At 44.9% G+C, this 142,168-nt stretch overlaps 6 protein-coding genes across 9 annotated transcripts in view; 5 read left to right on the forward strand and 1 right to left on the reverse strand.

Moving 5' to 3' along the window:
- The first annotated feature begins 2,138 nt into the window (after positions 1-2,138).
- TRAF6 (TNF receptor associated factor 6) lies at positions 2,139-25,977 on the forward strand. 2 transcript variants are annotated; one of them, XM_035125211.2, is made up of 7 exons: positions 2,139-2,287; positions 11,747-12,079; positions 14,304-14,454; positions 15,660-15,818; positions 17,600-17,671; positions 19,310-19,387; positions 20,278-25,977. In XM_035125211.2, the coding sequence occupies exons 2-7, from the start codon at positions 11,775-11,777 to the stop codon at positions 21,115-21,117; spliced, it is 1,605 nt and encodes a 534-aa protein (XP_034981102.2). In that variant the 5' UTR covers positions 2,139-2,287; positions 11,747-11,774; the 3' UTR covers positions 21,118-25,977. The 2 variants fall into 2 exon arrangements, with proteins under 2 accessions (XP_034981102.2, XP_060133532.1); XM_060277549.1 differs by lacking the exon at positions 2,139-2,287 and adding an exon at positions 2,538-2,557.
- A 1,830-nt stretch (positions 25,978-27,807) lies between these two features.
- On the forward strand, positions 27,808-39,456 carry FUT11 (fucosyltransferase 11). The gene is made up of 3 exons (XM_035124461.2): positions 27,808-30,074; positions 33,268-33,893; positions 34,840-39,456. The coding sequence occupies exons 1-3, from the start codon at positions 29,130-29,132 to the stop codon at positions 34,985-34,987; spliced, it is 1,719 nt and encodes a 572-aa protein (XP_034980352.2). The 5' UTR covers positions 27,808-29,129; the 3' UTR covers positions 34,988-39,456.
- A 2,557-nt stretch (positions 39,457-42,013) lies between these two features.
- LOC118089980 (CTTNBP2 N-terminal-like protein) lies at positions 42,014-78,985 on the reverse strand. Its single transcript, XM_035125210.2, has 5 exons — positions 78,882-78,985; positions 68,535-68,642; positions 49,091-49,321; positions 47,480-47,587; positions 42,014-46,597 (listed from the first exon to the last, which is right to left on the reverse strand). The coding sequence occupies exons 2-5, from the start codon at positions 68,631-68,633 to the stop codon at positions 45,167-45,169; spliced, it is 1,869 nt and encodes a 622-aa protein (XP_034981101.2). The 5' UTR covers positions 68,634-68,642; positions 78,882-78,985; the 3' UTR covers positions 42,014-45,166.
- Positions 78,986-97,103: 18,118 nt separating this feature from the next.
- On the forward strand, positions 97,104-110,196 carry GORAB (golgin, RAB6 interacting). Its single transcript, XM_035126235.2, has 5 exons — positions 97,104-97,209; positions 100,376-100,703; positions 102,699-102,800; positions 103,950-104,090; positions 106,805-110,196. Exons 1-5 carry the CDS (start codon positions 97,146-97,148, stop codon positions 107,244-107,246), a joined length of 1,077 nt encoding a protein of 358 aa, XP_034982126.1. The 5' UTR covers positions 97,104-97,145; the 3' UTR covers positions 107,247-110,196.
- Positions 110,197-111,443: 1,247 nt separating this feature from the next.
- SNRNP48 (small nuclear ribonucleoprotein U11/U12 subunit 48) lies at positions 111,444-124,796 on the forward strand. Of its 3 annotated transcripts, none has more exons than XM_060277551.1 (10): positions 111,444-111,517; positions 113,602-113,746; positions 117,611-117,724; positions 118,308-118,368; positions 119,119-119,184; positions 119,974-120,162; positions 120,806-120,927; positions 121,180-121,301; positions 122,471-122,644; positions 124,603-124,796. In XM_060277551.1, exons 2-10 carry the CDS (start codon positions 113,606-113,608, stop codon positions 124,640-124,642), a joined length of 1,029 nt encoding a protein of 342 aa, XP_060133534.1. In that variant the 5' UTR covers positions 111,444-111,517; positions 113,602-113,605; the 3' UTR covers positions 124,643-124,796. The 3 variants fall into 3 exon arrangements, with proteins under 3 accessions (XP_060133534.1, XP_060133535.1, XP_060133533.1); XM_060277550.1 differs by having other exon boundaries at positions 111,511-111,620; XM_060277552.1 differs by lacking the exon at positions 117,611-117,724 and having other exon boundaries at positions 111,503-111,620.
- A 4,836-nt stretch (positions 124,797-129,632) lies between these two features.
- Positions 129,633-142,168, forward strand: part of LOC118090287 (transketolase-like protein 2) — a 21,779-nt gene continuing 9,243 nt past the window's right edge. Inside the window, exons 1-9 of the mRNA XM_060277553.1 lie at positions 129,633-129,731; positions 131,027-131,219; positions 132,876-132,993; positions 134,168-134,281; positions 134,709-134,806; positions 136,871-137,062; positions 138,642-138,769; positions 140,455-140,648; positions 141,415-141,579. Of these exons, the coding sequence (XP_060133536.1) occupies positions 131,110-131,219; positions 132,876-132,993; positions 134,168-134,281; positions 134,709-134,806; positions 136,871-137,062; positions 138,642-138,769; positions 140,455-140,648; positions 141,415-141,579 (1,119 nt within the window). The 5' untranslated portion in view covers positions 129,633-129,731; positions 131,027-131,109. The remainder of the gene's footprint in view (positions 129,732-131,026; positions 131,220-132,875; positions 132,994-134,167; positions 134,282-134,708; positions 134,807-136,870; positions 137,063-138,641; positions 138,770-140,454; positions 140,649-141,414; positions 141,580-142,168) is intronic.

The raw sequence follows: 142,168 nt of genomic DNA on the forward strand, positions 1-142,168 counted from the left end.
GATCTCAGTTTCTTTTCCTTATCTTTCATTTGGTTCCAAATATTTTCTTTTCTTGCATTGTGTTCTTTTTTTCTGATTGCATTTTGTTGAATCAAAAATCCTCTCATTACAGCTTTACTGGCATCCCATATTACTTTCTTATTAACTGTTGTCCTTAATTAATCTCAAAATAATCTTTTAATGTTTTTGTGCCTTTTCCAGAATTTTTCCATTTCTCAATAAAGCATCATTCATTCTCCATCTGTAAGTGCCCTGGAGAGATGCTTTTAAATCCAAAAGTACTGCATTATGGTCGGAGCAAGTTCTTGGGCATATTTCCATGTTATTTATCCTCGACCCTAACTCTCTTGAAATCCAAATATAATCGAGGTGACTCCAGGATTGTTTAAAATTTGAATAGAAAGTTTGGTCTTTTTCCAACGGATTTTTCAATCTCCAAGTGTCGATCAGGTCAAAATTCTCAGTCAATTCGAAGAAAGACTTTGGAAGCCTTCCTTCTTTGGTCTCTTTCTGTCTTTGTGATCTGTCCATTAATGTTGAGACCACTCCGTTCAAGTCTCCTAGCAAACATAGTTAGTAATCCAAATAGTCCAAGAGTTTCTCATGCAATTTTTTTAAAAAAGTCCGATTTTCCTTCGTTTGGTGCATAAATTCCCAGGATTTAATTTTTTTCGCCTTGTGATGTTATTTCAATTGCAACATATCTTCCCCCTTCATCTTTGAATAATAATTTGGGACTTAGCTTCTCTTTTGCATAAATTACCACTCCTCATTTTTTAACTTCGTCCGATGAAATAAAATCTTCTCCCAATTTCTTGTTTTGTAAAATTCTTCGATGTGCCCGTGACATGTGTCTCCTGCAAACATATTATGTCCAGTCTTTGTTTTATCAAAATATGGTACACCTGGTTCCTTTTCTGTTTTGAGTTCAATCCATTCGAATTCCATGAAAGAACCCTCAGCGGAATTTTTTTCTTTTTGCCCCAGAATGGAAACAAGAAGTACCAAGGAAAGAAGAGGGACAGATGAAGACTTTGCATGAAGACTTTGCAGAATTGGCGAAGCTGACAGGAAAAATCCGAAACCAGCAAGATCAAGTATTCCAAAAGTACCGTAAATATCTGAAAGGTCATTGTAAGCAATTAACATCACTAGCAGGGTTGTCTGAAGACTTGGAATGAGAAGTTTTCTACCTTTCTATATTTATATTTTGAACCCTTTTTGTAATGAGTGCAATTAGAATTGGAAAACGTACAAATTGCAATGATAGAAAGGTTAATTTTGAAAGCCATGAGGCGGGAGGGAGGGAAGGATGAGTCCAGGGGCTCTAAAGAGCCAAGGAGGTAAAGTGGATAATGATGATGTGAATGTATATTACTAAATGGAAAATAAATAAAAATTATATACACATTAAATTCAGCTTGATGAATATACAGGTGAAAGCCGGAAAATTAGAATATTGTCGAAAAGTGCATTTATTTCAGTGACGCAACTTAAAAGGTGAAACCAATATAGGAGATAGATGCATGATATGCAAAGCAAGATATGTCAAGCCTTGATTTGATGTAATTATTTGTCGTTAGGCGGGTCAATTATAAATGGAATGGAATTAATGAAATGTAATACAGTAGCAATATTTATTTTTGTATTATTGTAACTATTTGTTTTATTACTGTGTAATTAATTTCCCCAAAAAGCATTAATAAAATATAATAATAATAATAAGTTGCATTACTGAAATAAATGCACTTTTCGACGATATTCTAAGTTTCCGAGTTTCACCTGTATATACATATTTTAAATATGTAGAACTCGGTTCCGCTGCGCTGAGGAAAGAGCGCAGCTTGCCGGCAGCGGCGCACTTTCGGCCTTGTCTTCTTTCCCCCCGTGAGGAAAAGCGGGCGCCTGGCGGGGTACAAATACATATTGAATAACATTTAAATTCATCATATCAATATCCTAGCAAACTGAATAAACATTAAATGTGTAAAACTCGGTTCCGCTGCGCTGAGAAAGAGCGTAGCGCTTCCGGCCTCGTCTTCTTTCCCTCCGTGAGGTAAACGGGGCGGCGCTGTGTGGCGCGCGGCCTCCTTCGCTTTCCCCTCGGCCTTCCTTCTCGCTCTCTCGGCGGAGGCGGAGGCGGAGGAAACTCCTCCCTCGTTACGCCGCTTCCTTCTCCGGCTTTTCTCGGCCTCCGCCTCTCTCCCGCCCGGACCATTTCCACAGATGAGGACGAGTCACCTGGCCGAGAAGACGGCGGCAACCGGGCTGAGGTAACCGGGCTGAGGTAAGCGCCGGGTTCCGGGCCGCCTCGGCTCGCCGCCGCCCCTCCCTCCCTCGCCGCTGCGGCCATGGCTTCCGCCTCGCCCCCTCGCAGTCCCACAGCCGAGGAACGCCGCCCTCTTCCCTCACGGGGGAGACCCGGCCCAGGTGGGCGGTGGGGCGGCCCGGCCGAGTCCTCGCCTGACCAGGCCTGGTTTTTCGGGGTCCAGGCCGGGAGGCGAGCCCGGCGGGATTGTCTACGTCGCTCGTGGGCTTCGCTTCTCCTCCTCGGGAGGTTTCGATTCCGTTGCGCCTCATTCTTCGCCGGCCTGTTTTGCGCCGGGTTTCAGGATCTCTCTGCGCCCTTTTTCGTGCGCGTGGACGCGGAGGAGGCCCGTTTCTCTGTTCCCAGCAAGGAGGGGGGCGGCCTCGGCATGTTACTTTCTAAAAAGTTGTGGGACCTAAAACGTGTGTGGAAGGAACAATCGATATATATATATATATTGATTTTGCCCTTTTCTCACGTTTGCTTTCCCTCCCCATAGATCAGTGATGGCCAAACTTGGCCCTCCAGTTGTTTTGGGACTACGATTCCCATCATCCCTGACCAGTGGTCCTGTTAGCTAGGGATCATGGGAGTTGTAGTCCCAAAACAGCTGGGGGGGGGCAAGTTTGGCCATCACTGCTGCAGATCAGGCATCCCCAAACTTCGGCCCTCCAGATGTTTTGGACTACAATTCCCATCTTCCCCAACCACTGGTCCTGTTAGCTAGGGATCATGAGAGTTGTAGGCCAAAAGTCTGGAGGGCCGCAGTTTGGGGGCGCCTGCTGTAGATGCATTGGGTGGGTGTGGTGAGTCGTGTTTTGTTCTCCTCCTTGCACAAACCAAATAGATGACTATAACTGAGCAACTGTGGAGAAAAGCTTTGTAGAGTGAGAAAATCTTTTTTTAAAAACACCCAACCTGGTCCAGCTCATAGTTATCAAGGCAGTTTTATCTGTTTCCGCACTGTTCCCATCCTAGGGGTTGGTAAAAAGCCTAAAAAACAACACAAATTGCATCACATGGGGTTGGACTAGATGACTCACTGGTTCCCTTTCAGCTCAACAGTTCTATGATTCTATGAAACACATGGGTACATTACTCCATTTTTATTCTTTTTAAGTTATATATAAACTTACAAAGTTATGCAAATAATTAAAAGCTGGTGGCTCCTGCTCAGCCACCCAGCTAAAAGTCATTTGTTGCTTGTGTGGTGGTTCATTTGCGGCTAACTGGAAAAGGCCTGTGGTATCAGAAAGCTTACTGTTTTATCTTATTGTTAACAGTCTGGCCGGTACCAGTGTCCTTAGGGCTAGCTTGTAGCAAGGAATGAAATTTTTGGCAAATTTGAAATTAAATAATAAAAGAGTACCAAAACAAAATTGCATGAAGTAAAAATAAAGCTATTACTTATTTCAGTACAGGGAAGCGATGGAACTGGCAGAAGCTGATAGTTTCAGCCAATTGCAATACAAGCTGGTGCTGTTAAATGCTTGCCTATGCATGGGCGTATGGGACGCAGGTGGCGCTGTGGGTTAAACCACAGAGCCTAGGGCTTGCTGATCAGAAGGTCGGTGGTTCGAATCCCTGCGACGGGGTGAACTCCCATTGCTCGGTCCCAGTCCTGCCAACCTAGCAGTTCGAAAGCACGTCAAAGTGCAAGTAGATAAATAGGTACCGGTACCGCTCCAAGTGCGCTGCTCTGGTTTACCAGAAGCGGCTTTGTCATGCTGGCCACATGACCTGGAAGCTGTACGCTAGCTCCCTCAGCCCATAACGTGAGATGAGCGCCACAACCCCAGAGTTGGTCACGACTGGACCTAATGGTCAGGGGTCCATTTAGCTTTTATGCACGGCCAGGATTTTTGTTAGGGGGCAGGCCTTTTGTTGGGGAGGGGGAAGAACCTCAGTTAGCTATTTTTATTGATTGCGGGCAATTGCCCCCCCCCCCCCGGCTACACCCATGTACCTATGCACATTATTGACTATTCATCTGGAAAATACTCAAGCTTGCCCTCTTGATGGAACCTTGGGGAAGGGAGTTCTCCTTTAGATACAGACACATTTGGTACTGCAGATATCAGGACACTTTTCCTGCTGATTCCTTGAGATGTAGCAAATATGATGCTTTGAAGAGTGTAATTGAGTACAAGAGAGGTCTGCCTCTTAAAGTTGTGTAGTGCTAAAGCCACTTTCCAAAGGGTTCAAAGTCAGTCCCATGGTTTCTAGAGAACGATTTAAATCCAGCATACACTAGACCTCTTGTAAAACATGTGTTTGAAACTGATGCCCCATGAAGTTTCTGTGCAGTTACCAAGGGTGGCATCGTATAGTTTTTGTCCGGTAACATAACTCTGATTGCTGCTTGGTAAGCCTTCACTGGTTTCCAGAGGTTACAGCAGGGATGTGCAGTTTAAGGCCAGCAGGCCTCCTGGCCTCTCCATCTGGCCCTTGGGACTCTTCCCCAGGCCACACACACCAGCCCTGTTCCCCCACCATCCTCAATGCTTTGCCTGGCTTGGATGTGTCTTGGGACTGTGATAGGGCTCTTGTCTGTCTGGGCAGAGGCTGGAGAGGCATATGCCTGAGTGCAGAAGCCCCTGGCTTTTGTGTGGCTAGAATGTTGACTGCTATGTGAAAGTTGGCATCCTACCACTTGCTTCTGGCCTTGGCCACAGCTGGTGTATAGCCCTTGGATGGGTTGAAAAGGCAGAAGTACTGCTGGTAGGCTTCTTGTCAGTGGCAGTCTACTGAAATTCCCAAAATGGGGAGGGGGAGGCACTGAGATGTTCCATGATCCACTGGATCTCAAGCTAACTCCACTCCTGTGCAACCATTAGGCTGGCTAATGTGACTCCAGCAGTGCTCAGTCAGGATTTGTATTGCTTTGCCAAGGTTTTAAAAGACCAGATCAATACTAAATATTGTTGTACCATTGTACATACCTAAGCCATAAGTGATTTTAATATAAAATTGTGCATTGTTTTGAGGTTAAAGAAAGAACTTTTAGACACATTTTTTGTGTGGCACACAATCTATTATGGTTTCTTGTTGAAAATTGTAAAATGAAAGGGTATTTTTAATGCAGAAAACACGTATCTGGTGTTTTTTGGCTCAAGTGACAGAATAAATATAGGTTATTAAATATGTAAGTATTAGTGAGGCTAGGATAGTAATACAAATCTTTGAAGGGACCTGAAATAACTTTATAAAGGCAAATATGAATGTAAATTGAGTTCAAGGATGCTGACATTCTCCCTGCAACTCTTTATGAAGTGGTGTGCTCCTTGTAGAGAGAAACATGTTGTGGCTTGGCTGGTTTGTAGGTCATAATGTATTTATGTGTAGGCATGCACTTCCTTTACTGTACGAGATTCTTGGATGTTATGTGGACATTCTGTTTAATAAGTGTATTTTAGAAAGTAATAGTTTGATTGTCTTCTAAAAATTAGTACAGTAACTGGATGGCTTTGAAGTGGACCAAATCAATCAGCTGGTAAATGCAGCAGTGTCTTTAATTTTAACCAATATAAGAACTTTTGATAGTTACTGGTATAAATAAAGGGTTGTGGACCTTTTTCATCTTGTGAGCAACCTTTTGGGAGCCGCATGCAGGGCCAGAGACGAAAGTAGACAGAGAAACAGATACGACTCTTTGTCCAGGAGGCTATATCCCTATTCCCAACCATACATCAACATCTCTCAATCCTCTGCCCAAGCAAGCAAGAGCCATTCTCTCAGTTCAAGGACACTTTCCAGAGGAAAATGCATTCAATGGGTGAAGGGGTGTGGCCAGGAAGAGGCCTGGGGGCCTTACAGTTGGGCTATATTCCCTTGGTATAAATGCTCTTTAGAAGAGGGGATTCCCACTCTTTCTAGTAATAGACCTATAACGCTTAAAGTGGTTATTCAAGTCAGGGATGGGAATTCTGTGACTTACGGATCTCCTTAAGCCCACCAGCCTCTCCATTTTGCCCAGCAGGCCATTTCAGCCAGGCCATGTTCACTTGCTGTGCTGGTACAGGCGGAGCTTGGATGAAAGTCGCTTGCACAGTGCTTCCCAAGAACCCAACAGTTGGCACTTCAGAAGCACTTTGCAAGCACTGGGCTTGACTCTTAAGAAGCATTAAGTACAGGGCTTGCAAAAGCAATCAGCTGATTGTTAGGTGGTTTGGAAGCTTCCAGTTCTTAAAGGAGCTTTTAAAAATGGAACATTTTTTCCTTTCCAAAGGAAGCAATTTGTAGACAAAAGTGCTTCCCCCAGTTCTTTGAATGCACACTGCTTTCTCAGCAGAGGGAAAGGGTATTTCCCCTCAGCAGAGGCTACAAAACGTCTCCCTCTGACTGATGATCAGCACCCAGTAGGCAAAGTTGGGCCATGGTGAAGATAAGGTTCTGGCCTGTTGACCAGATCTAGTTCCTCATCCCAGGTCAAAGTGGGCAGAATTATTTGGAGGACATCTGTTTGGTACTCAGGGTATCAGATAACTAAAGAATGAAATGCTCTATCCATTCGTTACTTTTTAATTAATGTTGGTAACAATGAGGATATCTGGAATTAGGATATTAAATTTTCTTGATTCTTTTTCTTTCAAATTTGAACTCTGCCTTGCGATTTCTTTATAAACCATATTGTGTATGCAGCTTTCATGAATTAACCTGATAAGAGATGTTTGTTTACTGGCTTAGATTAGTATATGAATACTGAAATGGAAAGGAACAATCTAAACAGACCATAATCCCTGAAACTTTTAAATACATTAGGCACAAGACCTACATACAAAAAGCTGTATTCAGTTTCTTTGTTTATCTGAAACACAAACTGAAACTTGCCTAACACTTTCAGGTGCTTCTTAAACAAAGTTGGGGATTTCCCTCATTGGTAATAACCACAAACATAAATTAAAGCTAATCATACTGACTTTCCGGTACACTGCTGTGTATTTAGGACTCTGCCTGGGCTCTCTTATCTACCATCTTGTAGAAAGAGGGCTGCTTCATCTACTGTATATTTTGGACAATGGTTTGTCCCTTTGTTTTTCCTCTATGAGTTTGGACACCTTTCGAGGTATCATTGGCAGACTCTGCATGAGGGTTCCTGAAATGGGGGTGGTGGTTTTCATTGATGGGACCAACTCCCATTTTGAACCAAGATGGCGGACCTAATCGCCACTTTGGTGTAACTTTCCCTTCGTAGGTTTGGCAGCCTCTTCAAATATTATTACCAAAGTTGGCATGAGGGTTCCTGAGATGAAGGTGGCAATATTTGTTGACATTTGGACACAGCACCATTTTGAATCAAGATGGCAAACCCAAAACATGACTTTGATGTGACATTACCCAGGTCCAACCTGAAAAATTATACAGTACTGTCCATCTAAAAATCACAGTATGTACTTTATTTGGTTCATAAAAAAAATTGGGCAGTGCTGCGCAGTCTTCATTAGTGTAACAGGAGGTTATTCTTGAGACCTTTCAACATTTCACAGTGGTAGATAAGATTGCTTCTGTGCACAAGGGGTTTCTCAGTCCACTAGTGTGGCCTGATGAACAGTGGTGGGCCAATACAATCTAGTCTCAAATATGAGTGGGTGGCACTGTGGTCAAACCATTGAGCCTCTTGGGCTTGCCAATCGGAAGGTTGGCAGTTCAAATCCACTTGACAGGGGTAAGCTCCTGTTGCTCTGTCCCAGCAGTTCGAAAGCATACCAGTGCGAGTAGATAAATAGGTACCGCTGCGGCAGGAAGGAAAACGGTGTTTCCGTGCATTCTGGCACTCTCCCATTACACCAGAAGCGGTTTAGTCATGCTGGACACATGACCCAGAAAAGCTGGACAAACGCTGCCTCCCTTGGCCTGAAGTGAGATGAGCGCCGCCCCCCCCCCCCATAGTCACCTTTGACTGGAGTTAACTGTCCAGGGATCCTTTACCATTACCTTTACCTTTTTTTACCTACTGTAAGTCTCAAATACGCCACAAGGAGTAAGAAACTGAAAGCTGTCTCCAGATGACAAGAGAAGGGAGGCAGGTTACTTGCTGCCAGTGTTCGAAATTAGCAGGCGTGAGGTGCATTTTGCTCCTGGCTTTTGACCACTTGCAACCAAGTGAACATGCCTGGGCACCAGAATGGCGCCTGACATCTCCACCATGTTGAGGTGCATGCCTGGGGATCATTGGCTCAGGACTGTTTTCACAAACTAGCACCCCATCCTGTAGCATTCGATCAGTTAAATTTTATCTGCCCAATCGGAATGAATTTCCGGAGCTGGTTTGCTTTTTCTGTGCGGTCTGAGCAAGAGTAGTCACCACTAGGAAAAAGAGCCAGGTATGTGGACTGTCCCCGGATCAAGAGACTTTTCAGGGTTGTCATCTGAACTGAGAATCAATCACAATCAGTCCAAAATTTGAAAAATAGTCCTGTCCCAAAATGGCAACTAGATATTCCGTTTTGGCGACTGCAACCTTGGTTTACGGAGCCATTTGGCTCCTAGCTTATATATCTGAGTTTGTAACACTGCTTGCTGCATGGTAACGGATGCGAAAAAGACACCTGTATATGCAGTATATTGTGTTTATACCGTTTGTTTGTTGGTTGGTTTGTTGGTTGCCTTCTACACAATCATCTTGAGGCAATGTACAATGAAACAGCAAAATAAAGAAATAACACCCACACCCACCAGCTGATACATTTTAAACAAAACTCAAGTAATAGAAGAACATATTTGGCTAATATTGCACATTGGAGTCTAAATGTTTTTATGATAGCTTTTCTGAACTGAAGACATTACCTTAAAAACAGTAGAAAGTTTTGTCTACTTTGAGCAAGATTGAGCACACAGAACTTAATGCATCTGGTGAAATGCACGTTGCCCCTCAAATCAGGGTGTATTGACAGGAAATGTTTGTGTGTGTTGTAGTGGGATTCTCCAGCTTTTTCAAAATACTGAACAAAATTAATCATGAAGACAAAACCCCCACCATGTCAAGTAAAGCTAGAACTCCCTGTTCAGGAAACTCCCACAAATAAAAGCATTTGTGTGCAATACTAGTAACTGAAGCTCCAATGGTGGTTTTACAAAGCAATTGTTATTTGATTTTTCTCTTTAAACATTAACCTTCTTGTGCTAGGAAGTAATTGCTGCTATTGATTGGCAATTCTCAGGTTCAGAAATATTGATACAATACTGTTGTCTCAGGTACGTAGGTGCTTGGAATGGTTTTGTTATTGTTAACAGAAGGCAGTCCTGAGTTTTTTTCCTTTTTTATTTTATGCCCTCCAGTCCACTTCTATTGTTTTCCTGTTGGTATATTACCTTCTGTTGAGGACATGAAGCTGTCTAGTTTTGTTGCAGATAATCCCTCTTATACTCAAGGTGGTAACGGAATGGAGGTGCTGCTGATAGGAGGCTACATAGTGGGCAGCTGATGCCATAATCACTACAATTTAGTGTTGTTGTTATTACGGTATATTATTTATTACATTTCCATATAGTCTTTCATTCGGAGGATCATAGGGTGGTTTACAATATAAAAACATAAAAATGCATACCATAATAATAAACAAACAGTAACCCCAGACATAGTTTATAAAGCCATAGATTGTTTCAGTAGCCAAAAGCCTGGGAGAAGAAGGTATGTAAAGATGTGTAGCAAAGGTGCCAGGCAAACCTCCATGGGGAGAGCATTGCACAAACTGGGAGCCACCACAGAAAAGGCCTCTTCTCGTGTTGCCACTCTTTGGACCTCTCATTGAGGAGGGACATGAAGAAGGGCCTCAGATTATGATTATGGGGCCAGTTCATTTGGTATACAAAGTAGTATGCAAAGGAATTCTCTTTTCTCTCACCTCACTTTTTCTCACTAAAATTTAGTTCTGTATTGGTAAATGACACCAGGGGCAAACTTTTTTAAACAGGTGTTTTATTCTACTTTATCTCAAATGAATTGAGGTTTTTTTTTGGGGGGGGGGGTTGACATATTCTTGAGCTTTATCAGGGTACAAGGAACCACATGAAGGTGACTCTGAGCCTCTAATGAGCCTTCATTCTGGTGCATGAGCTCAGCTTGCCAGTTTTTCCTGATCTCATGTTCCAGCACAGGGTCACCCAGTGCTTCTGGGCTGCCTGTAAGGAGTCTCATACCTTGCATGTTCTTCACACAGATACACGATCTAAGCTTCAGTAAAACATTGCCAAGCTTTCTGTTTCTCATGATCTAGCAAGGCTCCAGGCAGGCAGAAACATGTCTGACCTTAAAGCAGAAATTTGGGCCTGCTTAAAACATGGGCCAGGGTTTTCTTGACTACCGTTTGCTTCCTTTCTACCCCGCAGCTTCTAGGGTGGTCTTCTTTACCATGCATACAACAGCCCCCCCAAATGCCCAAAGTAACAGTTTAGTGTTTAGTATGGCAGCACCTGCACTTTGGAACTCCCTGCCTACTGAGATCAAGCAGGTCCTCTCACTGTACAGTACTTTTGCAGGGCCTGCTAAAAAACAAAACCCCAAATTTTCTGAGCTGGCTCCCACCCCTCTTCCATAACCTAGGATGTGGAAATGCCTGTGCTCGAATGCACAAACTTCACCTAGGCAGCCCGCTAGTAACTGTTTGCTAGCCCAGTCTTGGGAATCCAGCTGCTTGTTACACTAAATGCTGTCCTTCAACAAGCCACACTAAATGCTGTTGGTTCGACATCTTCGCTTGTGCCTAGCCATGCCTTTGACCTCCCATGTAACTACAGATCATTGCAACCTGTGACTTGCCTTATGCACTGTTCACATTTGGGGGGGGGAGAGACTTCTGCAAAACCAGAGCCATAAGTTCCAGTTCCTCATCAGACAGGGAGAGCCAGGACAGTAGATACTGACAGGTGGTCTGGACTTTTAAAGAGAGGGAGAGGCAGATTGAAAAGATGTTATTGTGTGGTTGTGAAAGCAACTGGGAAGATGGCACTTGTTAGGAAGTACCAGTTTTAGCAATCTTAAAAATATAGAAGTAGAATCAGAACATAAGCGGAGCCCTGTTGGATCAGGCCAGTGGCCCATCTAGTCCAGATCCCTGTTCTCACAGCGGCCAGTGAGATGCCTCTTCTGGGAAACTGCCAAGCGGGATCTGAGCACACTCTCCACTTGTGATTCTCAGCAATTGGCATTCAGGCTCTTTATCTGTCCTGAATCCTGTCCGACGCTATAACTTTACTTGTAAGAGGAGTTTCTCCATCCCCTTGGATCACACTGATTCTCTCTTTTATGAACCTTTCCCAACTCTTCAGTATCATTTTTTAGGTGAGGCAACCAGAACTGTACACAGTGTTCCAAATGCGGTCGCACCATACAACGGCATTGTGATATTGGTGGCACAGGGATTGTGATTGCTCAGGCAATATGTGGTAATTTGAAACAACTAATTAATTATTTTCCCTCTCTCTGTCTCTTGCCCACAGAGTACTCTCTGGTCCCCTACCTGTTACTATGAGTCTGCTACACAGTGACAGCAGCTTTGAAGCCAGTGGCCAGGATAGCAGCTGCTGTGCAGCTATGGCCAGCAGTTGCAGCGCTGGAGCCAAAGAAAAAAGCATCAACACCAGTGTCAGCAATGGCACTGGGGGGACACTTTCAAACTCTTTCATGGAAGAAATCCAGGGCTATGATGTGGAGTTTGACCCTCCGCTGGAAAGTAAATACGAATGCCCAATCTGTCTGATGGCTCTCCGGGAGGCGGTGCAGACACCATGCGGACACCGCTTCTGCAAAGCTTGCATTGTCAAATCCATAAGGTAAAGTAGTTATAAAGTCATAGTCTGTAACGAAGGGCAAATCATAGCGCTCACCGTTGCACGTGTTTCTGAGACACTGGGTTAGGGATTACATTTCCATGTCAGCACTGAGTTTGCAAGTAAACTGCGTTTGTTGCCCATCTCCAAAGCGTCGGTTGAACAGTTTTAAAGTGTCAGTGGGAGTGCAGTTTTAAGCAAGAGGAAGCTCCCAATTACACTTGGGATTTCAAAAGAAATGAAGTGTAAGGTCTAGGTACAGATGGACCAGGTTGCAAGCCGGCTAGAAAGATAACGTGCCTTTTACTGATGCCACATAAACCTGATGTCGCAAATTTCCTGTGTAAACCTCTTTAAATTTATGTATTTTTTAAAATCTAAAAGTATCAGAGAAGAGGGAAAAGGTGGTTTGGGGTGAGAGGGCTACCTTATTATTGGAAGATCCAGCATTTCCCTTGACTAGTAAGCCAAATGGCCAGTTTATCACCTTTGATCAGGGTGGATAAAAATCAATGATTTTTTTAAAAAAATCAAAAAATCGGATTTTTTTGATTTAAATCGATTTTTTTGATTTAAATTGGATTTTTAAAAATAAAATGGTTTTTGAGGAAAATATATTACCACCCAAAGGTTATTCCATCATGAAATAAAGATTAGTTTTTTAATTATGTAGAATAAGGTTGTATATGTTTAATTTTGGGGGTAAATAAATTCCATTAATCCATTCACAATGTCATGCTCTTCCAGAGGTTTTTGTAAGATTATTGGGCAGTTTCTCTGCCTACAAGATATTATCACAGATGCTTGGTTTACTTTTGCAGTTCTCAAAACTGAATTTGACTCAACAGAGATCAATCATACCTCTTCTTCACAGCAAAAATGTCATAGCATGAACAGAGTTGAGAAAAAGACCTTAATCCTATTGTTCTACAAACCTATGAATACAGAATCAACCCCTTCAGTGCTAAGTTTCAAGAAGTTCAGTGAATAGAATAGAAACAATATTTTTCTGATTGTTTGGAGTGGACAGTATTTAAGTTTTTCATGTGTAGGCTGGGCTGACAGTCTAAGTTTCTTAAAATATATATATATTGTTTTTGTTTAGCCAAATTAGTTAACAAACATGGATGTTTGTTTAAGCAAATAACATATGCTGTAATGTTATTGTTTCAGTTGAATAAATCTATTTAAATTGTTATTATTAAGGTAATGATTATTTTTCTCCTTCCTAAGTACAACAGAAAAGTTGTCCAAATATGATTAACCTATTAAACTGGGGGTAAAAAAACTAATATGAAAAGTTGTTACTCTAAAAATCTTCATCTACTTGCATATTAAAGTTATACCAGCAAGAATTAGTCTTTATGTAGAAAACTATGATTTAAATCAAGCCTTACTGACTAGTGATTTAAATCGTGATTTAAATCGTGATTTAAATCAGTTTGATTTAAATCAAATCCACCCTGCCTTTGATGTGATCCATCTTGTGAATGGGGTGTTGGGATATCCTGTCTCAGCTACAGATGCCTTCAATGGGTTGAATCCATGAAAATGTGTACTCTGTCTGTACAATGGGAGCTTTCTGGCTCCACCCCCCCCAAAAAAGCTGTTCTTGAGTCCACTGGAATGCTGTGGGATGATCTGGGGGGGGGGTATGCAGCAGGAGCCAAGCCAGAGCCGGAGAATATGATGACTGCAAGCATTATTTTATTTGTTATTTATTTTATTTCAAGATTTGTAAATCACTCTACATTCAGAGAGTATACCAGCAGTATACAGGGAAAAATGTTTTTATGTTGCTTTCCGCTGCCCTTATGTTTTGCAAGTAGGCGGTATATAAATACTTTTATTAACAAATAAATAAAAATATATAATGTAACATGGCTCATAAAATGTTACAAAACTGGCAAGGATAAATAAAACACAGAATTTGCATTAATAGATATACAGTAAACCTGCAAATTATGTGCGGGTTACCTTCTGGGGATCACTCTTAAAGCCAAAATAGTGTATAGTTAAAACACATTGGTTGCAATAGTGGGTAGGATTGCCAAAAGAAAATTCCCCTGGACGCCCACCCCCTTTTATTTATTTATTTATTTATTTTAATTTGCCAAGTGTGTAAAGCTGATTGTGCACGAATTAAATGTGTGTAACTTGCAAGCTTACTGTAGGCTGAATATTCTGTTTACCTCTCTATGATGTATATTATTGCTCTTTTTGATAGAGATGCTGGTCATAAATGTCCAATCGACAACGAAATTTTACTCGAAACTCAACTCTTTCCTGACAACTTTGCAAAACGGGAAATCCTATCGCTGATGGTGAAGTGTCCCAACAAGGGCTGTCATCAGAAGATGGAACTCAGGCATTTAGAGGTGGGCTTTCAGGGTTTCTTTTTGCAGAATTGCCGCCCAGTCCTGAGCAGTGTCACCATACCGTAAGACTTTTTGGAATAGCTCAAAGGACACCTTGTCCCCATTGCCTCTCTTAGGACAGTGGTAGTTAGGCTGCTACACCTGTGGTCCGGTGAAGTTGTGACATCCAGCTGACTTCAGGAAGGTCCGTCGATCAAATTTCCCCCTCTAGTAACATCAGATTAAAGAAGTGAAAAGGGTTTGCGACATGCTTTAGCTGTTATTGCAGAAGCACCTGTCCGTGCTGAACTGTAGCATGTTTGATTCGTGTTAAGCATATTGATTTTGCAAAGTCTTTCTCTTAAAATATAATAAACAGATCTGTGCCCTATTACAAAATGCCACATTTTCTAAAGTACTTTAATTGAGGAAGCTGTGAAATCTGTGCGGATCATTGTTGCATGAATCTTGAGAAGTTACGTATACCTTTATTTTCATGTAAGAAATCTGAATTTTTGAGGCAGCCCTTGATTTAGGAGCAGTTATGGACTGAACTTGGAAATCCAGAAATTGAAGGGGGGAACCCACTTCCCTCCATATAAACAATATAATTAATAATAATAATTTATTATTTATACCCCGCCCATCTGGCTGGGTTTCCCCAGCCACTCTGGGCGGCTTCCAACCGAATATTAAAAACAGTACATTTAATTAATAATTTATCTTCCCTGGCAGTAAAACACAACAATAATAAACAACTAACAATTTGCTGTCCTTTCGTGACGCTAAAATGGATTGTTGAGGCAGCTACCTCAGTCTGTCTGGCCTCATACAACTTTGCAAAAAAGAAAATCTAGAAAAGTTACTAGCTTGAGAGCCCACTTATCCTGTGCAAAGTTCTTTGTAGCTTCCATAAAAAACCAGGTTGGAGGGACCCTTTCTCTTCGTCTCTTAAAAGCTTTCCGGTCTGCTCACCCAGAATTGCTTGATCTCGCCAAGTGGCCATTTACAAGTCTTAGCTGAATGCAACTTGAACATACTTTTTGATTTCTTTTGCACCCCCAAACCATGGGAGTAATTGACAGGTGCCAAAGACATGAAGACACTTGCCTCAGATTGGCTACCATGATCTTTAGTCTCTATTTTAAGTCTGCTTAAGAATCGTTTTGTGTAGGTTTAAGTTATTTATAGGCTGAATTGCTATTTGATCTCATTTTCTTCCACAGGACCATGAGCTGCATTGTGGCTTTGCTCCAGAGAAATGTCCCCAGTGCCATGGCATTTTCCAAAAGAATCAGATACAGGATCATATAAAGCAAGAATGCCCTCGACGACAAACCTCTTGTCCAAACTGTGCTATGTGGATGCCTTATGAAGAAAAAGAGGTAAGTTTCAAAATATGCAGCTTAATCAGAACAGTTGTGTTTGTGTATTTAAATGAAGCATATTTAACAAAAGCTTGCTAAAATTAGAAATATTTTTTCTTCCTGTGTTGTCTGATAAGAGTGTCAGTATTTTACAGTTGTGAGAACACCCTTCTATATGATATTCACAAAGATTTCACCAAGTGATTTTCTTTTTACATTATTCCCCCCCCCCGTCCCTCACAAGCAGCTGGATTTTTATTTTTATATATAAATCTCAGGTTTTTTATTTATTTTGCCTTTAAAAAAATAAATCTGCACATCCCAGTTCTATCTCTCAAGCACTTTATCCTCTTAGTTTGAAACTGAACCTCACACCTGGACTTCAGGCATTTTGAACTTCCTTTTTTGCCATGTGTTTTCTTCTGGTGGTCTGCTGATCAAGTCTGGCCGCTGAAAAAATTAATCAAAGTGTGAAAAAAGCTCCCCATTGCTTTCCTTTTGTTAGAAAAGTAGGTTTCTAAGGTTGTTGTTTTTTGTTGTTGTTTTGTCTTTTTAATCTTCCTTTTGTGCTTTCTACGTAATATCCTCCATGGATTAGCTAGGGTGCATGTAAAGTCCTTCCTTGTTGGATTATGCCACTGTTCTTATAGGCTTAAGTCACTCAGGAGGCCGTAAGGCTATGTAGCAAAATAGACTTCTGGACTACTACCTAGTGACTACCAAGAAAACATAGATTTAAAACACCAAGGACCTGCTGGTCTTAATATCATTTTAGCATATTTAACAAAGGTCTGCTGACTAGATACGTCTGCACCTCCTGAATTAATATAATAGTGCTCTTTTATGAAATGAACTCAAAGTGGCTCACTGGTACTTCTCTAATGCGAAGATGGGATTTGAGAGAGTGGAGGCACATTCTAGATCAGCGTTTCTCAACCGCTGTTCCGCGGCACACTACTGTGCCGCGAGACGCTGGCTGCTGTGCCGCGACGAGAAGGGCGATTTGCATTGTCATGTCGCTGACCCGCCGGAAAGGAAGCCGGCCGGGTCACAACGCGAGGTGAGCGCCCGCGTCGTGACCCGGCCGGCTTCCTTTCCGGCGGGTTAGCGCTGTATATTGGCGGCCGCCAGGCACGTGACAATGCAAATCGCCCTTCTCTTCGCCGCACGTCGCGGCAAATTACAGGCTGAGGTCGCGCCAGCTTCCATTGGGATTTTCTTCCTCCCATGTAAATGTGTCCTAAGATGTGCCGAATCCCAATTATTTGAGAAGAAACGTCCCAATGGCCTCCGCGGAACCGGCTGCACACGCAAATCCGATTTAAACTGCAATCCGGTTGCAGCCACTAGCCAGGTAGCAAGCCCCACTAAAACTCAGCGGCCCTTCCTTCCGAGTAGAAATGCCTAGCTTTGCGTCGCCAGGTTGAATGCCAATGCTTGCTTGGGCGGCGGGGACTGAGGCCCACCGAACTGAGCGCGAGGTTTACTTGCGAGTAAATGTTGGACTAGGGACGGATTGTAACGTTTGTGGGTTTCAAGCAGCTTGGGAACTTCAGCTGGGTGGTGGATGGGGCCCGTTTGGGCAAAAAGCAGGGGCTATAGACAAACTAAACTAAATATAGGGCGGCACAGAGTTGGTGTGCCGCGTGATTTTTTTCATAGAACATAGTGTGCTGTGGCCCAAAAAAGGTTGAGAAACACTGTTCTAGATGGCATTACATCAAACAATGTTAGTGATCTATTAGTCCCCTTTCGGTGCAATTAATTATTGTTTACTTTCTGGTTTTGCTGAAATGAAGCTTCATGACCAGATGTGCCTTTTAGCAAATGTCTGCTGTGAATACTGCAATACAGTGCTAATCAGAGAACAGGTAAGAAGCTTCCTTTCTTGTCCGATAGCAAGGTAGTCTTGTTTTGATGTGGTTTGACTTGTGTCAATAAGTTAATTTCTTTATTTTAATAGTTTGTCATTTATGAGCCCCTCGTGACATAGAAATACGGACAGGCAGATAATAAATTAAAAATAATATGGAGAACTGAATGTAGGGATGCCAAATAGCAAGAAAAAATTGTTGCATTTATCAACTTACAAAAACAAGTAGGCTAATATTTATTTATTTATTTATTTATTTATTTTTATTTTAGAATTTTCTATACTGCCCTTCATCCAAATACCACAGGGCAATTTACAATATGATAACAAAAATATAAATAGCATAATAACAAACACAGTAACTCCTCCCAGTTTAAAAGGCCATAGATTGTTTATTTAGCCCAGGGGTAGTCAACCTTTTTATACCTACCGCCCACTAATGCATCTTTCTTGATGGTAAAATTTCCTTACCGCCCACCAGTGCTCAATGGAAGGAGGATTCAGCTTGTGCCATAAAACCCCCTACCTCCCACCTAGAATCCTAAAACACCCACTAGTGGGTGGCAGGGACCAGGTTGACAACCCCTGATTTAGCCAAAGGCCAGGAAGAAGAATATTTTTGCCTCATGCCTAAAGATATGTAACAACGGCACCAGGGAAGCCTCCCTTGGGAGAGCATTCCACAAGCAAGGAGCCACTGCAGAAAAGGCCCATTCTTGTGTTGCTGCCCTCCGAACCTGTCACAGGAGGCCCATGAAGAGAGGCCTCAGATGATGATTGTAGGGTTTGGGTTGGTTTATATGGGAAAGATGGTCCTTGAGGTATTGTGACCCTGAGCCATTTAAGGCTTTATAGGTGAAAACCATCACATTGAATTGGGCCTGAAAATTGATTGGCAGCCAGAAATGGTATTATATGCTCAAACTGTCTTACCCTGGTGAACAACCTGCCCACTGAATTCTGCATCAACTGAAGTTTAATCATATTTTTATTATTATTTATACCGCGCCCGTCTGGCTTGGTTTCTCCAGCCACTCTGGGGAACGGTCTTCTGAGTTTCTAAACAGTCTTCAGAGGCAGCCCCATTTTTATTACTATTTATTAAATTTAATTTTGATTCACTGTAAGATTATAACAGTCCAAATCTGTGTATGTCAACTCCGGAGTAAGTCTCATTGATTTCAGCGGGGCTTGCTCCCAAACAAGCGGGTGTAAGATTTGCAACCTTAAATTACCTTTTGCATTGTATTGCTTTGTTAATTGCATTTGAAATTTCAGCTGACGGTCATCTTGGGAATCTTAAGTAAATAAAATTATCCATGGCATATGCTATAAACTAGCAAACAGATTTTTCTCAGCATAAAGCTTTGTGGGCCAAAATGTAAATGTGCAATTACACACTGTTGTTGTTGTTGTTGGTGGTGGTGGTGTACAGTGCTGTGGATAAGATCCCATATTAGTCGCACTCTTGAGTGTTGAAATCAGTGGACTTCAGTGGGTCTGCTCTGAGCATGACTTAGTTCGATATCGCCCTATATACTCTATATGTAGGCTACTGATTACTTTTTCTTATAATTGTTGATTTCTGCACTTTACAAACTGAAAATTACCATGTCATCTCTCCATCCATCTTTAGCTTCCTAATCACTACGATAATGATTGCCCAACTGCTCCAGTACCGTGTACATACAGCCCCTTTGGATGTCCAGAAAAAGTAAGCCAACACTTCTATTTGCTTCTTATTTGGTTGAATTTTGTACTGTATTGCAACTTTATTGCCCCGAAAGCCTCTTTTCCCCTTTGGTGTACCAGAGACCTCTGGGCAATGAAATGGGTTGGATTATGGGTAGAGCACAAGTGGCAAAAGACACGTTGCAAACCCAACCAAGCACAAAGGAGAACATATAAGCATGCCTCCTGCAATGGTGATGAGGGCAGGGAAGCATCATTTACCATAATACCTTTCTGAACCAGTTCTGTGAAATGGGCATTTGGGGCACTGTTCTGCAGTGGTTGTGGTCCTATTTCCAGGTTTAGTTTCCATTAGTAATACAGATGATCTGTCTCAACTTGGAAGCAGGTAAAGGTAAAGGGACTCCTGGCAGTTAAGTCCAGTTGTGAATGACTCTGGGGTTGTGGCACTTATCTCGCTTTACTGGCCGAGGGAGCCAGCGTTTGTCCGCAGACAGCTTCCGGCGAAGCCAGAGCAGCACATGGAAATGTTTAGACCATGGCGCCACCCGCCTCCCTTCCTGGAAGCAGGTAGCACATGTATAATCCTGATCTCACCATTCATTTAGATCAGAGCAGTGACACAGGTTTGTGCAGAAAATCTGTATTGAGAATTTTTTCTCCAAAGTCTTAAATTGCTTTCCAATAAAGGCATCTGGACAGTGCAGTAGTAACACTTGCATTCCGTTCAGTTTTTCAAATAATAATATTTTTCTTTGTTCAGTTTTTCAATTCCTGTTTCTGGCAACCACAGGAAGACTAAGCCAGTTCTGCTTTTAAATATGGTGGTTTTTTCCTTGTCCATTAAGACTCAGTGCTTGACTTTAGTCAAAGGAAATGCTTATGGAACTATGTGCCTTTATTTAATTACAGATGCAGAGAAATGAGTTGGCACGGCATATGCAGGAGTTCACCCCAGTCCATATGAGAATGATGGCTCAGACTCTCCTCAATATCACTAATTTCCATGGTGCTATCCCATATGACCCGTCACCTTCCTGTGAATGTAGCCCAGAGGTCCAAAACTTCAAGGAGACGATTCAACAACTGGAAGGTCGCTTGGTAAGGCAAGATCACCAGATCCGAGAACTCATAGCAAAGATGGAGACACAAAACAGCCAGATGGGAGATCTCAAACGCACTATCCGAAATCTGGAGGAAAAAATTGCAGAAATGGAATCACAGCAGTGTAATGGTATTTTCCTGTGGAAGATTGAGAATTTCAGTGTTTACTTGAGAGCGCAAGAAGAAGAAAGGCCTGTTGTCATCCACAGCCCAGGCTTCTACACAGGGAGACCTGGCTACAAACTTTGCTTGCGGCTGCATATCCAGTCGCCGAATGCACAGCGCTGTGCCAACTATATTTCCCTTTTTGTTCATACGATGCAAGGGCACTATGACAGTCACCTGCCTTGGCCCTTCCAAGGCACCATACGGCTTTCTATCCTGGATCAGTCAGAAGGATTGTCAAGGCACAACCATGAGGAAGTGATGGATACCAAGCCTGAGCTGCTCGCTTTCCAGCGTCCCATGGTCGACCGCAACCCAAAAGGCTTTGGATATGTGACGTTTATGCAGTTGCAGACGCTAAAACAAAAAACATATATAAAGGAGGATACTATCCTAGTGCGCTGTGAGGTCATAACACGCTTAGACTTAAACAGTCTCCGAAGGGAGGGTTTTCAGCCTCGTAGTACTGATGGAACGGCATAGGCCACCCCGCTTCAGGCTTGAGCTTTTGGTGGTCAACTGTGATAAGGGCTGCAGATGAATAAAGAGATTCATCGGAATGGCAGATCCTTGAAGCAGAACCAAAACTGCCATTCTGAGATGCTTTTCAGAGCATAGAAAGTGTTTCCTCTTTGAGTTATTTGTATTCGAAGTGGTAAAGACGGCACCCTGATGGTCTAAATAAGTAAGCTAAATAACTATGCTATGAGTGGTATGTTATCAAAAGTTAATAAAAACTATGCAGTACCATTTTTAGGATAGCAGAGGCTTGGTCAGATTCCACTTTTTATTTGATGGTTGCAAGACCTGTGTTTAAAGCCATTACTTTGGTGTATACATCTCAAAGGAGCTGAATTATTTGACTGCCTAACCTGGTAGCTTGCTGAGCCAGCCAAGACTAGATTTTGAACCAGGACAATCCTACTAAATAAGCCTTGGGAGTATCATAGCAGAAAGCAAGCACACCTGTAACTTCATTGATATGCTGTAAATAAGCCTAGGCAGGAATCTTGGTTCTCTGTTTGCCACGCACCTTTTTGCAAACTCGGTGAGCTTGAGCTGTAAATTGGTTGTCTTCACTTCATCACTTCCCTTCCCATGGAATTTTGTATTGAGAATCCATCCTCAACAGCTGCTAGTATGGTGGAATGTGTAGAAGTTTTTGATCTATCAGAAAGCTCAGTGTGGCACTGTCCTAGAGAAGCTTAATGATTTCAGTCTGGTTAAATCACTGATGAGATCTTGTTTTGTACTTGAAAATATCTTCTTTCTTCTTTGGCGATCACTCGTAGACAAGTAAGATTGTCTTCCATGAACATGGTCTTAACAGTGAATCCATTAGTGACTGTGGAGGCCAATTCTGGATCCACATGTCCTTCCACAGTAGGGACATTGGTTTCCAGGTGGGAGTTGATCATGGTGAGGGTTTGCCAAATGTGCCTTCCTCTTACCTCGTTTCTCCTTTTTGCTCTGAGTTCATACTTCTTCAAAGTCCATGACACCTCTGGTAAAGGCTGTTCTCCACAACTACAAATCAGCTGATAAGATTAGGGTCAAGAGTGTTGTATCTGAGCCTAAAATTGAAGAGTGTTAGGGAAGTTTTCTGTCCATAGTTCTGACCTGTGCATAGTAATCAAAATAGAATGGGGCAAAGCTGGTGCACAGTCTCCTTGTCGATGTTATTTGACCGGTATATCCTGTGAAAGTTGTCTTCTGTAAGAAGCCTATGAACAAAATTCATTGGTGCTGATAGAAAAGGTTGTGGGTAATTGTAGCACTCTCAACAATAGGTGTGTGACATTAACACAGAGATGTCTAGAAATGTGCCACTCTGGTCATAAATGAGGGATTCTTTGTAAAGGCATCGTCAGTATTGCTCACTCAAGAATTCAAAGCCCTCTACAAATGTGTATATAGCCATACTATGATAAGAACCTGCTGGTTCAGGCCAGTGGCCCATGTAGTCCAACTTCCTGTACTCAGTGGCCAAACAGATGCCCGTGGGAAACACGCAAGCAGGATTCAAACATAAGTGCGTTCTCTCTTCCTGTGGTTTCCAGGAACTGATATTCAGCAGCATTGCTGCCTCCAACTGTGGTGTCAGAGCATAGTTATTGTGGCTAGTAGCCATTGATTGCCCTCTTCTCTTTTAAAGCCACCCAAGTTGGTGACCATCACTGTGACAGCTTGGTCTTTCATTGACTCTCAGCCCTATAAGAAGTGCATCCTGAATGAGTAAAATGTTTTGTTTTTTTAACAGCAAAGAGGGTACTATGATTCTATGATTCTATGATTTACTGTCAATAGGAAGGCACTGGCAAACTGAGGATGTGTGTGAGAGAGACAGCAAAGTTCTCAAAATACTTGTCAGCACTAGGATTCCTTTGGGATCGATATAAACATGATGTCATGAAAGGATGCATTTTAAAGCTTCCTTTAAATTGAGGTAAACAGTTAATATTGGCCCATTGGCTGGTATATCAGATCCCCTTCGTCTTCTACTTTCTGCTTAACTTATTTATTGTAGAAGAGATGCATCTTTGGAAACAGAGACCTATGGAACCTTTTCGAAAAAAATAAATTTTTGCCTATACTGAAGATTCAAAGAGCCATCTGAGCACAAACATAAGTGCCAGTTTATAAACCAGATATTGCTATGTACTGCCTCTTTGTCTTGTGAAAAGGAAGTGCAGATTTCCAGATTTTTAATATTTAAATGTTGCCTTAGTTTGTGTTCCCTGCTTACAACCAGAGTTCAGGTTGGTTGTAGAGGGGTTTTTTTGTAAATAAATAACTACCCCTATAGCTGTAAACCCTAGATCCTGGGAATATAGGAACAAGCCCCTTTGAACTCAGTGGGACTTAATGCCTTCCTTTTATTTCATGTTTGTTTTTATTGTTAAGTCAGGGAGCAGGACTCTGTCTGTTGTTCAGTGTTTTATATGTGCGTTGCTTTGGAGTTCCTTTTAAGAATTCATTTGATGCCCACCAAAGAAGATGAAGTAGTGTGAAAACTGCCAGTTGTACACAGTGACATCTACATGCCTCTGTACTAGTTTCCTTACTAGAGGTGGCAAGTAGGGAAGGCAAATGCAGAGCTCTGCTTGCGATCAATGGCCTTGGTGCTTCTCCAGCATTGTGGCAGCTCCTTTCTTTGCAAAAGAGACTTGTCCCACATCATAATATAAGTAGATATATTTGAAAAGGGCATGTTGCCTTTGAGAACTGAAACATATTCAATTCAGTCACTTTAGTATGCTTTCTTCTTTGGCGATCCCTCGTAGCCGAGTAAGATTGTCTTCCATGAACACAGTCTTAACAATGAATCCGTAAGTGACTGTGGAGGCCAATTCTGGATCCGCTCGTCCTTCCACAGGGGGGGACATTGGTTTCCGGGTGGGAGTTGACCACGGTGAGCATTTACCAAACATGCCTTCCTCTTAGCACATTTCTCCCTTTTGTCCTGAGTTTGAGCACACATGATGGCTACTTCCTACATTTTTGGTGGGGTACAAGTGCTTAAGGGTTTGGAAAGAGGCTTTATATACTGCTGAGGGTTTGGGTTTTGTTTTACCTGATGAGATATTGGAGCAACCAGTTGGGGACAGGCACACATTCCATGAAACACTGGCAGGTGGAGCCTTTTCCATTGAGAGATGGTTTCTTTTTGCCGTAACTGGCCTAACAGTGATATAATACAACAGATATGAGTTACGGGTGATAAGGATGCACTAAAATATTATCAAATAGTGTCAATTCTACTAGTTTCTCAGAAGAATACTTAATATATTTTGTAACTCATGCAGAAGCCTGTATATAGTATTAATAAACTAATAAAGCCATTATACTGTTCACTTTGCATTTTACTAGGCTATTGTTTGCCATAATCATACAAAGACAAGGACCTGACTATAAAAAAGCTCAGAAATATCGCTGAGTTTGCCGTGCTTCAAGAACTTGTATTTTGGCCTGATTTAGTAGCCCACCATCTCAACAGGGAAGGAAAGTGTTTAGTGATAGCTAATAGCAGGCAACTTGTGTCATTCTAGTGCAGACAGCTCTGGTCTGGCGCCCTTAGATCTACAACTACAACAGAGACTACAACTCTCCTCAGCCCCAGCCACCATGGCCTGTGGTCAGGGATGATAAGAGTTACAACCAAAAACATTTGGAGGGGGACCACATTTGTGGAAGGTTGTTGCAGAGGTTGAATGGCCATCTGCCATGGATGCTTTAGTTGAGATTCCTGCATTGCAGGGGGTTGCACTAGATGACCCTTGGGGACCTCTTCGAACTATGATTCTTTTAGTTTGGCTTTTTACAATGTTTAATGGGCTAAAAAAAATTCATTTTTTCCAGTATACTTGTTAAAAGCTTTGTTATAATGGGTGTGATGTTAATGTCATTTTCTTTGGATAGTTCTCCTATGGCAGTTTTTAAAAGATGACATCTTTTTGACTTCCCCGTTTGCATCCTGCTTTGAAACAATGGAATCCTAGAGAAACTGGGGCATTTCCTGCTTTCTTCCAGTAAGGTGCACGGTGGGTACAAGCTACACTTCAGTGTCTTGTCACTTAAAACCAAAATGCAATACAACCAATTTGTATTAGTAGAGTGGCTAACACTAACACAGAGATGTGAAAATCTCTGGGTCAGATTTTAAGTCAGACGCACAGTGCAATCTATGCATGTTTATTTTGTGAGAAAACCATGGCCAATAAACAATGTAACTGTGCAGAGAAAGAGACTTAAAACACCTGTTTCCGTTTAAGTCCATGTAAAGATTAGAGAACAGTGTGATATTAATTATCTAGGCTTAGACGGTTTATATTCCATGCCGGGGGGGGGGGGGGGGTTAAGAATCTGAGTTTGCTTTTGCAACAGCATATGAATCTCTCTGGCTTTAGCAATTAAATTAGTTCACTCCTTAATTCATGTAAACTCCTTATATCATAAGTGACATGAGTCAGAGCCTGGTAGGCAAAGACCCAGCAGGTGCATTTGAGTATTACATTAGAAGCTGGGAAAATAAACAGCCTTGCAAATTAATCCACAAACCTGTTAGCTCATGCGCCTTTCTGTACCTGCAGTCAAGAGTGGCACAGCAGCTTTTCTCGTTCCTCAGTCTGCCATTGAGGCATGCACATGCGCTTAAAAATCATAGAATCATAGAGTTGGAAGAGACCACAAGGGCCATCCAGTCCAACCCCCTGCCAAGCAGGAAACACCATCAAAGCATTCTTGACATATGCCTGTCAAGCCTCTGCTTAAAGACCTCCAAAGAAGGAGACTCCACCACACTCCTTGGTAGCAAATTCCACTGCCGAACAGCTCTTACTAATGTCAGGAAGTTCTTCCTAATGTTTAGGTGGAATCTTCTTTCTTGTAGTTTGAATCCATTGCTCCTTGTCCGCTTCTCTGGAGCAGCAGAAAACAACCTTTCTCCCTCCTCTATATGACATCCTTTTATATATTTGAACATGGTTATCATATCACCCCTTAATCTTCTCTTCTCCAGGCTAAACATACCCAGCTCCCTAAGCCGTTCCTCATAAGGCATCGTTTCCAGGCCTTTGACCATTTTGGTTGCCCTCTTCTGGACACGTTCCAGCTTATCAGTATCCTTCTTGAACTGTGGTGCCGAGAACTGGATACAGTACACCAGGTGAGGTCTGACCAGAGCAGAATACAGTGGTACTATTACTTCCCTTGATCTAGACGCTATACTATTGATGCAGCCCAGAATTGCATTGGCTTTTTGAGCTGCTGCATCACACTGTTGACTCATGTAAAGTTTGTGGTCTACCAAGACTCCTAGATCCTTTTCACATGTACTGCTCTCAAGCCAGGTGTCCCCCATCCTGTAATTTGTGCCTTTCAATTTTTTTGCCCAAGTGTAGTACTTTACATTTCTCCTTGTTAAAATCCATCTTGTTTGCTTTGGCCCAGTTGCCTTAGGATGACTTGAATTTTAGCTCACTGGCAAGAGCTGGAGAATGTTCCTAAGCTGTTCCATGCACAAACAGCAGCACAAATATACTAGCCCACATATTCCCACACAGTGATGTTACCAGTAGGTCATTGATGGCATATTTGTGGCCCAGAATGGAGAATGAGGGATAGAGCTCTAACTGACCTAGTTTCCTGGAGAGCATAAGAGCCCTGTTGGATCAGACAAATGGTGCGTATAGTTCAGCAGCCTCTTCCTACAACAACCAACCAGATACCTTTGGGGAATCCCCAAAAGCAGAAATGAGAGCAATAGCTCCTGTCCCCTTTTCCCCCACATGCTGAAATTCAAAGGCATTCTTACTTACTGCAGGTGACAGGGTCAGTGGCTATCAACTGTTGCTGACATTAACAAGACACACTCCGTTTGTCAGTGGTGCAGAATGTATGGAGGAAAACTAGGATTGCAACCACTGCCCTCACCTGAGATCCACCACAAACTGAAGGTATATACAGATTGCATAGAGGCGCTGTGTGTGTGTGTGTGTGTGTGTGTGTGTGTGTGTGTGTGTGTGTGTCTTCACCCTAGTTTCCATGTGTTTAACGTAGGTGGATAATGGGGCACAGAGTTAAAACTTTAGGGAAATAATGGGGAAGGCAACTTGAAGAACACACATCACCTGCTGCTCTGGCAGAAACAAGCCTGCCTGTGCCTGAATTTGAAGTTCACCCTTATAGTGATTTTCTATTTCAAGAGAAGGCGTAACAGTAAAAATATTAGTAGACACTTCTTTGAAACTGAGTTTTTCAACATGCAGGGAGTTGTTTTTTTTAGCACAGATTTCCTAAAATCTTGACTATTTATAGAATACCCTGGTTCCAGCATGTGTATGCACCTACTGAACATGAAGCTAAAACGCCAGGGGACAGTGGTGTTTCATTAAACCCAGAGCAGCTGTGCCTGCAAATTGGAGAGCTTTGTGTGATGCTGATTTGTCATCTTGAGGGTTGTTTTTTGTTTTTTTAGTAAGGAGTTCTGCTCAGTAAATTAACTAAATTAAATAACACACAAACCATGACATTTCCCTCCCTGCAGCACTTGGCAAAGAGTTTGTAAGTAGTAAGAATTTTCATGTTTTCCTTTCCCATTTAAGATTGCAAGTTTTTAACCTTATGTTGTTGTTGTTTAGTCATGTCCGACTCTTCGTGCCCCATGGACCAGAGCACACCAGGCACTCCTGTCTTCCACTGCCTCCCACAGTTTGGTCAGACTCATGTTGGTGGCTGTCCCATCTCGTCCTCTGTGGTCCCCTTCTCCTTGTGTCCTCCATCTTTCCCAACATTAGGGTCTTTTCCAGCCAAAGTATTGGAGCCTCAGCTTAAGGATCTGTCCTTCCAGTGAGCACTCAGGGCTGATTTCCTTCAGAATGGAGAGGTTTGATCTTCTTGCAGTCCATGGGACTCTCAAGAGTCTCCTCCAGCACCAGAATTCAAAAGCATCAATTCTTTGGCGATCAGCCTTCTTTATGGTCCAGCTCTCACTTCCATACATCACTACTGGGAAAACCATAGCTTTAACCATACGGGACCTTTGTTGATGGTAAATTGAAACCCAGATAGTGAGAATAGATGGGAGGCATTGCAGTCAGGTGGAAGCAATCTTTAAGTACATTCTGAAGGAAACCAGATCATGTAGCGAGAACTACTATGGTACAGCGGTTGGGAGACTGCAGCCAGGACCACATATCCTCAAGGACTGCTTTTCCCCATAAGAACCGACTCAGACCCTGCGACCCTCATCTGAGGCTCTTCTTTGTGTGCCCACGAGAGGTCCAGAGGCTGAAGGGCCTTTGGTGTGGTGGCCCCTTGTTTGTGGGATGCTCTCCCCAGGGAGGCTCTTCTGGCACCTTCATGACATATTTTTAACCCAAAAAACCCCATTCCCCTTCAACTAAGCCTTGCCCTGGTTAATATTCCACGTCCTTTTAAATGTGATTATGAAGGTTGTGTTTTTGTTTTGTATTGATCTTGTCTTAACTATTTTCATTTGTGCTCCTACCTTCATATTTTTATCCAGTGAACCGCCCTGAGATCTTAGGGCAAAGGACAAATTTGATTTAAAAAATAAAATTTATTCGTCTGTTTTAGTTGCACCAGACCCAGAGAGGCGGCAGGGAGCAGGGCCGGATTTCGGTTTGATGAGGCCCTAAGCTTCTGAAGGTAATGGGGCCCTTTATATGTCCAGCTGTCCTTTGTCAACAACTGTTGCTGTTTTTTGTGTTGAATATATGCTATAAATATGGTTATTTATGGACCTCATAGGTATCTCAAGCCATTTGCACATAACGATTACCCAACACAACACACTGTTGCTGTACGTAGGTTTTATTTTATTTCTTTTTTATCTTACATTTTGGAAATGTACATCCAGTTTTTCCCCACCCATTAATTTTTTTGGGGGGTCCCCAGGACAGGGGGCCTAAGCTAGAGCCTGTTTAGCTTATACTGTACTGTACGTAAATCCGGCACTGGCGCTGGGGAAGCGAATGGCCGGCTGCGGGGTGTTTAGCCACGGAACCGGGGGCCGGACAGGAGGCCGCCCCGCCACCGCCCAGGGGCGGGCGGAGCAGAGCAGAGCGCGGGGCCGAGGGGACCCTCCGGCACCCTCGGGCCTCCTCGCAGGGAGCAGGCCGGAGGAGCGGCCTTCGCGCGGCGGGGAGGCCATGGCTTTCCTGAGGCGGCCCCTCATGGCGGCGGCCCTTTCCTTCCTGGCGCTCTTCGCCTCAGCGCGGGCCGAAGGAGGCGGCGTGGGCTGCGCCTCGGGGCTGTGGCCTCCGCGGCCTGCTGCCGGCTGGGAGTCCGAGGCCTCGGAGGCCTGCCCGGCGGAGCTCTCCCCTCACGAGGCGGCGACGGGGGGCTTGGTGGTGGCGTCGGTGGCGGCCTGGGCGTCGCCGTCCTTCCGCGGCCCGGGCAACTCGGACCCGCGGCCCAACCGGGAGCTGCCCATCCTCTTGTGGTGGAGCGGCGGCCTGTTCCCGCACTTCCCGGGCTCCACGGCGCGGCTGGAGTGCGGCGGCGGCTCGTGCCTGGCCACCAAGGACCGCCGGGTGAGGCTCCGCCGCCGGACGCGGGCGCTGCTCTTCTACGGGACGGACTTCCGCGCCTACGAGGCGCCGCTGCCTCGCCCGGCGCACCAGGCCTGGGCGCTGCTCCACGAGGAGTCGCCCATGAACAACTACCTGCTCTCGCACGGCGCCGGCGCCCGGCTCTTCAACTACACCGCCACCTTCCGCCGAGAGTCCGGCTACCCGCTCAGCCTGCAGTGGCTGCCCGACCTCGCCTACCTGCGCAGGCCGCCGGCGCTCGGCCTGGCCGAGAAGGAGCGCGCCCGGCGGAGGGAAGGCCTGGCCGCCGTCCTCTACATCCAGTCCCACTGCGACGTCCCCTCCGACCGGGACAGGTACGTCCGGGAGCTCGCCAAGCACCTCCAGGTATTATTTATCATCGCTTCCTCTTCTTAGAAGATTCTTAAGGTTTTACATATATAATAGATGTTCATAAATGTACCAAGCTAACACATACAAATATGTAAAACACATGTCGGAAACCCACAGAAAGGTCTCTCTCCCAAAATGACCTAAAAAATAAAATAAAAAATGAAAGGCACAAATACAGGATGGGAGACACCTGGCTTGAGAGCAGTACATGTGAAAAGGATCTAGGAGTCTTGGTAGACCACAAACTTGACATGAGTCAACAGTGTGATGCAGCAGCTAAAAAAGCCAATGCAATTCTGGGCTGCATCAATAGGAGCACAGTGGTACCTCGCAAGACAAATGCCCTGCAACACGATTTTTTTTGCGAGACGAATGCATCTTGCGATCTGATGGTGATTTGCAAGACGAATTCGTTTTGCGAAAAATTCACCTTGCGGATCGCAGTTTCCCATAGGAATGCATTGAAATTTAATTAATGTGTTCCTATGGGCAAAAAAAGAAATTTCAGTGCATTCCTATGGGAAACCGCGATTCGCAAGACGAATTTTTCGCAAAACGAATTGACTCAAGGAATGAATTAAATTCGTCTTGCGAGGCACCACTGTATAGTATATATCAATAGGAGTATAGCATCTAGATCAAGGGAAGTAATAGTACCACTGTATTCTGCTCTGGTCAGACCTCATCTGGAGTACTGTGTCCAGTTCTGGGCACCACAGTTCAAGAAGGATACTGACAAGCTGGAACATGTCCAGAAGAGGGCAACCAAAATGGTCAAAGGCCTGGAAACGATGCCTTATGAGGAACGGCTTAGGGAGCTGGGTATGTTTAGCCTGCTGAAGAGAAGGTTAAGGGGTGATATGATGTTGTTGTTGTTTAGTCGTTTAGTCGTGTCCGACTCTTCGTGACGCCAGGCACTCCTGTCTTGCACTGCCTCCCGCAGTTTGGTCAAACTCATGTTCGTAGCTTCGAGAACACTGTCCAACCATCTTGTCCTCTGACGTCCCCTTCTCGTAGTGCCCTCAATCTTTCCCAACATCAGGGTCTTTTCCAAGGATTCTTCTCTTCTCATGAGGTGGCCAAAGTATTGGAGCCTCAGCTTCACGATCTGTCCTTCCAGGGAGCACTAAGGGCTGATTTCCTTAAGAATGGATAGGTTTGATCTTCTTGCAGTCCATGGGACTCTCAAGAGTCTCCTCCAGCACCATAATTCAAAAGCATCAATTCTTCGGCGATCAGACTTCTTTATGGTCCAGCTCTCACTTCCATACATCACTACTGGGAAAACCATAGCATTAACTATACGGACCTTTGTCGGCAAGGTGATGTCTCTGCTTTTTAAGATGCTGTCTAGGTTTGTCATTGCTTTTCTCCCAAGAAGCAGGCGTCTTTTAATTTCGTGACTGCTGTCACCATCTGCAGTGATCAAGGAGCCCAAGAAAGTAAAATCTCTCACTGCCTCCATTTCTTCCCCTTCTATTTGCCAGGAGGTGATGGGACCAGTGGCCATGATCTTGGTTTTTTTGATGTTGAGCTTCAGACCATATTTTGCACTCTCCTCTTTCACCCTCATTAAAAGGTTCTTTAATTCCTCCTCGCTTTTTGCCATCAAGGTTGTGTCATATCTGAGGTTGTTGATATTTCTTCCAGCAATCTTAATTCCGGTTTGGGATTCATCTAGTGCAGCCTTTCGCATGATGAATTCTGCATATAAGTTAAATAAGCAGGGGGACAATATACAACCTTGTCGTACTCCTTTCCCAATTTTGAACCAATCAGTTGTTCCATATCCAGTTCTAACTGTAGCTTCTTGTCCCACATAGAGATTTCTCAGGAGACAGATGAGGTGATCAGGCACTCCCATTTCTTTAAGAACTTGCCATAGTTTGCTGTGGTCGACACAGTCAAAGGCTTTTGCATAGTCAATGAAGCAGAAGTAGACGTTTTTCTGGAACTCTCTAGCTTTCTCCATAATCCAGCACATGTTTGCAATTTGGTCTCTGGTTCCTCTGCCCTTTCGAAATCCAGCTTGCACTTCTGGAAGTTCTCGGTCCACATACTGCCTAAGCCTGCCTTGTAGAATTTTAAGCATAACCTTGCTAGCGTGTGAAATGAGCGCAATTGTGCGGTAGTTGGAGCATTCTTTGGCACTACCCTTCTTTGGAATTGGGATGTAGACTGATCTTCTCCAATCCTCTGGTCTTTGATAGCCATCCTCTGGGTGATATGATAGCCATGTTGAAATATATAAAAGGATGTCATATGGAGGAGGGAACAATGGATTCAAACTTCAAGAAAGAAGATTCCACCTAAACATTAGGAAGAACTTCCTGACAGTAAGAGCTGTTCGGCAGTGGAATTTGCTGCCATGTAGCGTGGTGGAGTCTCCTTCTTTGGAGGTCTTTAAACGGAGGTTTGGCAGTCATATGTCAGGAATGCTTTGATGGTGTTTCCTGCTTGGCAGGGGGTTGGACTGGATGGCCCTTGTGGTCTCCTCCAACTCTATGATTCTGTGATTTCTCTGCAAGGTCGAAGGAAATGGGAAATCTCCCCATTGTCTCTTTCACAAATCCTGTCTTAAGGGCACATTTAAGATATGAATAGGGTGTGAGCCTGTGACCTGTGGCCTGGATTCAGGAACTGAGTAACAAAAGTTACAGGTAGGTAGCCGTGTTGGTCTGCCATAGTCGAAACAAAATTAAAAAATTCCTTCCAGTAGCACCTTAGGTAAAGGTAAAGGGACCCCTGACTATTAGGTCCAGTCGTGACCAACTCGGGTCGTGGCGCTCATCTCACGTTATTGGCCGAGGGATCCGGCGTACAGCTTCCAGGTCATGTGGCCAGCATGACAAAGCCGCTTCTAGCGAACCAGAGCAGCACACGGAAATGCCGTTTACCTTCCCGCTGGAGCAGTACCATCAGGGATTCCTTAGTTGTGATTCTTGCTTTGCAGGGGCTTGGACTAGATGGCCCTTTGAATCCTTTTCAGCTCGTTTGATTCTACAATTCTTTGAACCCTTAACAAACTACAGTGCCCATGTTCTCTCTCTTTTTTGGGATGATGGGAGGTGGGGAGAGATGCACTTTTGATGTGTGTTTAGCCCTTGGAAACATATTTGGATCGGAGTGAGGAGGTGGGGCCAAAACCCAGCTTTTTCTTTTTCATGATGATTTATTTCTGTTGCAGGTGGACTCTTACGGTGCATGCCTGAACAACCGAGAGCTTCCCAGCACGAGGCTGAAGGACACTTCTACAGCCACCACAGAGGACTCTGAATTCATGGCTCTAATAGCCAAGTACAAGTTCCACCTGGCGATGGAGAATGCCATCTGCCGCGACTACATGACGGAGAAGCTTTGGCGGCCGATGCACGTCGGAGCAGTTCCTATATATCGAGGCTCCCCATCGGTACGTGACTGGATGCCGGACAATCATTCCATCATCCTCATTGATGACTTTGGGAGCCCCAAAGAGCTAGCAGAATACATTGATTTTCTGGACAGGAATCCAGAGAAATATTTGGAATACCTGAAGTACAAGAGTCCCGGCGGCATTACGAACCGGTTCTTGGTGGAGAGCATGGAGAGGCGGGAATGGGGAGTGAACGATATGACCCGGCCTAATTATTTGAACGGGTTCGAGTGCTACGTCTGCGACAAGGTAAACGCCAGAATGAAGGCGGAGGAGGAGCATAGGAAGTCTCGTGGGAAAGTGCCGGCCCCTGAGCCTGAAATCGCCCAGTTCTCACACATGGGGTGCCCGCCACCAGCTCCCGGGTATGGAAATATTGAAGACATTCCTGATGGAGACAGGTACTAGCCATTGTCGTGGAATATGCAACTGTCCTTAAGAAAGCTGAGGGTTGTGCCGTGCTAAGTTGAAGTCACTTGTTCTGCTGGTGTTTTGCACCAGCAGGAGGTTGATGGATTGATTACATTTTTGCGCTGCGTGTTTCGTTCAAATGAACCCTAAAGCAGCTTGCAAACAATAAATAACAAGAACATGATAGAGCATAAAACAACATCACAAATACAGCGTAATAAACCATACAGAGTAATTAAGAAATCATCAGTGAAACTGCAACCTATCAAACACTGGGAACAAAGTGACAGCTAAAAAATAAGCTAAACGTCACAATTAAAGCAAAAGTCATAACCTATAAAGCATTTATAACCTATAAAGCAAAATAAACCACTTTAAAATAGCAGCCAAAAAATGAACTAAGCACACACACATTCTCCACACCCACATGACTCATAATCTTCCACTCTATTCAGCTCGTTAAAATATACGTCCACATAACGCAGCAACTCACTTCTGAAGGTTCCTCGGGCTGGAGGTGGGGGCAGTACAGGTGAAACCAACCACCCCTTGATGGCAAATGAACCTTTTCTCCCCTCAATTCTCCCTCTGAAACATCTCCCTTATGAAGGGAGGTTGGGGTAAGGCAGGTGGGAAAAAGCTTTAAACAGAAAGTTGTGCAAGAGAATGTGTTAGAACCCAGGAGTGACTTGGAAACGTCCTAAAGATGTCACTAAAACCTCATTAAAAGGGCATTTGCAGGCTTTTTTCATTGGTCAAAACAAACAAACAAAAAATCCTTCCAGTAGCACCTTAGAGACCAACTAAATTTGTCATAGGTATGAGCTTTCGTGTGGATGCGCACTTCTTCAGATACCAGTGGGTTTTTCCAGTGGGTTTCAGATTACACACGATTTCTCTGATGCTCGGCACTCATTTTCTTTATTTTCTTTTTAGCTGGAAGGAAATGTGGCTGCAGGATTACTGGCAGAGCCTCGATCAGGCTGAAGCCCTCACAGCCATGATTCACCACAACGAGTCGCATCAGGGGAGATTCTGGGACTACATGCACCAAATCTTCAGGAAGAGAACGCAGCAAAACTAACCAGACTTGTTATTCAAGCTTCTTCAGGGCTACAAGATACAAACAGGACCCACAGAGTTACCATCACCAAAATTGCTGTTCCAGGACAACTTGAAAATCATCTTTTATATATGGTCTTCTCATTTTGGAGATTACTTTTTTTTAAAAAAATTCTTGCTTCCAAGAAAAGGCCACTTTTGAACCAGCTTTTGGTATTGGTTCATTTGCCACTGCTCCAAGAGTAGGGAGCCTCCCTGATCTGTGGGGCAAAAAACAGTAGTCAGCATTTCTGCTGCTTCAGCGTCTCTCAGAAAGTACTTTTTGGTGTGTGTGTGCCAAATTCCTTAACACGGACTGTTGGGCTTACTCTAAAAGTCCTGAATGGTTGCACTTCAGGGATTCCTTCTATTCATAAGTATTCTTCAACATACATTGGTTTCTTTACTATTTTTGATATATTTCATTTGATATGAAAGATAACAGAACAAGAGTTTACATAAGCTTAGCTATGCAGTATACAAATAACCACTTCTATATGGGCTGAAATGTGTTATGAACTGTGCACCTTATTTTGTGCACTTCCTCAATTTGTAGAGACTACACAGTTGCTCACTGTTCCCCAGTGATGTGACGGGTGCGAGCCAGCAGTAAATCACACTGAGCAAGCTGGAGTTAACTCTTTATTGGCAAAAGCAGGATTTGCTTAGGAGTATCAGGCCTAGTGAGCAAAGCAACCCATCTCCGGTAGATCTTGCCCCATGGATCAGTTGCTGAAACTGAAAGTCCCCGCCTCCTCACAGCTGCCTCAGTGTTAGAAACTGAGATATAAAAGCTAGGAGCTAAATGGCACCCCAAACCTAGGTTATGGGCGCCAGAACAGAATGTCTAGGCACGCTATTTTTATAACAAGACTGCAAAGATGAAAATGAATGAATTGCAGCTAACATCTTACGTTCGTTTTTCACATTGTCTAGTCCTCATCTGAAGACGGCAAAAAACAAAGCCATGCTTCTCCCGCCCACCCCCTTAATTGTCGTATGAGGGTCCCTCAAAATGCTGCTTTTCTGTAAGGCCAGCTGAGAAGCAGAACCTATCAGCTTGCCTGACACTGCAATGATTTCTTGGAAGTTGGGCAGGCAGGAATTTCTCCTCCCATGCCCTCGGCGCCAGCAGTGGCAGTTTTGATCTGAAATCTTGGGTGCAGTACTGCGCCCAGAGCTCAGAAATTGCTTGCACTAATGAAATTCCCAGTTGCAAAATGTGCCTAGAACAATGGGAGTTTTGAACGCTGAGCTGCCCAAGTCCCCTCCTTTTCAGCCCCCCTCCCCCCAAGCAGTCGGACTGCCTGCGTGAAGCCAGTTTCTTTGTCCTTTTCATGCCTCCTGGTTCTGGGAGACCGGCGGGAAAGGAGCTTGTTGCAGCAGGAGGGGCCAAGAAACTACTGAGAATACAGTGCCACATTAAATTGTTGCATACAAGAAGAAAAAAGTGGGTTAATTCAGTTCTCACGTACTTGTCTGTAGAGCAGGTGGGTTAGTTCAGTTGAGCTCGCATAGGAGAGAAACTTCAACCATATTGAGTAAAAAAGACCCATTCCTGATGAACCATTAGTGACTCTGTTAATATGCCATGTGTTCTAACAATACAATGTCCCTTACTTTCGCTAACTACACCTCCTAGGAAGGAACAAAATAAAAAATAGATTCCTTCCAGTAGCACCTTAGAGACTAAGGTCATTGGTATGAACTTTTGTGTGCATGCACACTTCTTCAGATACACTGAAACAGAAGTCACCAGACCCTTATATATAGTGAGAGGGTGGGGAGGGGTATTACTCAGAAGGGTGATGGGAATGGTTGATTGGCTGATAGGTGTGGTAAACCTGTGGATGACTGTTAATGGCTCCAATTGGTCTTACAGGGGAAAAAGCAAGGGGTGAGATGGCTAAAGATAGCTTAATCATGTATAATGAAATAACAATCCAATGTCTTTATTCAGACCAGGTCTCTCCATGGTTTTAAGTTTGGTAATAGGTTGCAGTTCAGCAACTTCTCTTTCCAGTCTATTTCTGAAATTCTTTTGTAATAAGACAGCTACTTTGAGATCTTGTATAGAATGTCCTGGGAGATTGAAGTGTTCTACTGGTTTCTCTGTCTTGTGATTCCTGATGTCAGATTTATGTCCATTTATCCTTTGGCACTCAGGAAATCAGCCCTGAGTGCTCACTGGAAGGACAGATCCTGAAGCTGAGGCTCCAATACTTTGGCCACCTCATGAGAAGAGAAGACTCCCTGGAAAAGACCCTGATGTTGGGAAAGATGGAGGGCACAAGGAGAAGGGGACGACAGAGGATGAGATGGTGGGACAGTGTTCTCGAAGCTACCAACATGAGTTTGACCAAACTGCGGGAGGCAGTGGAAGACAGGAGTGCCTGGCGTGCTCTGGTCCATGGGGTCACGAAGAGTCGGACACGACTAAACGACTAAACAACAACAACAACAATCCTTTGACATTGGGATGCGGGTGGTGCTGTGGGTTAAACTACTGAGCCTAGGGCTTGCCGATCAGAAGGTTGGTGGTTTGAATCCCCGCGACAAGGTGAGCTCCCGTTGCTCGGTCCCAGCTCCTGCCAACCTAGCAGTTCGAAAGCACATCAAAGTGCAAGTAGATAAATAGGTACCACTACAGCGGGAAGGTAAATGGCGTTTCCGTGTGCTGCTCTGGTTTGCCAGAAGTGGCTTTGTCATGCTGGCCACATGACCTGGAAGCTGTACGCCAGCTCCCTCGGCCAATAACATGAGATGAGCGCCACAACCCCAGTCGGTCACAACTGGACCTAATGGTCATGGGTCCCTTTACCTTTTTATCCTTTGGCGTAGGGCTTGGCCTGTTTGTCCAATATAGAGAGCTGAAGGGCACTGTTGGCATTTGATGGCATACACAATGTTAGAAGATGAGCAATTAAATAGTCCTGAGATGGTATGTTTGATGTTGTTGGGGCCAGTAATGGTGTCTTGGTTTTTGTGGCAGCAAAGTTGGCATCTGGGTTTATTGCAGGCTCTGGTACCAGTGTCCATGTTAAGTCTGGTGGTGGTATTATTGTGAGTGAGGAGTTGTTTAAGATTGGGTGGCTGTCTGTAGGCAATGAAAGGTCTTCCTCCCAGAGCTTGAGAAAGAGAACTGTCATTGTCTGGAGAGGTTGTAGATCTCTGATGATGCGTTGTACTGTTTTAACTTGGGAGCTGTAGTAATCACTATATATAAGGGTCTGGTGACTTCTGTTTCAGTGTATCTGAAGAAGTGTGCATGCACACGAAAGCTTATACCCAGAACAAACTTAGTTGGTCTCTAAGGTGCTACTGGAAGGAATTTTTTTTCTTTTGTTTTGCAACTAGTTTAAACCAAGTCTGTTCTTCCTTTACCCATAAAGCTCACGCTGTGTGCAAACGTAGCTCTTCAGTAAGACTCATACAAACGTGATATTTATTCTTTATCCAGATACTTGGGCTCCAGCACAATTTTCTGTCTCCAGGTAGTAGAGAACAGGTGCGGTATGTCATAGGTATGACTAGTCACCTGCTGGAGAGAAGTCATAGGGGTGCTTGTGGCACAGTGAGCCCCTGGCCTTCAGCGAACAGCTTCATTCCCTGGAGACCAAGGTGGCTGGCTGACCTGTCCTAGCTGGCTCCCAGGCCCTCCCCCTGTGGAATGCCATCCCATCAGATGCCAAAGAGATGAGTAACTATATAACCTTTAGAGGTCACCTGAAGGCAGCCCCGAATAGGGAATATGTTAATTTTTTATTATGTTTTTATATATGTTGGAAGCCCCCCAGAGTGGCTGGGGCATCCAGTCTAATGGTGTGTGTGTGTGTTACAAATAATAAATTGTTATTGCTCTGAAAGGATACCCTGAATAATCCAAAGGGGGAAATGATGGCGATTGTTCAATACCATAGGGCGGGTTTCCACTGCCGCCGCCCCCCCCCCAGCGAATCAGCAAAAGCATTTCTTTTTCTGAACATAAAATCATGCTCAGTGCACATTTTTGTTATCGCAGTCTAATGCAAATTGAGTGACTGTGGTACTTGCCATGCATGTTGATGGTCTGAAGAGCCACCTCTCTTCTCCGCATCAAGGTATCCTCACCTTAGCTAGGCCACCCTTTTGGGTTTAACCCTGGAATCCCCCCCCCTCCCAAAGTATCCTGTGCAGCAGGTCACTGCTGTTTCCTAACCAAGAATTCTGCACCACAACATACCTGTACAGTGGTGCCTCGCTTAACGAATGCCCTGCTTAACGAAATTTCCGCTTAACGAAAGGATTTTTCGAGCGGAGCTTGCCTCGCTAGACGAATGCGTTTTACGAAAAATTCGTCTAGCGAATCGCGGTTTCCCATAGGAATGCAATGAAATTCAATTAATGCGTTCCTATGGGCAAAAAAAAATCCAAAAAAAAATCAATGCATTCCTATGGGATTCGCTAGACGAATTTTTCGCTATAAGAAAAGACCCGTGGAACGAATTAATTTCGTCTAGCGAGGCACCACTGTACTCCATGTGGAGCCCGTGTGTTGTTTTAGCACTCAAGAGCAAGCAAGAGTGTATGGCATTGGCTGCACGTGGGCACTGTTAAGTTTCCTTTTTGGAATGGCTGCACCATAGCTGCTCCTGGCGAGACCCAGTGTGTCCTAGCATTTGCAGGATGCACCACAACCACTGGGTGGTTGCTAACTAGCTGCACGGCCTTCACATTGCTAAGATTAAGATGCCTGGGAAGGTGGAGGTGACAAAAGAACTGGAAGATAAATAATCCCAAAAGGCAGGTAGGAAGAAACATTAGGAAGAACTTCCTGACAGTAAGAGCTGTTCAGCAGTGGAATTTGCTGCCAAGGAGTGTGGTGGAGTCTCCTTCTTTGGAGGTCTTTAAGCAGAGGCTTGACAGCCATCTGTCAGGAATGCTTTGATGGTGTTTCCTGCTTGGCAGGGGGTTGGACTGGATGGCCCTTGTGGTCTCTTCCAACTCTATGATTCTATGATTCTATGATTCTAAGTGGGAGGTAGGAAGAGGGATGCTCCTCCAGGTGTTGACATCACCCTTGTAGAACCATATCCTTGCAAGAAGGGTGGAAGGCAGTCTGAATGTACACACCAGGGCTGAAGCACAAGTTGAATTTGGCTCTCAAGTTCTCAATTCAGGTCAAAGCTGCTTTTGGCACAAGCGTGAACACCATTGGTATTGTTTCTTGGGAGAAGTGGAGTTCCTTACATTGATTTTTAAAAATAAATAAATAAATGCTTGGAATAAACAGCCTTCCATGTTCCCTTTGGCCTTGTCCCCCCCTAAAATCACTGCCAACAAGAAAGGAATGTGCAGTGAGCCCCCACACAAGTGACTCTTCAGGGAAAAGGAGGATCTACCTAGGTGGAAATTCTACTAATGTAAGAAAAACACAGATAATCTAGATGGAGAATGTTAAATGCAAGAGTCTTAGTATCCCTTCGTTTTAGAATGTGCAAGGATATGTTACCTACCACCGTTGACACAGGTTTCTAACTTCTAACACCAGGTGGCACAAGCGAGTTATTTTTGCACTTTCTTCCCATGGGAAATTATAGGGCCAGAGATTTGTTGCAGAAATCAAGACTCCCAATCAGCCAATAAAGAGTAATTGCAAGAGGAAGGAATAAGGAAACCACACTTGGTTTTGAGACTTTGTGACTAGTCTCAAGGCCATGCAGGAATCTGAGCCCAGGTCTCCACCTGACGCTCACATCACACCATTAAAACACAAATGCAAGAGGTCTAAGAAAGTGTGAAGCTTGGAATTTCCTCATTGGAAATTGATGGGTTGTAGTTACAGGTAGGTAGCCGTGTTGGTCTGACATAGTCTAAACAAAATAAAAAAATTCCTTCCAGCAGCACCTTAAAAGACCAACTAAGTTTTTATTTTGGTATGAGCTTTCGTGTGCATGCACACTTCTTCAGATACACTGAATTAGTAGTCGGCTAACTTTTTCCCAGAGCAGACCCACTGAACCTAAATTAGTCATGGCCATTAATTTTAATGCATTTACTCTGAGTAAGGTGGCTTTATACAACCTTAACTTCTCCCATCATTCAACATATATGTAAAAAAAAAATCGGTTCAAATCACCCTCAACTCTGGCTCATGAGGACAGAGGAGCCACACATTTCAGTGTAAGGAAAAACTGCTTTGGACAAGGCTTGGCCCCCTCCTTACCAATGCAAAAAAGCACCAATATATGCATTCAGCTGCTAAAGATGCTCTCTTCCCATAAATGGAAAGCAGGTTTGCAGAGCTGCTCTGAGGCTCTCAGGAGTCATTGCCAGAGAAATGGACAGGGTTAAGCAGATTGCCACCATGCAGATTAATGCCTTCATCAATCTGAGCACAGCATGTTAGAAAAAGTGGCAGGTGGAACTTAACAGGGTTTTGATGGTGTAAATGATGTTTTCAGCATTCCTGCCTAGAGAGAGGACTTTGCCTTATGCAGGAGAGTCTACCTCCTCTCCCAGAAAGAGAGGGAGAATCTGGTTACCTGCAGAAGTGTGATCTGCAGAACTGGTGCTCATGCACCACTCTTATTGGTATTTTTTAACTTTCTATATTACGCTTCATCTGATGACCTCTACAGTTGTGCATAGATTCTGGTGTCGTTGGTTGTTCCTGCAGATAAACCAAAGTAGCAGATAGAAATGGTTTAAATAAAAGATGAACACCCCCACCCCCAGTGAATAAGCGTTTCTCCGATCTAGGAAGGGTATGGTCCATTGTGGCCATGATGCAAGGTAATCAGGAGGTGCTTTAAAAATGAAGGGCTGCGAATTCAAAAGTGGCTTGAGAGCCACGCCATCGTGTTCTGCAATGCTTGGTGTGCTACTAGCGCACTCTGCTTAAAAACTGAATAAAGGCTGAACTGCTCCAAACCTAAGAGCAAAAGTCAATGCTTCGTGAATGTACACCAGAAAATATCCAAGGATACAAGCTGCACGGCGTACTTTGAAAAGACGTTACTGAACAATATTCACATCATAAAAATAAAAACCTTTATTGATAGTATGAACATTTAAGGTTTAATGCTGCCAGCTATAAAAATGGTAAAAAGACTTCTGCTTCAGACATTTGACTTTACAAATATACAGATGTTAATGACAATTAATACTAGATTATGCAGTCTGAACTTCATTAAATTCCCATTAGCCAGTGACAAACCTCTCTAGCTATACACGATTCAGAGAAGATTAAACATTATATTCCTATACACACAAGTCTATAGAGAACTTAAAATACTAACCCTAGAAGTCTCACTGGATTAGCTGGAACCATTTTAATAGTTGTGCTTTGTTTAATCTCAGAAGATAGGCTACTAGCAAAAATACATATTTCCTCTTGCATTCTCCCTTCCTATAATCCATTGTTGAATACAGTACTCAGTGCATTTCCTAATAAAATTATTGTATATAAATCTCTATCATATCGTAAAGAAAGGATACAAGTTAGTGTAAACACAAGGAAATATTTAAAGGGCTGCTACAAAACCCTCCTGTTTAAGATTAGAAGAGACACTGGAAAGAAACCATTCACCCCATTTTCAGCTCCACAGCCCACATCCAGACACCCGGTCAGCACAAGTGAGCTGTTCTCTGTGCTCATCAGAGTTGTGTCCTATCTGCCCATAAGCAACCAGCAATTACAACTGGCCAGAAAAATGGGAATTGCGACACACGGATCAAAATTTAAGAGGGATATTATCATGTGGCAGGACCTCCTATGTCCTCATATGCCTGAGAGCCTGCCCTCAGAAATAACAGTCAATTGGCTAAAATGCTTCCAACCTAGCAATAGACCAACTTGCAAGACCAGTGTGGCATTTTGAAGCAGCACCAATATTTTTTTTAAGAAACACACACACAAGTATTCAAGAGCTTTGGTCCAGTGAAGGAATAGGACAACCTTCTCCCCCCTCCAAGGGCCACATTCCCTCAGAGGAAACTGACGGAGGGCCGCATGCCCGTGGGGGCTAGACACGGGGTTGGACAGGGACAGAACTGCAGGTACTCCGCAAACCCCATGCCGTTTCTCTCGCCCCAAAGATTGGAGAGTGAACATTTATGTGCAAGATGGCTATGAAACAAAACAGTAACCGTCTCTCCCCTCGAAACACACAAGACATGCCCCTTTGGAAAGTGCTTTTCTCTTCCTGCCGACAGATTTTGCAGGTACAAATGGGGCAGGATCTGCACCTGCAAAGCTCCCCCGGTCAGGTGGGGAGCGTGTCCAAGGTGGAGGCTGTAAGGAGCAGGAAGAGGAGGGCCACTCTCGTCTCGCCATATGACAAAGATGATACCTGCTGGTCCTCATGTAAAAACAGCAACATTATATTACATTTTAAAAATGTTTATTTGTGTAGGTTGATTCTGGGGGAAATGGTGAAATGTGTTAAGGTCAATGTATTCTGAAACTTGACCACACACTCCTGCAATATCTTAGGGCCTAGCAGCCTGGCACCATTTCAGACAGGAGCCAGACACATGGCTTGCGAGGGTCAGAGGTGCAAGACCTGTACAGCACAGGTAGCTTCTTCATTAGAACAAAGACTTCTTCAGTCCTGTATCTGCCCCATGTCACTAACCATCTTTCCCAGGGGAAAAGTTCTCAGACATAGGGGATATAAAGCTTAAGTACAGCTTCCTTGTGGGTTGAATCCAACGCCGTGTCGCTGTGTAAGTGGGACACACTTCACTCTTCCCCCCGCCCCGCCCCAGTGCCCTCCATGCACTCTCAAAACCTGGAGGGTTTGCAGCCCTTGGGGAGAAATTCTGGGGATGCACAGGAAAGAGAGAAAGGTCAGATCCCAGTGTGCAAGCGGTGCTGGATTTCACCCCATAAGTGTAGTTCCTCGTTTTTGTTTTGTTTTTTGAGATATGAAGAATTTCAACATCATCAAACCAAGATTAAATGAGTTGTGTGCACAACCCGAAGACTCCTCTCTTTCCCCACATATATATGCATCTCTACGTGAAACATAATAATAATGATTTGGTTTCCACAGCGCTGCCAGGGCGGCTGGGCTGCCTTCTCTCAGCAAGCGCCCCTTAGGCAGCAAGACCGATGTCAGCTCGACATACAGGATTAGTGCGCCATGAGCACGTTTTAAGTTATTGCTTTGGATCTTCTAGTATGGATCCCTATCCTTCCAATGCAAAAACCTGTATAGAATTGACTAACCGTTTCTCATTTCAAGTAACGTTAAAGATCTTTATCAAATAACAAGATAAGCTCTCAGAAGTTCTACACACACACACACACACACACACACACACACACACACACACACACACACACACACAGCAGTAGACTATGTGAAGAATATTAAAAGCTAGCTTTCAAGATTTAATCTCGCCTATTTTATCTCTGCGTAAGAGAGAAAAATGCAAGGAATGGATACTTGACTAGGAAAAATAACAACCAAACAAAGTGGCACCCTGATTGTTTAAAGCTCCCAAAGTGTTTTTAAAGAAAGGTTACGTCATCAGAAAGGCCTGGGTTGCCTAAAGCTCAGCAACAGGGGCCAAAGTGCTCCAGACACAGCAGCTACATTGACTGACCGACTCTAGCGGTCACCTTTGGAACATTCCCCTTCTGTATGTAGTGTACTGAGAACTGGGAAGGATTAAGAACAGTGTTGATTTCAACATTCATGATTCAGAGAGGAAACTGCTTTCTGCAGTTGGATGATCCCTTCTGGGATTTGCAGAGAATCACATTCATATCTGCAGGCTTAAGCTCAGGCACTTCTTAGAAAATGTCTGTCTGGAATGGAAGTTTGCATGGAGTGTTTTCCTTTTCTGCATAATTTAAAAATGAGTGTCTCGGCGTCATAGTCTGCTGGTCAGCTCCAAGCACCAGGAATTCACCGCATCTCTCTGTCTCTTTTTCTTTCTCCATTTGATGTGCCTGCTGCTATGAGAGACCTTGAGGCTCTAGTGTTTAAGAAAGGTCTATACACAAGTCGTGCTATTTTTCTACACGCTATAAAATAAAAGGAAAAGTACACTAAGTGTGTTATACAAACAGATTTTTGTTGCTACCCAAATAATAAATAACATGGAGTGGCTAAGACAGTGTTTCAGCTCTAGGAATCGCAAACGCTCGGAATGCAGCACTTTCTGGAGACTAGCTGTTGGCTGGCAGCAAGATCTCCATTTCTTTCCCGTTGGCCACCACGGCATTGATTGAGCAGCTGCTTGCCAAGTCCGCAGGGGAACCCAGAGAGGAGGTCTTCGCCGGCGGAGTGTGGGTGGCTGGAGAAGGAGCCAGCCCAGGTTTCTTTGGAGGAATCGGCGGAGGGTTCCCTCTTTCTGCTCTGGGTATGGTTGGCGATTTAATGCCAGGTGACAGTGGGCTCAGCGGGCTGGAGACTTTGCCTGGGCTAGACTCGCTTTTGGGGCTCATGGCGCTGGCCAGGGTTCGGTAGTCTGTGCCAAAGGGGGAACTGTTAGGCGAGACGGGCTTGATGGGGCCCTGCTGGCTGGTGAACCTGGAGAGGACCTGAGTGACGGTGTTGCGGGCAAGCTGCTTGGCGGCCGAGTTGTCCACGAGGGTGGGCGACAGGTCCCTGGACGGGGGGCTTTGGAGACCACTTGACGGGTGGTCCTGATCAGCTTGGGACTGGAATTTGTGGCGAGCGGCGTGGAAGCGCTGGTTGATCCCCACCTGGTAAGAAGACTGATAACTGGGGCTGTTGGCCGAGGCTCCAACCGAGCGCTTAGTCATCACTGGCGAGGAGCACGGGGACGATGTCAGCGAGGAAGAGGCAGTGTTGCTCGGAGATAAGGAGATCCCACCGGAAGGCAGGGGTGGGATGGATGGGGAAAGAGACTCTGTTCTCACCGGGGAGCTGCTGTTTTCGGTGGGACCCTCAGGAGTGGACCCAGCAGGCTTGCTCTTCTCCAGATTCTCCACGCTGGGCTGGGCTGGCTCCACACTCGCTTGCGCATCGGCCTCACAGTGCCCATTTGCCTTCGCGTAAGGGTGGGGGGCCGTGGCAGTGACAGGCGATAGGGCACGGGCCAGTTGGATGGTGCTTCCCTGGCTCTCCTTCAAGGGGCTTTCTGTCTGGCAAGCGACGGACCGACTTGGGTCTTCTGTGACAGCCGCAATGGACACCTTGGAGACCCTTGGTGGAGGGTTCTCCGCTTTGCAGGAAGCCTCCAGCTCCTTGAGGGTCTGCTTCAGAAGCTCCACCTCTTCCTTCAGGGCTTTGGTGCGGTTCTCTTCCCGGTTCAGCTTGGCTCTCAGCTGCTCCCGCTCAATGTCAAACTCGGAGAGCTGCTTCTCGACCTGGGCCTCCATCTGCAAGCCCCTCTTCTTCTTGGCTGCCAGCTCCTCCTCCAGCTGGCTCACTTTGCTCCTCTCCTTCTCCAGCTTCCCGCTCAGCTCCCCCAGCTTCTGCCCCTCCTCGGCAGCCTTGGCGGCGGCTTTCTTGCACTCCAGCACCAGCATGGAGGAGAGCTGCTTGTGATGGGCGTGCTCCTCCTCCAGCTGACTCGAGAGCTTCTTCTGCTCCCTTTCAAACTTCTTCACCTGGGACTTCTCGAATTCCAGCTGGAAGGGAAGAGAAAGACGCTTAGGGGAAGGAGGGGACCATGTTTGGCTTCTCAAACACTCCCCCCCCCCCCACAAACAGAAAGATCCTCAAAGTCAGTTGTGTCAGTTAACGAGGGGAGAACGAGTGCAAGAAAAACAAAGGTTTTTCTTGTGAAAATTCTGCCCTCCCAGGCTGATTGATGTCCAAATCAATGCAAGATTATAGACTGCATACATAATTGTTGAGTACATAAGTAGGTCAGGACTGGGAACTTCCTGCAAACTGAGGGCCACATTCCCTTAGGTTAACAGTGTAAGAGACTTCCTACTTGCAGTGGGTAGGGGAGGAGCCAAAGATCTATTCATCCTATCACACAAACCTGTTCCCACTGTGCGACTGCAATCCCCTCCCCTCCATGCAAACGGTAGGCACTGGGTCTCCGGTCCAGAGTGGGACCAGGGGTGGGCTTTTAAACTTTGCTCCCACTGCAGTCCTGATCTTGACTGCCACAGCCAGCGCTTGCCATTGGCATTGGGGGGAAACTCGATTGACCCATTTCTTCCCATGTGCAAACAGAAGAGGGAAGCGAGAAGACAATCCTATTTTCGCTACCACTAAAATGCACACCGCATTTCCTTTTATCCTCAAATGTTATTACATCTCTTTGCATCTTTCTGTGGTCCTACAAAGACCAAAACTGTCTGGCCTCTGCAAAGGAGCAAAAACTCTCCCTCTAGTAAGTCTCCTTCCAAGTTTGCAAGGGGGGGGGAGTCAACTCTCGGAGACAGAAATACTGGGTCTAGCTGCCGCTCTCCTCACCCACGCAAGGCATGTTCTCTGGGTTAGACAGCAATTAATCACTCCTCCCTGAACGCTGAGTAAGGAGTGAGAGGGCATACCTGTTGGGTGAGCCGCTCTCGCTCCTTTTCTAGCATGTACGTTACGTCATCCCCTTCAGCAGTATCTTGGGCGTGCCTCTGCCTCTCTTCCTCAAGATCCAAGATTACCTTTCAAAAGAGAAAAGAACACCATCCATCACCTTGAAAGACAATTACAAGATAATTACAAGTGTATCCAGATGTGCAGGCCAGCTCCCTTTCTGCCGAAAGCAAAAATGAAAGCTCTAATGAAGGCATGCGGAACCCCTGACCTTTACTTACGTGTAAGGGTTCTGAGAAGCTACACTATCAACCCACCCGCCCCCGTCCATTTTCGGCAATTTTCAAGGTTTGTCCTCTTTTGGCTTGTGAAAGAAATGACAAAAACATGCAGAAAGAGCAGCAACAGACACACACATAGTGACACTTGGTTGAAATAATTTGCTGAACAATTATGAAAACCTGAATCAGTTGTTATATGAATTTGAGCCGAGCAGAAGAAAACCTAAACAGATGGACAAAAACAGACGCTCAGAAAGAATGAAGGTCTTCAGGACGCTGACTGGGTCAAAAATGAAATGTGTACAAATATAGTTTTGTTTTCTATTACTTTAGAGAGACGACTGTTTCAGTCACTAGCAGCACAAAGCCAGGGAAAGAAAAGGAGGAATCTTGTAGCACTTCACACAAATCTACCTCAAGTGCTTTAAAACCTGCTTTGAGCAGCATTTGGTAACAGCTGGGAGCTGGGGATGGTTTCCAGCCCATTCCAAGAAAATCATGGTGCAGGAAAGAGCTTTGAACGCTAGAGTCGGTCAGTTGTTTTCCTGCTATGAACCAAGTCAGTGTGGCTGAGGATGCCTTTGGTGCTAGTTGGAGGCACCATATAGAGCAGGCATCCCCAAACTTCGGCCCTCCAGATGTTTTGGACTACAATTCCCATCATCCCTGACCACTGGGTCCTGTTAGCTAGGGATCATGGGAGTTGTAGGCCAAAACACCTGGAGGGCCGCAGTTTGGGGATGCCTGATATAGAGAATGTTAGCCCTGCAACATGATTTTACTGAACATAAGCAACATTTGAGACACAGAAATGTGCAAAACATTGAAAATGCCACATCAAATTATAAAAGTGGTCCAATATGTAATGTTAAAGGTAAAGGTAAAGGGACCCCTGACCATTAGGTCCAGTCGTGACCGACTCTGGGGTTGCGGCGCTCATCTCGCATTATTGGCCGAGGGAGCCGGCGTATAGCTTCCAGGTCATGTGGCCAGCATGACAAAGTCGCCTCTGGCAAACCAGAGCAGCACATGGAAACGCCGTTTACCTTCCTGCTGTAGCGGTTCCTATTTATCTACTTGCACTTTGAGGTGCTTTCGAACTGCTAGGTTGGCAGGAGCTGGGACCAAGCAACGGGAGCTCACCCCGTCACAGGGATTCGAACCGCCAACCTTCTGATCAGCAAGCCCTAGGCTCAGTGGTTTAACCACAGCGCCACCTGGGTTATGTTAATGTTAACCTGTTATCAAATGTGAAGCAGGAGCAGTTTTACTGTCTTGCTTCTAAGTGGGAAGGGCTCAAAACCCACCTTTCTTTCTCCCCCCCCTTCCCTCCCAGCTCATGAAACCCACCTTTCGATGCCTGCTCTCTGCAGCGGCGAGTTGGGACAACATTTTTTCCTGCATATTCTTGCAGTGTTTCATCACAACCTTCAGGATGGACAAGGGATTGGCACAAACAGGCTGCTTCTCGCCATGATTCTCTTCCTTCAGTGCCTCAAAATCCCTCTGAAGAGCCATCAGTGGATCACTAATGTTGAATTTTCCATAGCGCTCTTCAATGAAAGCATCTCTGCGCTGGGCCTGGAAACACATTATCAAGTTTTTCACACTGTTAGCTACCAAAGAAAAGGAAAAAGAGAACCCTCAAAATAAAATCCTCATGGAAACAGGAGTTATGAAAGGCTGGTCAGAGTAAAATAAAACAAGCACAATGACTGCTGAGATGCACAAATGGGGGACAAAGGAGACATTTTAGAGGTCCTGACAAACAAGGGGGGACTTTAACCCCCCAAAAGAGAGTCACTTATGACAACATTGCAATGCTTATGGTAGTTATCACAGGAGCCAACTCCTAGGGGCCGAGGGGTCTTTGCTCCCCCCCCCAAAAAAATTTGAGCCCCCCCCCAAAGTTAATGGACATTATTATTCAAATGGTGTGCGTGCACTGCATTATGTGATTGATTATGTGGTGTGGGGATCACCTACCCCGCCCAATATTTTTTTCAAGTTTGCATCCCTGGTAGTTATCGCTTATAACATCATATTCTTAAAAGTAGGTGGTTCCTTTTATTAGGATAGACCATGGGTAGGCAAACTAAGGCCTGGGGGCCAGATCTGGCCCAATCGCCTTCTAAATCCGGCCCGCGGAAGGTCCAGGAATCAGTGTGTTTTTACATGAGTAGAATGTGTCCTTTTATTTAAAATGCAACTCTGGGTGATTTGTGGGGCATAGGAATTCGTTCATATTTCCCCCCCAAAATATACTCTGGCCATAGCTGTCAAGTTCTCCCTTTTTTTAAGGGAAATTCCCCTATGCTGAATAGGCTTCCTCGCGAGAAAGAGGAAAACTTGACAGCTATGAGTCCGGCCCCCCACAAGGTCTGAGGGACAGTGGACCAGCCCCCTGCTGAAAAAGCTTGCTGACCCCTTGGATAGACTGAATGGGTCCGAAGAGGGGAGGGAAGCTGTAAAGGACCCACAGGGACTGCCACCAGGGCAGGCCAGAGGCAGGATCAAGGCCCCAGTCAGTAGGGCTTGCTGCCCGAGAATGGCTGGGAGGCAAGCCTGCAGTCAGACAAGGCGTGCTATTCCTCCTCCCTATCATGGGGCCCTGATACAACAGAGAAGGAAGAGTTGGGGAGAAGCACAACTGTAGTTCCTTTGGTGCTGGCATTAAACTTTGTTTTTGTTTTTGTTAAGCACTGTGTCTAGGTCCATCCGACAAACCACAATGCACAGGGGCTCATGCTTCAGTATCACACAATGTGTGATACTGAAATTAATACCTTATTACAAGCCACGAAGGAGAGCAGAAACCTGATAAGTATCCTTCCCTCCAGCCATGATTTGCACCATCATTAACTGCAGCTATCAATTTACATCATCACTTTTCCCAGCAGGAAATCATTTGCAGGAAAAGGAAGCCCGGCTTCCAAATGCAGAGGTCGGTGGTTGTTTTAATTACTGCCAAAAAAGAAATTCCCAAGATCAACACAAAGGAGCCCTTTCAACCGAAGAACCAAGGGTCATACACATCCCTATGACCCCTTTGTGTTAGCTTACGATGACGGATGAACACATCAAGGCTGGGCAGTTGCTGGATGGACAGCCTGCTTCCTCTTCCATTGTTGCCAAGCCTGGGCTAACAGATTACAAATGCACACATGAATCTATTTATAAACTACAATGTAGTAAAGCAGACTTGGGTCACAAAAGAGTCTAGGATTTGCTTTAGATCTGGGTATTTGAAAGGGATTAAATTTCTCCAGGCAGTAAGGTTCAGCAATTTTACAGACATGAGTGGCTGGGGTATAAATAATAAGACAAACCTAGACAACATCTTAAAGCAGAGACATCACCTTGCCTACAAAGGTCCGTATAGTTAAAGCTATGGTTTTCCCAGTAGTGATGTATGGAAGTGAGAGCTGGACCATAAAGAAGGCTGATCGCCGAAGAATTGATGCTTTTGAATTATGGTGCTGGAGGAAACTCTTGAGAGTCCCATGGACTGCAAAATAAAAAAATTCCTTCAGTAGCACCTTAAAGACCAACTAAGTTTTTATTTTGGTATGAGCTTTCGTGTGCATGCACACTTCATGGACTGCAAGAAGATCAAACCTATCCATTCTGAAGGAAATCAGCCCTGAGTGCTCACTGGAAGGACAGATCGTGAAGCTGAGGCTCCAATACTTTGGCCACCTCATGAGAAGAGAAGAATCCTTGGAAAAGACCCTGATGTTGGGAAAGATGGAGGGCACTAGGAGAAGGGGACGACAGAGGACGAGATGGTTGGACAGTGTTCTCGAAGCTACGAACATGAGTTTGACCAAACTGCGGGAGGCAGTGCAAGACAGGAGTGCCTGGCATGCTATGGTCCATGGGGTCACGAAGAGTCAGACACGACTAAACAACAACAACATAAATATTAATTATTATTATTATTATTATTATTATTATTATTATTATTATTATTATGTGTTAGGTGGTATCTCCTCTTGCGATGTAAGAAGGCATGAGTTTTCGTTCTACCCTGCATTTGCCACTTCCTGCACTGTTTCCGTTCCACTACAATGCGTCTTCCACCAAAAATGGCTTTATTTCCCTCACTGTCCACTGTGGTGAATTCTGTAACTTCCATAATTCACATTAAGTAATTATGCAAATTACAGTTTCCTACCCAGGTCATATCAATGCAAAGGGAATGCAATGCAATGCAATTGAAGGTTAGGACCATGATCAAGTACGTATTGTCTGTGGACTGAATGCAACAACAATGAATCTTATTCACTGGATTGATTTCCCTTCTAGATATGGGACAGCAATTCCTACTCTTCTCTTCTCATTTCTCCCAAACACTTGCAACTGTCAGGGGTAGAGTGTAGGAAGCTACAGGGCAGGGTAATAATAATAATAATAATAATAATAATAATAATAATAATATATTATTTATACCCCGCCCATCTGGCCGGGTTCCCCCAGCCACTCTGGGCGGCTTCCAACAAAACATTAAAATACAGAAATCCATCAAACATTAAAAGCTTCCCTAAACTGGGTAGCTGGGTTTGAGATCTCAAGTCTTCATTTTATGGTAATTACAAGTACCGTAATTTTAGAAATCAAGCCCCCCCCTAGAAACTCATCAGACCACTAGGTCATCAGACCATCAGCTCACACAGAATGGACCACTCCTCCATACAGGAACTCAAACAGAGCTGGTGGCAGTCCTGACTTCTGTGTGGCCTGTTTTTGTGCATTTCATTTTCAAATTGCTCCTGAACCCTGCTTCTCACTTGAGAGATTCTGGAGTTAGTCTGCAGGAAAAGTTAAGCCACGTGGATGGCATAACTGGGGGTGCAGTGGGCTGAAACTTTTTGGAGAGAGGCTGGGAGGTGACTTCAACTCCCACCTGAAACCCCGGAAAGCACTACCAGTCAGAGTAGACATCACTAGGCTAGGCGGATCAGTGGTCTAACTTGGTATAAGGCAGCTTTTTATGTTCTGCTCCTGCTATCTCATGGCACAACAAAAGACTGCCGCTTACATACAGATTTATTGGCTTGGCAAGGCATATTTGACAGGTCAGCCTTTGCTCTCTCGACTCCATATGCAAAACAATTATAGACTAAGGGATTGTCTTTTATGTCATTGCTCAACAATATCATCCCACTGGCATTGTATGTTCCAGCTCAAGGCTGCTTCGTACATTTACTGGTACCGTATATGTCAGACAGTTCCACTTCTGGCATTTTAGCTGTAGTGGATACACAACGTGGATCTGTCAAGAATGTGCTAAAATGAAACAGTGAAGCAGCCCTCCGTCTCAAGGCTAATGGAAAATTTTTGCTCTCCTGACTGTTCTGGGAAATCCATCCCAGAGTCTCCTTCCTTGTTCAAGGCACATAAAAGCTCTCCGCGCACAAAACAAGTCCCAGTTTACTGACTGAATCACATGTTCTGAACCACAGACACCACCACTGTCCCACTCTGGGAAGAGAACACTGATACCCATTTAGAACTACTAAGCAGAGAACAACAAGGCATTTCATGAATCGCTTCTACAACTGGAGAGGAAAAACACCCCAGGAAATTTAAGAAGTGGAATGGTGCTAGCCTAATCTCAGTCCACACAAATACTAAATGCAAGAGCAGTGCCGCTTCACTTAACGACTGTTCAGTAAATGTAATGCCAGTCTGGATAGCGAGACTGCTGATCTACCACATATTCATCTTTGTGAGGACTGAACCATGCAGAAGAGTAATCCTACATGGAATCCGAGATTAATTTATACAAAAGCAGCAGAGTAATTCTCTCATGTTACTATTTGTCTCTTCAAAATCTGTTCTTAACTAGCTTAAGAAGAGCACCAAACCGGTATGGTTTGCATACTCCCAACGCAGCTTATAATGTCATTTCAAATAAGCCTGACCTGATTAAGTTTTGACTACAGTAAACCTAATGAGTAGGGGCAAAGCTGTTCAGAAAAGATCGGCCCTCCAAAGGTAAGCTTCTGGGATCCAGAAAAACCAGAGACTGTATTCTGTTCAAAACTTCTAGTCACTTACACAAGGTACCATAGATGCTTTAAAGGTAGCCGTGGACACAGTCACTGTGAATGCCCAAGATCTACACACACACACACACACACACACACACACACACACACACACAAACACACAAGCCCATTTTTCTCATGGTGTACTGTACAGGGGCTCTCCCCCTGATGAGCTGATTGGTAAAAGCCTGATCAAGTACAGAGGTTATTTGCATTTGAAAAAGAATTCACGAACAGCATTTGTGGCAGGGAAATGAAAACATTTGGAAATAGTCATGTTTTTCCAGCTGTTTAGGATTACTGTAAACATCAAAAAGGAAATAGGAAAAAGAACAATAAACAAAAATACTGAAATATATACAGGGGCTGAAATTAAAAGTACACCAAGGTAACAAAAACAAAATTACAGGTAGATTTCTGAATGACTCAGTGATTCCAAAAAGGGGTTGTATTATTTACTTGCTTTCAGGTAAGAAGGCACAACAGTTCTCAAAATTGAAGGGTAAATGTTTAACAACCTGGTCATCAAGGCCTCTTGAGAATGTAAATCTGTCTTTCATCCTTTCTAGGTGGGAGTTAGCAGACATCCTGCAAAGAAAATTCCCTAAATGGTTTCAGACCCACTTCTGAGAAGCACTCCAACCCCAGAAGAGGCTGAATATCCAGATACACATGAAGAGAATTAGAGAAGAACTGAAGCAGGCATGAAATGTTTTTTTTCTACCACCAAATAGCAAGAGCAGTTCCTTTAAGCAAAACTATTCCTAATGTTTATTGTTCACAAAGCACCTGGGGGTTCATGTGGTTAAGAAAATGTAGCCATTCTTGACAGAGCAATCTTGTCTCCTGCAAGACTAACAAGGGAGCTGTGCTGTGCTTGCATACGCACTAGACATCTGGGGATCTTTATGAACACAAACACATGGTTAAGCCATACCAAATTAAGTACAGTAGCCCTTTCAGCATCAATAAAGACTTTAATTTTAAACAGTAGCCCTATAAAGCAATAGCTCTGCTGAGGCTGTTAAACAACATACAGCTGTCAAAACTAGCAAGCTAACCATTTGTATTATAGAAGGCAATTATGTCCTTTCTACAATCTGTAACATATTGTTTCAGGAGCTATTTCACAGAATGAGCCACTGTTGGGCAGAAATGATTCAGGGATGCCCCAAGATATTTGTTTATTGTCATAAAATGTGTATAACACTGTGGTTGCTGACCTTGAGCCAGACATCTTGGAGAGTGAAGTCAAATGGGCCTTAGAAAGCACTGCTAATAACAAGGCCAGTGGAAGTGATGATATTCCAGCTGAACTATTTAAAATTTAAAAAGATGATGCTGTTAAGGTGCTACACCCAATATGCCAGCAAGTTTGGAAAACTCAGCAATGGCCAGAGGATTGGAGAAGATCAGTCTACATCCCAATTCCAAAGAAGGGCAGTGCCAAAGAATGCTCCAACTACCGCACAATTGCGCTCATTTCACACGCTAGCAAGGTTATGCTTAAAATTCTACAAGGCAGGCTTAGGCAGTATGTGGACCGAGAACTCCCAGAAGTGCAAGCTGGATTTTGAAAGGGCAGAGGAACCAGAGACCAAATAGCAAACATGTGCTGGATTATGGAGAAAGCTAGAGAGTTCCAGAAAAACGTCTACTTCTGCTTCATTGACTATGCAAAAGCCTTTGACTGTGTCGACCACAGCAAACTATGGCAAGTTCTTAAAGAAATGGGAGTGCCTGATCACCTCATCTGTCTCCTGAGAAATCTCTATGTGGGACAAGAAGCTACAGTTAGAACTTGATATGGAACAACGGATTGGTTCAAAATTGGGAAAGGAGTACGACAAGGTTGTATATTGTCTCCCTGCTTATTTAACTTATATGCAGAATTCATCATGCGAAAGGCTGGACTAGATGAATCCCAAGCAGGAATTAAGATTGCCGGAAGAAATATCAACAACCTCAGATATGCAGATGACACAACCTTGATGGCAGAAAGTGAGGAGGAATTAAAGAACCTTTTAATGAGGGTGAAAGAGGAGAGCGCAAAATATGGTCTGAAGCTCAACATCAAAAAAACCAAGATCATGGCCACTGGTCCCATCACCTCCTGGCAAATAGAAGGGGAAGAAATGGAGGCAGTGAGAGATTTTACTTTCTTGGGCTCCTTGATCACTGCAGATGGTGACAGCAGTCACGAAATTAAAAGACGCCTGCTTCTTGGGAGAAAAGCAATGACAAACCTAGACAGCATCTTAAAAAGCAGAGACATCACCTTGCCGACAAAGGTCCGTATAGTTAAAGCTATGGTTTTCCCAGTAGTGATGTATGGAAGTGAGAGCTGGACCATAAAGAAGGCTGATCGCCGAAGAATTGATGCTTTTGAATTATGGTGCTGGAGGAGACTCTTGAGAGTCCCATGGACTGCTAGAAGATCAAACCTATCCATTCTTAAGGAAATCAGCCCTGAGTGCTCCCTGGAAGGACAGATCGTGAAGCTGAGGCTCCAATACTTTGGCCACCTCATGAGAAGAGAAGAATCCTTGGAAAAGACCCTGATGTTGGGAAAGATGGAGGGCACAAGGAGAAGGGGACGACAGAGGACAAGATGGTTGGACAGTGTTCTCGAAGCTACGAACATGAGTTTGACCAAACTACGGGAGGCAGTGGAAGACAGGAGTGCCTGGCGTGCTATGGTCCATGGGGTCACGAAGAGTCGGACACGACTAAACGACTAAACAACAACAACAACACTAGACTGAGGTTTGTTTGCTTTTACAAAGTGATTTACAATAAAGATAAAACTATAAAATTATCACTTAGAAAATTAACAACAATAATTTAAGACTTTCAAAAAGTTGAAACAACAATAGACAAAAGCAAATTAAAACTTGCATCAACTTTCTGAACATCTGGGTAGGATCTGGTCTGAAGGCCCATGAAGCCCACAGCCTGGATTCCATGATGGTCTAAAAGGTGGGGTAGAAATGTAATACATCATAAATACATATTGGCTGAGATTTTGAAGAAATTTTGAGAATTTCCAGCTTGTAAGCATTTCGTCTAGAGGGCTTGGGAGCTGGGGGCACTGTCATGCAGTGGTTCCGCTCCTTCCTCCTGGGCCGTGTTCAGAAAGTGGTGGTGGGGGATGAGTGTTCAGACCCCTGGGCGCTCACTTGTGGGGTGCCTCAGGGTTCTGTCCTCTCCCCCATGCTTTTTAACATTTATATGCAGCCGCTGGGAGAGATCATCAGGGGGTTTGGGCTGGGTGTCCATCAGTATGCTGATGATACCCAGCTCTACCTCTCTTTTAAATCAGAACCAGTGAAGGCGGTGAAGGTCCTGTGTGAGTGCTTGGAGGCGGTTGGAGGATGGATGGCGGCTAACAGATTGAGATTGAATCCTGACAAGACAGAAGTACTGTTTGTGGGGGACAGGAGGCGGGCGGGTGTGGAGGACTCCCTGGTCCTGAATGGGGTAACTGTGCCCCTGAAAGACCAGGTGCGCAGCCTGGGAGTCATTTTAGACTCACAGCTGTCCATGGAGGCACAGGTCAACTCCGTGTCCAGGGCAGCTGTTTATCAGCTCCATCTGGTACGCAGGCTGAGTCCCTACCTGCCCAGTGACTGTCTCTCCAGAGTGGTGCATGCTCTAGTTATCTCTCGCTTGGACTACTGCAATGCGCTCTACGTGGGGCTACCTTTGAAGGTGACCCGGAAACTACAACTAATCCAGAATGCGGCAGCTAGACTGGTGACTGGGAGCGGCCGCCGAGATCACATAACACCGGTCCTAAAAGACCTACATTGGCTCCCAGTACGTTTCCGAGCACAATTCAAAGTGTTGGTGTTGACCTTTAAAGCCCTAAACGGCCTCGGTCCGGTATACCTGAAGGAGCGTCTCCACCCCCATCGTTCTGCCCGGACACTGAGGTCCAGCTCCAAGGGCCTTCTGGCGGTTCCCTCATTACGAGAAGCCAAGTTACAGGGAACCAGGCAGAGGGCCTTCTCGGTAGTGGCACCCACCCTGTGGAATGCCCTCCCACTAGAGGTCAAAGAGAACAATTACCAGACCTTTAGAAGGCATCTCAAGGCAGCCCTGTTTAGGGAAGCTTTTAATGTTTGATGGATTTCTGTATTTTAGAATTTCTGTTTTTTTGGAAGCCGCCCAGAGTGGCTGGGGGAACCCGGCCAGATGGGCGGGGTATAAATAATAAATTATTATTATTATTATTATTATTATTATTATTATTATTATTATTATTATTTTGGACAGGCACTAAGGATATGGTTTCCCCCACCTATAAGAAACACAGCTATATTGAAAACATATAAGTCCTGCAAGCAATCTCAAAAGTCAAAGACACAAATATAGACTTATGAATAGCCATTGTCCCAGAGCCAGTAGAAAGTCAAAATTACTGTGTGTGTATGTTCATTTTTAACTTTGTCTAGAAATGAACGAACAACTGTTGACAATGAAAAACTATTTAATTCATGGGCAGCCTTCATTTTGTTTTGTTTTGTTAAAAAACAAAGCATATTTATTTTTTGTTTTGTTAAAAAACAAAGCATAGAATTCTACAAGACTAGGAAGATCTTCACCCTTCTGAAATAATGATGTAATTTGTTCAGGAGGACAAATCCTTACAGCCTGGTGAGATTAGGGAAACAGACCCAATCATGAGATATGAACTTATTTGATAAGGTATTACCATTATTATTTTCATAAAGAATAATCATGCACATTTTGATCCAATAGTCACTTGACACATTTCTTATTTAGCATGGAACTATGCACACAAGGCAGCCAGTTTGTCCAAATTTGGATGACACAGCAAGTGGCAGTTCATCTAAAACTGGAACAAAAGATTTCCAATTCCTTGCACCCACACTGGGAAGGAAGCTTTGTAATAGATCGTTCTTGGTTTGCTTGAAAAAGGAATACTTCTAACTCTATCTAACGTTCTCAAGACTAGGAGGTGTGGGGGGGGGGAACACCCTGTCTCGCATGAGGTGGCACATCCCCTGGAAGGAGGAGGTCTGTAACTTGTCACTGGAAGCCACCGTGGCCAGGTGTGCCTTTTTCCAGCTACGGCTGGTTCACCAGCGATGTCCCCTTTTTGGCAGAGAAGACTTTGGTACTCCATGTTCAGGTAACATCCAGATTGGATTATTGCAATGGGCTGTGCATGAAGACTACCTCTGAAACTTCAGCTGGTCCAAAATGCCACAACCAGATTTCCGACTGGTATTCCTTTTAGAACTCATTTAATACCTGTTTTAAAACAGTTCCGTGGGCTACAAGTTGATGCTTGGGTCCAATTCAAGTGCTCACATTAATGTTTAAAAGGTCTCAAATATTTGAAAGACAGTCACCTTCCCTACAGACCCTTTTGGGTCTTAGTCAACAGATCTCTTTAGAAGCTTAGGATGGTGCCAGTGGCCCTGGAGTGGGTGTTCTCTGTGGTGGCCCCTAGGTTATGCAATTCCGCGCCCACAGAGATTCACCTGGCACCTTCATTATAGTTTTTGTCGTATAAAGGTGCATCCTTGTTTAGCCCCCCTGCACCAGCTCTAATGCGCTTTGTCCCCACTGAGGGAAAGAAGACTTGCTTTATTATTATATTTCTGTCCTACCTTCCCTACAAGGAGCTCAGCATGTCCCCCAGGCCCTTCATCCTCCCAACAACTCTATGAGGTAGGCTAGGCTGCAAGACTATGACTGGCCCAAGGTCACTCTCAAAGCTTCATGGCTCAGTGGGGATTTGAACCCTGGTTACCCAGGTCCAGGGACCCAGGTGGCCCTGTGGGTTAAACCACAGGGTCTAGGGCTTGCTGATCAGAAGGTCAGCGGTTCGAATCCCTGCAATGGGGTGAGCTCCCGTTGCTCGGTCCCAGCTCCTGCCCACCTAGCAGTTCGAAAGCACATCAAAGTGCAAGTAGATAAATAGGGACCGCTCCGGCGGGAAGGTAAACGGCGTTTCCGTGCGCTGCTCTGGTTCGCCAAAAGCAGCTTTGTCATGCTGGCCACATGACCCGGAAGCTGTCTGCGGACAAACGCCGGCTCCCTCGGCCTATAGAGCGAGATGAGTGCCGCAAACCCAGAGTCGGACACGTCTGGACCTGATGGTCAGGGTCCCCTTTACCTTTTACCTTTACCCAGGTCCTAGGTTCAGGACTCTAACCACTACACCACACTGATGAAGGATGTGGGCACATGGCAGCTGGAGTAATGAGCAGAGAAATAGGAAAGAGCACAGACAGGGGACGATGCCACTGAGTACAGTCCTTTGGTCAGTATGGAATTAAGAGGCGCTCAATGCATGAAGCACGATATACTTTGAAAGGAAGAAACAGGATTTTTGCACTGCTGTGGGAGAAATGCTTAGCACCGGCTTTTTCTTTTGTATTTCTTGGTTCTTTCTTTACAGAGGGCTTAACCAACTGATACCTCCTGACCTGCAATACACACACCCCACAATTAGCATTTTTGAAGCAAAGAAATAGAGCTCTACTATCCACATTTATTTCCCCATTTTAACATCAAACAAGCAAGCTACTTAAACTCCTGGCTTCACTGTAGTATTAAACCACACAAATCTCAAGCGGCTTTCATTTATATAGAAGGGCCTCTTCTAGAAAACAGAAAATGGCATCTTCTTTAAATAGCTCACCATGCAATCTTGAACTTCCTTGCTCCTAGTTTCCCCCCTAGAGACAGATGTTTGAAAATAAATACAGGCTGAGGTCATAAACAGGGGCTTAGGAAGAAAATGAGAACAGACTAAGGCAAGAAAGTAATCTATCAGCCAGAAACAGGATAAAAAGACTGAACCTCTTATCTCTAGTCCACAGAAGCTTTAGATCCCAGTGATGCTCTGAATAATAAGGCTTTAAAAAGTTACCAGTGTACAGTATTAAAATGAAACACAGCACACAACATTTACTTGGCTAATCACACAACAATCTCAGTCCAGTGGGCAAAGCCTGATTTATTGACTTTATATTAAACAACCAGCAGTATACTTTTTCTACACTTTTTCCATGTCTACAGAATGAAAATTTGCACCCAGTGCCTTTAGATCACCATAAACCCAGTAGATTTTTTAAAATACTTCATACTGAGGTTTTCCAGGTTGTACTACAGGCCTTCTCTGAACGTTTGATTCCCAAGACAAATTCTAAGCCGTGTACAATTCATCTTCTCCTGCAACCCACTTTCTTTCCTGCCCCAAGTTCTATGTTAGCAGATTATGGCTTCATCCTTGATCCATGATACAGAACCTGCTTGAGACGTTCTCTGAAACAGAAGCTTCAGAATCCCACCCTCCAACTTTTTTGAACCCTAGCTGGAGGAGAGTTAAACTTGCCTCCCCACTCCCATGGGAATGCTATTTACATAACAAAAAAGAACTTAACTTCATTCAAATATCTAATTTGACCCACACCATGCAGGAGTGAAAGGAAGGTATAGCGGGAGGGGGGGGTATTAATGCAGCATTTTCCTCCTTCAATGTTCAACATGCAGTGAAGTAAAACAGCACTCCCCCTCCTGTGTCTTCTTGTTTGTGCCCAAGGTCTCAAAGGACAGGAGGCAGGGCCGGCCCTACGTGCAGGTTGGGTGGCGCAGGGCACCACGGCGCCGGCCCGCCAGGAGGGCGCCGCGAGCTGCGCCCACCTGCTGGCTGGCCGGTCCACTGTGCAGCTGCGCCCACGGCAACCCCGCTGTGCCTGCCTGCCCACCACGCTGAGAAACGGGGCGGGAGGGCTCCGGAAGGATCCGGCGCACCACGGCACCAGGGGCGCTTAAGACGGCCCTGACAGGAGGCACTCAATGGCAACCACAAATCATAGCTGGTTATCAGCCAATCCAAAATCTGCAGACCTAAGATTACTCCAGTTGCGTTTGAGTTTCAAAGCCATACTTGTTAACATTTCAGCATTCTCTGGTTTTCTTTGTGGTATTTTTCTACTAGTTGAAAATGAGTAAATGCTTTAGACCTCCGTAACTCATTTTAAAATTAACACGCCTTCCTTGAAGAACCCGACTATTTTTACACCCACACACCCATGTGCCATCTTCTGCAGTTCAATTGTCCTGCTCAGGAATCAGCATCTTAATACTGTCCCCCCGTTTTGTGATAAATGGCTCCAATCATAGTACCAGTGACTTTGGGTTGTAGCCAATGAACTCAACCCATTAGTGCAGGAGTTGGCAACCTAAGGCCCGGGGGCCGGATGCGGCACAATCGCCTTCTCGATCTGGCCCGCAGACAGTCCGGGAATCAGCGTGTTTTTACATGAGTAGAATGTGTGCTTTTATTTAAAATGCATCTCTGGGTTACTTGTGGGGCATAGGAATTCATTCATTTCCCCCCTCAAAATATAGTCCGCCCCCCCCACATGGTCTGAGGGACAGTGGACCGGCCCATGGCTGAGAAAGTTTGCTGACCCCTGTATTAGCGTAAGGATTTCTGCTTGCACAACGGAGCTTCCTCTTCCTCTCCTCTTCCAAATCCGTTCTGGGATTCCCCCAATCTGCCAGAGCAGATTGAGAGGGGCATGTGGGAATACAGTCGGGGGGGGGGGCAACACCCAGCCCAGCTTTCTATGATCCTGTTTAACGCATTTATATCCCTCCTTTCCTTATAACCCCCCTCAAAGCAGACGGTCTTCCTGTTACACAATTAACATTGCTAATCAAGGTTGAAAGTCTAGTGTTACACCCTTCAATTTTCCTCTTTCCTGTACAACCAGTAAAAACCTCAGTTATCCTTGTGCGAACCATTTCAGTTATCCCCTCCCCCATATCCTTGCAGCTTTCAAAAACAGGCAACTTGTATGTCTTGCAAGAGACAGTCCATTTCTTTGTAAATCTTTCATTATTCAGAGAAACACTAATTAAATTCATGTGGAAAGAAACGTGCAATGATGCAGGAGTTCAATCACAAAGATGAAGTAAGACCTAGCAGCTTCAATCCAACAAAGCAATTATTCAAACTACTGCAGCATTTGTACACTCGAGAAAACCACTTGCCCTGCTTTACTGCTCAAGCTGTTCTGTGGCATACACAAGTTAGTGCAGGTGGGCAAACCCTTTTGTTCTTAGATGACATTGATGCATAGCCAGAAACGTAAGCTGGCACAAAATGCTCTGCCCATAATTCCAAACTGTTTGAATCACAACTATTTAGTCTGTAAAGATACACCAGCAAATTTAATATAAATAAAACCCTCAGCAGACATTTTTCGGGGTGTGCTGAGGGCTGCACCTATAAAGTGGGTGGGAAATTCCCCTTGTTCAAATGTTCTTTAACAGGCACTTTTAGATATAATACACCATGGTTATCTGTAACTACCGGTGGCTCATCTAGTCCAGCATCCTGTTCTCACAGTGACCAACCAAATGCCTATGGGAAGCGTGATTTCAAGAGCACTCTCTCCCTCCTGGGTTAGTAGCCATTGATAGCCTTATCCTACATTAATTCGTCTAATCCCATTTGAAAGCCATTCAATGATTCAAATTGTTTGGGTCCTCCCCCCCCCTTTTGAATATAGGGACAACATTTGCCCTCCTCCAGTCTGCTGGGACTTCGCCTGTTCTCCAGGAATTCTCAAAGATAACTGCCAGTGGTTCTAAAATCACCTCTGCCAGTTCTTTTAATACTCTTGGATGTAGTTCATCTGGCCCTGGAGACCTGAATACATCTAAACTAGCCAAGTATTCTTGTACTACCTCCTTACTTGTTCTGGGCTGTGTTTCCCCTGCTGAATGATCGGCTCCATATTCTTCAGGTCGGGCATTGTTTTCTTTTTTGGAGAAGACTGAGGCAAAGAAGGCATTGAGGAGTTCTGCCCTTTCTCTGTCCCCTGTTCGCATTTCACCATCTTCTCCTCTAAGTGACCCCACTATTTCCTTGTTCTTCCTTTTGCTACGGACATACCCATAAAAGCCCTTTTTGTTGCTTTTAACCTCTCTAGTAAGCCTGAGTTCATTCTGTGCTTTAGCTTTTCTGACTTTGTCTCTACACGTGCTGGCTATTTATTTGAATTCCTCTCTGGTGGTTTCCCCCTTTTCTGATTTTTTGTACCATGTTTCTCCAAAAATAAGACACCATCTTATATTTATTTTTCCTCAAAACCCCCCCACTATGGCTTATTTTCAGGGGGTGTCTTATTTTTTCCTCCTGCTGCTGCCTATCACTATGTCTTATTTTCGGGGTATGGCTTATATTCCTTTGGCCACCTCATGAGAAGAGAAGAATCCTTGGAAAAGACCCTGATGTTGGGAAAGATTGAGGGCACTAGGAGAAGGGGACGACAGAGGACAAGATGGTTGGACAGTGTTCTCGAGGCTACGAACATGAGTTTGACCAAACTGCGGGAGGCAGTGCAAGACAGGAGTGCCTGGCGTGATATGGTCCATGGGGTCATGAAGAGTCGGACATGACTAAATGACTATAAACAACAACAACAACAACATTTTAAATCTTAACTCAGTTAAAAGTTCTTTAGATAGCCACCCTGGCTTCTTTAGGCACCTTCCATGTTTCCGTCTCATTTGTATTGCCTGAAGTTGTGCTTTTAATATCTCCCTTTTAACAAACTCCCAACCATCATGAACTTAGCGTTTCCCTAAGTTTTCTGAAGTCTAGAATTTGAGTCTTAGTATGCTTGGTTGCTCCTTTCCGCTGTATAATGAACTCCAGAAGAGCATGATCACTCCCACCTAATGATCCTGCCACTTCTACCAAACTAACCAGGTCATCACTATTGGTTAGACCAGATCTAAATGGCTGATCCTTTTGTTGCTTCTCCTACTTTCTGGACAATGAAATTGTCTGCAAGGCCAGTGAGGAATCTGTTCTTCTGACACACAGCTCTATTCATACAACATATTGTGGGAAATATTCTTAGGACGTGCAAGATGATGCTTATTTCCCTCCAAATGAAATTAGTCCAGAAACAGGGGGATAAAATTCACTGTAACAAATAGTCAGCTGCAAAGGGAATGATTATTAATGATTACCAACATACCGTATTTTTCGCTCCATAGGACGCACCTGACCATAGGACACACCTAGTTTTTAGAGTAGGAAAACAAGGAAATTTTTCTTTATTTCTTGAATTGTCCTAGGCATAGCAGCCAACTCCTAGAGGCCTAGGTGCCTTTGCCCCCCCCCCATTTTAAATATTTGAGGAAGCTTCTTTTGCAAAGGGGGAAAGCTCCATTTTTGAGGATCAGCTCAAGGTTGTTGAGCTTGCCTTGCAAAGGGAAAAAATCCTGTTTTTATGGGGTTCAACTCACAGTTCTGCAGCTTCTCTAGGAAAGGAAAGGGACCCATTTCTACAGTTTCCAGACAGATAATCTAATCAGCCAGTCACATGTCACTGGGGAAACAAGCAGCCTCTCTCTGCAAACAACAATTGAGGCCTGGGCAAGGGGCCTGGGCGGAAGGGAGCTAGCTCCCTTATCTCCCCCCGAATCTCTTGCAATCAGCTGCTGAGCGGGTTCTCTTTCCCTCTTGTTAGCCTTTAGCTTTTTCTATTATTATTTTTTTAAGCACAATCTGCCTTTCGCCCCTGGGCAATTCGGCTCCAGGGACCACACATTCGCTCCATAAGACACACAGACATTTCCTCTTACTTTTTAGGAGGGGGGAAATGCATCTTATGGAGCAAAAAATACAGTATACACTCAGAAATAGAGACTATGGAAAGTAACCACATTTTTTATTTTGTTGCTTAGGATACATTTTAGACACTTGTGTCTTGGTCACACTTCTAGTAGCTATCCAGAGCTCCAGACACTGCACTCAGAAAATCTTAAAATCAACACCCTGTAATATCTACAGGGTGAGGAGGAATTAAAGAACCTTTTAATGAGGGTGAAAGAGGAGAGCGCAAAATAAAGTCTGAAGCTCAACATCAAAAAAACTGAGATCATGGCCACTGGTCCCATCACCTCCTGGCAAATAGAAAGGGAAGAAATGGAGGCAGTGAGAGATTTTACTTTCTTGGGTTCCATGATCACTGCAGATGGTGACAGCAGTCACGAAATTAAAAGACGCCTGCTTCTTGGGAGAAAAGCAATGACAAACCTAGACAGCATCTTAAAAAGCAGAGACATCACCTTGCCGACAAAGGTCCGTATAGTTAAAGCTATGGTTTTCCCAGTAGTGACGTATGGAAGTGAGAGCTGGACCATAAAGAAGTCTGATCGCCGAAGAATTGATGCTTTTGAATTATGGTGCTGGAGGAGACTCTTGAGAGTCCCATGGACTGCAAGAAGATCAAACCTATCCATTCTTAAGGAAATCAGCCCTGAGTGCTCACTGGAAGGACAGATCCTGAAGCTGAGGCCCCAAGACTTTGGCCACCTCATGAGAAGAGAAGACTCCCTGGAAAAGACCCTGATGTTGGGAAAGATTGAGGGCACTAGGAGAAGGGGACGGCAGAGGACGAGATGGTTGGACAGTGTTCTCGAAGCCACCAATATGTGTCTGACCAAACTGCGGGAGGCAGTGGAAGACAGGCGTGCCTGGCGTGTTCTGGTCCATGGGGTCACGAAGAGTCGGACATGACTAAACGACTAAACAACAACAACAACATCTACTTGTCACATGTGTACCACAGAAATGCTCATTTAATTACACTCCCCACCTAGACTGCCATTGCCATTCCTATCTGGGGAACTGGGTCCGCGTCTCCGTTCCTCCACATGCAGCTGCTGGGTGACCTTGGGCTAGTCACACTTCTCTGAAGTCTCTCAGCCTCACTCACCTCACAAAGTGTTTGTTGTGGGGGAGGAAGGGAAAGGAGAATGTTAGCCGCTTGGAGACTCCTTAGGGGAGTGATAAAGCGGGATATCAAATCCAAGCTCCTCTTCTTCTTCACAGGCTACCTCACGGTACAGGCACACCTTTAAAACAAGACTTCAGAGGAAAAACTCTAAGCTGTCTGATAAAAACCAGCAAAGCAAATACCAGAGCTATAGCATTCTTTGCACATGCTCACTTACTGTGGTAAGTTAACATCCAAGAATACTTTTTCTCATAGAAATAAAAAAAGGGCAACCTCTCAGGTATATAGGAGGTACAGCTCTTTAAAAGAACTTTAAAAGGAATTTCCCCCAATCAAACATGGTATATTTCTTACACAATGAAATTAAGTCTGAAGGTCTTTCGGTACCATTCATCACATTAATACCACTACAGGTCTTTGCTTTTAGAGGTGTAAGATGGTTTTATCTAACAAGCATATTCAGACCAAATATCACATCCATGACATACATTAGAAGCACATGGCTTACCCCAAAGAGTCCTGGGAACTGTAGATTATGCCTCACAAAGCTACAATTTCCAGCACCCTTAACAAATCATGAAAGCATGAATCACTGCACCAAGGCTATCCCTGTCAAAGAACAGTTGTAGTCCACATTCCGGTACCAAATGTACCCAAGGAACAAGTGACAAAGATGGATCCAGGAGAGTTGCCAAACTACAAATGCATTCTTTCAGAGGAAGAACAATGCCATTAAGAACAGAGAAATTGTCAATTTCTGAGGCATAACCACTTACCAACTGTACCCCTGTCTTCCCAGGGTTCAAGCTCAGTTTATTAGCCCTCATCCATTCCACAACTAGATCCAAATAATGTTCCAGACCATACCCAGCTTCTCCTGACTCAGATGTTATAGAGAAATAGAGCTGTGTTGTATGCAGCATACTGAAGACGATTTTCCTCAAAATTCCTAATGACTGCTCCCAACAGCTTCATATAGAAGCTAACCAGCACTTGCGACAGAGTTATAACCTGTGGCTCACCACAGCACAGGGACTGAGGGACTGAGATACAGCCTCCCCATGCTATTCTCTGGACACAGCCCTACAAATGGATTGGAAACACTAAAACTGTGACCCCAGCACTCACCCCACGGAGTCACTCCAGGAGAATACCATGGTCAATGCATGGTCAATGCAGCAGACAGACTGAGAAGCAGGACCAGACACTCATTTCTCCATCCCACTCCACCAGGGCAACAAAGGCTGAATCTGTCCCCAAACCACACTTGAATCCAGATTGAAATGTACCTGAATAGTCCACATCCTGCAGGAACTCCTGAAACTACTTAGCCATCATACTCCAAGAAACAGGTATACATGACTGGGTGGTAGTTTTCGTAAACTGCAAAGTAGGGGGGTGAACACTTAACAATACTAGGGTGGTAGGGCCTAGCAAGAACCAAAACGTTTCAATATGTCCCTAAGCAACAGACTTTAACACTGCACAAGCGAAGTAGGATAACCTGCACTGCAGAGGAGGCCTTAGAAAGGAACTGACAGAAACCAATGAAGCTAGTTAGAAATCCGAAGGAAGAATCTGTTTTCCTACTCCTGCCTGCTGAGACTAAAAGAGTTGTTCACCAGATCATCTCTTCACAGAGACATGCTGAAACATGAGAGTTAGAACAAGAAGTTCAAGTTTCGCTAATCTTCTATGGTGAAAGGAGAGCAACTCTGATTTAAAAATTTGAAATAATAATGGTGTTTAACCATGGAATTGTCTGCACCTGCTATCACCTCTGACATAAAATGCCAAGATATAGATGGCTGCACAACACACACACACACACACACACACACACACACACACACACACAGAAATAGAGGACAGTATCTGGGTATCTGCAACAGCAATGTTGCACTTCAGCCCTCCTAGTAATCTGTAGCTTACCTTTAAGGCTTCTATCACAACATCTCTTGCTTCTAGTTCCCCTTCAAGAATGCTAAACAGAGTCAGTAGTTCAGGTTTGCTGAGTTTTTCCAGATTCATCTTGAACACCTGGAAAGAGAAAGTTTAATTAGATATTGTTTTTGAACAGCCAGCAAGCAATAAGGTACATATGACATGCAAGTCTGAAGTTTCCAGATGAGAAGCTCCATTACCAAAAGCTCACCACTCCTTTCTTTATGGCCACCATAGCTACTTGCAAATGAATAATCATTCACCTTTTCCCTTGGGCTCACTAACAGATGCATACCCAGATGGCTTGGGAACAGCACAAGTGCTAATATAGTAGTATTTATTAGTCACCAAGTAACAACCACTTTAACCAGGATAATTAATATAAGTTCATTATTTTAGAGAGTGTGTCTGTGTGTACAGTGGACTAGTGATATAATTGGACATTTAGACTAGATGGCTAACTATCCTGTTGACAACAATTATGTATTCCTAAAATTTGAAATCTTAAAATGGATGTTTGAAAGATAATCACTATGTGATACAATTGGCTTCCATAGAGTAGCATGACAGAACCACACATTACACGGCTTACTTTCTGAAGATGTTTTCTGACAAAGTTTTATTACTTGCTCATGCTGGAATCACTAGAAGTTCTCCTACCATATAAATGTGAAGCCCCAGATATTAGAAGACACTACACTGCAAATCACTCGAAAGCAACATTTCTTACATATTTTGAGTCCAACTCAGCTTATTTCATCAAGTACTATTTTATATTATACATGTATTATGGTGAGCATGCACATTGACTTTATTGTCAACATGACACTTTTTCTAAAACCATCGTTTGTGCTTAAGAGACAATTGCATACAAAATGTTCCCCCTCGGCCACCACTTTGCAAGCTTTTTGTATTATCCACATAGATCTAAACAAAGACTGCACTCATGCTTCAGTTTACTCTGCATCCAGAGTGCTCCTACTGCTGGTTTGTGAAGTCATGCACACATTATATTAGCCTCAATCTACATCTATCCTGTAGTTCCTTGAGAAATACTGCGTTTTTATGCATTTTACTCTAAAACAGCTTTGATCAGATTTGAAAATGTAAGCCATTTGAAGACACCACCAACCCTTCTCCATTCACAGGTGTGGAAAAACAGTGGGCAACTTGGAAACACATCCAACCATACCGATATGCACAACATGCAAATGCAGTTTCAAATGCAGCAGAAAAAATGACCTCGCTGCATTTTAAGCTGGTATTGTATACATAGCCAAAGACTCACTCAAGATTTGTTTAAGGCACTGGTTTTCAACCAGAGTGCTGCAGCACCCTGGGGTGCCTTGAATGATGTCATGGGTGTTGTGGGAAACACTGACCTCTGTCCCTCCCTCCCTCCCTCTGATGCCCTCTTCAATCTCTGCCTCCCAAAGGCTTGCACAGCTGTTCATTGCAGCAGCCCTGGCTACAAGCTCCACAGCTGAATGCTGCCTCTGGGGCTGGCCAGGGGGTGTTTCCCAGGCCCCTGTGGGGCAGTGTGAGGAGGTACCTCTCTTAGGGGTAGGGGGGCAGCTCAGAGACCAAGGACGGCAGCTGCACCTGCCCATAGGACTCCCAAGGAGAGGGGAGAAGGCTAAGGGAACACCCCACAAGGGTGTTCAAAAAAAGGGTGAGGGACTGCCAATTCTGCAAGCAAGGGGTGAAATAATTGGGCTCCTGAGCCCCACAGGGGTGCTGCAGAAAGAATGGAGCCATGGACTCAAAAAGATTAAAAACCTTTGGTTTAAGGCAGGACAGTTTTCCAGTTGCTGATGGAAAATATATGAATGTGCTGCTGAACATGTCGTGAGAAATTAAGAGTTCTACTGAAATCCCTCAGCATTTAATTGGATTACTGCCGTTCAGGATAAAACATCCAAGTTATTCGGTAGAACAGAGAAAAGACACAGCTGGTCTCATTTCTCCAAATGAAAGCACAACTATGCCTCCTTTTATGGGTTGTGTCCAATACTATCCCTACACAAAGTAGACCCATTGAAACCAACTAGACCAACTTCGTTCAATTAATTCCTCCTGAGTAGGACTTAGCCAGATACAACTCTATGGTACTGCAGCTGTTTAAAATCCAGTGCAAGTGTTCGTTACAACGATCACCATACGACATAAACTCAGTGCTGCAGATAAACAAGTCTGGGGGAAGTTTAAACAGTTTAGAAAACTCATAAATGCCTGCTTTCATGATTTCCTACAAAACCAGACATCCAAATTGGGGTCGACACAACAAAGAAGGTGGCACATTTCTCTTGAAGTAACAGCCACATTTCCCCCCTTTCTGAAAACCTTCCCTGAAGCACACATTTACGCTGTTACTATAACATCCTGGCAACTTTAACTGGCACTTCAGCAAGGTCACTGCTACATAAAACAAACTATGATGGAGTCAGAGGCTAGACCATAATTTACTTAAAAACAAACAATTCCTAACAGCTGTACTGCTGCAGACTGAAAGTACACCTTTGTCCCGAGTTTGATGAGCCCATATACAGTTTTTACAAGAGGATATGACCTTTAAAATAAATAGTACCGCTACAGAAAAGTAGAGAGATCAGTGCAAAACAGTTAGTAACGAAAGTCCAAAATGTTTCGCCTACAAGCCGTAACCTGATGCCTACGTATTTCACTAATTTGGTAATACAAAGCGAAAGTCTGTCAGACATTTTCAACTTGGGAATGGCTGACATTTACCAGTATGTTGTAAGTTTAAAGCTGCTTCTTGCACTTGGGAGTTCTTCTATGCAAGTATTTTTAGTCTAACAGCTGCGTTTTGGGTTCATAGATTGTATAATCTGGTCTTATACTGTCTTTGATTCAGTTTATTATTTGCACTGTTATAAAACCTGAAGGTGGCCTGGAGGGGTGGGGGGATATTCCTTGCCAAAACACAGACCACACAATTTTCTTATCATACTTTCTTCTGTCATCTCATGACTAGCTGTTCTGTGCTACCCTCAGATCTCAAAATTTCATCAAGAAATGCACATACAGTGAAGCAGCACAGTTATTATGTCAAGATAACAGCTTCCATATCAATTGTTGGCGAAATGTGAACTGTATCAATAGCCTTCTTTGTGTTAAGCCTAAACAAAACGGACTAAACCATGACTACAACATAATAATCCAAGAAGTATGGCATTTCTGAATGATCATTATGTTCACAAATAGACCAATCAGTGGGGAAAACTTCACAACGCTTCTGAAGGACCAACCCAATGTAGTAGTTTGTAGTACAGATTTTCCAAAAGTTCCAAGTTTAAAGGCTTTGCTTCAGATGCCTGGTATTATTTCATTGAAACAAACTACAGCAAACAGAGGCAGCACTTTCCTGCAATTATTGGAGATATTTCCTGTCTTTCTAAACTCTTTGATAACACATACCTGTTATTGAAACAAGGCTTCTCTGTGCACAACCTCTTTTAAACTCATCGTATCCAAGTAACAGTGGAATTTTCAGCACTACAAAAAACTCTCTGAAGTGCCAGATGAGATTATGCTGCTATGCTCACGTAATGTGGAATGTATTACTTTCCTGGGGTATGCATGCAAACATACCAGCATCTACAGAAGCTTATGTGTGCAGTGCTTTGTAAATTTATCTATATACTTTGGAATTTAAAAAAGTTATTCTCATCAAGCTATGGTATATTTAAGCTTAAACCTCCACAATCCACATACTTTAGGGCAAATATGCACCATCTTTAAAGTTAGCCATTTTAAAATATACTGTGAATTGCAGGCCAAAAAACTGAACCCAGACTGTATTTACCATGTTAGGAGAATTAGAAGAAAATTGCACTGAGTTTAATATGTAAATATACTTGGGATAGCAGCTTAAGAGTGCAATTCTACCTACCTGTAACCAGTGCAATTCTATGTTTGTCTAACTCAGTAGAAACAACAAAGTATTGCGGCACCTGAAAGATTCTATAGGATATGCTCTCTCTCTTTGACTGGTGCCATGAATAGGATGTGGGGCTGTCAGGTACCTACCAGTAACTCAATTCCAAATTTGTTAGCTTAAGCAGCAATGCTATACCCACTTATCTGGGAGTAACTCCCATTCCATTGAACTCAATGGGACTTACTTCTGAGTAGACAGGTATGCATTGTTTATCTCAAGCCACACTTCCATTGCCTTCCAAAGTTTTGTACCTCAAAACTTTGCATATACTGTAATTTCTTACTCAACTGAGACAAAAACATCACTTTTCCCACAATTACTAGCCCATTATCTCTGCCCCCTACTTATCCATACGCAGTCAAATCAGCCAGGGCAGATCTAAAAGCCAAGTACTGTATGTATTCCAATGCCAAACAAAAACCAATAAATTAGTCTCTCTTTGAATATTATTTTTCTGTGTAAAGGGATATTCTTATTTCTGGCCAAAAGCCACTGAAAACCAAAGCCTTGTGCTTTTTTAGAAAGAGGAATATTATTTAGCAGAAACCATAAAAATATTTGCACATGCAAGAAAAGCTTGCTCAGACTAAGGCTGCATACACATCACTCATTTAAATCACATTTAAAGTGCATGTGTAGGCTGCATACACATCATACATTTTTGCCCCAAAGAATCCTGAGAACTGTCATTTAAACAGGCATTACCAAACTACACTTCCCAGTAGATAAACAGGAGTGGGGAAACTTTGGCCCTCCAGAAATACAACTTGCATCCCCAGCAAACCTGGCCAATAGCCAGGGAGGATGGGAGTTTTAATTAACAATATCTGGAGAGCCAAATCTTCCTCATTGACTGTGATTAAATCTCAAGATCCTCTATATTTCCAGGCTGTTTATGGAGGATGCAGTTTTTGTATTTCTAGGTTTGCACACAGAACTCTTCACTCTTCACCATAAGTTTCATTAAAAGGCTGAACTTCAATAAAATACTTGATCAATATTCTTTGCACAATCAAGTATGCCTGCTCTTTTCTTTATTTTGTCACCAGTACCCTGGCACTCTTTAGTCTAGTGTGAATTTCTAGCAGCATTCTGAGAATGACCTAGCAATGGTGCCAAGTGACAAATCTAAGCCAGAACTTTATCCATTGAACTTAAGGCAGGGGCTGCAACATTCTATTATTGTTCATGGATATCACTCATATAGGCCAGGCTGTGCAACTTGGAAGTTGCGCCTAAAGTTACATAATGAAGGCGTTAGGTGAGCCTCCCTGGAGAAACCATTCCACAAACAGGGAGGCACTGCAGAAAAGACCTGTTCTCATGCTGCCACCCTTCAGACCTCACGTGGAGGAGGCACATGAAAAAGGGCCTCAGATGGTGGTTGCGGGGTCTGAGGGAGTTCATATGGGGAGGGCTGGTCCTTGAGGTACTGCAGTCATTTACTTATTATTGCCATTGTCAAGACAGATGGATGCCAATGACGTAAGAAGAATGAATAATTTTGGATTTTTTTTTAGTTCATGTCATATCATATTCAGTTTATTCTAACCGGTTATTTATCTACCTGATCCAGGAACTGTTAAAAATTTATTCTGAGATACAAACTAGGCTCTCAACAACTTTCAGCCCCCATCATTGATCACACACTATGAACTTGCAAATGAGCTGTTGCGATGAGTCACATGGAGCTTTTACCAGCAGCAGAGAATATCCCAATCCCATTATCCATCTATAAAAAAACAACAACGGTAGAAATGTGGAATGGTTCACATCCCAACAGTATGAAACCCACAACTGGATCAGGAACAGGCCACCTGAACTTCAGGAGCAGAGAGATGTAAGTGGCTATTTGTCATCCTTCAGAAGACAGCCATGAGCTCCACTTAAGTGTGTAAAGTGGAGGAAGGAAAACCTACTTATTCACTGTCCAAAACTGAAATTTGCAGATTGGGTAGAAACTCTCATTTCCGTCATCTTCCAGCTTCCTAAGACACCATGGAAAAGGTTCAGTCTAGAAACAGGAGCAACTTCCTTTGCAAGAAGAACTTCCCCACATGTAATGCAAATCATCAGTAGCTTCCATTTACTACAGAGCACGAACAACTGTTTTGTTTTCATTCTCCTCCACACCTCAATCCTCCTTTACATCTCGGTGTTCTCAGTCAGGACTGTTAACAAAAAATTCAGTCCGACACAACCATGTTTCTAGAAGAGGCAGACAATGTTCCTTTTAGAAATCCCCATCTCAGTCAGTGTGAGGTAAGCCAGCTGGAGACAGCAGCAAAAGAGCCAGAAAGCTGGAAAACACATATAGAAATGAAGAGCTTGCACGCTTATCTAGAGGGTCACTATCTCTTGCATTATGGGATCTCAGGAATGATAATTCCTAGTATAATCCAGATCACTTTTTGCTGCCTTAAAAGTTTAGGATGGCCATATTAGACATCTGGTTCCTCTCCATTCCCTCCTTTGGATGACGGCTATCAAAGAGGTTTACAAGACCATATCAGTATTTTTATAGTCAAAGGGGAATACATACAAGACTGTTTGTTAGTATGAATTATATCAAGGGTGGCCAACAGTTGATGTATAGGCCATGTTGCAGGGACTAGTGATAGCTGTAGCTCGAAACATCTAAAGGACACCACATTGGCTAGCCCTGAATTACAGGTTTTAAAACCGGAATCCTGATCCTGGTTTCCTGGCAATCCAAATTAATTTTCTTCAAGTAGTAAGCATTAGAAATATTCCAGGATGTTACATTAACATCTCAATTCATGGAAAAGCTAGAACCCACAGCTAATATTCTTTACATTTGGTGTGTTTGCTTCTTTCCTTGTCTATAAGTCTTCCAAGACCAGATGCCTCCAATAACCACAGTAAACATTATAGCAACTGCTGACCTACGTTGTCTGTGCTACTATAACCGCTAAGCACGCCTTCAGCAAACACAGAAATTCAGTAAAGCTGCAACAACAAAAACTTCCTACTAACTTCCAAAGAAGCAGAGATATTTGCAAAGCAAAGTTAGTTACAGCAAGAGAAAATCTTGAGAAAACTGATCATTTCCCTGTAGGAAAATAACTGTATTATTTTCATGTTTGATATCTAATATTCGTAAGAAACTCCCTTTCCTTAGCTATTACCATATCAGTCACACATATTTATCATGTAAACATAGAGCATAAATATGGCTTTTGCAACAGTGTGTTACTGTTTGCATGTCACACAATGCAGGTGACACGTTAAGAACGGTATAATATTAACTGAGAGCACATCAAAACAAAGCAACTGACAGCATCCCTCACCGAGTCATGAAGGACGTTTGATGTGTAGTGCATAAGGTTCAGTAGCCCAAAACAGTCAGTTTAAATATTGCCCAAATTATATTTAGCCACTTGTTCTTCCAAGGTTCAATTTGCTTTGATGAAAAGAAGTCCTGTCTAACACTATCATGGTACCCATTTAAAAAAATGTACTCCCTTGTTTTTTCCTTATCAAATTGCTCTCAAGCAGATCTAAAACATTCCATACCTAGCCACTTCACAAAGTATGTAAAACACACTTCATATATCATCAACCTAAATCAGTGTTTCCCAGACTTGAGTCTCCTGCTGTTGTTCGACTACAACTCCCATCATCCCTAGCTAGCAGGACACATGGTCAGCAATGATGGGAATTGTAGTCCAAAAACATTTGGAGACCCAAGTTTGGGAAACCCTGCTCTAATAATACTATGATCACCAAGTTGATTTGACCCACTGCTCCCACCCAAAAACCCCACCTTTGGGGCCAAAATAACCCACAATCACAGCACCAGCACTTTTCACCATTCACTGCTCCCTTCATTGATATGATACCAACGTCTCAATTTTTCACCTAAGACAACCTAAATATACTTACTCCCATTCCAGACATGCTTTAAAAACTTGCTCAGGTGTAGAATAATCTGAACCACTGCTCTAACCACTACACTTCTAAAATGCAATAGATAATATAAAATGCCTGGAAGCAGAAAGATGTCTTGGGATGACTGGCACCCAAAGGATGACACATTGCACTGATAGCCTACCTCCCCCCCCCAACAAGGAGGCATGTGTTTACTTCTCTTCCCCTACTCCTTGGTTAATTCCCACCAAAGACCCTGTGAAGTTGGTTAAGCTGAGATGCAGTGAATGCCTCGAAGTCATCCAGTGAGAGTTTCATGGCCCAGTTCTGAGATTTGAACCCAGGTCTCTCCCAGGTCTTAGTAGCCCGACACTGTAACCCAGGCTTCCCCAAACTCGGCCCTCCAGATGTTTTTGGCCTACAACTCCCATGATCCCTAGCTAGCAGGACCAGTGGTCAGGGATGGTGTGAATTGTAGTCTCAAAACATCTGGAGGGCCGAGTTTGAGGAAGCCTGCTTTAACCACTACTCCACCACTGGCTCTCCAATACCCTAAAGTAGCCTTTCCCAACCTTGGGTTCCCAGACGTTACTGGAGTACAACTCCCAACATCCTTGACTACTGGTCCTGCTAGCCACGGTCTTTGAAATGGGGGGGGGGGTTGTTGCTTCTGTTTTAAAATAAAAATAAATAAAATAAAAATAAAAACCACCCTAGTGCTCCATCCAGGACACACCGAGCTCCATCCCCTGGGAAGCTTTAAGCAGGTGTTGGACAGCCATTATTATTTATTAAATTGGTATCCCGCCCTTCTTCCGAATATCGTGGGGCATAAAAACACAAGATGCAAACACAGAAGCAAAATAACCCCACCAACCTCTCCCCTCATCCAACATCTGTCAGGGTCTAAATTTAGCCGCCACTCCTGCTCCACAGGAGTTGGAGATGGCATTTATAAGTGGTACATGTTTCACAAGCATACCGTAAGGTTGGTAGTACAACAGCTTTGGAAACAATCATTTTGGATTCCCTGCGAATGTCGTGGTGCTCAAACACTCTGCACTTCAATCTGGAGAAAGCCGCACTCACAGAGCTCAGGCGATGCTGGAATTAGGCATCAATGTCGGTCGTTGGGGAAAGATAACTGCCCATATAGGAGAAGTGATGGACATTTTCCAACTTTACACCACTAAGTTGGATTTGTGGCACTGCAGAGGGTTGTTCTGTACTTATTGGTGCAGCACTTTGGTTTTTTGGATGTTGAGGAAGGCACGCTTGGCAAACCCTCACCATGATCAACTCTCGCCTGGAAACCCATGTCCCCACTGTGGAAGGACGTGTGGATCCAGAATTGGCCTTCACAGTCACTTACGGACTCACTGCTAAGACTGTTACAGGTAGGTAGCCGTGTTGGTCTGAGTCGAAGCAAAATAAAACAATTCCTTCAGTAGCACCTTAAAGACAAAATAAGTTTTATTTTTGGTATGAGCTTTCGTCTGACGAAGTGTGCATGCACACGAAAGCTCATACCAAAATAAAAACTTAGTTGGTCTTTAAGGTGCTACTGAAGGAATTTTTTTATTTTGCTAAGACTGTGTTCATGGAAGACAATCTTACTCTGCTATGAGGAATCTCCAAAGAAGTGGGCTGGATGACCCTTGAAGGTTCCCGCCACTTCTGCCTTCTCTGGCCCTTCCTCACCGCATAGTCCAGGGGTGGCCAACTCCCAAGAGACTGTGATCTACTCACAGAGTTAAAAACAGGTAGTGATCTACCCCATTTGGGGGGGTTCAGGTTGTTGAGCTTTTTTAGGGAGGAAAGCCCTTTTTTAGGGGTTCAGGTCAAATAAGTTGTTGAGCTTTTTTAGGGGAGTTAACATTGTTGAGCTTCTTTGAGGGGAGCCAGTGATCTACCAGTGATCTACCACAGACGCCCAGTGATCTACCTGTTGGACATGCCTGGCATAGTCCATCCTAGAACCGCAGAGCTGGACGGGGTGCCAAGGTTCATCTAGCCCAGGAGCAGCCAAACTTGGCCCTCCAGCTGTTTTGGGACTACGACTCCCATCATCCCTAGCTCACAGGACCAGTGGTCAGGGATGATGGGAGTTGTAGTCCCATCATCCCTGACCTCGGCCCAACAGCTGGAGGGCCGAGTTTGGCCATCACTGATCTAGCCCAACCCCCCGCAATGGAACCCGTGGGGGGGGCTCGAACCCGCGACCCTGAGGTGGAGCGCCCGCCAACCAGCCCCAGGACCGAACCCGCCCCCGGCCGGCCGCTCCCCTTCAATCTCCTCACAGCCGGAGCGGCCGCCTCGAGCTCCGGGCTCCTTCCTCCTCCTCCTCCAGCAGCAGCAGCAGGAGCGCGACCCCTCTGGGCCGGGACAATGGCGGGACCCCCTCCTCCCTCCCATCTCCGGCCGCCCCTCGCGCCTCCTCACGCGGCGGGGTCTATGGCGACGCCCCGCTCCTCGCCACTGACCTCCGCTCGACGCCCGCCGCCTCGGCCCGGGCCGCCCTCCTCAGCCCGCCGCCTCCTCAGCCGCCTCAGCCGGTGTGTCCCCGCTCGGCCCCACTCGCCATCCCTCCAGCCTCCTCAGGCGGAACCGGGATTGGCGCGCCCCGTCGCCAACCGCAGCCCCGGCCGGCGGAGGCGCTCGGCCAATCGGCTCGCGGGAGGGCGGGGCGGAAGGCGGGAGCGGAGCGGGGCAGAGGGGCCGCCTGGCCAATCAGAGGCCGCAGAGGCGGGGCAAGAGAGAAGGGAGGGCAGGGCCAGGGCGCGCTTGAAAATCCCTTTTGTTCGCGGCCCGGCCGATGCGAAGGCGGGAGGTGGGCAGGGAAGCCGCGGTTGAGACGTCACTTCCGGTGAAAAGGGATGGTACTTAAAGGGTGGGAAGCTTTTGGGGGGGGGGTTAAGCTTCTGCCTCTTCCCAAAAACGTATGACGTTTTTCCAGGCTGCAAAGGGCTGCAAGAATATATTTCATAGAATTATGGAATCATTTTATTATTATTATTTTAATTAAATACTTTATATGAGTTTTCCATTTATTAATATACAATCACATAATTTCTATCCACTTTACCTCTTTGGCTCTTTAGAGCCCCTCAACTCTTCCTTCTTGCTGGTGATGTTAATTGCTTACAAATATTGTATACGGTAAATTTACTCCAGTCCTTTTGGAATACTTGATCATGCTGGTTTCGGATTTTTCCTGTCAGCTTTGCCAATTCTGCAACGTCCATCGTTTTCATCTGCCACTCTTCTTTTGTTGGTACTAGAATTAGAAGGGGAATTAGAAGCGGACACAAAAGGATCAAATAATCCACAAGCTTAGCATGAGCCAATGGTGTGATGCAGCAGCAAAAATCCCAAATGCTATTCTACAGAAACAGAAGCATTGTGTCCAGATCAAGGGAATTCAGAGCACAGCTGGAGCCCTGTGTCCAGTTCTGGGCACCACAATTTGCAAAGGTGACAAGCTGGAATGTGTGCAGAGAAAGGCAACCAAGATGGCTGAGGGTCTGGAAGCCAAGCCTTATGAGGAATGGTTGAGGGAGTTGGGCCTGTTTAGCCTGGAAAAGAGGAGACAAGTGTCAATAAATGAGATTCTGATTAAACACCAGGAAGAACTTTCTGACAGAAAGAGCTGTTCAACCGTGGAATTGACCCCCATCAATTTTTAAGCAGAGGTTGGATGGCCATCTGTCATGGCCATCTGCCATGGATGCTTTAGTTGAGAGTCCTGCATGGCAGGGGGTTGGACTAGATGACCCTAAGGGGCCTTTCCAACTCTATGGTTCTATGAGCTATGCAGTGCAGGAATAACAGCTGACTTTACAGGATATGAATGGGCTGCAATACTCAGGCAATGTACATATTGTAGATGGTGAACCAGCCTTACCTGCCCTCTGTTCAAAAACACAGCAGAGCCGTTACTCTCACCAAGTTACCCTTCTCAACAGCCTTCTCAACAAACTACAGTGCCCAGAATTTGAGGGAAGTAATCCACTTCAATTTTGCTTTAAAGATATAGTGTTTACACAGCTTTTGTAAGGCATGTAGTTAAGGAGCAAAAGTTGAAAATGGGATATAAAAAAAATAGATGTTCCCGCTTCCCGCGTTATCTTCTAAAGCAAACCTCATGGTTTTCCCACTCAGTGCTTGGTTTTTATTTATCGTTCAATGTCAGTACAATTTAAAAGCATAGGGAACAATGGAAAACAGATTTCCTGAAAGTGCCAGATGTTCATTAGGCATGTGCCAGCCCATTCACTGTGTTCCTTTTGATTAATTAAGATGAATGTGAAGGATGGTTTTCAATGAATTCTATGAATGCATAAGCGTCCGTTTTGCACACACAAGTAGGGTTTCGTGTGTTAAAAGTGGATCCAGGAGAAAGAGGAGCAATGTAGAAAGTGGCAGCTGGAAACATTTTGACTTGGCAGAGCGGCAATTTGTAACATTCTGTTTTCATCACAACAGCACCTGCACAACAGTATTTAGGATAGTATGTCATGTGCAGAGTGAGGTTGTCTCCTCACTTTAAAAAATCCATTATTCCTTGCCCATCTATTAGCTTCCATGTAAGAGGGCCCAAATATGATATCCAGACATGATTGTCTCCATACCTCTTGTTTAGAAATTAAGTCATACCATATGGCACAAGGTTTTGAAATAATCTATAGATGACACCTACACATCCATTGCCAAGAAATTTTAAACACACCACTACTTTTGAAATATGAGGAACACTGGCTTGCCCTTGAATGTATATTTCCTCCTCCTCCCAAAAATATATCTAACTTTTAATATCCAAAACATTTTCTAAATTAAAAGACTGAAGTATTTCAACTAATATACAAAAAAATGTTTTATTTGAGCCGGGACACAACAAAACATATTTGCAATGCATGGCTCGGTCCTGAAGATGTAGAGTAATAATCTCTGCTCACTTGCAAATTACATTCCACTGGGGTAATCATAATCAGCTTCTTACATCTAGTATTTTCCAGGATTGGAGAAGGATGTTGTGTTAGTCAGTCTGATATCCAGGCAGGCAAAGAGCTCAAACTTTTCACATTAGAAATTCACTGTCAAACTCACACACACACACACACACACAAGACAAGAAACAATAGCAGCGGCATTTTCTTCCACTCCAGTATAATGAATTAGAAGTATAATGAAAGAGAAGGTTAAGGGGTGATATGATAGCCATGTTCAAATATATGAAAGGATGTCATATGGAGGAGGGAGAAAGATTGTTTTCTGCTGCTCCAGAGAAGCGGACACGGAGCAATGGATTCAAGCTACAAGAAAGAAGATTCCACCTAAACATTAGGAAGAACTTCCTGACAGTAAGAGCTGTTCGGCAGTGGAATTTGCTGCCAAGGAGTGTGGTGGAGTCTCCTCCTTTGGAGGTCTTTAAGCAGAGGCTTGACAGCCATCTGTCAAGAATGCTTTGATGGTGTTTCCTGCTTGGCAGGGGGTTGGACTGGATGGCCCTTGTGGTCTCTTCCAACTCTATGATTCTATGATTCTATGAAATGTATTTGGATCCTTTCCAACCTTGTTTCAGCACCAGTTTTGGCAGGGAAATTGACTTGGACATTTTTTTAAAACCCACAGTGGTCAAGGCATAAGAATGCCTTCCCACTCCCACTTGTGATAAACTTGTGTAGAACTTAGATTCTCCCATGAAGACGTGGGAAAGGGATGTGAGCAATGGCTATTTGGAATTCCCCCACAGAGCCACAAATAGGTACGAAGTTGATTTTAGCCTTATGACCTTGACCTTCTGTTATAAACAGTTTTCTTCAGATTGCAGTCCTAAAGTCATGTACTAGAGAGAGAGAGAGATCTTTGGGCTCAATAGGATTCACTTTTGTGCAAACAAAAGTACAAGGGACAAACCTGGGCCATTGAAGGCTCTGTGCCAGCTGATGCTTTGAACCAAGCGAAGCATATGTCTGTAAATCTGTCACAGCAGTCGTCCGCAGGCAAAATATTTTTAAGCAAAATGTGCTGTGCTCATAAATACGCTACACATTTTGAGTCAGTTCCAATCAGACACCGAAGGCGCGGTAGTACAAAACCACTGCTTGTGCAGATTGCCTACTGGTGTATATAGCATAATACGGTGACAGAAAATGCATTCAAGTTTGCTTCTGCAAAATGAAAAATTGCAAGCTGACATATTCCATTCAATGGGGGAAAGCAGCAAATTCAGCTTGTACCCCCATGAGTTCATGCAAGCTGACTACTTGCATGAACAGTGTTTTTTGTGTCCGAGCTTGTCCACACCTGAGTTGAATGTGCATTTGAAGCTGTCTGCATCCTCGTTTAAGTCGTGTCGTCCACACTATGTTCCCCTCAAAGAATTCCTGTCCTGATAGTAAAAGTGCATTTCCTTGATTCCGGGATAGTTGATATTTTGAAAAACGTACCTCCCAGAGTCCAACTCAAGACAGCTTATGAAAAAGCAAAACAGTAAAATTATCAATAAAGACCGTTTAAAACAGCTTCTGCAAACCGCCCTGTGGTCCTTGAATGAAGGGCAACATATAAATCCAATAAATAATAAAATAAAGTATTTAAAACATTCAAAGAACAATTGAAGTAAAATATTAAAACAGATTAAAACATAAGTCGACCTTCTGCCCATCTGGGTAGGCTTGCCTAAACAAAAATGTTCCCAAATTCCTGCCCCAGCCACACTCCTTCCCAGATCCTGCTTTGCACCCTCTAGTAATGTTTTTGCCTGACCGAAATGCTGTCCGACTCTGATGATGACTTTTGCTTTCCTATACAGACAGGAGAGAGGCAGGTGCTGAAACTATCCTAGTGTACCAAGTCAAAAAGTACCATATTTTTCCGTGTATAACACTCCCCTGTGTATAAGACGCCCCCTGTTTTGGGGGACTCCAGAGTGTGAAAGCAGTTTACTGGGTTGTTTCTCTCTCTCTCCCCCCGCCTCCAATATTTCAAGAGAGAACCAAAAGTGCTTTCTTCTTGTTCACCCCCCTGGCTTCACAAACTAGAGTCTGCCGCTGCTCTGGATGACTCGAAACGCGCAGGAACACTGACTTCTCCAAAATATTTTTAGCTTGCGGAAGAGTTGCAGCTGCTTCTTGCTTCTTCTGGATTTCAGTACAAGAAATGAAGGGAGAAGGACGAAGGATAGCCTGCGCTTCTAGGGAAAGCCAGCACGGTTTGTGTGTGTATGTGTGTAGTCGAGAGTACTATGAGGATTTTAAAAAATTATATCTGGCCTTTTCATAACAGAGGGGAGGGGAGAGAAATGGAGCAGGGGTCTTCCCTTCCTACCATTCCCTATGGTGTAAATGGAAGTCTACAAGCCAGCTAGTTTTCAAAGCGACTGTGGTCAAGCAGACAATAAGATTGTGGTCTGAGCACCCTTTTTTCTCAAGCGTCTGAGAAATGCAATGGCCGCCGATGTTAGCTGGGCAGACTAGAACGAACGAACGCATGAATATTTGCGTCAGCCATCGGCCATAGCAATAAAACAACAGAGCAATATACAAAGAATAGAAATAAAAGTCAATTATATAAAATACATTTTGGGGTTTTGAATCACTAGTCAAATGGTGGGTCTTATTCTGATTGCCTCAGCTAAAAACCTTGTGACCTTTGCTGCTACCTGCTCATCTTGATCTGCCAAGAGAAAGGACACTGTGGCAGTGGCTGGGCGACCTGGAATGGACAATAAAAGAGGGGTGATAATCTCATTCCTCAAGCCTCCGTAAAGAGTGCAAGCCAGAAGGGCATGCGCCACCGATTCAGGGCTGCCATCTCCACAGGGACATAAGCATTTTTCACAAGGGCGTACCCACCACGGGGCAAGTTAGGGCAGCTGCCCTACTCTAGAAGCAGGGCTGGTGGGCAGAGGCGGAGCACAGCCCGGCGGAGCGCGAGTTCGCCATTCCCGCCGCGCCACGCCGCACCCTCCCTCCAGCTCCCCGGCGCGCCCTCAGGCAAGGCCAAGCGCGGCGGGGAACCAGGGAGCGCGGCGCGGTGGGCGGGAACGCCGAACTCGCGCTCCGCTGGGCTGGGCTCCGCCTCCGCCCACCAGCCCTGCTTCTAGGGAGGGGCACAGCCTGGCGGAGCGCGAGTTTGCCGTTCCCGCCCACTTTGTGGCCCCTCCCCTTCCGTGCCTTGGCCCCTCCCCTTGCCCCCCCCCCTAGTTTTGATCCTGGGTACGCCCATGATTTTTCATATGGAGTCTGCTGGAATGGTCCCTCAAGTACAGCCGAGGACAATACATTCAATCTTGTGAGAGTAAAAGTGTGTCTATATGTTAGGATTGCTAGGTTATGCAGATACTGTAGGGTGCCAGAGAGTCGAAATGGAAAGGTGGAAAATGGTCATTGTTGTTGTTTAGTCGTTTAGTCGTGTCCGACTCTTCGTGACCCCATGGACCAGAGCACGCCAGGCACTCCTGTCTTGCACTGCCTCCCGCAGTTTGGTCAGACTCATGTTCGTAGCTTCGAGAACACTGTCCAACCATCTCGTCCTCTGTTGCCCCCTTCTCCTTGTGCCCTCCATCTTTCCCAACATCAGGGTCTTTTCCAGGGAGTCTTCTCTTCTCATGAGGTGGCCAAAGTATTGGAGCCTCAGCTTCAGGATTTGTCCTTCCAGTGAGCACTCAGGGCTGATTTCCTTAAGAATGGATAGGTTTGATCTTCTTGCAGTCCATGGGACTCTCAAGAGTCTCTTCCAGCACCATAATTCAAAAGCATCAATTCTTCGGCGATCAGTCTTCTTTATGGTCCAGCTCTCACTTCCATACATCACTACTGGGAAAATGGTCATACCATTGGCAAAATTTACTTATTGTGGTCAAGTTGTTCTGACACTCGATATCATTTAGACACCGACAATAATTTTGCATGCTTCTCCAGCAATTTTTGTGCATGATCAGAGAGGACCTTTTAAACTACTGTATTCTCAGGATGAAATGGAGATTTCTTCCCCATCCCTGTTTTAAAGCTTTAATAATAATAATAATAATAATAATAATAATAATAATAATAATAATAGATTTCCCTACAGCTAAATGCCAATAGAAATAGAAATATTTGGGCAAGCCAGGCCAGCTGTAATACTAAATCTAGTCCATGTTAGCCAAGGCTGATCTAGCTGTTTGTTTGGATAGTTACAAAATCTTATAAAAATTTTGACTGTTTCCATGACGGTGTGCTTCCATCGTGTGACCAAAACCTTGTACTACACCAGGCATCCATGTCATCTAAGCCCATGGAAATATAGTAATAACCCTGATCTCTATATTCTTTTATATTTTTCTTCACATGCAAACTGTCCATCAAAGCATATGCTATACTTTGTATGCCAACTCCAAACTGAAATCTATGGATGAAGGCAAGTACTGTATACAAATTACGGTAAATAAAAATAAAAAATGAGGCTGAACTCCATTAATTCTGTAATTATCTGCATTAAACTAGATTATGCTTGTGTGTGTAGTTTTACTTCTATTGTTTAATTGTGTTTTTTTTAATGTTTTCCCCTCTGCTATGATTTTAGCTGTTCTTATTTCATCTGTAAGCCGCTTTGAGTCCCTGTCAGGGGGAAAAAAAGATGGGGTATAAATAAAAATAAATCTGGGGCACATAAGCCAAACACTGTTTCAGTTTATATGAACAAGAGCCTAACTTCCAAAGCTCAGATAGTCACTGCATACAGTTCATCTCATCTTTGGTGAGAATTCAACTGCAATTCTGTGTTTGGGTCTTGATGCCAGAGTTTATAGGAAAACAGGGCTGTAATGACACACAATATGTGATGGTTGGAGCATCATATTTCTTTACGGGATGATGTTATCGCCACATCTGGCAGTGGTCCCTGCCTTCCAGCTGCGCTGCAACTATCAAGTACTGTACTGAGAAGCTTTATCTCCAAGTCACTCTTTCCCAGAATCAATCAACAGATGTTTCCTGTGCTACAGCAGTTCCAGCTGGCTGATTCATTGCTTCCCCCTCTTTTCTTATATGCTGCAAATTCTCCAATTACAAACAAAAGGAGAAAGGGAAAACAAATATTTTAGTGTGGCAGCACCTACAATCTGGAACATTTTTGTTTAGACAAGCTTGCCTAGACATATAGAATGTCAATGCATATTTTAATGCTTTTCAGTTTATTGTTGATTTTATCTTTCTTTCTTTCTTTCTCTTTTTGGTCTTAATTATTTTTATTCATTTTCAAAATACTGATACATGGAATTATCAATTCATAACACAAATGAAAGAAAAGAACCCCAAACGAGAATAAACCCTATATAGACAGCAATACTATTTACTCAGAGTACATTTGTTTCCTTTTTGCCATGATAAACTCATGTGACTTAAATTGATTTTATCTTTCAAATGTTCTTAAGAGTTGTTTTTTACTAGTTGCATTGATCCTTTTATTGTTTTATTCCCTTTGCAAACTGCTTTGAGCCCACTTGGTGTAATCATAGAATCATAGAATCATAGAGTTGGAAGAGACCACAAGGGCCATCCAGTCCAACCCCCTGCCAAGCAGGAAACACCATCAAAGCATTCTTGACATATGCCTGTCAAGCCTCCGCTTAAAGACCTCCAAAGAAGGAGACTCCACCACACTCCTTGGTAGCAAATTCCACTGCCGAACAGCTCTTACTGTCAGGAAGTTCTTCCTAATGTTTAGGTGGAATCTTCTCTATTGAAATTTGAATCCATTGCTCCGTGTCCGCTTCTCAATGGTTGGAGTGTTGGATGAAAACTTCTTAGTAGTGTTTGTAGGAATCCATCTGTGTGCTAGTCACTCATGTAGGTTCAGACAGACACCTTGTAACATGGGGGGAGTCAGTCTGAGGGCAAACAGTGGGGCAGGCAGGCAGAGAGAGGTACCAAGGAAGCAGAGCAGAGCAAGTGATTAAACAGAATAAACTCATTACTCGAGCACCATGTCAAGAACATATCACAGAAGAAACCTATGATAAAACACCAGTCTGGCGGGGCCCCTGAATGAAATGTTTGATCTGAGCATCGTGGTTCCACCTGAGAACGCCAGCTACCCACAACAAGATGCTTGCAGTTGATTTTGTACGGCACACATCTTGGCTGGCTCACAGGAGCATAATGTCCATGACGACAGGGTCTCATGCCGAATGTAAATGAACTTCAAAAAGACTCAGTGAATTGAAAGTGGAGATGTTAAGAGCAGTGCTATTTTCCTAGAAAAAGAGGTGCTAGCTTAGACCCCACTATGAACAACTCCATTGTTCTATTATTATGGCAATGGTGCCCACATGAGAAATTCCGGAACTGAGTTCTGGTGAGTTCTAGCTGAAGAAAATCCCTGGCTATACTTTTCTTTCTTGTTTGTCTGTATGGTTACACAAGAAAATATTTAATAAAACTAATGAAAAAACCTAGTCAGCACAACCTAATTGAAAAGACCTGTTGGATATTCCATTTGTGTTGCCAGAGTGACAAAGACTAAGTAGCCATTTGTCTTGTGCAAATTAATGTTCAATGCAGTCTTGTTTACAACTGCTGTTCTGGCTGGACAGCTGACACCTCCTTTGCAGGATGATTTCCTCCTACAAATAGGAATTTAAACATGGAAAAAGGCAAGTTGTCAATTGCCTAAGTAATTCTAGAGGAGGGGTGGGTCTTTTCTTTTCGCATCTGTTGCTTGACAAACATATTGCTTTAGCAGAAGCAACTTTTCCATGTACCGGTATTCCGAAAGACAAGCCACGATACTACTCAAAGCACGGACGATATGATTTGATTTCCTCCTTGCCAGAATTTGCATTGCCTCCTTGACTATCAACATGTAACATGTTTTCAGAGCATCCCGGAGAGGAAGGGGAGTGTGACGGGTTTACGACTGTTAAATGGATGTTTTGACATTTTCTCTTCTGCTACAAGTCCCGTGCGATTACATTTCGAAAGCGACACCATAATGAATATTTACTCTGTGTTATATTTAAAATAGCGCCTCCTAACAATCTGGAATTCGGAATAGCCTAATCAGAAGTGTGTGAGGCTGAAGCATGGCATCAGAACTCTGGTTCATCTCAGTTGACCCAGCTGTGGGCTATCCATAATTATAACAACAAGGGACCATCTGTGCTGTAAAGGTAAAGGTAAAGGGACCCCTGACCATTAGGTCCAGTCGTGACCGACTCTGGGGTTGCGCGCTCATCTTGCGTTATTGGCCAAGGGAGCCGGCGTACAGCTTCCAGGTCATGTGGCCAGCATGACAAAGCCGCTTCTGGAAAACCAGAGCAGCACATGGAAATGCCGTTTACCTTCCCGCTGTAGCGGTTCCTATTTATCTACTTGCACTTTGACGTGCTTTCGAACTGCTAGGTTGGCAGGAGCTGGGACCAAGCAACGGGAGCTCACCCCGTCACAGGGATTCGAACCGCCGACCTTCTGATCAGCAAGCCTAGGAGGTTATGATGATACATCCCCAGCTTTTGCAGTTTGCTATTGTGTCACAAAGGCACCCCGTCAGTTGCATGGCTATAAAGGTGGGCCTCTCCCATTTCCCAGCACAGACCTCAGCGGGCAGCAAGTGTGGCACTCAGCTCTGGGGGGGGGGCTCCTTCCTCAGGGAGGCAACATGGCAGGAGGAAGGAGCACTCATCACACAATGGGAACAGGGAGAAGGCAAGTTCGCTTGCTGGGTGGGATCGCAGCTTAAAGGCAGCCGATTCCCACAGTCAGAAACTGGCTGGTGTCGGGAAACGGACATGGCAGAAGCTGGCAGGTGGAGTTTGCATGTGGTCGAGGAGAGTGGCGTGTGTCTGTGTGTGAGTGGGAGCGTTCGGACGTGGTCGAGGAGAACGGCGTGTGTTTTCGTGTGTGAGTGGGAGCGTTCGGACGTGGTCAAGGAGAATGGCGTGCGTCTTAATGTGCGAGTGGGAGTGTTTGGACGTGGTTGAGAACGGCGTGTGTCTTTGTGTGAGTGGGAGCGTTCGGACGTGGTCGAGAATGGCGTGTGTCTTCGTGTGCAAGTGGGAGTGTTTGGACGTGGTCGAGGAGAATGGCGTGTGTCTTCGTGTGTGAGTGGGAGTGTTTGGACGTGGTCGAGGAGAATGGCGTGTGTCTTTGTGTGTGAGTGGGAGCGTTTGGACGTGGTCGAGGAGAATGGCTTGTGTCTTCGTGTGTGAGTGGGAGCGTTCAGACGTGATTGAGAATGGCGTGTGTCTTCGTGTGGGAGTGGGAGCGTTCGGACATGGTCGAGGAGAGTGGTGTGTGTGTCTGCATGTGTGAATGGGAGCAGCCAGTGGAGGGTCTGGCTGAGGCTGTTGGAGAGAGGCCATCCCACTCACCGTACTGTTTGCCTTTCAGAGAGCCGGCGAGGTTTTTCCCAAGACCAATCGTGAAAGTAATGAAGAGAACAGCAGGTTTGAAGCAAGGCAGTTTATATTCCTAAATAAAATAAGCAAAAGCAAAACTGTGTCTGACTGATTTTTTATAAAACAAATGCAATGCTAAATAAATGTCTTTCAAAATACAGCAGGTGGCGCTGTGGTCCAAACCCCTGAGCCTCTTGGGCTTGCCGATCAGAAGGTCAGCGGTTTGAATCCCTGCGACGGGGTGAGCTTCCGTCGTTTGGTCCCAGCTCCTGCCAACCTAGAAGTTTGAAAGCACGTCAAAGTGCAAGTAGATAAGTAGGTACTGCTGCGGCAGGAAGGTAAACAGCATTTCTGTGCGCTGTTCTGGTTCTCCAGAAGCAGCTTAGTTATGCTGGCCACATGACCCGGAAGCTGTCTGCGGACAAACGCCGGCTCTCTCGGCCTATAGAGCGAGATGAGCGCCGCAACCCCAGAGTCGTCTGCGACTGGACCTAACGGTCAGGTGCACCTTTACCTTTATGATGATGTCATAATGTCTGTGATGTCACAACCAGACATGATGACTCAGAGAAAGTGGATGGGGGAAGGGATAGAGTGATAAAGGGCAAGAAAGGATGGCAGAGACAGAGTTGACCTGTGAATTGGGATTCTACCCTTTGGTGAAAGTGTTTTGTGTCGAAACTTCAAAGGATTGGCTTAGCATTTTGCACGCCCCACACAGCTGCCTTTTGCTGCCTTCCATTTTGTGATGGCGCCTCAACACTTTCAAACTCCCCAATGCGGCCATGGGCCCCTGGTCTACAGTGACCGGCAGTAGCTTTCCAGCCAGCCTCAAATACACTTGATGATGGTCATTTTTTGTGGGTTTTTTTTTTTGCTTTTGCTTTTTTGATTGAATTTGCTTGATAACATAACATACTGATAATTATATATGGTATTTTTTGGGGAAAAATGTCAATTCAAAATACAATTCACAACATATATACACATCAGACTCCCCGCCCCGCCCCCAGTGCCTTTACTTTGAAGGATGGATGGTGGCTAACAGATTGAGGTTGAATCCTGACAAGACAGAAGTACTGTTTGTGGGGGGCAGGAGGCGGGCAGGTGTGGAGGACTCCCTGGCCCTGAATGGGGTAACTGTGTCCCTGAAGGACCAGGTGCGCAGCCTGGGAGTCATTCTGGACTCACAGCTGTCCATGGAGGCACAGGTCAATTCTGTGTCCAGGGCAGCTGTCTATCAGCTCCATCTGGTATGCAGGCTGAGTCCCTACCTGCCCGTGGACTGTCTCACCAGAGTGGTGCATGCTCTGGTTATCTCCCGCTTGGACTACTGCAATGCGCTCTACGTGGGGCTACCTTTGAAGGTGACCCGGAAACTACAACTAATCCAGAATGTGGCAGCTAGACTGGTGACTGGGAGCGGCCGCCGAGACCACATAACACCGGTCTTGAAAGACCTATATTGGCTCCCAGTACGTTTCCGAGCACAATTCAAAGTTTTGGCGCTGACCTTTAAAGCCCTAAACGGCCTCGGTCCAGTATACCTGAAGGAGCGTCTCCTCCCCCATCGTTCTACCCGGACACTGAGGTCCAGCGCCGAGGGCCTTCTGGCGGTTCCCTCGCTGCGAGAAGCCAAGTTACAGAGAACCAGGCAGAGGGCCTTCTTGGTGGTGGCACCCGCCCTGTGAAACGCCCTCCCACCAGAGGTCGAGAACAACAATTACCAGACCTAGAAGGCATCTTAAGGCAGCCATGTTTAGGGAAGCTTTTAATGTTTGATGGATTTCTGTATTTTAATGTTTTGTTGGAAGCCGCCCAGAGTGACTGGGGGAACCCAGCCAGATGGGCGGGGTATAATTAATTTTTTTATATTATTATTATTATTATTATTATTATTATTATTATTATTATTATTATTATCTTCTATTTTTCTGTTGTACAAAACGTAACATTATACTAATTATACTATCTTAAAGTTTCCTACTGATTTTTAAAACCTCTTCATTCGTATACAGTGGAACCTCGGTTTATGAACACCTCGGTTTACGAATTTTTGATTTACGAATGCCGCGGACCCATCTGGAACGGATTAATTCACTCTCCATTACTTTCAATGGGAAAGTTTGCTTCAGTTTATGAACGCTTCGGTTTATGAACAAACTTTCGGAACCAATTACACCCATGCTTCGGGTTAAGTACGCTTCAGGTTGAGTACTCCACGGACCTGTCTGGAACGGATTAATCCACTTTCCATTACTTTCAATGGAAAAGTTCGCTTCAGTTTATGAACACTTCAGTTTTCCACATCACGAAAATGGAAAAACAAAGACCACCCAAACTTCAAAAGAACATCACAGTCTATGAACAACAATTAATACATAATCTGGCCAATGACTCCAATATCGTCATCAAACCCGCTGATAAAGGAGGTGCAATAGTGATCCTTAATTCTTGTGATTACTTAAGTGAAATCGACAGACAATTGTATGATACTTCTTTCTATAAATCTCTAAATAAGGATCCAACGGAGGACATCTCACGGATAATACGTATGGTTTTATCCGAAGGCATTATGTTGCATTACATTGATTTGAAAACTGCAAAATTTTTACTCAATCCCTTCCCACGCACTCCAGTTTTCTACATACTGCCTAAGATCCATAAATCCTTAGAAAAACCACCGGGGAGACCTATTGTGTCCGGTAATGAATCATTACTGGAACCATTATGTAAATATATTGAACAATTCCTTCACCCCTTTGCTATCGACACTTCATCCTACATCAAGGACACAAAGACATTCATCAAAACAATTGAAGACAAAGTGATACCAACATCTGCGTGTTTACTTACTTAGACAGATCATTAAGGAACTGCTGGAGTCAAGAACCGTGAAAGAGCCCCCCACTCATTTTCTCAATGATATACTTGACGTCATTTTGGATCACAATTACTTTAGACATCTGGATCAATTTTACTTACAGGTGAAAGGGGTGGCCATGGGCTCGGCGTGCGCACCTTCCATTGCCAAAATATACATGATAGATTTTGAAAAAAAGCACATCTTTTTTGGCGTGTGTCTTCGTGTGCGAGTGGGAGCGTTCGGACGTGGTCGAGGAGAATGGCGTGTGTCTTTGTGTGTGAGTGGGAGCGTTCGGACGTGGTCGAGAATGGCGTGTGTCTTCGTGTGCGAGTGGGAGCGTTCGGACTTGGTCGAGGAGAATGGCGTGTGTCTTCGTGTGCGAGTGGGAGCGTTCAGACGTGGTTGAGAATGGTGTGTGTCTTCGTGTGGGAGTGGGAGCGTTCGGACGTGGTCGAGGAGAGTGGTGTGTGTGTCTGCATGTGTGAATGGGAGCAGCCAGTGGAGGATCTGGCTGAGGCTGTTGGAGAGAGGCCATCCCACTCACCGTACTGTTTGCCTTTCAGACATACTGATAATTAACATACTGATAATTATATATGGTATTTTTGGGGAAAAAATGTCAATTCAAAATACAATTCACAATATACTCCTACATATATACACATCAGACTCCCCGCCCCGCCCCCAGTGCCTTTACTTTGAAGGATGGATGGTGGCTAACAGATTGAGGTTGAATCCTGACAAGACAGAAGTACTGTTTGTGGGGGGCAGGAGGCGGGCAGGTGTGGAGGACTCCCTGGCCCTGAATGGGGTAACTGTGTCCCTGAAGGACCAGGTGCGCAGCCTGGGAGTCATTCTGGACTCACAGCTGTCCATGGAGGCACAGGTAAATTCTGTGTCCAGGGCAGCTGTCTTATCAGCTCCATCTGGTATGCAGGCTGAGTCCCTACCTGCCCGTGGACTGTCTCACCAGAGTGGTGCATGCTCTAGTTATCTCCCGCTTGGACTACTGCAATGAGCTCTACGTGGGGCTACCTTTGAAGGTGACTCGGAAACTACAACTAATCCAGAATGCGGCAGCTAGGCTGGTGACTGGGAGCGGCTGCTGGGACCACATAACGGCAGTCTTGAAAGACCTACATTGGCTCCCAGTACGTTTCCGAGCACAATTCAAAGTTTTGGCGCTGACCTTTAAAGCCCTAAACGGCCTCGGTCCAGTATACCTGAAGGAGCATCTCCACCCCCATCATTCTACCCGGACACTGAGGTCCAGCGCCGAGGGCCTTCTGGCGGTTCCCTCGCTGCAAGACGCCAAGTTACAGGGAACCAGGCAGTGGGCCTTCTTGGTGGTGGCACCCGCCCTGTGGAACGCCCTCCCACCAGAGGTTGAGAACAACAATTACCAGACCTTTAGAAGGCATCTTAAGGCAGCCCTGTTTTGGGAAGCTTTTAATGTTTGATGGATTTCTATATTTTAATGTTATGTTGGAAGCCGCCCAGAGTGGCTGGGGGAACCCAGCCAGATGGGCGGGGTATAATTTATTATTATTATTATTATTATTATTATTATTATTATTATTATTATTATCTTCTATTTTTTTGTTGTACAAAACTTAACATTATACTAATTATACTATCTTAAAGTTTCCTACTTATTTTTAAAACCTCTTCATTCATATACAGTGGAACCTCGGTTTATGAACACCTCGGTTTACGAATTTTCGGTTTACGAACGCCGCAGACCCATCTGGAACGGATAAATTCACTCTCCATTACTTTCAATGGGAAGGTTCGCTTCAGTTTATGAACGCTTCAGTTTATGAACAGACTTCCGGAACCAATTGTGTTAAAAACCGAGGTACCACTGTATACAGAAATCATTCAAATGCTGTCAAATAAGCCACAGCACTGTTATATTTTTTTAAGTAGTCTTGAACATGTCCCATTTTTGAATAATTTTTTGGTTAACATTACCTCTCAGCCTGTTTGTCATTTGAGCCAATTCAGCAAATTCTACCAATTTGTTCAGCCATTCTGTTTTAGAAGGAACCCTCTCACCCTTCCAGTTTTGCGCATTTAGAATTCTCGCCGCTGCAGTTGCGTACAGAAAGATTTCTTTTACTTTTGTTGGTCCTTCTCTGCCTACAATCCCAAGTAAGAACGCTTCAGGTTTTCCCCCGGAAATACTGTTCTTACAATTTTTTTAGTTCATCATATACAATATGTATTCCAAAACTCTTTAATTTTTGGGCAGATCCACCACATATGAATCAGGTTTCCTTTAGATAACCCACACCACCAACATTTATTCAGATATTTTTTATACATCTTAGATAAGTACCATCTAAACTGCATCTTCATGAGGTTTTCCTTGATGGTATAAGAAGCTGTAAATTTCATATTTACTTTCCAAAGATTCTCCCAGTCACTCATCTGGAAAGGAAAACCAAAATCCTGGGCCCATTTAATTATTACTATCTTTACCTTCAAGGAGGAGTTCGTATATTCTAGAGAGCAGCTTAGTTTTGATATCTAACAAATTACTTTCCAGTTTTGAGGGTTCTGTAGCAAAGCCTTTTAAAAAATCTTGTCTAAAAGTCTCATTAAGTTGATGGTATTGAAGCCACCCTGCAAGATGTTCCTTAATATCGTTGTAGTTCTTCAACTGTAGTCAGTTTCACATTTGTATTAAAAAAAACTATAAATGATTCAGCATTGGGGATGCCAGTGATTTGCATTGTTTTCAGTAAATTCCCTGCTGCCCAAGTACCAGGATTTGCTGGTGTTTTTAGGTAGCAGCATCTGTGTACGGTATTTGAATCAATTCGGGAAATACAAGCTGCAAACTGGGAAGCGTGAATCAAACTGCTTTGTTACAATCAAGCAGTATGTAAATATTATGCAATAAATAAAAGTAAAGTAAATCCCTGAGTGCACATCGGTGCCTGATCTATGGAATAATTACCATAGATTCGTGGAGCGGTAGAGTTGGAAGGGAACCCAATGGTCATCTAGCCCCACCCCCTGCAATGCAGGATCCCAAAGTTTAAAGCCAGCACCTATCTTGCACCACAAAGCTTCAGGTCAAACTCTGTGTTGTGGCAATGTAGCAGGGGCCCAAAGGACCCCAATTAAGGTGTTAATGTAAATCCCTATAAATCCTGGAATATGCTTATAATAGTGAATTACGGGAGCTTGTTACTTTAAGAAACTGATGATTTAGCAAGATGCCGTTCTTTTACCAGAACAGAAGGTCAGCTAACACGCAAATCACAAAGATATAATTCATAAGCTAGAACACAAATTGTTACATGGTACACGTAACACAGGTTCCCAACACGCATATTATCTCACAATGTAACGTATTATTGAGAATCAAAGGCCTAGTTAGCAATCCTTGGCCTAGTTAGCAATGCTTATTGCGCATGCGTATTAGATTAGGTAATGACATACGTATTAAATATGAAATGAGATAATGATGAATATTAAAATATTAAATGATGTAATGCTTTATGTGATTGGTTAAATCAAAATCCTTTGTCTGAATTGTTATAAATTCCTGCCCGACGCAAGCCCGGCGGGGTTGCAGTTTTGCGAAAAGATTCGACTGTAACTTTATTGCTTTGCAATAAACAAAATGGACTCCTAACTCCTCTTGTCTCTCAGTTTTATTGGCTAACTCAGAAGATAAGCCATTTTTTGGCTTACAACAGCACCATACTGAGCAGAAGAGTTGCATCTTGGTGGTTAAGGACCTGCTTTGCATTCGAATTTTTGAAGCAGACCTTGGATGGCCACCTGCCATGGATGCTTCAGCTGAGATTCCTGCATTGCAGGGGGTTGGACTAGATGTCCTTCGAGGTCCCTTCCACTGCTACAGTTCTAGGATTCCAGGCAGGGCTAGCAGCAGAGACTCCCTGGCCGAAATAATGGAGAGCTGCTGCTACTGCCAGTCAGTGCAGGCAATATTGGTATAGGCTGTATAAAAAACTTCATTTTGCCCCCCCCCCATTACTGTTCATTAATTTTTCAAAATAAACAACAAATAAAAATCAATAGCAATAACAAAACAAAACAAAACAGATTGACTTCCCTCTATTCCCTTCCTTGGTTTCATTATCAATATACTGCATGTCCATTGTTCAGTTTGAACCTTATTTAAATTACTTATCCATTCATAGCCAAATTACAAGTAATTTAAAAACCCTGCTAATGTAAAAATAGCTTCATCTTGGGCTGGGCCTAGAAGCCTAGGGCTTGTGTGCAAAATTGGCCCCCGCCGCTATATTATTGTTAATATAATGTAATATAATCCATATTTCCTGCCGGACGAGAAGGCCCGGCGCCTGAGGCCTCCCGCGGTTGCCATAGCGACGGGACGGGCCTAGTCAGGCGCGCGAGGCCTGCGCGGAGCCGCGGCTTTTCCCAAGCTGAGGGGCGGAGCTGCGAGACGTGGCAGCGGAAGCAGGAGGGTGCCCGGGAGGGAGGGAGAGAGGGGCCATGGCCGGGGCCTGGGGTGGCTTCTCCGAGCAGGAGCTCCGGCGGCTCCAGGGGCAGCGCCGAGGTAAGCAAGGCCCGCCGCGGGAGAGGGGCGGCCGGGGAGGCGGGCTGCGGGAAGCCGGAGCCGGTTTGTTTCGCAGGCAGCCCAGCTGAGCTCGTGGCAGCAGCTGCACGGGGCGCGGGGTCTCCCTTAGGGTTCATAGAAACAGAGAATGGTCGGGTTGGAAGGTACCCCGAGGGTCATCTAGTCCAACCCCCTGCAAGGCAGGAATCTTTTGCCCAACGTGGGACTTGAACCCACGACCCTAAGATCGAGAGTCCCATGCTGTACCGGCGGAGCTATTCCAGACCAGATTTTTTGGGGGGGAGGGGGTAATCGCCCACCCAGTTTCCTACCCTCCTCATAATCTCAAGGTTGTGGGTTCTAGCTGCGCGTTGGGCAAAAGATTCCTGTGCTACAGGGGGTTGGACTAGATGACCCTGGGGTCCCTTTCCAACAATTCTGTGATTCATTACAACTGATTGCAGCCTAACAGGATGACCCCTCACAACAGGGGCACATACACTGAATTTGTCAATTTGTCTGTGCTTGGCTACCCAGGGCTCAAATGCATGGCCATTCACAGACTGTGCATTTGAAGAGGAAGAAGTGGAGTTGCCTTGTGCCCAGTCAGATCCCTGGAACAGCCATTGGCTCCTTATTGCAGCTCCCTGGGTGACCTTGGAGTCGATCAGCATCTCCTGGCCTAACCTACCTCACAGGGTTGTTGTGAGGATGAAATGGGGAGGGGGGAGAAGCACAGGCACCACCTTGAGATCCTTGGAAGAAAAAGGTGGTATTTAAATAACTAAAAATAAAAATTACACAGACCAGCAATCAGGGCCGAATTTAGGGCGAAGGATAAATTTGATAAAATAATAATAATAATATTTGTGTGGGGTGGGGGTGAGGGGAGTCGCACCCAGGCCCGGATTTAGGTTTGATGAGGCCCTAAGCTCCTGAAGGTAATGGGGCCTTTTATATGTCGAGCTGTCCTTTGTCAACAACAAATTGTTGCTGCCTTTTTGTGTTGAATATATGCTATATGGTAATTTATGGACCTAATACAGTGGTACCTCGGTTTATGAACACAATTGGTTCCAGAAGTCTGTTCATAAACCGAAGCGTTCATAAACTGAAGCGAACTTTCCCATTGAAAGTAATGGAAAGTGAATTAATCTGTTCCAGACGGTCCGTGGCGTACTTAAACTGAAGCGTTCATAAACTGAAGCGAACTTTCCCATTGAAAGTAATGGAAAGTGGATTAATCCGTTCCAGACGGGTCCGCGGAGTACTCAACCTGAAGCGTACTTAACCCAAAGCATGGGCGTAATTGGTTCCAGAAGTCTGTTCATAAACAAGCGTTCATAAACTGAAGCAAACTTTCCCATTGAAAGTAATGGAAAGTGGATTAATCCATTCCAGATGGGTCCGCGGTGTTCGTAAACCAAAAATTCGTAAACCGAGGTGTTCATAAACCGAGGTTCCACTGTAGGTATCTAAAGCCCTTTGCCACTGTTGCTGTATGTAGGTTTTATTTTATTTGCTTCTCATATTTTGGAAATGTACGTCCAGTTTCCCCCCCTTTAAATTTTGTGGGGCCCCCCAAGAGAACGGAGCCCTAAGCTATAGCTTATTTAGCTTATACAAATGCCAGGGATTGACCCCAGGGGGCCTTCTGCATGCAAGGCAGATGTGGCGCCACAGAGCTGTGGGCCCCTCCCCTAAACATAAAGTTAAGATTCCAGCCCTCCTGGTTCTGATTAACGGGCTGGTTGAAATAAGTGTGCAGGAAGCTGCCTTATACCGAGTCAGACCGGCGGTCCCTTTAGCTCAGTATGGGCTGCACTGTTTGGCAGGGGCTTGGCAGGTCTTTCACGCAGGGGACGTTCCCAGCCCCTACATGGAGATGCCAGGGGTTGAATCTGTGATCTTCCGGATGCAACGCAAGGACTCCACCACTGAATAACCAAACAACATACAGGATCACCTGCAGTAGAGTAAACCATGCCACCTAAACTGCATTAAAAATAATTTTAGATTATTATTGCTATATTATTATCGTTACTCACTCTTGAGTTCCAGAAGCCTGAGGTCTGTTCTAAAACGAAAAAATTCCTTCAGTAGCACCTTAAAGACCAACTAAGTTTTTATTTTGGTATGAGCTTTCGTGTGCATGCACACTTCGTCAGATACACTGAAATAGGAGTCCCCAGGCACTTATGTGGAGAAGGGGTGGGGAGGGGGTATCACTCAGAAGGGTGGTGGAAGTGGGTGATTGACTGACTGATAGCTGTTGATGACTGAAAACAACTGCAAATGGTTTTGCATGAAAAAGCAAGGGTTGAGATGGCTGAAGACCGCTTTATCATGTATAATGAGATAAAAATCCTATGTCTCTGTTCAAACCAGGTCCCTCCATGGCTTGGTGATAAGTTGTAATTCAGCAACTTCTCTTTCCAGTCTATTTCTGAAATTCTTTTGTAGTAAGACAGCTACTTTGAGATCTTGTATAGAATGTCCTGGAAGACTGAAGTGTTCTCCTACTGGTTTCTCTGTCTTATGGTTCCTGATGTCAGATTTATGTCCATTTATCCTTTGGCGTAGGGTTTGGCCTGTTTGTCCAATATAGAGAGCTGAAGGGCACTGTTGGCATTTGATGGCATACACAATGTTAGAAGATGAGCAATTAAATAGTCCTGAGATGGTATGTTGGATGTTGTTGGGGCCAGTAATGGTGTTGTCCGGGTGTATGTGGCAGCAAAGTTGGCATCTGGGTTTATTGCAGGCTCTGGTACCAGTGTCCATGTTAAGTCTGGTGGTTTCATTATTGTGGGTGAGGAGTTGTTTAAGATTGGGTGGTTGTCTGTAGGCAATGAAAGGTCTTCCTTTCATTGCCTACATTGCCTACAGACAGCCACCCAAAGCTCATACCAAAATAAAAACTTAGTTGGTCTTTAAGGTGCTACTGAATGAATTTTTTTATTTTACTTCGACCCAGACCAACACGGCTACCTACCTGTAACCTGTTCTAAAACGGTTCTGGATTAAAGTTTTGCAGTCAATTCTTTTTTTGGGGTGGTGGTGGTGGTGAAACTAATTCATTTCTTTATTTTGTATCTTACCCTGCCCCGTGCATTGGAACTCCACAGATGTGAAAGCCTAATTTTTGTTTCTTTGGGCCATTTAGACCCGCCTCTTGGACCGCAGCATCGGACGGCTCCTGTAAGCAAACACCGCCAACATCTGCAGCGCAAAAAGCCGGTTGAGCAGATATGTGGAGAAGCAGAGCTTCCCGACGGAGCAGCCTTGTCGTTGCCCCTGGAGCAGAGGCTTTCTGCGCCCAAACAGAAAAGCTCCTCCTCTCCCCAGACGCCTCTCCCACCTCCCCAGTCTCCGACAGCGGGAGAGCAGCAAGATGCCCAAAAGCAACTGGTTCAACCTGGAGTCGATAAAACATGCAACGGTGACCCCTCTACAGTGCCAAGTCATAAACTGGAGAAAAAGAAAATGGAATTGTTAGTAAGTCTGTAATGAAACTCTTAAGAGTTTTATCATCCCAAACGATCTAATTGCAGAGGGGGAATTCAACGTCGTACAATGTCAGGGCAAGCGTTTTGGTTTGTCAGGAAGAATGATCGCCCCCTCTCCCCACCTGCTGTTTTGGGGTTCTCCTGACACTCCACCCCTGAGCCAATTTCAGGGACATAGGGATAAAGCCCTGATGCATAAACATAAGCCCTTGTGTAGGGCTTCCACTGATGGGACTTGTAAGGGGGAGGGCTTATAGAGAACCCCCCCCTTCATCAGAAGCAGCCTGTCTCCCAGCAGTCAGGAGAGCGAAGGGTCTGATGGAGGGAGTCAGGAAACGGAGAGGGAGTGCCAGGGCTCTGGCAACATCCAAGAGCCCCTGCTCCATAGGCAGGAAGAGAGGGAGGCGGAAAGAGAGGACAGGAATCAGTCAGACAGAAGACCCATCCCCCCGACGCCGGAATTGAGGAGGAGGAGGAAAGGGAGGCGCTTCTCAGTTCCGAGGCTTTTATGTTGGTCCAGAACACGGTGGGGGGCAGTGCAGGAATCTGACTCGAGCGGGTAGACATGGATTCAGCAGTTCGTTACACTGTAAATAATGTGCACCAATAAAAATGTCCGAAAGACAAGCATGTGGAAGGTCGTTACTCAAGAGTAGTCAATACAACCCTGACAGGACTCATTAACTGAATTCCACCCAGAGTTGTACTGCATAGTAAATCGGAAGATACATGAAAAATTGCAGTTGTTTTTAGGGTAATAAATATTGAGATCCTTTTCTACCCTTTCTTCAACTTGATGTGCTTTTATGTAATATAGGGCCAAATTTGACCTGCTCTTCAGTCTTCCTAAGGTCATGTGCATAGTTTTAGAGACCTTTGCTTTGGTGCAAGCAAAATAGCTAGCTGTGCGTCCTTAGTTACAAGGGAATTTTCCTCTTATGCAGAGAGCTCTGCACATTGCTTGTCAGTGCAATTGTACGAAATAGTTTCCAGGCTCTTGATCTTCCGGGAACAATTTCCACAGTGGTGGCCTTCCTGCCATGAAGCCCCTACACATTTTAGAGGATCCCGGGACATGTTGGAAAGTGCACACCCATTTCATGTTAGGCACTAGTCATACTTTATGGACGTCCTTGACCTGCATGAAGTTGAGCCGAGGCAGCACTCAAAACTTCTCTGTAGCTGCTCATTGCAAGGGAAGAGTTAGAGAGCGTTCAAACGAGCTGTAGTTTATTATCATTATTTATTAAATTTATATACCACCCTTCATCCAATGGGTGGTTTAAACAGTTTAAAAGGCACCGATACACAAAGGGTAGAAAACATTTTAAGCTGCCTTATAACAAGACAGACCTAGCTCAATATTGTTTGCAGAGGTGACTAACCTCTAGACCTCTAGATGTTGCTGGACTAGCTTCCATCATCCCTGACGAATGGCAATGGTTGCTGGGTCTGATGGGAGTTGTGGTCCTCCAGAAGTAGGTGGACTCCCAAGTTAGCAATCTCTGATCTTTAGTGACTGATAGTGTCTCTTTGCCAGTCTTACCTGTAAATGCCTGAGATTGGACCTGGGCCCTTATTTATGCAAAGATTGTGCTTTACTGCTAAGCAATGATTCTTCCCTTCTGTGAGTCAGTCAGGAATAAAGTTTTCAAGGATATCCGTCCTCAAAGGATCAGTTTGTTGCAGGAGTTTCTGGTTTCTAGAACATATTTAGGGGGCTCCTGTAGAGAGGAGAGGGGAAGGAAGTCCCTTTATGCAGAAATCTTTATGCTGGTGGGGGACCATAATGTAACACTGCTTTGGCTACAACCTCAGATTCTGAAACCAGGCTTGGCGTTAAAGCGACTAGTGTGAATTATTCAGATATTCAAATATTTTTGAAGTAATTGCAGAATGCATCGTTGACCGGGCTAGTTTTGTGGGAGAGGGAGAAAGAAGACAATTCCTTGTTAATTCTGTTGCTTTGTCAATGTTCAGGCCAGAGAAGTCTCGGTGGGAGATCCTACAACAGGAGCAGAAGCTTATGGAAGAAAAGAACAAGCGCAAGAAAGCTCTCCTGGCTAAAGCAATAGCAGAAAGGTGGGAAGAATCTTTAGGTGCAATATTTGAGCAGGCCAAAGGAACACAATACCTATTTCCCCCAAAGTGTGTTGCTATATCTTAACAAACCCCCGGCCTGCCTTGCTTTCTCAGCATTAGCACAAAGTGTTTTTCCTCTGAATATCAAAAAGAAATCCCACCAGTTACAGTTTGGAAGGGGCAAACAGGATTGAAAAGTGTTTGCTGTTCTTCTCCTTTTAACTTAGACTTCATTCCACTGGGTTCTGTTGAACAAAATGGGATGGAAGTTCATGAGAAAGTTTGGAATCGTGTTGTAATAAGGAACTTGTAAGATGCCAGTCACCCATAATAATAATAATAATAATAATAATAATAATAATAATAATATATATATATTTATACCCTGCCCATCTGGCTGGGTTTCCCCAGCCACTCTGGGCGGCTTCCAACAGAAGAATAAAATACACTAATTTCTTAAAGATTAAAAGTTTCCCTAAACAGCTTCCCATCTCCTACTATCCTTCTGAGAAATACCCTACCCCACCCTCTCACTATATATAAGGGTCTGGGCTCTGGTGACTTCTGTTTCAGAGTATCTGAAGAAGTGTGATGCACACAAAAGCTTATACCCAGAACAAACTTGGTTGGTCTCTAAGGTGCTACTGGACCTTATATTTTATAAGATGCTGTTATTCATGTGAGAAGGGAGGGCTGGTGACCAGCATTACAGGTCCAGGTTGAGCTTCCTGGCTTTGTAAAAGAGCTCTTGAACAAATTCTCTGTAGAAGTTGAATGAAAAAACAGTTTGCTTATACTAGTATAAGCTGGTTATACTAGAAGTCAAAGTTTCCAGGGGGATTGGTAGCTTTGCAGGGGGTATAAAACCTGCCGAACCATAGATGATTTTAAACACAACCTGCACATCTTGAAACCTTTCTCCATAACGCAGGGTCAGTCTCATCCTTTCATTAAAATAAAGATAATTTTTTTTTCTGGAATCCTGGTTCGTTCTTTGTTTGGAAAACCCAGGCTTTCCCCCCTACTGTATAAATGAAGAAAAAACACAGCTCTAACATTCCTGAGACGTTTTAACAAGTCTTTCTTACTGAAATACATGGTAACTTACAACGGCACGTTGCCAACAAACATGGTCTCTTTCTTCCCCAGATCCAAAAGAACTCAGGCTGAAACAGTGAAGTTAAAGCGGATTCAAACCCAGCTCCAAGCTCTGGATGACATGGTATCTGCTGATATTGGGATCCTGAGAAACAGGATTGACCAGGCAAGCCTGGACTATTCATGCGCTCGGTAAGGACTAAGCACAGAATAAGAATAAGAGATTGACCCGTGAGGAAAGTATTTGCTTTCTTCTACAGCAGTGGCGGCAAATACATGGCCTGGGTTTTGGGCTGTCCTCCAAAAGAGATTTTTTAAAGTTCCATTATTATATGGACACTTGTCTGTTTAGCTGGACTTACCCTCTTTCTCTGTTTCCACTCCCCCAATCTGCTCTTCATTTCCCTGGAGCAGGTTTTTTTTTTTGGGGGGGGGGAGACAATGGGAGAGGAGAGGAAGTCTCATAGAATCATAAAGTTGGAAGAGACCACAAGGGCCATCCAGTCCAACCCCCTGCCAAGCAGGAAACACCACCAAAGCATTCCTGACAGATGGTTGTCAAGCCTCTGCTTAAAGACCTCCAAAGGAGGAGACTCCACCCCACTCCTTGGCAGCAAGTTCCACTGTCGAACAGCTCTTACTGTCAGGAAATTCTTCCTAATGTTTAATGTGCAAATGGAAGTCCTTGTGCTTTATTGTGTACAATCTATATTAAAATAATTGATTAAAGTGGATTTAAAATTCTGTAAAATAGCTGATGGGAAACAGCTTGGGAAGGAAGCCTCGAGAACGGCAGCTCTCACCACACCCACATTTGCATGAGGGTTGACTATGGGTCATCGTGGCTTTTGGCTTGAGAAAGGTGGGCCACCATGGGGTCCTTTCTTACAAGGATCGTTGGAGGAATAGTGATAATAGGAGGAATAGTGATAATAGCTTGGACTACTGTAATGCGCTCTACGTGGGGCTACCCTTGAAGGTGACCCGGAAACTGCAATTAATCTAGAATGCGGCAGCTAGACTGGTGACTGGGAGTGGCCGCCAAGACCACATAACACCGGTCCTGAAAGACCTACATTGGCTCCCAGTACGTTTCCGAGCACAATTCAAAGTGTTGGTGCTGACCTTTAAAGCCCTAAACGGCCTCGGTCCAGTATACCTGAAGGAGCGTCTCCTCCCCCATCGTTCTGCCCGGACACTGAGATCTAGCGCCGAGGGCCTTCTGGCGGTTCCCTCGCTACGAGAAGCCAAGTTACAGGGAACCAGGCAGAGGGCCTTCTCGGTAGTGGCGCCCGCCCTGTGGAATGCCCTCCCACCAGAGGTCAAAGAGAAAAACAATTACCAGACCTTTAGAAGGCATCTCAAGGCAGCCCTGTTTAGGGAAGCTTTTAATGTTTGATGGATTTCTGTATTTTAATATTGTGTTGGAAGCCGCCCAGAGTGGCTGGGGGAACCTGGCCAGATGGGTGGGGTATAAATAATAAATTATTATTATTATTATTATTATTATTATTATTATTATTATTATTATAGTGATAATGGTCATACCTGTTTGCATTTCAAAGCTTTTTCTTAGCTGGTCCCGCATGTAGTGCTTCAAATCTTCAATTCCAGTCTTAACTTATACCAGTTATGAAGCTTGATTATGATGTCTCTGCTTCCAGTTTTTATCCCATTTCCTTCAGTCTGTTGAGTAATTTTGTTGTGCAGATCAAGTAGTCTTGGTCTGAGTAGTTTTGTCGGGCGGCCAAGATAGCAAAGGGTCTGGAAGCCCAGCCTTGTGAGGAACGGTCAGGGGAGCTGGGGATGTTTAGTCTGGAGAAGAAGAAGGATGAGAGGTGACATGATAGCCATCTTCAGATATCTCAGGGGCTGTCACATGGAAGATGGAGCAAGCTTGTTTTCTGCTGCTCCAGATGGCAGGACCCAAACCTCTGGATTCAAATTACAAGAAAGAGGATTCTGACTAAACATTAGGAACAACTTTCTGATGGTTAAGAGCTATTTGATAGTGGAATGAACTACTTTGATGATGATGATGATGATGATAATAATAATAATAATAATAATATTTTATTTATATCCCTCCCTCCCCAGCCAAAGCCGGGCTCAGAGTGGCTAACATCATACAAGTAAGACAATGCATAAAAACAAGTGATCAATAAATTAAGATACATCCCACAATTAATTCAAACAAATTAAAATTAAAACTGGACAAGTGGCAATCTTCAGGTTAAAACTGAAGGCTGTTACCAACTGTTTCCGCTGATATTATAAGCACCTGTGAGCGGGCCGGGAACCTCCTTCGTGCTTGTTCTTATACAAGGAGAAAATGAGTCAGACTCAACCCTGACCCAAGGTCTGGCAGAACAGCTCCATCTTTCAGGCCCTGCGGAAAGATGTCAAATCCTGCAAGGCCCTAGTCTCTTGTGAGAAAGCGTTCTACCAGGCCGGGGCCATGGCCGAAAAGGCCCTGGCTCTGGTCAAGGCCAGTCTGATCTCTCTGGGGCCCGGAATCTTTAGGATGTTATTTGCAGACTGTAAGGTCCTCTGTGGGGCATACCAGATAGATGGTAGACCAGGCATCCCCAAACTGCGGCCCTCCAGATGTTTTGGCCTACAACTCCGATGATCCCTAGCTAACAGGACCAGTGGTCAGGGATGATGGGAATTGTACTCCAAAACATCTGGAGGGCCGAAGTTTGGGGATGTCTGTGGGAGACTCTCCTTTTCAGGTTTTTAAACAGGGTTTGGATGGCCATCTGTCAGGGATTTTTTAAGCTTTGATTCCTGCATTGCAGGGGGTTGGGCTAGATGACCGTTGGGGATCCCTTCCAACTGTACGATTCTGTCTTCCTGTCCGTAGAGCAGACAAAACTTCCCGGCTGCTTTTTTTTCCTCCTCAGGAAGCGTTACGACAAGGCAGAAGCAGAGTATGTGTCCGCGAAGCTGGACCTCCAGAAGAAAACGGAAGTCAAAGAGCAGCTCACGGAGCACTTGTGCACCATCATCCAGCAAAACGAGCTTCGCAAGGCCAATAAATTAGGGGAATTAATGCAGCAGCTGGACGTGGAGGCGGACGATGAGAATCTGGAACTCGAGATAGAGGTGGAGCGGATGCTGCAGCAGCAGGAAGCGGAAGCGGCGAGGCAGAGGGCTGAGTCCCAGAAGCCTGCTCTGGTTGGCGAGGAAAATGCAGCTTCCCCGGCTGCCGATAAAGGACCTGAGAGTGAAGGCCCCACAGATTCAGAAACATTAGCAGAGCAGCCCACCACTTCCCATTCGAATGGCGAAGGCCAAGCGGTAAACTCTGCTTCAGGGGAAACGACGGCTCAGGGTGGTACATGAACACTGAACCTAACCAGCTGACCTCTGGCTGGCGCCGTTATCCTATTTACCCATAGGGTTTAGAGGCTTCTGCTCCATGGTGCTACAAGAGCCCTCTGAAATCTGGCTTTTGACGGCAGCACTATCTCCATTCGTCTCCTGGATCGCCAATATACTTGTGTGAGCCCTATCATCTTCTCTCTGCCCACCTTCCCCGACTTGCTTTCATTGAGCAGACTGCATGTGGTCCATGGCAATTGCCTTGATATCGGGGATGGAGAATGTCAGGCCCTCCAAGCCTTTCTTCCTGGCCTTCAGAACTCCTTCCAGACCGCCTTCCTCGCTGGCTCTCCTTTGCACCCTGAATGTTTTTGCCTGGCTGGACTGTGTCTTTGAACTCTGACCATGCCAATGTGTGGAGAAGCTAGCCTGCCGTATGGAGGTCAAGCTTACATTCGCTACTCTGCCCTCCACTGCCCGCAGAAAATTAGCCGGGTCTGTCAGCCTCCAGCTGAAAAAGGCTCCCCGCCCCCTGCTTTATATTTTAAAAATGCAAGCCAGTATGAGATAGGTGCTGTCTAAAACACACTCTAGTATATTGGCAGTCCTGTCCCGATAGGTGGTTTTCTTCTTCCCATTACTGAGCTACAGAGGCTGTTGGAGAGTTGATTGCATGCCAGAGCCACACAGTCCATTAGTGGAAGACGTTTGAAAGAAGCCCAGCTGCAAAATAAGATACATTCATTTCATTCCAAGAAGGGATTAGATTGGCAGAAACACATGCACACACTTTGCCATCCTCAAAGATCCTTATTGAGCCTCCTTGTCCCAAAGTCCACACCCCTTAGGACTTAACAAAACCTTGTGTGTGCCACACTCATGGCATTTGTAACCCAGGCTAGCTAGTCACTCCACAAAATCGGGGACCTTAGTGCTGGCTTCTTTGTGTGTGTCAGGGGTCCCAAACTAAGGCCCGGGGGCCGGATGCGGCCCAATCGCCTTCTAAATCCGGCCCACGGACGGTCCGGGAATCAGCATGTTTTTACATGAGTAGAATGTGTCCTTTTATTTAAAATGCATCTCTGGGTTATTTGTGGGGCATAGGAATTCGTTCTTTTTTTCCTTTCAAAATACAGTCCGGCCCTTCACAAGGTCTGAGGGACAGTGGACCGGCCCCCTGCTGAAAAGGTTTGCTGACCCCTGGTGTGTGTTCATGCCCCCGTGCTAATGTCTGAAATTTCAACCTCCTTGGCAGAAGTGGGCAACACTTTTTCATATATTGCTGCTTGGTCACTCGGTGATCCCTTCATTCCGCACCCCCCCCCCCTTCGGTAGCAAGCAAGTGCCCCCATTCAGCCAAAACAGGGCCAATGTGAAACAAGGAAGAGTTACCACTGTGCTTGGGGGGAACCCCAAAGTTTGCCAAATTACAAAAATAAAACATTTCTTGAATACCCAAAGGGGCCAACTTGCCATAAAGCTTCCCAGTGAGGTGGAATGTCATTAATAAATATTTCTTATTCATGTAGCAAAACATATTTTCACATTTTATTCCTATTTTATAAAGTTGCAAAAAGGTGCATTACTACAGATTGACAAAACACTGTTAATTCATACTGCTAGTAAACAGTAGGCAAATAGTTTTTTTAGCAAACACAACCTGATTTTTGCAAGAAAAAGAAAAGAAAAGAAGTATAATCACTGTTAAAAGAACAAAATATAAGTAACATATAAGTATGTTTTCTGCTGCTCCAGAGAAGCGGACACGGAGCAATGGATTCAAACTTCAAGAAAGAAGATTCCACCTAAACATTAGGAAGAACTTCCTGACAGTAAGAGCTGTTCGGCAGTGGAATTTGCTACCAAGGAGTGTGGTGGAGTCTCCTTCTTTGGAGGTCTTTAAGCAGAGGCTTGACAGCCATATGTCAAGAATGCTTTGATGGTGTTTCCTGCTTGGCAGGGGGTTGGACTGGCAGGGGGTTGGACTGGATGGCCCTTGTGGTCTCTTCCAACTCTATGATTCTATGATTCTAAGGCCTCAATGTAAGCACTGGGCAAATATTACTTATCAAACAACAGCAATAAATGTTCCATATGAGATGCTTCATTTCACTTTTTATTTCGGCAACAAAGAGCAAGAAGGTCTGAGGCTGGGATGCAGGGAGAAGCTGCCCTTCACATATAAGAGGCGGCTGTGGAAAGAGATTCCCTTGGCGCTAGGCACCCTGCTGTCCAACTGTCTTCTCTGTGCAAAGGGTCATAAAAATGTTTTTCATATACTGTTTATCATGAAAAAGTGTTTATGGGACATATAAAGTAAATCACTGTTTGCCATTCCCTCCTCTCCTCTTCTCTGTGCAAAGGGTCATAAAAATGTTTTTCATATACTGTTTATCATGAAAAAGTGTTTATGGGACATATAAAGTAAATCACTGTTTGCCATTCCCTCCTCTCCCGCCATTCCATCAGGCTGCCTCAGTGGCACAGACATGAAAGACCAGCTCCATCAGGTGCCTCTTTCCCCTGCGCTATCTCTGTGCCAGGTGGCCATGATCCAAGTCACTATTTAAGAATCGGTGCTTGAGCTTGTTCCCCCCCCCTTTCCCTCCCTGTCCCCGTTCCCTGATGTGTCTTTTTAAATAAAATTGTTAAGTCTGTGGGCAGGGATTGTCTTTTTTTAATGACTGTACACTCTGGAAGCCCTTTCGGCTAAAGAGCAAGGTATATAGAAGCAATCAATCAATCAATCAATCAATCAATAAACAAGCACTCCAATTGCTGATTTGGACCATTGGTTCCCGTTCTCATCTCTGTGTCTTGCAGTTTGACTGCCTGGTGGGAAAGAAATGGTGTTGACTTGAGTGAATTTAATGGACCTTGAACAAAAAATGTATTAATTTCCTTTTTTTGAGGGGGTGTTCATGCCTGTTTTTAGCATGACTCAAAAGTGCTCAATGTACGGTAGAAGTACATACCGTCTAAATCAGTTTACTGCGTCCTGTATGGCAGGGGTGGCCAACTCCCAAGAGACTGCGATCTACTCGCAGTTAAAAACTGGCAGTGATATACCCCCTTTTTTGGTTAAAGTTGTTGAGCTTTTTTTTTAGGATGGAAAGCCCTGTTTTTTTGGGATCCGGGTAAAAGTTGTAGAGCTTTTTGTAGGGGAACAAAGCTTGTTGAACTTCTTTGGGGTGAGCCAGCAGTCTACCAGTGATCTACCACAGACATCCAGTGATCTACCAGTAGATCACGATCTACCTGTTGGACATGCCTGCTGTATGGGATCTGTATGGAGCAGCTGCATTACCGGTATTCCCTTAGATTAGATGAAGAATGGAAGGTGGTGGACTCTCCTTCCTTGAAGGTTTTTAAACAGGAGGTTGGATGGCCATCTGTAAGGGTTTATTCAGCTGCAATTCCTGCATTGCAGCGGGTGGGACTTTTTGACCCTTGGGGGGGGGTTGTTCCTTCCCAACTCTACAATGATTGTATGAAGAGCTGTAGGAATCTCAATAATCAAGGATGCAAATAAAATCCCCCCCAATTGATTTAAGGAAATAATAACCCTGAAACACATGCATCTATATTATTGTTATTATATTTATTTAAACTCCGCTTTCCCCCCCTGACAAGGACTCAAAGCAGCTTAAGAATAAAATAAGAGCATCTAAGAGCATAGAAGAAAAAAGCCTTATAATTAAGAAAGCAATTAAACATTAATACATGTATTCATACATGATGCACATATATACACACACTGTGTAATCATTTTATTTGTATGCTGCCTTTCCATAGTTAAAACAATGCTCAAGGCGGCTTACAACATGACAAGATTTACATAATTACCAACATAACAAAAGTCATAAACAATAAATAAAACACACCTAAAGGTACACAACCAAATGGAAAACAATTTCCACATAAGTCATAAAATCTAAAAATACAACATTGATATCAATAACAATTGAAAGTGACATAGATAAAAATAAATTTTAATAAGGAGCCCTCTCTGTCGAGCAGAAGCAGCAGTCCTTTCGGTGTATGTATATTTGAAACACAGATATTTGTAATAAAAGCGCCAAGGCACCAGCAACAGCGCACCAGTACAGCTGAATAACCAGCCATGGCGACTCCTGGCTGCAGATCCTACTTCCGCCCGGCCAGGAAGTCCCGCCCTCGGACATCCGGACGTCCAGTCTCTCCCGCCGAACTCTATGGTCAATCAGCCCAGCCCGCTTCCTGTTCTTGCCAGGCAACCTGCATCCGGGTGTCTCCCGCGGAGCTGCATCCAGGTGGGTCGGGAATGAGAGGACGGTAGAGCTGGAAGGGTCCCCCAAAGGTCCTCTAGTCCAACCCCCTGCAATGCAAGGATCTCAGCTAAAGCCTCCATAGCAGGTGGCCACCCAAGCTCTGCCTAAAAGCCTCCAAGGAGGGAGAGTCCACCACCTAAACAGAAAATATAAACTATTTTCATGCCACTGCCAAGCAGAAAGTTCTTCCTGAGTCGGAAGCGCCTTCCTTGTGACTTGAAGCCATGGGTTCGAGTCCTACCCTCCAGAGCAGGAGAAAACAACCTTCCCCCCTCTCCCATGCCAAAGCCCTTGAGATACTTGAAAGTGGTTCTCGTGTCCCCAGAGTGGCTGAGGAAACCCAGCCAGATCGGCAGGGTATTATTATTATTATTATTATTATTGACACATTCCAGCCAGGCAATTCTGCCCTCTTAATGGCAGTCTCTTTTCAGGAACCAGAAAGATTGGAAATTTCTAAATCTAATATAAGCAATGGTGTGAACTATTTTTCCACGGGAAGCTGTTTTTTATTATATTTTGTGTGTGTGGTTGTATTTTTTAATTTTTATTTGTAATTGCAGGGGGGTTGCTGTTTTTTTTAAAAAATGTAACGTTTTAATTTATGATTTTCAATTTTATACATTTCAATCATTTTACAATCATTTAAACATTTCAAAACTCGGCTTCCTTCCCCCGCTTTCTGCGGTTCCTTAATTATTATTTTTAAAATATTTTCTGCGTATTCCAAATTAACTTACCAGTAATTTACTCATTTGTTCATCTGCTTTAAATATATGCTCTTATAAAACTGCAGGGTTTGTAACATGTTTTAAATTGTTTGCAATCTGCCCTGGGACCTTGCATGAAGCGTGGGTGGGAATAGTAATAATTGCAGTTTTTATTTCAATTTAAGTGTAGCCCAGTCAGTTGTCCACTCTCCCCATCTTTTAGTGTGCTGCTGACTGTGCTGGGACACCCATGGCAGCCAGAGGTCCTTCTGATTGTTGTTGTTGTTTAGTTGTTTAGTCGTGTCTGACTCTTCGTGACCCCATGGACCATAGCACACCAGGCACTCCTGTCTTGCACTGCCTCCCGCAGTTTGGTCAAACTCATGTTCGTAGCTTCGAGAACACTGTCCAACCATCTCGTCCTCTGTCATCCCCTTCTCCTAGTGCCCTCAATCTTTCCCAACATCAGGGTCTTTTCCAGGGAGTCTTCTCTTCTCATGAGGTGGCCAAAGTATTGGAGCCTCAGCTTCAGGATCTGTGCTTCCAGTGAGCACTCAGGGCTGATTTCCTTAAAAATGGATAGGTTTGATCTTCTTGCAGTCCATGGGATTCTCAAGAGTCTCCTCCAGCACCATAATTCAAAAGCATCAATTCTTCGGCGATCAGCCTTCTTTATGGTCCAGCTCTCACTTCCATACATCACTACTGGGAAAACCATAGCTTTAACTATACGGACCTTTGTCGGCAAGGTGATGTCTCTGCTTTTTAAGATGCTGTCTAAGTTTGTCATTGCTTTTCTCCCAAGAAGCAGGCGTCTTTTAATTTCGTGACTGCTGTCACCATCTGCAGTGATCAAGGAGCCCAAGAAGGTAAAATCTCTCACTGCCTCCATTTCTTCCCCTTCTATTTGCCAGGAGGTGCTGGGACCAGTGGCCATGATCTTGGGTTTTTTGATGTTGAGCTTCAGACCATATTTTGTGCTCTCCTCTTTCACCCTCATTAAAAGGTTCTTTAATTCCTCCTCGCTTTCTGCCATCAAGGTTGTGTCATCTGCATATCTGAGGTTGTTGATATTTCTTCCGGCAATCTTAATTCCTGCTTGGGATTCATCTAGTCCAGCCTTTCGCATGATGAATTCTGCATATAAATTAAATAAGCAGGGAGACAATATACAGCCTTGTCGTAACTGCTTTCCCAATTTTGAACCAATCAGTTGTTCCATATCCAGTTCTAACTGTAGCTTCTTGTCCCACATAGAGTCCTTCTGATAACTTGGGCCTAATCTGTTTTTGCTCTTTTGCTCTATTCGCTCAACTCCACTGAATGATAAAAACGGGATTTTTTTTTTTTTGCCAGGAGCATGGATGGTGTTGCGTCATCCCAAAGTCACCTGAGTTTGGAGCCAGTTGAGCCAGGGTTGCCCCTACGAAGCATGGCTCCTGGCACAGACAACCCTGAGAGGAAGATGCCTTTTTCCTTCGCTGTGTGGCTTGGAAACCCGGTAAGATTACAACAGAGTGGAATGTCATGCGCCTGTTCATTACCGCTTTCCCAGTAGGGATGGGGAACCTGTGCCCTCCAGAGACTGTTGGACTCCAAAACCCATCACCCTGGTCAGTGGTCATGGACGATAGGTTATGCCAGGGGTCGGCAAGGCTTACCAGGCATGAGCCGCATCACGCCTGCGGAGATCCTCCGTGGGCTGGACTGGCACAGCGCAGTTCTGGGCACCACAGTTCAAGAAGGATACTGACAAGCTGGAATGTGTCCAGAGGAGGGCAACCAAAATGGTCAAAGGCCTGGAAAGGATGCCTTATGAGGAACAGCTTAGGGAGCTGGGTATGTTTAGCCTGGAGAAGAGAAGGTTAAGGGGTGATATGATAGCCATGTTCAAATATATAAAAGGATGTCATATAGAGGAGGGAGAAAGGTTGTTTTCTGCTGCTCCAGAGAAGCGGACACGGAGCAATGGATTCAAACTTCAAGAAAGAAAATTCCACCTAAACATTAGGAAGAACTTCCTGACAGTAAGAGCTGTTCGGCAGTGGAATTTGCTACCAAGGAGTGTGGTGGAGTCTCCTTCTTTGGAGGTCTTTAAGCAGAGGCTTGACAGGCATATGTCAAGAATGCTTTGATGGTGTTTCCCGCTTGGCAGGGGGTTGGACTGGATGGCCCTTGTGGTCTCTTCCAACTCTATGATTCTATGATTCTATGATGCTGGACATCGCGACTGCGCATGTCTGCGGCGCCGGAAATTGCTTCTGTGCATGACCAGACGCTGAAAATCGTGCCTGCGCAGAAGCAATTTTCGGCGTCTGGGCATGCGCAGAAGCAATGTTCAGTGCCATGGGCATGTGCAGACTCGATTTCTGGCATCTGGGCATGCGCAGAAGCGATTTCCAGAGCTGTGGAAGAGAGTCCCCGCGCTGCGCTGTGCCGGTTTAGTGTTGCGTCGGACTTGCTGAGCAGGCGGCTTGGTTTGGGGTTGCTCATGCGCCGGTTAAGCGACCCTCATGGGCCACCTCCGGCCCGTGGGCATTAGGTTGCCGACCTCTGGGTTATGCAGTCCAGCAGACACATGGAGAGTTCATCATCAGGGCCGGATTCAGGTTTGATGAGGCCCTAAGCTCCTGAAGGTAATGGGGCCCTTTATAGGTCCAGCTGTCCTTTGGCAACAACAAATTGTCGCTGTTTTTTGTGTTGAATATATGCTATGTGGTAATTTATGGACCTCATAGGTATCCCAAGCCATTTGCACATAACAAAATATGTATTTTAATCAAAGTAATTGCTGAATTGAAATACAATTTAGAAGAAGTATATTAATAGTGAAATAATTATTAAACTCTTAACTTAAAATGATTTTTTCATTCATAACAATGATGCAAACACTTTGGCATTTGGTAATAACAAAACACAATTTACAAAGACTCATAATCTAGTCTGTAGAAACTTGCTATGACATGAAATAATAATTGTAGCTTTTATTTTATTTGGTTTTTATCTTCTATTTTGGAAATGTACATCCAGGTTTTTTTGGGGGGGCCCCCAAGTGAGTGGGGCTCTAAGCTAGAGCTTGTTTAGCTTATACGTAAATCCGGCACTGTTCGTCATCACTGTCATACACAAATCTCATCCACTGCTCTTGTACAGAAGAGGAGAGGGAAATTAAAGTAGGATACAACAAATGGAGCAGACGGCTATGGGTAGCTACAAGCCACAATGGCTCTTCTGTGCCTCCACAGTCAGAGGCATAGCTGTCAAGTTCTCCCTTTTTAAAAGGGAAATTCCCTTATGCTGAATAGGCTTCCTCGCGAGAAAAGGGAAAACTTGACAGCTATTGTTAGAGGCAGCAATGCTTCTGAATCCCACTGCTTCCTGGTTTCCCAGTGGAGCATCTTATGTTATATAGGTACAGTCAAACCTCGGTTGTCAAACATAATTCGGCTTCTGAAACATTCGACAACCGAGGTGCGGCTTCCGATGGGTTTCAGGAGCTTCCGACACTCAAGCGGAAGCCGCGCCAGACGTTCGGCTTCCGGAAAACATTAGAAAACCGGAGTATTTACTTCCAGGTTTGTGGCGTTCGGGAGCCGGAATGTTCCAAAACGGAGGTTTTTCGGGAGCCGAGGTTTGACTGTACAGCTTTTTACAAGTCCTGAATGACATGCTCTGAACTTCTTTGAGGCCGTGCATTTCAGGGTAATGTAAAAACATTTTGCATTGATGTAGCTTTGTGATAGTAGAGTTACGTTTCCAGTACGTTTCTGGGCACAATTCAAAGTGTTGGTGCTGACCTTTAAAGCCCTTAATGGCCTTGGTCCAGTATACCTGAAGGAGCGTCTCCACCCCCATCGTTCTGCCCGGACACTGAGGTCCAGCTCCGAGGGCCTTCTGGCGGTTCCCTCATTGCGAGAAGCCAAGTCGCAGGGAACTAGGCAGAGGGCCTTCTCGGTGGTGGCACCCACCCTGTGGAACGCCCTCCCACCAAGTGTCAAGGAAATAAAGTATCTGATGTTTAGAAGACATCTGAAGGCAGCCCCAGCCACTCTGGGCGGCTTCCAACAAAACATTAAAATACAGAAATCATGTTTAATAGATTATTGTATTTTAATGGAAGCCGCCCAGAGTGGCTAGGGAAACCCAGTCAGATGGGTGGGGTATAAATACTGTAATAAATTATTATTATTATTATTATTATTATTATTATTATTATTATTACTCCCTGCCCACAAAAAAGAGTCCCAGATGTTAGCATCTAGGAACCCTAGCTGGTGCCTGGCCAACTGCCCCTCACCTTCCTCTTCTGCTGAGCCTACGTGAGACTGACTGGCTTCATTCCTTCTGCAAAAGGACAGCTTAAATTTGGCCGTGGGGCTGGGTGTCCTGAGGCCGGGAAAGAGATACTTCTTAACCCAGCCTTTATCAACCCCTGGGACCTTAGCCGGCTGATGATCAGGTTGATCAGAGGCTTTTTATTTTATTTTATTTTTTATTCATAAGAAAAAGAAAGAAATTTACAATTTCACAACTCTTAAACTATCTTATGCACAAGTATACGTTAACGCAACTTAAAAGAAAAATATACATAAAAGTGAAATAAAAAAAGAAATAAGGAAATAAACTTAAGGTGACACCTGTATGACTTCCCTCCACCTCAATTCGACTTACTTTATATATTAGAATCCTATTATCACTGCGTCCCATACATATTATTCATTCCAGTCCAAAATTGATTTTTCATTTGAATCTTAAAATCAACTTTACATGCTTAGTCCATGCATATCAACATATTATCCCTAGAACAGTGTTATTTCATATGGTCCTCAAAACATTGCCATTCCAGCCTGAGTTTCTGATTTGTCTGGTGTCTTATGGCTGCCGTTAATTTAGCCAGGTCTGTGAATTCACATAGATTGTTTATCCAATCTTCTTTTGTGAGGACACGGTCTCCTTTCCGAATTCTAGCAAATACTAATCTGGCGGCTGCTGCGGCATATAAAAATAACATTTTTTTAATCTTGTGGGATGTCCTTTCCTAAAATCCCTAGCAAATACATTTCTGGCTTCTTTTCAATGGATAATTTAAACATCTTTTTTAACTCATCGTGGACACATCCTCAGAATTTTATTTTTTTCCGTTTTCTCACAGCTCCAGAGCTGGTGGTTTTTATTTTACCAGAGGCTCTTGGGCTGCTATCTTGAAGCTAATGGGTGACATTAAATTGCCTGATAGCTTTAATATTGAGAGAAGAGATAGACAGGGAAATGTTTTTTGAATTCCTGTTTCGCTATGAAATTTGTCTGCTTTTCTTAAGGAGTCTTGCCACTGTTTCACGCATAAAATATTTTGTTTCCCCCCCAGTGTGAGCGAGTGTCTTGCCCGTATGATCCTAACCACCAAATGCCCAGATCTTCCCTGGAGAAGCATATGGTGTCCTGTAGGCTGAGAAAACTGGATTATTCTAAAGAGGAGGAGGTAATACTCTTTGCTAGTCTCCTTTTTGTGGGGATTATTCATATTCTGGAACGGGAGAAAAATGCCATGGTCCATGGGGTCACGAAGAGTCGGACACGACTAAATGACTAAACAACACAATGATGTTTCTACTAGAGCCAAGAACTTTGAAATCAGCGCAAGCATTTGGATTTCGGAAGTGTTTTTGGTGTTATACCAAGACTGTCCATAAAGCCTATCTGATTGACCTTACACCTCATGTTTTAAATCAGGCACCCCCAAACTTCACCCCTCCAGATGTTTTGGACTACAATTCCCATCTTCCCCGACCACTGGTCCTATTAGCTAGGGATCGTGGGAGTTGTAGGCCAAAACATCTGGAGGGCCGCAGTTTGGGGATGCCTGCTTTAAATCCACCCTGCTTCTAAGTGACTTTGTTGACTCCTATAAAGAGGTGTACAAATGAGGACGACTGGATTAGCCATATTGGGAAGAGTGTTGGGTTCTGTTCCACTTGTGTAGCTGAGAGTGGAACAGAATACCCACTGGTGACAATCATGATTACTGAATGGCTTCATCTTTTATTTACCTTTTTGTCTTGCAGGCTGAAATGTACGATTCTACTTTTTTCTTAGAGAAAGCAAAGATCCCTCGTGTGCAGATGGGTGAGTGCAAATGTGGCAGTGAAGAGAAAGTAAAATATGGCACGGCCAACGTGGCATGCTGAGGTTCTTATTGTATGTTAGCAGAATAATCAAGCTCTGGACCAGTGTGTCAGTGCAGCTGTGGACTGGATGAGGGCCAATAAACTGAGTTTGAATCCTGGGGGAATTGAGGGTCTGTGAGTAGGTGGCGCCTGTGCTTGGAAGATAGGCCTATTGCTCGTTCTGGATAGGGTTCCCTCCCTCTGAAAGGTCAGGTACATAGCTTGGTGGTACTTCCTGGACACATCTGTGAATTAGAGGCCCAAATGCATAGCTGTCAAGTTTTCCCTTTTCTCGCGAGGAAGCCTATTCAGCATAATAAGGGAACTTCCCTTAAAGAAAGGGAGAACTTGACAGCTATGCCCAAATGACCTCTGTGGCTAGGAGTCACATTGATAAAAATAGCTATTTTTATAAATAAGACAATTAGCTTATCTGAAATTTGGGTGCTATGTTGTTCTCCACTGATTTTGTGATCATTTAATCCGAGGAGCCTGGAATATTAAAGATCTCTATAGGGAAACAGTGTGTCTAGGAAATCTTTTTTTACATCCTGCATAATTAAAATTTCTGATCTCTGATGCTTTTAAAACCATGTCGGGTGCTGCTTAATGTATATTGGGTATTGCAGATTGAATCATCTGTCTTTAGACTTCCAAGTGTCCTAAATATAGTTAGCATTCTTATGTGCCCTCCTTTATTTTGCTGCAGACAAGAATTTGCAATTTGACATCATTAAACAAGCCATCGCTAAAGAGAGTGGAAGTTATGGTTTAGGTAAGTAGGGATTCTGAAGTGACAATCATCCTTGGTTCCTATTGAGTCTTGACTGCTCCGTATATTGGAGAATGTTTTTATACAGCGATGTCTAGCTTTCCCGTTTTTTCCTCCATTTCTTGGAACGCCCTGAAAATGCTTATATTCTTGAGGCTCAGTCATTCCCTTCCAGCATTATTGTGTTCTGCTAAATGTACATACAGCACTTTCAAAGTGTCATGGTCCATCTGGTCCAGCCTCCTGCTCTCACAATTGCCACCCAGATACCTGTGGGAAACCAGGATTCGAACACAAGAGCCCTCTCCCCTCCTGCAACCTCCAGCAACTGCTATTCAGAAGCATCGCTGTCTCCAGCTGTGGAGGCAGGGCAGAGCCATCATGGCTAGAAGCAGTGCTTCCCCCCCTAGAAAAATAGGTGCCCGTACTCCCCATGAAGTTGTTACAGTAAGTGCCACACTTTTTAAAAACAACAAAAAGAGGTGCCGGTACTGGGTGCCCTTGAGTGCCCCCTGGGAAAAAAGCACTGACTAGTAGCCACCAATAGTTCTTTCCTCCATGAATTTGTCTAATACTCTTTTAAATCCATCTAGGTGAGTGGCCATTGCTGTTTCCTGTGGGAGGGAGTTCCGCAGTTTAACTCTGTGCTGCTTCAGGAAGTCCTTTCTTTTATCTGTCCCGAATCTTCCGACATTCATCTTCGTTGGATGCCCACGGGTTCTTGTGTCACGAGTTCCGTGTGTTCTTCACGGCCCTCCGGTTCAGATCATGTGTCTGTTTTGAACGCTCTAGGTGCCTATTCCTTCCTGCCTGTCGAAGTTCCACAGAACCACAAGCGCTACGTCTGCGACCTGACCCAAGCCGACCGCCTGGCCATTTACGATTACGTCCTTGCAGAAACGAAGAAGCAGAGGTCAATATCCCAGCTGGCAGAAAACGACAGTGATCTCTTCGTAGATCTGGCAGCAAAAGTCAACCAAGGTCAGGAGGAAACCGTTACAGCTGTACTCTGTGTGACATTTGAAAGTCTCAAAATGTGGGGTCGGATTTGGTACGCTTTTGCTCAGGCGTCCCCTGTGCTTGAATTAGATATCTCCGCTCCTACCTATAGTTGAGCGGTTTACTTTATCTCGGTCTTTTTGAAGCTGCATTTTCTTCCATTTCCCCCTGTGATATTGTATGTACACCACCTGTGAATTAAAGCGAATGTTTCTAATGTATTAGGGACCCAGGTGGCGCTGTGGGTTAAACCACTGAGCCTAGGGCTTGCTGATCAGAAGGTCAGCTGTTCGAATCCCTGTGACGGGGTGAGTTCCCGTTGCTCGGTCCCAGCTCCTGCCAACCTAGCAGTTCGAAAGCACGTCAAAATGCAAGTAGATAAATAGGTACCGCTACAGCGGGAAGGTAAACGGCGTTTCCGTGTGCTGCTCTGGTTAGCCAGAAGTGGCTTTGTCATGCTGGCCACATGACCTGGAAGCTGTACGCCGGCTCCTTTGGCCAATAATGCGAGATGAGCGCGCAACCCCAGAGTCGGTCACGACTGGACCTAATGGTCAGGGGTCCCTTTACCTTTACCTTTCTAATGTAATAAAATAACCTCTTCTTCCTCTTCTTTTGCCTTTAGATGACGGCCAGAAAGGTCCAAAGTCCCACCTTGAAATTCTGGCAGAGATGCGGGATTATAAAAGACGGCGGCAGTCCTACAGAGCGAAGAATGTTCACATTACCAAGAAATCCTACACAGAGGTGTGTCCTGAGGAGCTGGGGAGACGGTGGATATCCTTGCAAGAATCAAAACACTTTTCAGTTGGCACAAACCATCCATTAATTAAACCCCTTGAGAGGATTTCTGGCATCCCCAGTGTTTTAGGCTAAGCTGCCTTACAAATGTGCATTTTAAGGAAGCGTCCGATCACCTTACTGCTTGGCAAGCTCTCTTGCCCAGCTGAGATTTCACTGTTGGCCTGATTCCCACTCCTGTCTGTGGTCCCTGCCCAGGTGATCAGGGATGTGATCGGCGTGCACATGGAAGAGCTTGCAGCTCATTGGCAGGAGGAGAACAGGAACGCGGAATCCTGCGAAGACGAAAACTCCTCTTTTTCAGCAAAGTCTGCAGGGAGGTGAGAACTGTCGCTACAAAACACTCGCGGGGCACACTGGTACCTTGTGAACTGATGCAAATGGTCTTAGGGTTGCAGCGTTGCCAGGTCAACTCTGGAATACAGAATTGTATGAGCTGGAAGGGAGTCAAATTACAAGGAAGGAGATCCTGACTAAACTTGAAAAGGAACTTTCCGACAGTAAGAGCTGTTTGACCCCCTCAGAAAGTGGAACGCTTTCCCTTGGAGCTTTTTAAACAGAGGTTCCACCAGGAATCCTTTAGCTGTAATTCCTGCATTGCTGGGGGTTGTGCAAGATGAACTTTGGGGTCCTTTCCAACTCTACAATTCTGTGATTCTATCTCTAGGAGTTCGGGGACCTTTAGGAGTCTCCCAGAAATCAGCTGTGCTGCCCCTTCTTTGTGCACTAATGCCTCACCGTTCCATGAATCACTTAGCTCAGGGGTGGCCAGCTCCCAAGAGTCTGCTATCTACTCACAGAGTTATAAAATGGCAGTGATCTACCCCCTTTTGGGGGGGTTTAGGTCAAAGTTGTTGAGTTTTTTTTAGGAAGGAGAAAGGCCCCATGGGGGCGGGGGTCAAAGTTATTGAGTTTTTTCAGGGAGGAGGTAAAATGTTGAGCTTTTTTTAGGGGAGTCACAGTTGTTCAGCTTCTTTGGGGGAGCCAATGATCTACCGTACCAGTGATCAACAGCGGACGTCCAGTGATCTGCTGGTAGATCACAATCTACCTGTTGGACATGCCTGCCTTAGCTGATTTCTCCCCCATTTCTCCTTAAATGCTGTATTCTCGAGGGCTGCCTTGTGCAATCTTATTTACAACTTTCCTCTCTTCCACAGTGAGTGGCAAACACAAATGTTCTCGTCTTCCCACGAAATCCTCCATTGTGATGTGAGGGAAATACCAGGCTAGTGATAGTGGTCTGGGGCTCATAAGTTGTGCTAAGGGAAAATCTCTCTCCCGTTTTAAGGAGGTGTTTTGCAATGTTTTCAGAAGAAGACAAGGCTGCAGTATTTTGCAAGCGTGAGCGTTAACCAAGTCTGCATCTTTTCCAGATTATTAATTACTGACTTGCTGACCATACAAAAACAGACATAGCAGTTTATTTCCCCTGAATTAAATGATCTGTACTCTAATAAAGCAATTATGCACCCGCCCTCTTTAATAGAAAAGAAGGTTTAAAAGAGCGAAGGTCTACCTCAGCTGACTCAAGACAGTCGAGTGGAAGTTCAAAGGATGCTGATTATTCTCGACAGAAGAGGAATTCCAGCCGAAGTCCAGGCAAACGAAAAAGGAGTCGGGGAAGAGAGAGAGGGAAGGAGTCCCGGAGGAAAAAAGTGAGGCGAGTACTTCCCTTGGTCTCTTGACTTCCAGTGATGGGCACCGCATTCTTCAAACATTAGATCGAGGTTCAGCTGAACGTGCCACAGAGTGGCTTACAAATACAGGCAACTCGCATCTCACGTGAGGGTTTGGTTCTTGGGATCCACGCGGGATAAATGCAAAAACTGATAAAGCCAAGAACCCCTGGATCTGCCCCCCCCCCTCTTTCCCGATTTCGAGGAAGGAGGTGCGAGGGCTCTGGGATGCTGTTAGAGCTCTTGCACTGCCTTCCCAAAGCTGGGCAAGCTTGTAATAATAATAATAATAATAATAATAATAATAATAATAATAATAATAATAATAATATATTATTTATACCCCGCCCATCTGGCTGGGTTTCCCCAGCCACTCTGGGCGGCTTCCAACCGAATATTAAAAACAGTACAGCATCAAACATTAAAAATTTCCCTAAACAGGGCCGCCTTCAGTTGTCTTCTAAAAGCAAAATAATTGCTTATTGACATCTGCTGGGAGGGCGTTCCACAGGGGAGGCGCCACTACCGAGAAGGCCCTCTGTTTGGTTCCCTGCAACCTCACCTCTCGCAATGAGGGAACCGCCAGAAGGCCCTCGGTGCTGGATCTCAGGCTGAATGATGGGGGGTGGAGACGCTCCTTCAGGTATACTGGACCGAGGCCGTTTAGAGCTTTAAAGGTCAGTACCAACACTTTGAACTGTGCTCGGGGGAATAAATAAATGGAGAGTGGGTTTTCTCCACTCTCCATCCATCCATCCATTCCACCCACGCAAAGCTGAGATTGCATAAGTAAAATAAGCATAAGATGAGAGTTACCTGTCACACCATCTATTGCTTAAAAAAGGTAAAGGGACCCCTGACCATTAGGTCCAGTCGTGACCCCACTCTGGGGTTGCGCGCTCATCTTGCATTATTGGCCGAGGGAGCCGGCGTATAGCTTCCAGGTCATGTGGCCAGCATGACTAAGCCGCTTCTGGCAAACCAGAGCAGCACATGGAAACGCCGTTTACCTTCCCGCTGTAGTGGTTCCTATTTATCTACTTGCATTTTGACGTGCTTTCGAACTGCTAGGTTGGCAGGAGCTGGGACCGAGCAACGGGAGCTCACCCCGTCACAGGGATTCGAACCGCCAACCTTCTGATCAGCAAGCCCTAGGCTCAGTGGTTTAACCACAGCGCCACCTGGGTCCCACATTTATTGCTTAAGCACTGCTTAAATCCCCAGTTCAGACCTAACCCAACAGTTTTGCCCGACAGCTGGTGTTTCGTTTGTTCAGATACTCTATTTTACCTCTCCTAGACTTGTCTGTAACCTCTGCACACCTAAGGCACATGTTATGTACTTTAAATCTGTGTACCTATCTCGTGTGTGTATGTGTCTCAAAATTTCATACATCCTGCTCCGGCGGTAAGTTCTTGTCGTTAATGTATTTATTTCCTGACTTTTATCCCAAGGTGCCAGGGCAGGTTGCAACAAGAAAAACAACATTAAAAATAATTCAAAGCAAGTTAGCCCTATAAGGGAAAAATACCATATTCTCTCTCTAAGGTGCAAACAGCAATTTGTGTAGGAATTGGGAGCGATTTTCTAAATGGGATAGATGGCAAAGAGTTTAAAACCCACCTCCATGCAGCTGAAAGCAAGTTCAAATTCCTGCAGTGGCAATTGGGTTGAAATGGATTTTCCATGTGATATGTCGCTTGGCTAAGAATAGCCAAAAAGGAAAGATTCATACCCAAAATATCTTACTAATGGAATTTTTTTCAGTTGTTGGGTGAAGTTTGTGTGATGCAAGAGTAACAAGGAATGGAAGTGAAGGGATGAGGCTAGAAAGGTTTAGCCACAGTCTTCATGGAAAAGGGTAGATTTTTGAGGGATCTGGGTCGCTTTTATATCGGGAGTGCTAAAGACTTACATAACGATGTGTTTCGTTTTCTTTCAGACATGAAGGCAAGCATCGCAGTCACAAAAGGAAAAAATGAAACCCGTGTATTAGAGGTCTGTCAGCGATGCCTGGGATAGAAGTCAAGCTGTGCCTGTTTCATCCCCAGGGCATCCCCACGCAGCTCTGCAGCAGACAACTAGGCTGTGCTCTGCCAGCTTTTTCATCCATTAATAAATGCCATTTAAAAATTCCCTGCTCCAGTTTAGCTTCCTTTACTGAGGAATAATCATAGAATCCTAGAGTTGGAAGAGACCACAAGGGCCATCCAGTCCAACCCCCTGCCAAGCAGGAAACACCAAAGCATTCCTGACAGGTGGCTGTCAAGCCTCCGCTTAAAGACCTCCAAAGAAGGAGACTCCACCACACTCCTTGGCAGCAAATCCCACTGCTGAACAGCTCTTACTGTCAGGAAGTTCTTCCTAATGTTTAGGTGGAATCTTCTTTCTTGTAGTTTGAATCCATTGCTCCGTGTCCGCTTCTCTGGAGCAGCAGAAAACAACCTTTCTCCCTCCTCTATATGACATCCTTTGATATATTTGAACATGGCTATCATATCACCCCTTAACCTTCTCTTCTCCAGGCTAAACATACCCAGCTCCCTAAGCTGTTCCTCATAAGGCATCATTTCCAGGCCTTTGACCATTTTGGTTGCCCTCTTCTGGACACGTTCCAGCTTGTCAGTATCTTTCTTGAACTGTGGTGCCCAGAACTGGACACAGTACTCCAGGTGAGGTCTGATGGAGATGCAAAGGTCACTGTTTGGTCAGACAGAATGGTTAATCGTAGAAATTAGCACCAAGACCTGCAGTTCCTTTTATTGTTCTGCAGATATAAAATGTAGTTGTAAAGGTCATGAACTAAAGGTGATACAAATAAAAAAAATTTTGAAAATATTGTCCAGTAGCACCTTAGAGACCAACTAAGTTTGTTCTGGGTATAAGCTTTCGTGTGCATACACACTTCTTCAGATACCTTCAGATGCCTTCTTCAGTCGTCAACAGGTTTACCATACCCATTGAGCCAATCACCCATCTCCTACTACCCTTCTGAGAAATACCCCACCCCACCCTCCCGCTATATACAAGGGTCTGGTGACTTCTGTTTCAGAGTATCTGAAGAAGTGTGCATGCACACGAAAGCTCATACCAATGACAAACTTAGTTGGTCTCTAAGGTGCTACTGGAAGGAATTTTTTAAATTTTGTTTCGAGTACACCAGACCAACACGGCTACCTACCTGAAACTAAAGGCGACACATAACTCATTGAGTCAGCTTCTAGAGATGGATGAAAATGTTGTGATTTAGTTTCTGCTTGGTGCTCCAAATTAGCTAGTAATTTCACTTCAGACTGAAATTGTGTAAATCATAGAGTTGTAGAGTTGGAAGGGACCCCGTGAGTCATCTAGTCCAACCCCCTGCAATGCAGGAATCTTAACTAAATCATACATGACAGATGGCTATCCAGCCTCTGCTTAGAAACCTCCAAGGATGGAGAGTCCACCGCTTCCTTAGGGAGTCCGTTCCACTGTTCTTATCCTTGGCTCTTGCCCTCAGAAAGTTTTTCCTGTTGAGTCAGAATCTCATTTCTTGTACTGTAACTTGAATCTATTGGTAACTTGAATCTATTGGAGGATGGATGGCGGCTAACAGATTGAGGTTGAATCAAGACAAGACAGAAGTACTGTTTGTGGGAGACAGGAGGCAGGCAGGTGTGGAGGATTCCCTGGCCCTGAATGGGGGTAACTGTGCCCCTGAAGGACCAGGTGTGCAGCCTGGGAGGCATTTTGGACTCACAGCTGTCCATGGAGGCGCAGGTCAATTCTGTGTCCAGGGCAGCTGTCTATCAGCTCCATCTGGTACGCAGGCTGAGACCCTACCTGCCTGCAGACTGTCTCGCCAGAGTGGTACATGCTCTGGTTATCTCCCGCTTGAACTACTGCAATGCGCTCTACGTGGGGCTACCTTTGAAGGTGACCCGGAAACTACAACTAATCCAGAATGCGGCAGCTAGACTGGTGACTGGGAGCGGCCGCCGAAACCACATAACACCGGTCTTGAAAGATCTACATTGGCTCCCAGTATGTTTCCGAGCACAGTTCAGAAGTGTTGGTGCTGACCTTTAAAGCCCTAAATGGCCTCGGTCCAGTATACCTGAAGAAGCGTCTCCACCCCCATCGTTCTGCCCGGACACTGAGGTCCAGTACCGAGGGCCTTCTGACGGTTCCCTCATTGCGAGAAGCCAAGTTGCAGGGAACCAGGCAGAGGGCCTTCTCGGTGGTGGCGCCTGCCCTGTGGAACGCCCTCCCAACAGATGTCAAAAAGGGAAAAAACTACTAGATTTTTAGAAGACATCTGAAGGCAGCCCTGTTTAGGGAGGCTTTTAATGTTTAATAGATTATTTTATTTCATTTTTCTGTTGTAAGCCGCCCAGAGTGGCTGGGGAAACCCAGCCAGATTGGGGGGGGGGTATAAATAATAAATTATTATTATTATTATTATTACTATTACTATTATTATTATTATTACTATTATTAGAGTTAAGGCACATTACTCTGTGGAAATGGGACGCAGGTGGCACTGTGGTCTAAGTCACTGAGGCTCTTGGGCTTGCCAGTCAGAAGGTTGGCAGTTCGAATCCCTGCAACGGGGTGATCTCCCGTTGCTCTGTCCCAGATTTTGCCAACCTAGCAGTTCAAAAGCACACCAGTGCAAGTAGATAAATAGGTACCGCTGCGGTGGGAAGGTAAACGGTGTTTCCGTGTGCTCTGGTTTCCGTCACGGTGTCCTGTTGCACCAGAAGCGGTTTAGTCATGCTGGCCATAGGACCTGGAAAGGCTGTATGCGGACAAACGCTGGCTCCCTTGGGGTGAGAGCGAGATGAGCACTGCAACCCCATAGTCGCCTTTGACTGGACTTAACTGTTCAGGGATCCTTTATCTTTTCATGCGTAAAAATTAACTCTGTGGGTCTGTGTCTAATATCAGGTGATAGTAGAATGAGTTCCAAAAAACAGGAGCTCAACATGTGTTTACATTCCACTGCCCTGACTTAGAAATGAGTCTCTTGCTTTTGCTGCTTCAGCTTTTGCTGTTCTAACATTATGCAGGTCTTCAGCTTTGTTAGGGCAAAATTCTGGGTGCGAGAATGCTCAGCCACCCAGCTCATCAGGCAAGGGCCTGTGGTCATTGCGGAGTATAAAAGGAAGGAGTCCAGCCACGATCCGGAGCAAACAGCAAGGTTTATTACTGCGCAGCAGGTTCAATGCCAGACTGAACACCGTGAACAGGGCTGCAAGAACTTTAAAAAGTTCCCACCACCATCCCATAATGCACATCGAAAGCATCATACATACATCACTTGTGACAGGGTAAAACGTCAGAAAAGGGGAAGGTGCAAGGGGCATTAGCATACAGGTAAACAGGAGGTAAACAGGATTAACATAAGGTAACAATGCACAATGTCCCAGGACATTGATAAGCAAGTACCAGTAAGTATCTGGGAGGGGATCCTTGAGTACCTGGCGGGGAAAAACAATGGATCCAGGTGTGAGTATTGCCTCTGGCTTCGGAGGGTCGGGAATGGCAGGAGATGGTACCTGAATGGATTATGGATATGCAGAGGAGCACCACCCTGGCTACCTGACCTCTTGCTTAAAGGATTATGGCTGTTCCCTGCATCCCTGAGAGCCCTTGGCCAGAGTAGCAGAAGGGGGTTTCATTTAGAAATAAAGATACACGGTATTCATTCATAAAGAAATATGGTTACATAGAGTCTCAGGCAACAGAGAAAGGGTAGGAAAGGGAGCCTTTATTACACAGGGCTTGATCTTGAGGGGTTCGTGTTGGTGCGATACTAGTGTTCTAAGCAAAAATCTGCTCTTATTCCCTTATGGGGTACACAAGAGCCTTATTGGGTTCTCCATCGGTCGGAGAATATATAACAGAGGCCAACCAGAGAAGTTTGAGAAGCAAAGCCTTTATTTGCTGTTGCAACAGGGTCCTTCCCCTCACGCAGGAGAACAAGGAAGGAACCCAGAACAAAAGAGAACCTCCACTTTTATCAGTTTCCCCATCACCAAGAAACGCCCCCAATACATCATTCCTACATCACAGCTATGTAATCAATGCCTCTCAAAAAAGGAGGGTTCAAGGTAGAAATCTGAGCACTTTTGACACCTCTCCTAGTCCTCCTATCACCCCTCCCAGGTGTGAATTCCTAAACACAAAGAGAAATTAACATTTTCATAAGAGTTGATCACTGTCTTTTGTTCAGAGGAGTCTTCCATTGTGAATGAGATACCATTGACAGGGAATTATGGCTCCCAAGTTGCTAGTCATGTGGAAATGTGTGCATATGCTGATCCTTAAGCCTTCCTTAAGGCAGGGTTGAGTCCAAGCGGGAGGGGTGCCGGGCCCGGGAGTGGAGCAGAGGCGAAGAAGGTGGTGTTGCGAGGGATTCTGGGTAACTGCAGCTGTCAGGTTCGGTCACCCCTCTCTGTTCATTAGTAATGGTGTCCTGCACCCCCCCCAATATTATTTTATAACACTAGAGTGGTGTTGTAGGATCAGACGGGGTCCCCTTGAGGGCATTTGTGCCAATCTTGATTCCCAAATGAAGCCTCGTTTGGGTGCCCCCTCCTATAAAATTCCCTAAGAAGCTTCATAGAAGCTCTTCTAAGCGTTCTCAAAGGAAGGAATCATAGATGTCTGCACCTCTACTTTAATTCCTGCTTGTATAGTTGTGCATTTATTTAGTCTATAAAATAGTATATTTTTATTTTTAAAAAAAATCAATTTACAAAACAAAGAAAATATTGTACAGATGAGTGGAGGCTGTGGAAGCTCAGACTCGAGCAGTGTATTAAATTTAATGAAATAAAATGAATGAATGAATCTATCTTGGGTATCCACTGCTGTTTCCTGGGAGATACGGTGCCCATTTCCGCCCTGTGGGCAAGAGGGGAGGAAATGGCTTCAAAAAAAACAGCCAGGAAGTCCCGCCTCCGGCTTTGGAAACGGCCCGTCTGCGCCTTTGAACTCGGTGGTAAGCAGCCCGGCCAGCTTCCTGCGCCTCCCCCGATCGCCTCCTGGGCTGGAGAAACGTGCTCGGAGGGCAGCTGCGTCCAGGTGAGCAGGAGGGGGGTGGCTTTATTTATTTGCAAAAAAATTAAAATGGAGATTTAATCCCAGGTGATGGAGCAAAGTTGCTGGAAGGGGGGAAAGACAGCCTCGTGCATTGCAGACCTGGTGCTATTGCACTTGCAAGGTCACCCACCCCACCGGTGATGATAAGGTTTAAAATGTTGCTGCTAAGATACCCCTTTAAAAGAAAAGAAAGGGGGGGGGGAAATCAGCTTTTTGCTCAGGTAGACTGTGCCTGAGGCGGGAAGCTCTCCTGCCTGGGCAGGCGAGATGGGCGCCTCCATTGCAAGCAGCGCTTGCCGGGCAGCGCGGGCGATGCAAAGCTGGGGGGCAACACCTCCCGCCGCAGCCGTCGCAGATCGCGGCCTCCTTGTCTTGCAAATGAAACAAAAGGGGACCAGGCGCCTCGTGGAACTGTTAAAAGAAGGAACAATGGCCTATAAAATGCTCCTCTTTCCATCCCCCCTCCCCAGTGACTCAAAGCCCCAAAGCTAAGTTGATTTCTTAACCCTCCCTGCCCCAAACCTGGACAGCAGAATAAAGATGCCTTCTCTACATGCCAAGGCATTTTCTCATAGATTTAGGACAAACTTTTTTCTTCCTGGCACTTAAAAAAAAATACTCAGTAGCTATCAGGAAGACAAAGGTTTTTGTGTGTGTTTTAATATTTTGTTGGAATCACCCAGAAAGGCTGGGGAAACCCACTCAGATGGGTGGCTTATTATTATTATTATTGTATTATTATTTATTTATTTATTTATTTATTTATTATTATTATTATTATGGTTTTCCACCTCCGCTTTTATTGTATTTTTTGGCCACAAAAACTGCTTCTACCCAGCTCAGTTTTTCCCAAGGGAGTTGCTTGCAGATCCTATTGCTTGCTAATGTTGCAAACTGAGATCAGGGCCAAATTCTGCTCTGGTTTGTGCAAGGAGATAAATGGGCCGATGGCAACTTTTTGCAGTGGCGACCCCAGTTTTACCTCCACCTGGGAGGTAGGTGGTTCCATCATCACCCACTGGGTGTCTTTCACAAGCCTTGGGGCCAGAGGCCAGGAGTGGGGTGTGGGGAGGGAGGGTGGCTGGTCAAGGGAGCAGGAGGCTGGCTCCAGAAAGCAAACAGGCCAGGATCACGTGCTTGGCTGCAGCAGACTCCTCTCCACACTCGCAGACAGTGCTGGCCTTGTGCAATGCGCCCATCTCCTCCTACGCATGGGGTGATCTGAACTCTGCCAATATTGCATGCCTCTTGTTTGCTTCCAACCTCGCTTCCTCTAGCCTGAAAACCGGGACACGAGAGCAAAGGAGGCTTATCAGGACAAGCTCTGCAGCGCTTGGATTTTGGGGGAATATACATCAGCATGACCAGCAGCTACCCTAAACCGGAGGAGAAGAACTTGCAGATCCTTCGGGATGCTGCCAATCGCCTTCGGATTCACTCCATCCGGGCCACCTGCGCTTCGAACTCTGGGTAATTCCACTGGGACCCTGTAATTTTTCTAATTATGGGAGATTTTGGGAGGTATCGAGGGCAGAAGCAATAGGGCAGAAGCAGGCTAGAGACCAGCAGTTGGAAGTCCTGGGGTGCAAGGAAGCGGACTTTCCATTACTTCCCTCCCTGGCATTTCCCCTTCTTTAGTTCCTATGGGTCTCCTCTGGAGGAAGGAAGGGGGAGCCAGCTGTGAGCTACCTAACCTGTAGAGAGGACCTCTCCCCACTCGTAGCTGGAATTGCATGTCAGTTTCCTTTTTTTTCTCTCTGGGAAAACATTATTCTTTTGGAATACTGGATGTGACCCTAAGAAGAGCATACTGGATCAGGCCAATCGTCTAGTCCAGGCATATCCAACAGGTAGATCGCAATCTACTGGCAGAGTGTTCCTGGTAGATCCTGGTAGATCTCTGTCCCCACAGTGATTTTTTTTAAAAAACTTTCCCATTCCCAAAAAAGATAATCAACTAAAAAGAAGCTCAACAACTTTGACTTCCTAAACAAAGCTCACAACTTGTCCAACTACCAGTTTTTTTAATATGTACTGTGAGTAGATCGCAGTCTGTTGGGAGTTGGACGTCCCTGGTCTAGTCCATCATCCTGCTCTCACAGTGGCCAGCCAGTTGCAAACGGGAAAACCAGCAATCAGGATTCTCCCCACCCTGTGCTTCTCAGCAGCTGGCATTCAGAAGCATTGCTGCTTCTGACCGTGGAAGGCAGAGCATACTAGTAGCCCTCGATAGCCCTCTCCGCTATGAATTGGTCCAGTCCTCTTTTGAAGCCATCTAGATTGGTGGCCATCACTGCCTCCTGCGGAAGGGAGTTCCATAGTTTAACTCGGCGTGAAGAAGGACTTTCTTGTGTCTGTCCTGAATCTTCCAACGCTCACCTTCTCCTGTCTTAAGATATTTTTGCTCCCTTTTGGGGGGAGGTCATGGGGCGAACTATTCACACCCCTTGCTTGGGCTTCTTTTTATTCAGCCTAGGATCTGGGTTTCACTGCAGTTAGGTAAAGGTAAAGGGGCCCCTGACCATCAGGTCCAGTCGTGTCCGACTCTCGGGTTGTGGCGCTCATCTCGCTCTATAGGCCGAGGGAGCCGGCGTTTGTCCGCAGACAGCTTCCGGGTCATGTGGCCAGCATGACAAAGCTGCTTCTGGCAAACCAGAACAGTGCACGGAAACGCCGTTTACCTTCCCGCCGGAGCGGTCCCTATTTATCTACTTGCACTTTGATGTGCTTTCGAACTGCTAGGTGGGCAGGAGCTGGGACCGAACAACGGGAGCTCACCCCATTGCAGGGATTCGAAACACCGACCTTCTGATCAGCAAGCCCTAGACTCTGGTTTAACCCACAGCACCACCTGGGTCCCATATTCTCCACTGCAGTTACTTGGGGGTTAAAGCCTTGGGGTTAAAGATCAGCTTTCTTTTATTGGGGTCCTGTTGATCGCTTGCAACCTGGGGCTTGGCATTCACTATGCTTAGGGTGCAGGCCAAGTCCTTGCTACGCCACGGACTGACTTGGGCTGGTTCCCCTGATCACGGCCGCCATTGGCCTTTGACCAGCGAGGCTTCTCCCTCCTCCTTCCTGCCGCTGCCAAATCGTCACCGTTTGCCTCTTGCCCTCTTGTTGCAGCCACCCCACCTCCTGCTGCAGTGCGGCCGAGATCATGTCTGCGCTCTTCTTCCACACCATGCGCTACAAGCCGGACGAGCCCGGACACCGCAGCAACGACCGCTTTGTGCTCTCCAAGGTGAGGAGTCTCTGATCCTGGCCTCTCCTTCGCCCGCTGGGTGCTCCTCCAGATGTCTTGGACAACAGTTCCCATGGGGGGGGGAAAAAGATCGAAATGAGCAATGTGCTGGACGAGGCTGGTGGGAATTATAGTCCAAGACATCTTGAGGGGCGCCCAGCGGACAAAAGCTGACCCTGGCGCCGTCCAGGGACCAGAGTGAGATAGCTGCAAGCAGCTCCCCTCTCTCACCACCCCAAAGCAGAGTCAACAGTGTGATGCAGCAGCTAAAAAAGCCAATGCAATTCTGGGCTGCATCAATAGGAGTATAGCATCTAGATCTAGGGAAGTAATAGTGCCACTGTATTCTGCTCTGGTCAGACCTCACCTGGAGTACTGTGTCCAGTTCTGGGCACCACAGTTCAAGAAGGATACTGACAAGCTGGAACGTGTCCAGAAGAGGGCAACCAAAATGGTCAAAGGCCTGGAAACGATGCCTTATGAGGAACGGCTTAGAGAGCTGGATATGTTTAGCCTGGAGAAGAGAAGGTTAAGGGGTGATATGATAGCCATGTTCAAATATATAAAAGGATGTCATATAGAGGAGGGAGAAAGGTTGTTTTCTGCTGCTCCAGAGAAGCGGACACGGAGCAATGGATTCAAACTACAAGAAAGTAGATTCCACCTAAACATTAGGAAGAACTTCCTGACAGTAAGAGCTGTTCGGCAGTGGAATTTGCTGCCAAGGAGTGTGGTGGAGTCTCCTTCTTTGGAGGTCTTTAAGCAGAGGCTTGACAGCCATCTGTCAAGAATGCTTTGATGGTGTTTCCTGCTTGGCAGGGGGTTGGACTGGATGGCCCTTGTGGTCTCTTCCAACTCTATGATTCTATGAATGCCCAAGGGGATCCCTGGGTTCACCTGCGATTCCTTGCCCTTTGAACAGCTTGACCACCATGGCTCTGGTCTTCCCCTTCTGCTGCCTCTCTTGACGCGGCTCCTCCCCTTTGTTTATTCATTAATTTTCATTTATTAAATTTGTCCGCTGCTTTTCATCTTTAGATCTCGGGGCGGTTCACACCGTCATAATGCGATACGAAAAAAACCCCAACGCATTATGACGGTTGCAGGGAGGAGGTTCCTTCCCCCGGGCAAAGGGTGACCCCTGCTTCTGCTGTGCTTCCCCACCCCTCCACAGGGTCACGCGGCTCCTGTTCTCTACGCTGCCTGGGCTGAGGCCGGCTACCTCAACGAGTCCGATCTGCTGAAACTGAGGAAAATCGACTGTGACCTGGAAGGCCACCCAACCCCGGTAAGTGCTTCCCTTCGTACGGCTCTGGCTCTCGGTAGTCCATGCTGCGTAATGGACGCAGTGCTAGAAATTCGCCAGGTGCCAGGCACGTTTTCCAACTGTGGAGATCTCTGGCCCCTCCTTGAGCCAGGTGAGCAGAAGAGCTTAGTTATTGAATGCATAGCCTTTTCCTCCAAGGAATACATGGCTCAACCCCCCTCCTCAGTTAATCCCCACAACGACCCTGTGAGGTAGGATACGAGGTTCAATCTGTGTGTTGGTGGGGGTTGTTGCTGGCGGAGGGGCCAGGAAAGCGCCTTGTGTGGGAAGAGCTTGCGCCCTGATCCAGAACAGTTTGGGAACGAAGGATCAGGACCTTGTGGGGCTAATTGGTTTGCGATGGTATCCTCACCCCACATTCCTTGCACTCTTTCTCCCGGGCTTACAGAGGCTGCCTTTTGTGGATGTGGCCACCGGCTCGTTGGGACAAGGCCTGGGAGCTGCCTGCGGAATGGCCTACACTGGGAAGTACTTTGACAAAGCCAGGTGAGGGACTTACTGGGGAAACTGGGAAGACCCACCCGGCTGGAGTAAGCAGCTGGCGTAATTGATATAAACTGTGCTCCAATGGATACAGCTCCCATCAGTCATATACAGTGGTCCCTTGGTTCTCAAACTTAATCCCTTTCGGAAGTCTGTTCCGAAACCAAAGCGTTCCAAAACCAAGACACGCTTTCCCATAGAAAGTAATGCAAAACGGATTAATCTGTTTCAGACTTTTAAAAACAACCCCTAAAACAGCAGTTTAGCATGAATTTTACTCTCTAATGAGACCGTTGATCCACAAAATGAAAGCAATAATCAATGTGCTGTACTATAAAATATATACAACCGTATTGTAGATGATTAAAATTAAAATTATTTTTTTTTCTTACTTGCTCTGATGATAGTCATTGTTTGGAGGGGGGACTTTTATCCATTTCCGCAGTCACACAATCAATCAATCAATCAATCAATCAGCTGAACTGGGTTCCACACAGTCCCAAAAACAAATCAACTGAAAAAGCCTCAAAAACAAAAACGCAAAATAAATAGCAAAACCAAAAGTGCCAAATACAGTGGTACCTTGGTTCTCGAACTTAATCCGTTCCGGAAGTCCGTTTCACTTTCAAAATGTTTAAAAACCAAGGCGCAGCTTCTGATTGGTGCAGGCGCCCCGGAAACAATAGCCGACAGCTGCATCGGACATTCAGCTTCCAAAAAACATTCAAAAACTAGAACACTTACTTCCCGGTTTTCGGCATTTGGGAACCAAGGCGTTTGAGAACCAAGGTACCACTGTATTCTGTTGCTTTCATATCATAGAATCGTAGAGTTTGAAGGGACCCCGAGGGTCGTCTAGCCCAACCCCTTGCAATGCGGGAATATTTATGGGCTGTAGTGAAACAAAATTTCCTTTATTCCTCTTGCGTGAGACCTTTTGGGGGCATAAAGCTACGGGTAAGTGCGCATACGGGCGAGGCTCCATTTACGCAAGGTTGGCGTTCTGAACCCCCGCACACGTCAGCGAAATCGTGTAAGGGGGGGAGTCGCCTGCCAGCTCAACAGAGCGCCGCTGACGCACGGGGGGGGGGGGGGGAGCTGGCGCAAGCCAGAGGCATAACGGGGCTTTCTGGCTCACAGCTGACGCTCGGGAAAGCACAACAGCAGCTGAAGAGATCTCCCCAAAACCCGAAGATGGTGTCCCCTTGTGAGACGGAGGGTGCTTGGGCTCATCGGGTCTCTCTCCCCACGACCGGGTTTTTGGGGGCTGCACATATGCATGGTCGTGTCTGAATTATAATAATTATTATTATTTATTACTTATACCCTGCTCATCTGGCTGGTTTTCCCCAGCCACTCTGGGCGGCTTGAACACCTGTCAATGGGGGATGGCTGTATTCCTAACGCACATAGATTATAACTCTAGCAAAAGGTCCCAAACCTCTTAGTAGCTTGCAAAGGGAGACACACACCTTGTGGCACAAAGAAAAGCAAACTGTTTCCTCCTCTTGTTTTGGCAGTGTTTGGCAGGAGGGAACGACGAAGGATGGGTTTGTGGGAAGAACCTCTCTTCCTTCTCTCTCTCTCTCTCTTTTTGGGAAATAATTTTTATTTGGTTTCACAAATTCATTCACACAAGTAGTATTATTACAGAGATTAAAATTTGCACAAGATTCTTCCGAATCACAAGACTTCCCTCCTCCCCTCTGTGGGTTCTTTAAATAACTTTTTTAAAAAAACTGCATATTACCGGTATAAGTCCATCTAATTTACCATCCTCCATTATATCCAAAATCTTTGTATCATGGCAAGAGTTATTTGAAGCCTGCCAAAGAGCTCAAGTGTTTACAGTGGTCTTTCAAGCACGTTCTATATATGTCCCATTCTTTGTTGAAATTTTGACCTTCCTGATTTCTGATTTTCCCGGTTAATCTTGCCATCTCTGCGTAGTCCGAGAATTTCATCTGCCAGGACCTCTCTCCCTTCTCACCTCTTTCATAATAACATTAATTTTGTGATTTATATCCTCGCTTCCTTGGGCCCTGACCTGCCTCCCTCTTCCCCCAGTTACCGCGTCTACTGCCTGCTGGGCGACGGCGAGAGCTCGGAGGGCTCGGTGTGGGAAGCTCTGGCCTTTGGCTCCCAGTACCAGCTGGATAACCTGGTGGCCATCTTCGATGTCAACCGGCTGGGGCAAAGCGAGGCCGCCCCCCTGCGCCACGACATGGAGGTCTACCGCAAACGCTGCGAGGCCTTTGGGTGAGTAAGCGCCGCCGGCTGCTTCTGCCTTCGAACCTCCTCTTTGCGGCAACGGCAGACTTCCTTCTCCCGGCCGCCCTTCCAAAGCAAAATTTTGCTTGTGAATTTTTTATTGGTAGGAAATGGTTTGGAAAGAAAACTCCGGTTGTCCTCGGTATCGCTTGATAAGAAAAGAAACCGATGCATATTCTGCCAATTTTTAAGAGAACATGTTTTGATACTATACTGAAAAGTTTAATAAAAGTTTCTTTGATTGCCTTTGACTCTTGAAGATTAAGATAGAAGGTTGATAGAATATAAAAGTTTGTGCTTGTGTGTTTCTTTTTTTCTTCTTGTTTTCCCTCCCCACCTTTCTTTCTTTCTTTCTTTATTTTCTTCTCTTGCGACATTAGCTTTGTTTGGTTTGAATTGTACTACATCTTGAAAACCTTTAATAATCAATAATAATAATAATAATAATAATAATAATAATAATAATAATAAAGAATCCTCCTGTCACACTTGGCGGCTAACAGATTGAGGTTGAATCCTGACAAGACAGAAGTACTGTTTGTGGGGGACAGGAGGCGGGCAGGTGTGGAGGACTCCCTGGTCCTGAATGGGGTAACTGTGCCCCTGAAAGACCAGGTGCGCAGCCTGGGAGTCATTTTGGACTCACAGCTGTCCGTGGAGGCACAGGTTAATTCTGTGTCCAGGGTGGCTGTCTACCAGCTCCATCTGGTACGCAGGCTGAGACCCTCCCTGCCCACAGACTGTCTCACCAGAGTGGTGCATGCTCTAGTTATCTCCCGCTTGGACTACTGCAATGCGCTCTACGTGGGGCAACCTTTGAAGGTGACCCGGAAACTACAATTAATCCAGAATGCGGCAGCTAGACTGGTGACTGGGAGCGGCCACCGAGACCACATAACACCGGTCTTGAAAGACCTACATTGGCTCCCAATAAGTTTCCGAGCACAGTTCAAAGTGTTGGTGCTGACCTTTAAAGCCCTAAATGGCCTTGGTCCAGTATACCTGAAAGAGCATCTCCACCCCCATCGTTCAGCCCGGACACTGAGGTCCAGCTCCAAGGGCCTTCTGGCGGTTCCCTCACTGTGAGAAGCAAGTTGCAGGGAACCAGGCAGAGGGCCTTCTCGGTAGTGGCACCCGCCCTGTGGAACACCCTCCCATCAGAGGTCAGAGAGATAAACAACTATCTGATGTTTAGAAGACATCTGAATGCAGCCGTTTAGGGAAGCTTTTAATATTTGATGAATTATTATATTTTAATATTTTGCTCTAAGTGACCCAGAGTGGCTGGGGAAACCCAGCCAGATGGGCGGTTGGCCGGATCCGGAAGCCGAGCTCTCCTTAAGTCAGCCGTTCCCAAAAGGTGTGGCAGGAGAAGATAGTAGTAATAATAATAATAATAATGATTATAATTATTACTATCTTGTACTGCCACACCTTTTGGGAACCGTTGACAAGGAGAGCTCGGCTTCTGGATCCGGCCTACGGCCCTTTTTGCCCGGCATCCTGTTCTTGCAGTCACCAACCAGATGGGAAGCCTAAAACCGACCTCCTCCCCTCCTCCTTCCAGGTGGAATACATACGTAGTAGATGGGCATAAGGTGGAGGAGTTGTGCGAAGCCCTGTGGCAAGCCAGCCAGCAGAAGGGGAAGCCCACCGCCATTGTGGCCAAGACCTTCAAAGGGCGAGGAATTGCAGGTGAGCCTGTGGCCCTTTTTGTCCTGCGGGGGGTGAAGGAGGGGACCTGCTTGCGGAAGTCATTCTGGTCCCTGGACAGTGCCTGGGTCAGCCTTCGCCCTATCAGCACCCTTCCAGGTGTCTTGGACTACAACTCCCATCATTCCTGACCAATGCAGTGTGACTGTTCCTCAGTTTGATCTTTTTTTTACATAGTGGTATTTTATGTATTGTTACTTCTATTGATTATGATCCAGTAATGCTTTTTTGTAATCACCGAGAGTGATTTCCTGCTGATTAATTACCTGTTTTTATTTTAAGACTTAACTTTGTTGTGTAATATTATATATTAAATGCATTGTGGACCCTTACAATATTTGATGGAAGTTGCTTGTTTTAAAGTCATATTTTTATAATGATTTATTTGCTGGTTTTTTTTGAATAATTTTTATTAATTTTGCATTGGAACATATAAAATCACATCATTATTATCCAGTTTACTTCTTTGGCTCTTTAGAGCCTATCGACTTCCTTCCCTCCCACCTCTTGGCTTTCAAAAGTAACCTTTATATCACAGCATTTTATATATCTTCCAGTTCTAATATAACTCATTGCAAAATACCTCAAAATTTAAATGAATGTAGAAAGGTAAAAAAAATCCTCCTTACAAGTCTTCAGATAACCCTACTAGTGCTGTTCATTGCTTAATTTGCTTACAATGGCCTTTTATTTTATTTTTTTGCATCGTTGTAGGATGTGTCGGTCTTTGTTGTATGTTTCGCTGTTTCTGCGATTTGCAAACTGACTTCTCTATAGCAATGCAGAAAGTATTGGAAAATTTTATATATATATATATATATATATATATATATATATATATATATATAATAAGAATAATATTGGAGAAAACTGGATATTGAAACCTGCTTAACCTAAATCATATATCCCAGTTTTACAGCGGCCCTTTAAAGTACGCTTCACGCAGAGTATACGCAGTCAGAAGTTGACCTGGCTAAGAAAACACCACCAAGAGCGTAGGGAATTATCTCCCTTAAATGAAACCCCTTACTAGCTCTACGCTTGTAAAAGCATACAGAAGAAAATACACACTGTTGGGTTTCTTTAACTGAAAAACAAACTGACTCTAAAGAGACTTTAAACCAAAGATAAATGCTTTCTCTCTTAGCAACATTCCAACCTTCAACCCATTCCAAACCTCCCACAAACTCCCACATAACTCCCATTAAACTACCCAAGAATTAACAGCAAACTAGCTTTATAACTAAGCAACTCTCATACTAAGATTCAACTAAGGAATCTCTTAAACTGAGAGTCTCTCTTACTAAGATTCAACTTGGAATCTCTTAAACTGAGAACAACTGAGAGAGTGATCTACTTAGAGATGAATCAAACTGAAAGATCTAACTAAGAGATACAGAAGGCTTTCTGGCAGAGCCTTATATACAAGAAGCAGAGCCCACGCCTGTGAGCAATTAACAGAAACACTGGCACCTGTTTCTCTTAGACAGTATTTACATTAGACCGGCTCTAAAGTAACTTGACTATTTAAAAAAATCCAACAGAAAGGGGGCGTACAAAATAAGAGTGAAATGCCATGGAAAAACAATGACGGGAGTTGTCGTTTAAAACACCTGGAGGGCGCCAGGTTGGCAAAGGCTGACTCCCCGAGTGTTCTCTTGCCTCAGGTGTGGAGGATGCGGACAATTGGCATGGGAAGCCCATGCCCAAGGAGAAAATGGAGTCCATCATCAACGCTCTCCAGGGCCAAATGCCGGCCAGTAAAGTTTACAGCATCCTGCCGCCGGCCGGGGACGTCTCCCTGGTCACTACGGAGGAGATCAAGATGCCTTCGCCACCCGCTTTCAAAATAGGAGAAAAGGTACTGCCGGGGCAGACGATTAGAATTATAGAACTACTAGCTGGCCCTGCACGCATTGCTGTGCGTTAGTCTGTGAAATGGAGGGTAATAGCCCCCCTTCAGATCCCCCTGAGCCTCAGAGTCCCCCTGAGTTGAGGTGAGATATTGTGGAGAGGGCAGGTTTCATCCCTGTGTCTCCCCCCACCCTGTTCTGACCCATTACTTATCCCTGCCCTCTATTCGCCCCCCCCCACCCTTACTTCCACTTGGCCTAGTCTGGAAAGCGGCCTAGTCTGTCTGATAATGGCCGCCTTGGTGATTTCAGTTGCTTGATTGATGATATCATTTGGTTTGTGGGTGTGGCTTAGATTTCACAGGAAGGGAGGGGGTGTACTGTGGGAGGAATTCCACTTGAGGGCGCTGTTTGAGTTGGTGGAAAACCAGGTCTGTACCTGCGCAGGTGTGCTATTTGAGGGATTTTTGCCCCCAACAACGCGCGGGGAGTGGCCTGGATCGTTGTGTCAAAAATTCAGGACGATCGGTCAAGCGGTTACGGAGAAAAGTGGAACCTGGATTTTCACGATTTTTACATTTATATATATATAGATTCAGCACTTCCTTGCCGTCTAACTCCACAATTCTGCAGTTACAAAAAGTGCCCTTTCCTCACAGGAAAACGCCTCTCTACCTGCTGAGAGCAGGTGTGTGCCTTGATGGCGGAAGGCGGGTGCCTTTGAGGGGCCTCTAACCTGCTTAACCTCCTCCTGTTCCTCTCCCCCCCCCCCAGATGGCCACTCGCAAGGCCTATGGCTTAGCCCTGGCCAAGCTGGGCAGTGCCAGCCCTCGTGTGGTGGCCCTGGATGGCGACACGAAGAACTCGACGTTTGCCGAGCTGTTCAAGCAAGCCCACCCGGAGCGCTTCATCGAGTGCTTCATCGCCGAGCAGAACATGGTGAGCCTGCCGGGGGAAGTGGGTCTCCGGGCGGGGGAAGAGCGCGGGGGCCGACACCTTTATTTCTTCACCCTTGAAGAAGGCGGGTGACAGCATTGAAACACATGGAGATCCAGCTCTGAGGGCCTTGCAGCAGTTCCCCCACGGCAAAAAGCGAAGTTACAGGGCCTTCTTGGTAGTGGCACCTGCTCTATGTATAATGCCTTCCCATCAGATGTCTAGGAGATAAATAACTATGTAAATTTTAGAAGACATCTGAAGGCAGCCCTGTAGAGGGAAGTTTTTAATGGTTGCTGTTTAACAGTGTTGTTAATGGGTGGCATATAAGTAATGAATTATTATTTTATTATTTTATTATATCCTGCCCATCTGGCTAGGTTTATAGCATTAAAAACAATTCCAAACAACATAGAGCCACAGAAGCAAGGTCAGGGCAAAGAGGTGCTCCTTCAGCAGCCTCCAGAAGCTGTGCAGGGATGGTGCCAGGCTCACCTCTGTGGGGAGGGAGTTGCGCAGCTTCGGGGCCACCACAGAGAAGACCCTCCTCAAGGTTGCCACTACCCTGAGCCTCGTGAAGGCGGAGGAACTA

This window comes from Zootoca vivipara, chromosome 8 (assembly GCF_963506605.1).
Source record: "Zootoca vivipara chromosome 8, rZooViv1.1, whole genome shotgun sequence".
Classification (NCBI taxonomy): domain Eukaryota; kingdom Metazoa; phylum Chordata; class Lepidosauria; order Squamata; family Lacertidae; genus Zootoca; species Zootoca vivipara.

Bases quoted from the DNA above. Each gene is read 5' to 3' on its own strand.
- LOC118089980 (XM_035125210.2), bottom strand. From the start codon at position 68,633: ATGAATCTGGAAAAACTCAGCAAACCTGAACTACTGACTCTGTTTAGC. The intron at 49,322-68,534 runs GTAAGCTACAGA...ATGTGTTTCCAG, and splicing joins TTGTGATAGAAGCCTTAAAG to GCCCAGCGCAGAGATGCTTT. The intron at 47,588-49,090 runs GTGGGTTTCATG...CTCTTTTGAAAG, and splicing joins CAGAGAGCAGGCATCGAAAG to GTAATCTTGGATCTTGAGGA.
- SNRNP48 (XM_060277551.1), top strand. From the start codon at position 113,606: ATGGATGGTGTTGCGTCATCCCAAAGTCACCTGAGTTTGGAGCCAGTT. The intron at 118,369-119,118 runs GTGAGTGCAAAT...ATTTTGCTGCAG, and splicing joins GATCCCTCGTGTGCAGATGG to ACAAGAATTTGCAATTTGAC. The intron at 120,928-121,179 runs GTGTGTCCTGAG...GTCCCTGCCCAG, and splicing joins CCAAGAAATCCTACACAGAG to GTGATCAGGGATGTGATCGG.
- TRAF6 (XM_035125211.2), top strand. From the start codon at position 11,775: ATGAGTCTGCTACACAGTGACAGCAGCTTTGAAGCCAGTGGCCAGGAT. The intron at 14,455-15,659 runs GTGGGCTTTCAG...TTTCTTCCACAG, and splicing joins TGGAACTCAGGCATTTAGAG to GACCATGAGCTGCATTGTGG. The intron at 19,388-20,277 runs GTAAGCCAACAC...ATTTAATTACAG, and splicing joins CCTTTGGATGTCCAGAAAAA to ATGCAGAGAAATGAGTTGGC.
- FUT11 (XM_035124461.2), top strand. From the start codon at position 29,130: ATGGCCGGCTGCGGGGTGTTTAGCCACGGAACCGGGGGCCGGACAGGA. The intron at 30,075-33,267 runs GTATTATTTATC...TTTCTGTTGCAG, and splicing joins AGCTCGCCAAGCACCTCCAG to GTGGACTCTTACGGTGCATG. The intron at 33,894-34,839 runs GTACTAGCCATT...TTTTCTTTTTAG, and splicing joins GACATTCCTGATGGAGACAG to CTGGAAGGAAATGTGGCTGC.
- GORAB (XM_035126235.2), top strand. From the start codon at position 97,146: ATGGCCGGGGCCTGGGGTGGCTTCTCCGAGCAGGAGCTCCGGCGGCTC. The intron at 97,210-100,375 runs GTAAGCAAGGCC...TGGGCCATTTAG, and splicing joins GCTCCAGGGGCAGCGCCGAG to ACCCGCCTCTTGGACCGCAG. The intron at 100,704-102,698 runs GTTAGTAAGTCT...GTCAATGTTCAG, and splicing joins GAGAAAAAGAAAATGGAATT to GCCAGAGAAGTCTCGGTGGG.